Consider the following 138,040-nt stretch of genomic DNA (forward strand, 5'->3'; position numbering starts at 1 on the left):
TGGGCATGTGCCCCAACTGGGAATTGAACCATAACCTCCTGGTTCATAGGCTGACACTCAACCACTGAGCCATGCTGGCCGGGTGAGATCTGGTTTCTTTTAGAGGGACTTGTTTCAGTAAGTTGAGACCATGAACTATTTGAACCCCATCTACACCCTCTCCCCCTTTCCACTTCAGTTGCATTGATTCCTTGAGAGCTCTCCAGAGAGTACACAAATGATAAAGTCAACATTTTAGTCCATTGAGATGGTTGGGAGTAGGGTGGTAACAGTCTGGGAAGAAAGAAGAAATGTTAGAAATCAGCTGAATAAAGGGAACAGATTGGACAAGAATGAAAGTGGGGAGCTCTGTTGCAAAGTACCCCTCCTTGGCTTGGACAGAGTTTTTCCTGAGTTGTTGCGCCTTCCCTGAAGGTTCATAGAACATACTCTGATGGGGCACTTTAGGTTACAAGAAGGGTGGCAGAACTACAGTGCTTGAGAGAGAGGTGTGAACTATAAAGAAATGGTTGGGGGGGGTGGGGGGAAGAAACTGTGGTAAAGCCCTGGGGAAGATGTGAAAGTGATGTGAGGACTAGGTTAGGAAGGAAACCAGTTCGAGGGATCAAAGCAGCTTTGGGCAACCCAGGTGAAAGGTGGAATGGTGCTGTATCTGAAGAAATGGAAGAGAGTCTCCGAGTAAAATCTTGAAGGACATTTATGGAGTGTATGATGTGAGAGTATGTGAAGTACTTATTTTGAAATCCTCAGGATATCTTCAGCTTGTACTGTATTAGCATCAATGTAATAGAGTTGGAAGGGACCCTTGTCCAGTTCCCTCATTTCATAGAGAAGGAAACAGGCAAGATAAAGTTGACCTGAATTCTCCATTTCGTGTAATTGCTTGCTTCCCAAGTAAACTATTTGTTGCTGAAGGGCACGAATAATGTCCTCTACTTCTGTGGTATCCTCCCCCTCCATGCCCAGATTGCACTATGCACAGCAGACACTGAAAACTCCAGCCCTGGCCAGTGTGGCTCAGTTGGTTGGGTGTCCTCCCATGCACGAAAGGTTGCCGGTTGAATTTAGGGTCAGGGCACAAGCCCTGGTTGGGGACTCTATGCCAGGTAGGGGCGTGCAGGAGGCTGATGGATGTTTCTCTCACACATTTATGTTTCTCTCTCTCCCTCCCTCTCTCGCTCAGAATCAATAAAAAAAATATTTAAATAGAAAAGAAAACTCCAATGAAGGCTTCAGAATGGTGCTATCAATACATATTAACTGACTAGAACAGTAGTCAAACAGTAAATGAATTAAAACCTCATTCCTTAGTGCATTAAAAACTAATTCCTTTGAGGCCTTATAATTAATTACCTCTTGGTTTTCTCAGTGATTTTCAGACAAGGCCCTTGAATAAGATAGGACAGCTACTTCGTATGACTCAGGTATACCTTCTGCAGTATCCTCGGTCCAGACCCTAAGCGGGCAAGCCGACTCTGTAAGTATCTTAGTAAAGTGCTCTGTAAGTGGAACTCTCCGCGGCGGGCCAGATCCACTGCAAACCCAGGAGCGGTTCAGACTCTGACCCCCGGTATATCCCGAGCTGTGCATTTCCCGGCACGGAAGGGTGCGCCCGGGGGCGGGGCGTGTGTGTCAGTCTTCGCGAAGTCCACTCTTAGTGGCTCTCCTTCCCAAGCCACTCCTTCACTTCGGGCTTGCAGCTCGTCGGCCCAGTCGGATAGCGCGCGACGGGCGGGGCGGGGCGGGGCAACGCAAGGAGATCGCCGCTGGCTGGTGGGTTGGGAGGGGCGTGGCGCACGCGCGCCAACGCTTCCCGGTCCCGTGCTGTCCCTGTGTGCGCGACTGGTTGGCCCACGGAGGAGCAGCAGGGAACCCGAGGGGGGGCCCGGCAGGGCGGGGGCCGGAGCCAGGCCGGGCCGGGGCCGGGGCCGGGGTCGGGGCCGGGGCCGTAATGCCCCTGTTCTTCCCCGCGCTGTTGGCCTTGCTGTTGGCTTCGCTTTTCGCCCTCTTCCTAGGCCGGTGAGGGAATCCCGGCTACGGCGGGGTTGGGGGTAGGAGCGGGAGGAAGAGAGACAGAGAAGGGGGCGCGCGCTGGATAGTGGCGCGCGGGAGGGGGAGACCGAGAAGGGAGAGGGCTGGAGGGGACGGTGCGCGGGCGGCGGCGGGCGGCGGCGGGCGGCGACGAGGGAGGGGTCTAGCGGGAGCGCACGGCCTGAGCTCGCGCGGAGTCTCTGGGATTGGGGGAGACTAGGGGAGCGGGCGAGGCCTGAGGAGATGCACGGGATCTGAATAGGTGTGTGTGTGTGAGGAGGGGGCCCGTCTCTTGGTCTCCTTTGACCTCTCTACACCCCGGAGTGTCCCCTTCACCGAACGCAAAGGGCACCTGCAGCCTCGCCCTGGGAAGCCAGAACAGGTTTGGCCGCCCTGTGGAGAGCGGCTATTGAGCTGGCCTGGTGTGACCCCACAGTGCCTTCTTGCGGACATCTGTCTAGAGGACGAAGACAGAGACCCTTTGGGGGAGTGTGTAATGGCACTTCTGACACGGCTGTCTGTACTTCGAGTCCTGTTGGGGACTCTTCTCTCCACCTCTGGGGTTTCTCAAGATTTGAGGGGTTTGCTTTCTTTGTCTCCAACTTAGAAGGTGGAGTTTAATTTGTCTGATTACATCTGGGTGGAGGGGACAATCTGGGGCGACGGCTTTGATCATTGTGGCTGAATGTATGTGACAGAGCGGTGTTTTGGGAGACAGGAGAGTTACCCAGAAGACCCAGCTTCAGGATTTGACCCTTTGCAAGGGCTTCTAGGACGAGCAAGGGGTGAGGGAAGCCATAATTGGGAGAGGGTTCTATGAACTCATAGGAATTTTTCTGCAGGTGGCTTGTGGTCCGGTTGGTCACCAAGTGGTGTCAGCGGAAGCTGCAGGCAGAGCTAAAGATTGGCTCCTTTTTTTGGATCCAGAATGTCAGTCTTAAGTTTCAGCAACACCAACAAACAGTGGTGAGTCCCGAGGAACTCCCTGGGTATGTGTGTGGGGTTGATCCAGCTTGATTTCAATTTTTAATTTTCTTTTTAAAAAAACTGGTTGGTTTTCCTGATTAACTCAGTCTTGTCACCTCTTTGCCAAGATGATCTTAGAGTTAGTTTGGGAATAGTAGGATTGATGTAAGTTGTTCAGTTAAAAATGCTTGTAAGGCACAGAGTGTCCAGGGCACCTGAGAATGATACAGAGGTAAAGCACAGAACAAAGGTAACAGGACAAAGAAGAGCTTACTGTTCTAATTTAAGATGGGAAACAGGGCAACTTATCCATAAAAGAAATACAAACATCATTGTGAGGAGCAGGATATAGTGCGGAGGAGAGAAGCCGGTAGAAATGGAGTGGAGAATGATTAGTGGAAGGGCTATAGCACTTCCGCCTCTTCTTCTATAGCACTTCCTGGCTTATCAAGCTGCTCATGTCTTACCTAGCAGCTAATGTACAAAGCTTTCTCCCATGATGTTTTAGGAAATTGATAGCCTGTGGATTTCCAGCAAACTCCTTAGCCATGATCTGCCGTGAGTACCCTATATCCTAACTCTCTCTTTGGGGAATATTTGGGATTGGGGTTTGCAAAATGAGATTCTTCTACACAGGCCTGAAAGTCAAGAAGGGAAGTGGGTTCTTGGCTTGATGTCTCCTGGTTAGCCTGTAAGCTATTATCTTGTGAGACAGATATTGATAACTATCCTCCATGATTTGAGCTACATTTTTAGGGAGGGGAGAGTGAATGTGAGGGAGAGAAAGAGACTGCTATGGAAGGGATGGGCCTGATAGCAGTGAGATTTCTCTTCTGGGCAGGCGCTATGTGGCATTGTGCTTTGGAGAAGTGCGTATCAGAACCGACCTACAGAAGGTTTCTGGCCTGTTTGCTCCATTCTCCCAGAGCACTGGAGTGCATCAAAAGGAGCTGTCCTTCAGCCCAGCCTTGTTGAAAATCTTCTGTCAGGTGAGACTACTTCTCCCACTTTCTTGGACTATACCAGAAATGACTGGCTTTGTAGTCATGGGTGGATTTTTCTACTATTGGGGAGCATGATACTAAGAGCTGCCTCTTTATCTTTTTCTGTTGGAAAGAAAGGGAAGGGCCTTGACCTTAATTATTGTTCTTTGTTTCTTCCTTCCAGCTATTCTCCATCCATGTAGATTCTATAAACTTCATGGTTCTCAAGGTGGCTACTTCTGAGTCCTTGTGGCATATTCAGATCAGAGAAAGCAGCTTTCTTTTGGATAGTGATGGGAAAAGGTAAAAACTCTGGGTAGAAAAGGGTCTAGTAGTCCCATTCTTGCCTTATAGCTGTTTCAGGGTGGGTGGATGTCAGGGCCTTCTTATTAAGGTGTCAAGTTCTCATTCCGTGCAGTTCAAGGAGAGGCTAAGGTTAGGCACTTCTGCTTGCTTTATCCCTTCCAGCCAACAAAGCTAGATTGAAGATAAATGGTGAGGAAAGGGGCCAAGTGCTTTTAATTTTTTTCCTCTTCCAGGCTAAAATGTGAGGTGAGCCTAAGTCAAATCAACAGCAAAGTTCTAAAGAGTGGCCAGTTGGTGAGTATACCATGGTCCTTTAGGTGCCTTGCTTTCTTCTGGTCTTAAGAAGGAGCTTAGGGCTCATCCCATAGATTCTGTGTCATTATGGGGTTCTCTCAAGGTAGTGTTCCAGACCACTGAATTTTGATCCAGAACTCCCAAACTCCCTACACATACATACCTGAGAAACTTATTCTTCTTGTAGGAGGACACCTGCCTAGCAGAGCTCTCACTGGCCCTAAAGCTGGGTCTAGAGGTGGGCATCAGGAGTCGGCAATTGAAGGCAGTCACTGTGGATGTGTGGACACTCCATGCTGAACTGCATGAGGGCCTCTTCCATAGTCAGCTGTTGCACCAGGGACCAAGCCTGGCACCCAAGCCTGTTCCTTGCTCAGGTAAAGCCCCAGTCAGTGAGCTTCTTGGCTGCCCTGCTCTCAGGTTATTTTGGAAGTAGAAAAAAAATAGTGGCCTCACTACTCATTTAAGTGTGATTGGTTAGTCACCATGGCCTTGGACCCTGATGATAGATAGAGGAAATAGGGCATTTGCTTGTGGTGGGTGAAAGAACCAATGTTTAGTGGGTAATTGTGATAAATTAGACCTGTACTATGTGTTTTATATATGTTCTCTCACTAAATCCTCAGCATTGCACCAATGAGAACACTAAAGCCTAGGAACATTAGATAGGTATCTTTTTTTTTCAAATTATAAGAGAAAGTTTCTTTAGAAATTCACAGGTAGAGGTGAGCAGTAGAAGAAATGGGCTCAAGAAACAAATTATAGAGGCAAAAGAAGGGGCCCTTGCAGCTTAGGAGAGAGAAGGGTAAAGGTAACATGCCTGAGGGTAAGAAGAGGAGGAGGGAAAAGGCGTGGGAGTGCTCCCCATGGGGAGGGACACTAGATAGGTATCTTGACTGAGGTCACACAGCTAGTTGATATTAAAAATGGGATTTAAATTATTTGACCCTAAAGTCCATATTCTTTCTGTTACACCAATCTGTTCTCCATACCATTTTTTAGACTCTGGGGAAAGAAGTATAGCAGGTGCCTGAATCTCTGGGATATTTGCCTTGTGGCCTAAGATTGGGCATTTGCTTAGTCTATTTTATATGGGAGATTTCGGCCAAAGAGGGCAGGGCATTTTTGGAGACTTGAGAGTGTTAAGAATTGATGGCTCTTGTATTATTCATTCATGTTTTCAGATGTGACAAAGAACGTGACTGAGCCAACTCTGCCTGGCCTATACTTCCTTCAGCAGCTGCCAGACCAAGTGAAGGTGAAAATGGAGATCACAAGTGTGGTGCTGTCCATGAATAGTCAGAAGAGGTGAGATCTCTCCTGGCATAGAAGTGTGGAGAGTGATAGTTGGAGCTATATGCTGGGTATATGCAGCTAGTAGCTGCACTGAGCTTGTCTATGGGGAGAAAGGGCATTCCACGTATTTCTGAGCTAGAGTCTGTTTCTGGTTCAGGCATCTGAATTGGACCCTGAAACTGCTGCATTTCTTGTACCATCATGATGAGGATCAGCTGCCCCTTCGAAGTTTCACAGCAGACTCTGATATGGCACAGATGAGCACTGAACTTCTACTAAAAGGTTTGGGTGGGGATGCTGGTACTGAGAGAGAATGGGAGGACCAGACACTCTCTTACCCCATGTACCACACGATCTTCTTAATATCAGTGGGGAGGGGAAGGAGGAAACCATACTGAGAGAAAATAGCCCCAACTCTTGAGTGTTGGTGACAATCTGTTCATCTCTTTGCCTGCCGCTGACCCTCTCCTAGTTTTACCTTTTGCTCTCAGGTGTTCTCTGATCTGCTTTCTGCCCTTACAGATGGGTTGTTGCTGTCCCAGAGCCGTCAGCGCATTGTCTGCCTCAACTCCCTCAAGGCTAGTGTGCAGGTGTGTGATGACTACGGTACCAAGAATCATTCCTTTCTCTGTTCTCTTCCTACATCATTGCCTTATGAGACGAAACCCAAGCTCATAGTTCTGGTGTTCTCATTTCTAGGTGAGCACCATTGACCTTTCAGCTTCCCTGGTTGTCAACACTTGTATTATTCATTACCGGCACCAGGAATTCTCTCACTGGATGCACATGCTAGCACTCGAGACCCAAGGGTCTAGTTCATCTGTTCTTAAGCAAAGGAAAAAAAGGTTAGTGTAATCTTTTTCAACTACCATCTCATTAGATGGATTCTTTTGGTTTAAAGTGATGTCTGGTATGAAATATGTATTTGACTGTTTGATCTTTCTAAATTTCATTTTCAATGTCCCAGTCTCAATAGAAATCCTATTTGGTATATCTTCTCCATTAGATTAGAGTCTTTGATGGTAGGATGATGTTCTCTTTTTTATGTTCAGTACCTGGCACAGTGCCTTATACAAAATAAATGTTTGTTGAACTGAACTTAAATGATGAACAGTATCTTGTCTGCTGTAGATTGTAATGTGACAGATCATGTTAGCAGTGCCTTATCTCTCTTTGTGTAGTGCTTGCATTGTGTTGCATAGAAAACTTAAGGTTAATGATTTGGAAGTGATTCTCCTTGGTTGTAGTAGGTTGAATTCTATGATATGCTGATGTTCACCATATTTGACCTATGAAATGGCAATTTCATATGGTTCAACCTAATATCTTTCTGGCATTCCTGCAGATTAACTGTTGAGAGTAGCAGTGAACTGATGAGTTCAGTTTTTTATTTTCTAGTTGCATCCATTCCTAAAAATCACAATAAAACTCACCCTGATTTCTGAGAGCTTCCATGTTAGGAAGCTGCAGTTCTTTCCTTATCAAACAACGATGTCTTGTCCCTATGCAGAACTTTCCCCCAAATCCTGGCTCCCATCATCTTTAGCACTTCCATCTCCAATGTCAACATTTCCATTCAGCTTGGAGATACACCACCTTTTGCCTTGGGATTCAATTCCATCTCTCTGGGTAAGGCTCTGGGATGTAAAAGGAACAAGAATCTGTCCATTAGTGGAGCTGGACCCAATTGATGGCCACAGTGGCTCCATAGAATGCCTCTTTCCCACCTCTATTTAGATTACCAGCATCTGAGGCCACAAAGTATCCATCAGCGGGGCATTCTAACTGTGGACCACCTCTGCTGGCGGGTGGGCAGTGACTCCCACATTCAGCGGGCACCCCACCCACCCAATATGCATGTTTGGGGTGAGGCACTTGTCCTGGACTCCTTCACACTACAGGTAGGTGTGGACTTTGGTGAACAGGGGCCCATACAGTTTCCTCATCCTGCTCTGCTTTAGAGCACCTTTTGGCAGCAGGCGATGTATTAAGACATTACAGAACTGTGTGTCTGCATGCTCCTAATGGGGTCCCTTTGCGTTTTTTCTAGGGTAGCTATAATCAGCCTCTGGGCCTGTCTAGCACCCAGTCAGATACCCTCTTTCTTGATTGTACCATCCGAGGACTGCAGGTAGAAACATCAGACACCTGTGCCCAGTGTCTCTCCCGGATCTTATTCTTCATGGGCCCACCATCTGGGAAGTCAGCAGTCTCTAGGGAATCTTCATTTGGGGAATCCGTGTCATTACTGTGGAAGGTGGACTTGAAAGTGGAGGACATGAACTTGTTCACCCTTTCTGCCCTCGTTGGTAAGTAGGACAGGGAGTCTATTCTGAAGTGGGTAGTTTGTAACCCAAGCACATTATGCTGATTCAATCTGTTCCTTCTAATTTAATAGAGTTTATTATCTGGAATTTTTCTTTTTTAAAAAAAATATGTTTTTATTGATTTTTAGAGAGAGAGAGGAAGGGAGAGGGATAGAGAGATAGAAACATTGATGAGAGAGAAACACCATAGATTGGCTGCCTCCTGCACGCCCCCCAACTAGGGACTGTGCCTACAACTGGTGTGTGCTTTGACGGAATCAAACCAGCTGGGCTCTGGAATTTTTCTAAGTTAGAGGCTGAGATGCTGGAATGTCTTGCATAACTATTAGGCTTCGTGATATTTCTTAAGGGCTTATAAAAGGTACGTATTAAACAAGATATGTAAGAAAAAAACAGCCTTGATGTCTGATCAAGACAATGAGATGCATGTAGTTTTTTCTTTTTTTTTTCCTTTTGTGTTTGGTAACTGATGTATCTCTGGGCAGTCTGTAGGAGTTAGGGACCTTCTTCCTCCCTGCCAGAAGTTTAGGTTAAGATAGCAAAGGGGAATTTTCTCTTGAGCATGAGGAATGAACGTAGGGAGGTGTGGGGAACAAAGATAACTAGAGTGAAGAGAACAAGTAACAAAGGCGAGTGAGGACTGAAGTTGCCATTTGAGAGCTGAGAATCAAGGCTGACATGGTTTCTGGACGTTAGGTGCTTCAGAGGTCCGACTAGACACACTGACTGTCCTGGGAAGTGCTGAAACCTCCACTGTGGATATTCAAGGACTTGTGCTTGCACTGGTGAAGTCAGTCACAGAGAAGATGCAGCCCTGTTGCAAGGCTCCTGACATCCCTGCTCCAGTGCTTAGCCTCTCCATGCTCTCTATCACCTATCACAACAGCATCCGCTCTCTAGAGGTAATGCTTCTATGGGGAGGTTGAGTCAGATTGGCTTTCCCCTAGACTTAGAGCATTTCCCAGTCTTTTGAGTCATGTAAAAACTCATCTGTGAGAAATACAGCACCTGGTGTTCTTTTTTCCTGGCTTGGTTTAAACATTTTAAACTCTTTATTATGGAATTTTTAAAAATATGTTTTTATTGATTTCAGAGAGAGGAAGGGAGAGGAAGAGAGATAGAAGCATCAATGATGAGAGTCATTGATCAGCTGCCTCCTGCATGCCCCGTACTGGGGATTGAGCCATAACCCAGTCATGTGTCCTGACTGGGAATCAAACGTGACCTTCTGGTTCATAGATCGATGCTCAACTACTGAGCCATGCCTGCTGGGCTCTTTATTATGGAATTTAAAGTATATACAAAACTAGAGAGACTATGTGAACTTCTGTGTATTCATTCCCAGCCTCAATAATTACCAACTTAGGACCAGCTTGTTTCATCTATACTTCACCAATTACCCCTGCCCTCTAGCTCAGGGGTTATTTTGAAGGAGATACTAGACATAATATCCATTGTAAATATTTCAGTGCATATCTCTGAAAAATAAGGGGCTTTTTAAAGATCATAATCTTGTATCATGTTGCTGAATCTCTCAGCTCATCAAAAAGCTGGAAGATGGAAGTGCTAGAAGGTTTTCAGAGGCCTTTCAGTACCTTTCTCTCAGGGTATTAAGATGGACGTGGGACTCTCTTAAGAGGAGAGTGGAATAGCTTCCTGTTTGTCAGACTTCACTTTCCTTTGGAAACTGAAGAGTTTCCTTTTAAGAGGCCGGAACACAAAGGACTTTTTCTGTCCTGGAATTTAAACTTTCTCTGTCCACTTAGCTATTCAGAACCAACTTTGTTTTTCAAGATGACAGGGACTCTGCTCCCTTCTTTGAGGCATACTTTCATATAGGTCAGTTGATGTATAGATTTTTGTGGTTGTTGCTTTTTATACTTTTTAAGAATTTAGTCAAGATGAAGTCAGTGCATGAAACATTTTCAAATTGGTTGTTGCAGTGGTTATTATACAGAGTGTGGAAGTTATAGAAAGATAACTTTTGAGCAGAAACATAAAGCCAAATGACTTATTGAGTACTTGCTGGATGTACTTTGGTAGATACCAAAGAATTAAAACACATGGCCTCTACTCTCAGACAATTTAGAGTCCAGTTGAGGAGAACTTAAGTGTGAGTGCTCCTAAGTGCTCTTGGTGCTAAGAATATGGTAAGGGACTAATTATGTGGCTATTCAGGAAAGACTTCTAGGTGGAGATGGTTCTTGAGTCATGTATAATAATTCCTGTTATCTCTTCTGTTCTGGGACATGGTAATTGACAGATCCTTTTCTCTTGCTGCTTAAAGGTTCAGTGTGGTGCAGGGCTGACTTTACTCTGGAGCCCCCCAGATCACATGTATCTGTATCAGCATATCCTGGCCACCCTGCAGTGCCGAGACTTACTAAGGGCCACTGTATTTCCCGAGACTGTTTCACTCCTTGCACTAGAGACTCCAGGGACCACTTCTGAGCCAGAAGGCCATCCCCCCGAGCCATCTCCCCCAAAGCGGTTGCTGAACCTGACACTAGAGGTGAACACAGCTAAGCTGACAGCTTTTGTAGCTGAGGACAAGTTCATTACCCTGGCTGCAGAGAGTGTGTCACTGAGCCGGCATGGGGGTTCACTTCAGGCTTATTGCCCAGAGCTGGCTGCTGGCTTTGATGGCAATAGCATTTTCAACTTCAAGGAAGTAGAGGTACAGCTGCTACCTGAGCTGGAGGAAATGATCCTCCACCGGAACCCCTTGCCTATGCTGCAGACCCTCCGGAACCGTGTTTGGCTCCTCTCCCTTGGCTCAGTTTCAGTGGAGTTTCCTTATCAGTATGATTTTTCTCAAACTCTGGATGAGGCTGTGGGAGTTCAGAAATGGCTGAAGGGGCTGCATCGAGGAGGAACTCATGCTCAGGCCTCTCCAAGTCCTGCCCCACTCCCACCTGATCTACTCTTGAAGGTTCAGCACTTCTCATGGGTTTTCCTGGATGACATTTTTGAGGTGAAACTTCGTGATAATTATGAACTGATGAAGGATGAAAGTAAGGAGAGTGCCAAAAGGCTGCAGCTGCTAGATGCCAAAGTGGCTGCCCTTCGGAAGCAGCATGGGGAGTTATTGCCAGCCCGCAAAATTGAGGAGCTCTATGCCTCTTTGGAACACAAAAACATTGAAATCTATATCCAGCGCTCCCGTCGTCTCTATGGCAACACACCCATGCGCCGAGCATTGCTCACTTGGAGCCTGGCAGGGCTAGAGCTGGTGGCTCTGGCAGATGCCTCCTTCCATGGGCCTGAACGTGTGATAGAGCAGGTTCGAGAGCTTGATCCAGGGAGCCCTTTTCCTGCTGAGGGAGTAGATCTTGTTATTCAGTGGTGTCGAATGCTCAAGTGCAGTGTCAAGACTTTTCTGGGTAAGTCTTTATTTGCAGAACCTAGTGTTTGCCATTGGAGCTCCAGGGAGCTCTTTGAATGATTACAGAGGAGCTTGGTTATATTGGGAACTGTGGCTGTTTTCGGATGGGTGGAGTGGGTTCCTTTCCTTTCTTTGTTCTTGAATTTCACCCTGAAACTACTAGGCTAACTTAAAGGAACAACTAACTCAGTCATCTTTAGGGTTAATGTGGCTCTTAGATATTGTTTTTCCTCTCACCATCTGTGCAGGGTCTCAGTGCCCTTTTTCAGCTTTACTACCACCTACTAGCTTTTGTTCTCCTGGTTGACTTTGTAAAATAGGTGGGTAAAAATAGTGGCAGGGGAAAAAATGCCTGAGAATGCTGAGACCTGTCCCCTGAATAGCCAGTGTGTTTCTTCCCTATAATAACAGTTCGGATAAGAGACTATCCCCGGTACCTGTTTGAGATCCGTGACTGGCGGCTGATAGGTCGACTTGTGGGCACTGAGCAGAGTGGTCAGCCTTGCTCCCGTCGGCGTCAAATCCTGCACTTAGGGCTACCATGGGGTAATGTGGCAGTAGAGAGGAACATGCCCCCACTCAAGTTCTACCACGACTTCCGCTGTGAGTAGAGAAGGGCAGTTGGTTTGGCTAAGGGATATTGTGATGACTGGGGTGGAAGATGTGGTGAGGCCCTTCTGTAGTGAAGGAAGAGGAAAGGGATGGAGTTGTGTAATAAGCTGTATCCTTTGCCCCTCTATCCCAGCGGAAATCTTCCAGTACACAGTGGTATGGGGCCCATGCTGGGATCCAGCCTGGACACTGATTGGCCAATCTGTGGACCTCTTGACCAAGCCCTCAGCTGACCCCAGCCCACCCTTGCCCTGGTGGGACAAGAGCCGTCTTCTGTTCCATGGGGACTGGCACATGGATGTTGAACAGGCAAACCTGCACCAGCTGGCTACTGAGGTGAGAGTCCAGAGGAGTTGTTTCTTATTAGGATGGTATGGTTGAGGTTTGTACAGCACTTGGAGGAAGAGAGAAAGGTACTGATTTGGGAGATGAGGGTGATATTCTTGTCTATATCTCACCAAGTTTTTGGGGTGGTTATAGGATCCATATAACACAACTGAGAATATGCACTGGGAGTGGAGCCACCTGTCGTTTCACTGGAAACCTGGTCAGTTTGTGTTCAAGGGTGACTTGGATGTCAACGTGAGAACAGCCTCTAAGTGAGTGGAATGATGGGTGGGGCTTTAATAGGACTCAGGGTGGAGGGAGAGGGGAAGAAGCCAGGGGCTGCAAGTGACCAGGGCACTGAGGACTGGGAATCTGTTGTGAGGCAGGTATGACGACTGCTGCTTCCTTCACCTGCCTGACCTCTGTATGACACTGGACCTGCAGTGGCTATGCCATGGGAACCCCCATGATCACCATGGTGTCACTCTTCGGGCCCCAGAGTTTCTGCCTGAGGTTCCCTTGGGCCAGCTCCACGACTCCTACCGGGCTTTCCGCTCTGAGAACCTCAATCTCTCCATCAAGATGGATCTGACTCGGCACAGCGGGAGTGAGGCTTGGGTCTGGGACAATGGGGAGGAAGGGCTGGGAGGGTGGACTTAGACACAGGACTTCAGCTCAATCCTCTGGGGAGGGGATAGGGAAAAGGCAGGGGAGGATTTGGGTTAGCACCTTTTCAAAGAAGTTGGATCTTTGAAAGGAGAGGGTGTTATAGGTATTTAGTGTGAGGCTGAGTGCTGTTTGGGTTTTTAAACCTCTAGAACCTGAGCTAAGGAAGGATTTAGCTTCATCTCTGTGTTTTAACGATAGCTAGGACATGTCTATCCTTTCCTTTGCAGCAATATCCCAGCCCCGAATTCTGCTATATAGCAGTACCCTGCGCTGGATGCAAAACTTCTGGGCAACTTGGACTAGTGTTACAAGGCCCATCTGCAGGGGAAAGCTCTTCAATAATCTGAAACCCGGCAAGAAGAAACTTGGCCAGCACTACAAGCAGCTTTCGTTTACTGCACTTTTTCCTCAGCTACAGGTCTAGCTTTGACAACCCTGCTGACATCTTCAGTTCTGTTTCCCTTCCCTTGTTTACTTGTTTTTTTCTTATCTGGTCTCTCAATCATCTCCAATGCCATTCTTTATTCAGTGTTAAGTTCTCTTCTTACCAGGTGCACTATTGGGCCTCATTTGCTCAGCAGCGGGGTATCCAGATTGAATGCAGTCAGGGCCATGTCTTCACTCGGGGAACTCAGCGGCTTATACCTCAAGGTAAGGTAAATAACCCCTTTATTTCTCCTAGCCTATTCCTTGTCCTCTTTCCCTTTCTCAGTTCCCTTTCCTTTCTCTCTTTCTGTTCCACACTATCCTTCTGTGCTGGTCTGCATGGACTCTGTATGCCTCCTTTTCTCAGCTGGCACAGTGATGCGGCGTCTCATCTCTGACTGGAGTGTGACCCAGATGGTTAGTGACTTAAGTGAAGTGACTGTTCATCTGATGGCCTCACCCACTGAAGAGAGTGCTGATCACTGCCTTGATCCCTTGGTAACAAAGACCCACCTACTGAGCCTGTCCTCCCTCACCTACCAACGGCATAGCAATCGCACAGCGGAGGAGGTACTACCTGAAATAGCTTTTTTACTACCTTACTTGCATCAGTATGTGTCCTAGTCTCCTCAGGCTACCATAACAAAATACGATAGGCTGGGTGGCTTAAACAATACATATTATTTCTCACAATTCTGGGGGCCGAGAAGTCCAAGATCAGGGTATCAGAATGGTCAGGTTCTGGTGAGGGCTCTCTTCCTGGCTTGTAGATGCTGTCTTCTCACTGTGTCTTCACATGGCGAAAAAAGAGAGTACAAGCTCTTCTGTGTTTCAAGTTCTCTGGGCACAAATCCCATCATGAGAGCCTCACCCTTATCACCTAATCTAAACCTAATTACCTCTTAAAGGCCCCAGCTCCAAATACCTTCACATTGGGGATTATGGTCTCAACATATGAATTGGGGTGGGGGGCACAATTCAGTGTATAACAATAGGTTTCAGACTAAGTCCCTGGTAATGTCCCTAACTATATTCCATGCATATGTCAGAGGTGAGGAATGTCCAGTCTGAGGGCCATAAACGGCCCGAGAAATAATTTGGTCTGGCCCTGCCAAGGCAACCACAGGTGGGACTCAAAATTCAATAAATCTAGGAGCTTTTTTCATAGCTAATTTTTAAGTTGATAATTTTGTATGGCCTGCAAATGATGTTATAAATATCCAAATGGCCCTTGGCAGAAAAAAGGTTCCCTACCCCTGATATATATCATTTACTCTGTGATGCATTCACTTGCATCAGCTGTATCAGCATCACTCTTTGAAGATTACTTTTCTCTCTCTCCTAAGGATAGTCTCTTGCCCTTCAGGAAGTGGAGTACAACTTTCCCCTTAGTACCTTACTTGTTCCCCCCTTCACTCCCCCAATTAAGGAAGGATTTTTAAATGAAATTCTCTGAGTTATTTAAAATACAGTGGGTATATCTAATGTACATGCTAAGACCACCTAGTTTTCTTTCTCCAGGGCCGCCTTGTCTTCCCCCAGAACAGGTTTTTGAATTCAGCAAGCTTGTTTTCTTATCTCTGCATTTATGGTCCAGGAGAAATGATGAGAATTTCCATGCTACACTGAGGTTCTTTTCCTGTTTCTTAGGAGCCCTCCTCTCAAGTTGGGGATCCTGCCTTTCATACACACCAGCTGCACTTGGTAGATTTACGGGCTTCCTGGACAACCACTAATCGGGACATTGCCTTCGGTTTATATGATGGCTACAAAAAGGCAGCTGTACTAAAACGTAATCTCTCTACTGAGGCCCTGAAGGGGTTAAAGATTGATCCCCAGATGCCAGCCAAAAAGCCAAAGCAGAGTGTTCCAACCAGTGCCCCAGCCCCACCTCCTGTCAGCACTCCCAGCTTTAGTGGACAGCCTGATAAAGGGTCATCAGGAGGTAAGTCGGGGGGAGATAAGACTCCATTGGGTTAGGTTTAGAATATGTACATTGGCCTAGTCGGGCGTGGCTCAGCCGTTGAGCGTCGACCTAGGATCCAGGTGATCGGGGTTCGATTCCCAGTCAGGGCACATGCCCGGGTTGCAGGCTCGAGGCAGCCGATCAATGACTCTCTCATCATTAGTGTTTCTATCTCTTTTTCCCTCTCCTTTCCTCTCTCTGAAATCAATAAAGATTTATTTTTTTTAAAAAAAATATATACATTGGCTTGGACAGGAGTTTTGAAAAGCACTAAATCATGGCTGGTTCTATTTAGGCGTAGAGATGAAACCATTGTTTTTCCATATCAGGCCACCCAAGTCTTAAATAGCAATGATATGGGGCGTTAAAGGGTCTGGTCCTGTGACCAGGAAGAGGATCAGGAAGGAATGATGGGGCCAATACAGGATGAATAAGGCAAAGAAGTGAAGGATTAGGGAATTGTTTTGTGTTTTGATGAATTATTTTGTTCAGTCAACAAATATTTATTGAGTACTTAACAGGCACAGAGTACTGTGCTGGGCTGAGTGATGGATATAGAAGTGCATGACATTCAACTTGCCTCAACAAGTTGTCATCTCTGGATGAGCTAAGATTAGTTCATTCACTCAGTCACTCACTTATTCATAGATTCATTTTAGCTCTATTGAGGGTTTATAATATACCAGACATGACCCTAGACTTTAGGGATACAAAGATGGGAGGAAGCTTAGAAACTAGTAGATATAACGATATGCAAATTATTATTTCAATATGAAATTGCTTCATAAGAATGTTCAAGAAAGTTTTTAAATCAGCACAGGGAAGTCTAGAAAGCCTTCACAGAGAAGATGACAATGGAGATGGGTCTTAAAAGATGAGGATGAGTTTGACAGGTGAAGAAAGAAGGCATTTTAGGGAGAGGGAATAACAACTACAGAGGAGTGCAAGTTCATGTGAGTTTAACAACAAGATGAAACGTGATAAATGCCGTAAAAAAGAAATTAAAGAGCCCAGCCAGGCATGGCTCAGCAGTTGAGCATCGACCTAGGATCCAGGAGATTGCTTTTCGATTCCTGGTCAGGGCACATGCCCGAGTTGCGGGCTCGATCCCCAGTCGGGGATGTGCAGGAGGCAGCTGATCAATGACTCTCTATCATTGATATTACTATCTCTCTCTCTCTCCCTCTCCTTCCCTCTCTCTGAAATCAATAAAGATATATTAAAAAAGAAAGAAATTAAAGAATATAGACATTGTTTTTGATTGGAGTGAAGGAGGGAATGCACGCAGGGAAGGTTTTATTGAGGAAATAGCACTTGTGCTGGACCTGGAAGGTCTAGTATAGTTTGAACATGTGGAAATGGGGAGGAAGGGCATTCAAGGCAGAGGGAATATCTTGAATAGCAGTGGAGGTGGTAAAGCTTAGTGTGTTCAAAGAAGAGAACAGTCTGATTGGTTGGCATAGAGAGTAGCTAAAAGAGGAGCGAGAGAAGATGCTGGAAAGGAAAGCTGGAGGTAGATCATCAAAGGCCTTTCATACAAGGCTAAGGAGCTTTTGGTCTTTATTCAGTAGACAATGGTGAACTACTGAAGGTTTTTTAATAGAGTGTGTCATCAGAGTTTTACTTTTAGGAAGATAAATCTGGCAGTGGTGCAGAGGAGGACTGGAGAGGAAGGAACTGGAGGTGGGGAGACAAATTAGGAAACTTACGGTGTCTCAACAAGGGCCTGAACTAGGTAGAGGGAATGGGAATGAACATGAGGGGATGGATGCACATGTTCTTGTGCATATAAGAGATTTGGAAACTGGTTGGAAAAAGGTGTTAAAACAGGAGGAAAGTGAAAATGAGGCTGAACAGGTTTGGGGAGGTATAGAGTTGTTGATTTGGACATACTGAGTTTTTGATGCAAATAGTACATCAAAGCAGTGTTTAACAAACCGCAGGAAATGAGGGTCTAAAAGCTTAGGGCTAGAGATAGAGACTTGGAAAGTTTAGCATAGAGCTTGGCGTGACTGCAAAGGAGAGAATAATAGTTGCTTACTGTGGCAGGTAATCTGCAAAATACTTTTATATATTAATCCATTAAATTCTCTCAACCTTATGAGTTTCTGTTATTTTATGAACAAGGAAACTGAGGACACAGAGAGGTTAAAGCAAGCTGCTGAGGGTTACCATCAAGTAACTGGTAACTGGCAGAGATAGACGATCTTCAACAGAAGCAGACTAGTCTAATTCTGGAGACTGTGTTCTTAACCATAACACTTACACAAACTCACTAGAAGAAAGAGTAAGAAAGAAAAGGGAACATGCCAAGGATAGACTTTTTTAAGTTTATCTTTCTTTTTTTTAAAATGTTTTTATTGATTTCTAAGAGAGGAAGGGAGAGGGAGAGAGAGAAAGAAACATCTGTCAGCTGCCTCCTGCACATCCCCCACTTGGGGATCGAACCTGCAACCAAGAATGCCTCCTGACTAGGAATTGAGTGGGTGATCTCCTGGTGCATGGGCCGATGCCCAACCAACTGAGCCACACTGGCTGAGCTGGGAGATACTTATTTCTAAGACCTGGGAGAAGGAAGAGAGTCTAGAGGCATAATCAGAGGAAGCAGTAGAGCTAGAACACAATGGCACTAATGGCAAGGGAGTGGTTTCACCTGGGAAGGAGTGGTCGATAAATAGCATTTCTTTTGTTTTGTTAATCCTCACCCAAGGATATTTTTTCCATTGATTTTTAGAGAGTGGAAGGGGGGGAGAGAGAGAGAGAGAGAGAGAGAGAAAGAGAGAGAAACATTGATATGAGAGAGACTCATCAATTGGTTGCCTCCCTCACTTGCCCCATCCAAGACCAGGGATTGAACCTACAACCCAGGTAAATGCTCCTGCTTACTAACCACACCCGAGACCCTTTGGTATGCAGGCTGATGTCGGGCCAACACTCCAACCACTGAGTCACACTGGCCAGGGGGACAAATCGTATTTCAAATAATTTGAAATGAAAAATAGAAGGAACAAAATGGGGGTGGGGGTGGAGATTCTAGAGTAATCCAGAGGTGGATATGCCTAAGAGGAAAAAATCCTACCACTTAACATAGTTTCTTTTGGGAATCCCATTACTTTTATTAAAATTGAGAGGGAAATGGCCCAGCTGGCGCGTGGTTCGGCAGTTGATCCAGGAGATAGAGGTTTGATTCCCTGTCAGGGCACATGTCCGGGTTGCCAGCTTAATCCCCAGTAGGGGACGTGCAGGAGGCAGCCAATCAGTGACTCTCATCATTGATGTTTCTCTCTATTGCTCCCTCTCCCTTCCTCTCTGAAATCAATAAAGACATTTAAAAAAAAAAAAAAAATGAGGGGGAAATGAAATGGCAACCCTTATTTTGCCTTCAGGGGTCAAGGGTGGACTGGGATGGGCTGGAGTTGCAGTTGGAGGCGACTATGTTCTAGCCCTTTCCTAGTCAGAGAAATTTAAGGAGGATCAGTTTGGATGGTATTCCTCTAAGACTGTGACTTTTCCCGCTTCCTGTTTCTCTACCAGGTGCCTACATGTTGCAGAAGCTGATTGAAGAGACAGATAGGTTTGTAGTGTTCACAGAAGATGAGTCAGGTGTGAGTGACCAATTGTGTGGCATTGCTGCCTGCCAGACGGATGATATATATAACCGAAACTGCCTAATTGAGCTGGTCAACTGCCAGGTATCATGTCTTTATCAGAGCACTCCAACATTGGGCTAGATCATAATCATATGTGTTTACCTTTCCCCCTAAATAAGAATGGGTGTCTAGAGCTCCAAAAAATTATTCCTTCCAGCAGGTATCAGGGATAATCACTAACCATATCTAAAAGCCAGTAGAGTTCACTCGGTAAACCAGAACTAGACCCAGCTGCAGTTATTGGTATAGTCCTCTAACCTCATCTTTCTTGGTAGTTCTGGTGCTATGATTCTGCTTCTGTCTCTGACATAGATGGTTCTTCGTGGAGCAGAGACAGAAGGCTGTGTCATTGTGTCTGCTGCTAAAGCCCAGCTGCTGCAGTGTCAACATCATCCAGCTTGGTATGGTGACACATTGAAGCAAAAGACATCCTGGACTTGCCTATTGGATGGCATGCAATACTTTGCCACCACTGAAAGCAGCCCTACTGAGCAGGATGGCCGACAGCTCTGGTTAGAGGTTAGTCAGCAGGGCAAATTTTCCATAATTGGACCCTTCCAGCAGAATAATTGCAAGATTCTTGACAGTACCTATTGCTAACAGCTTAGGAGAATGTAGGAACTGTAGCTCTGGTGTGTCTGTGAATACATAGTATTTTATATTTTCTTTTTTTTACTGTGAATACATAGTATTTTATATTTTATTTTTTTAAAAATCTCATGCTGTTTTATTTCATTGCAAAGGAAATTCTCATTTCCCAACACTAGAATAAAATGGGTTGGAACTTTTTTTACTTTTGAAAAGTTTGCTGATTCCTATTAGTAATATCATACCAATCAGCAGATAGCCTGAAAACAGGCAGTAAGTAAGAATTTTAGATAAGCTCTCTATCTGTATTTTCTCTGATCACTCTTTTTAAAAAATATATGTTTTTATTGATTTGAAAGAGAGAGAGAAACATTAATGAGAGAGAACCATTGATCGGCTGCCTCCAACACACCTCCTACTGGGGATCAAGCCCGAAGCTGGGGCATGTGCCTGACCAGGAACTGAACCCGTTACCTCTTGGTTCATGGGTGGAAGGTCAACCACTGAGCCACAACATCCAGGCTCTGATCATTCTTAATGAAGATGATTGAGTGGTTGCAAGGCAGTAAGGTTGAATATAAAGACTGCTTGTCTAGGAGTCAGATTATGAGAGTTCTAATACCAGCTTTGCCATTATAGTAGCCATGAGCCCTTGGACAAGTCACCTTTATTTGTAAAATGGAGTTCTAATACTTCACCTAGACAAGATTGTTGAAAGGAGAAAGTACTTTGAAAAATAGAAAGCTTCATTCAGGTGGAAAGTAGACTCTTTTTTTCAAGTCAGTAGTATGTCTGGGGAGGTATGTCAGATAATGTTTTTTGTTAGATGGTGAGATTGTGAGCAGTGGCTGTAAATTTTCTTTTCAGCTTTTTGGTAAAATTTGTACTATAATTTCTAGGAAACATTATTATAGGGAGATGTAATGGTTATAAGATGTACGGAGTCAATATTCTGCATTCTCATTACTTATTTAATAGGTATTAAGTATTCACATTGTGTTGGGCATGGTTATCAGTTCCAGCTGTGTCTGATAAGGACCAATGTGATAACATCATTTGCCATCCTCTTCATTGGGGTTAAAGCTAATCCCTTCTTCCTCTTTGGCTGGTGCTGCTTTTTAAAAAAAAAATTAAAAAATAGCCCAGCTGGGTATGGCTCAGCGGTTGAACATCGACCTAGGATCCAGGCGATCAGGATTGGATTCCCAGTCAGGGCACATGCCCGGGTTGTGGGCTCGATCCCCAGCAGGGGGCATACAGGAGGCGGCTGATCAATGACTGTCATCATTGATGTTTCTATCTCTCTCTCCCTCTCCTTTCCTCTCTCTGAAATCAATAAAGATATATTTAAAAAAAGAAAAAAAATTTTAAAAATAATGTGTGTGTGTGTGTGTGTGTGTGTGTTTATTGGCTTCAGAGGGAAGGAGAGGGAGAGAGAAGTAGAAATATCAATGATGAGTCATTGATTGGCTGCCTCCTGCACGCCCCTTACTGGTGATTGAACCCACAAACCGAGCATGTGCCCTGACTGGAATCAAACCATGATAGCCTGGGTCATGGGTCCATACTCAACTGCTGAGCTATGCTGGCTGGGCATGGCTGGTGCTTCTTATTCCAGTGACATTAGGGCTCAGTTCAGGCAACCTCTAGTGTAATTATATAAGAAGTAGTAAGCATTTCATCAGATATCAAGCTAAATAAGGGTCAGGTTATTGATAATATGAAAAGACATGCCAATATATTATAGCTGTGGTTCAGGCAAGCAGTGCCCTTTACCAGTAGTCCCAGAAGGTAGGTACAGAAGGTGTTAACTACTTATACAGAGGTAAGCAGGATGAGCTATGCAAGATCTACCAATCTGGCATTTCCTGGGCCTCTGCTTCTTTTAAGCTTGCCCTCTTTTGCAAGTGAACCCTTCTTTTTCCCCTCAGGCTATAATGTTAGTATTAGGGTGGAATGTCCTTGGCTTAGGTGGGAGGGCCTTTGATTTTCCCTTTTCTATATAAATTTTTGTGTGACTTGGCAGATCTGCTTATGGTTTGCTATATCACTCATTCTATTATTCACTTTGACTTCAGCTAGGCAGAGAGAGTCAAAATAATTCAGCCCCCTTCCCCCACGGCAACAGTGTCAGAGTGCTTTGTCTAAAGACAGAAAACAGCAAGAACACAAAAACATGAATACCAAAGTGGGTGGGAAATTTAGGTTTTGATTAAAATTTTCCTCATGACATGATTTGATTTACCCCCCAACTTTTTAAGTTGTAAAATACATATTAACATAAAATTTACCCTCTTAACCATTTTTAAGTGTACAATTTAGTGATATTAAATAATGTTATACAACCATTACTACAATCCATCTTCATAACTCTGTTAATCTTATAAAACTGAAACTCTATACCTGTTTCCCAGCTGAAGTGCCTCAGTTAGTTGAGCGTTATCCTGTCCACCGAAAGGTTGCTGGTTCAATTCCCTGTCAAGGCACATACCTGGGTTGCAGTTTCAGTCCCTGGTCAGGGCACATATGGAAGGCAGTCAATGGATGTTTCTCTCTCTAAGCATGTCCTCGAGTGAGGATTAAAAACAAAAACTCTATACCTGTTAAACAATAACTTCCCACCTTCCCTTTCCCCAGTCCTTGGCAACCACTATTCTACTTTCTGTCTCTCTGATTTTAATTACTCTTAAGTATCTCATGTAAGTGGAGTCATGCAGTCTTTTTGTGTGTGTGACTGGCTTGTTTCACTTAGTATAATGTCCTCAAGGTTCACCCATGTTGTAGCATATGTCAGAATTTCCTTTTTAAGAATGAAAGATATTCCATGTTGCATCCTCTAATGGACACTTGGGTTGCTTCCATCTTTAAGCTATTGTGAATAATGCTTCTATGGACATGGGCATACAAATATATCTTTGAGACCCTGCTTTCAGTTCTTTTTGGTATATATATAGAAGTGGAATTACTGGATCATATAATTCTATTTTTAATTTTTTGCGGAACTGCCATACTGTTTTCCACAGTGGTTGTACCATTACATTCCCACCAATGGTGTACAAGGGTTCCTATTTCTGCACATTCTTGCCAACACTTGTTATTTTCCATTTTTTTTTATAATTAGTGTCCTACCTCACACTCCTAATGGGTGTGAAGTAGGACATGATTTGATTTTAACCTAGCTTGTTTTTCTGGCCTGAGGCCTGTGGGCCTGGCAAAATGTGCGTGTAACTCAGAATTTGGGTGGTTTGGGCCATGAGAGAGACATATATGTCCTCTACCCTAGGAGATCCTTCAAGCTATTTCGGGAAGTGGGAATCTAGATAGTGTAACTATGTGTATCATGGAGATCTGTGACTCAGTTGGCCAAAACAAGCTACTGATTCCCAGGGGTTAAAGGTGCCTGTATCTTTCTCTTTAGGTGAAGAATATCGAGGAGCACCGGCAGCGTAGTCTGGACTCTGTGCAAGAGCTGATGGAGAGTGGGCAGGCAGTGGGAGGCATGGTTACCACCACCACAGGTCAGCTCTCCTCTCTTCCTCATCATATGGCTATATGGTTAGGAGTAGATGTGAAGCCCAAAGGATCCTGACTTCCTTACCTCCTCTTAATGCTGGAGTAGGACCATTTTGTGTTAGGCTAGGTTGAAAGCAAGTGTCTGGAGTTCCCTAGACATCACACAAAGCTAGCTGGGACGCTCTCACAATACCTCTATTGAGAATGTCTTTCTGTTATCTCTTTCCCACCTCTTCACAGATTGGAACCAGCCCGCTGAGGCACAACAAGCCCAGCAAGTCCAGCGGATCATTTCACGCTGCAACTGTCGAATGTATTATATTAGTTACAGCCATGACATTGATCCTGAGTTGGCAACTCAGATTAAGCCACCCGAGGTTCATGAGAAACAGGAAAAGGAAGATCTCCTAAAGAAGCAGGAAGGTATTCAGGGCTTGAAAGGCTTTTAGGAAGGTACTAAGGAACTTATGAAAGTAGTTATTTCCTTAGTGGTTTTGAGGCAGTGGTGTTATTAAAAGTCCTTCTCTGCACTGGACATTAACATTTAATTTTGCTCTATATTTTGTAAGTTCTTCTATGAGAGAATAACCTGCATTCTTGGAGGGAACTGGAAAGAAGGAGTATTTTTTTATTCTGAAACAAGCAAACATGTTTCTATCCATGAGCATTTCTCACCAAGCCTTTTCTATGGGATTAACTAATAGGAGTGGTTCCAAATGTGGGTTAGGAGATGGGGTAGATATTTATCGAGAAACTTGAGACTCTTATTTAGCTGCTAACAATTACCTAGGGGCTGTGGATACCTTCACCCTCATCCATCATGAGCTGGAAATCTCCACCAACCCAGCTCAGTATGCCATGATCCTGGACATTGTCAACAACCTGCTGCTCCATGTAGAACCCAAGCGGAAGGTGAGCATGGGCCCTTATATAATGCCAGTTATTGTCACAGGAACCCTCAGACCTTGGGTTTTATTAGAGGTCCATTAAGAAAAGCCATGTTTCAGACTGAAAAAGGGCCTTGTGGTTGGTACATCATCCATTAGTCAACAGCAGCAGTTGAAGTTTTACTTATCTAGGAAAGGTCTGAGTGTCCCTAAGACTCATGTAGAGCTTGTTTACTTGTTTTTCTTGGTCAGCTCTTGGTCACTTAAGTACTTCTAAGAACAGTAACTGCTCCCCACTTCCACTGTCCCTACCCTATGGGATTGGCTTATTGTGAAATACATATTACCAAATCTGCATTGGCCTACCCCTTATTCTTGCTACTAATGGTGACAGGTAAAGATGAACTTTCCAGAAGAGATCCCCATTTATTTTCTTTCTCTATTTCAATTTACTATAAGACATCTATTAGAAAATTTTCTTCATTTCCTTTTCTTTTTTAAAAAAATATATCTTTATTGATTTCAGAGAGAGGAAGGAAGAGAGAGATACAGAAGCATCAACTCTCTTGTCATTGATTGGTTGCCTCCTGCACGCAACCTGGGCACATGCCCTGACCAGGAATTGAACCTCCATCTCCTGGGTCATAGGTCCATGCTCAATCTCTAAGCCACACCATTCATGCTCATTTTCTTTTCTATTCCTTTAGGAGCATAGTGAGAAGAAGCAACGGGTCAGATTCCAGCTTGAGATTTCCAGCAATCCTGAGGAGCAGCGCAGCAGCATATTACATTTGCAGGAGGCTGTGCGGCAGCATGTGGCCCAGATACGGCAGCTGGAAAAGCAGATGTATTCTATCATGAAGGTAGTCACCTGGGCAGTCTGAGGATATGGAGGCTTCTTAGGATGAGGGAAATCTCTTCTCAGTTTCTCCTGTCCTGGCTCCCTAGTCTTTGCAGGATGACAGCAAGAATGAGAACCTTCTTGACCTGAACCAAAAGCTTCAGTTGCAGCTACACCAGGAGAAGGCCAATCTACAGCTGGAAAGTGAAGAGCTTAATATCCTCATCAGGTGAAACAGCATTCTTTTCTGCCCTTTTCCAGTTACCCAGCTGGAGTCAGTTTCTCTTCTTTGCCCACGTTCTGATAGTCTTTAGGTCTAGTGAGTATTATCAAAGGCTGATATAGTAGATTCAGGCACCTCTTTCTGAATGAGCCTTATTGCACTTACCCAAGAGGTTGAGAACAAAGGAGCCCTTCCTTTGGATCATCAGTAGATTACCTGGTGGGAAAGGAGAAAAATGGGTAATTGGGAAAGATCACTTTTGTGGTCTTAATATTGTGCAGCTGAACTGAAAATAAAAATCTTGAGTTGATTAGTAAGGAACACGATTGTAGGTATAATCGGGGTTATTAGTGCAAAGAGATTACTTTATCAAGAAGCTGTAGAACTGAAAGATGGATTTGTATCCCATGGCAAGGTGTGAGAACCAATGAATCCAGTGGAAAAAATGTAGAGAATAGCTGTTCCAGAATAGGTCTATCTCTGGGTTTATCTCATGCATCATTCTAGAGCATACCACCCCACCCCCAACCCAAATGCTGTTGCCCTTATTGGCTTTGACCCTCCTGTCCATTACTAGGTGTTTTAAGGATTTCCAGTTGCAGCAGGCCAACAAGATGGAGCTGCGAAAGCAGCAGGAAGATGTGAGTGTGGTTCGTCGCACTGAGTTCTACTTTGCTCAGGCACGATGGCGCCTGACAGAGGAAGATGGACAGCTAGGCATTGCTGAACTGGAGCTGCAGCGGTTTCTCTATAGCAAGGTATTGAGTATATCACACAAAGGCAGCTGTATTGAGAGGCACTGACCTATCTCAGGAGTCTCACAAAAAGAGAAACAAAAAGGGGCTAGTTATTATATAACTATTAATGATGGTATTAAAGGTTATTAATGAAACATGAGCAGAGTTCCCCTTAGATACATTTTTGTAATACTAAATAATGCTGATGTAGATGAGGGTGATCAAGTGCTTCCCTCCATAAATAAGATTACCCCTAGAAATGTGGCCCAGAGGGAAGTATTCTAAGTCCTGCTTGAAATAGAACCTTACTTCTATGTAGGCATTTAGCTTTCCTGCAATTGCCCATGGCATGGAGGAGAGGACATTGTTTGTTCCTCCTTCTTCCCCAACCCCCCACCCCTTCCAGGATGTTTGGAAATGAATGAGACCATTTTTGAATGTCATAGCGACTGGAAAGTACTACTGGCATTTAGTGCCCTGGCCAGTAGCCCCCATGAGAAACATGGGATTAGAGGGTACATTGATTATATGAGGTTGAAAGAGAGATCAAAGATTGGGATTAGGCATATGGAGAACCTGAAAACAAATAGGATATATAGCAATTCTCTAGCAGGCTCCTGTGAAAGGCTTATTACAGTGGATTGGGGATTGGGGGGGGAATCTGTCTTTATAGGTGAATAAGTCTGATGACACAGCAGAACATCTTCTGGAATTGGGCTGGTTCACTATGAACAACCTCCTGCCCAATGCTGTCTATAAGGCAAGTCTTATTTCCCCATTGCTAGCCCGTTCGTGTACTTTCTAGCACAGGCCATTTGTAATGACCCTTCTACATAAGCTCACTATGGGAAACAATGTGGTAATCTGAGATGGTAAAAGCTTGTCCATCTTAGCAAGACCACTGCTTCTCCTCTTGGTCTACAGAGAATTTGTGAGTTGATTTATCATTCTATCCTACAGGTAGTCCTGCGGCCCCAGAGCCCCTGCCAGTCTGGGCGACAGCTAGCCCTCCGCCTATTCAGCAAAGTCCGGCCTCCCGTTGGGGGTATCTCTGTTAAGGAGCACTTTGAGGTTAGTAAATGGTCCTTTGGAGATCTAGGAACAAAGGGCAGTCAGAAGCTATCTGTGCTTTGTATTACACTGTTAGGGGTAGGTAAACTGAGGGATGATGTCTGAACTTAATTGCTTCTTCAGCCTTTTTCCTCTTTAGGTAAATGTGGTGCCTCTCACCATCCAGCTGACACACCAGTTCTTCCATAGAATAATGGGCTTTTTCTTTCCTGGTCGAAGTGTGGAAGATGATGAGGTTGGTGATGAGGAAGATAAGTCCAAACTGGTGACTACTGGTGAGAACTTTTATGGTGGAGCTCCAGAACACTGGGGTAGCATAGCAGCCTCGGAGATAGCAGAAGCTTCAGAAAGAAGACATTTGGTGTGCTTGCTTTTTCATAGGAATACCAGTGGTGAAGCCTCGGCAGCTGATTGCAACAGATGATGCAGCAGCACTGGGCCCTGGGAAGGGTGTGGCACAGGGCTTGAATCGGAGTTCTGGGGTCAGAAGGTCATTTCGCAAAGCCCCTGAGGTACTGGACATGCCCCTAATGATAGAAAAATGGAGGAGTCCTAGGATACTTTGTTAAGCCTGGCTAGGGATTTCTTCTGTTACCTTTGAGTTTATTCCAGGGGTGAAAGGAGATGGAGATGTTTGGGGTCCTAAGTATCTTCTGATGGTTCAGGGGCTCATACTGCTTTTCTGCCTTTCCTAGCACCCTGTGGATGATATTGACAAGATGAAAGAGCGAGCCGCCATGAACAACTCCTTCATCTACATAAAGATTCCACAGGTTCCACTGTGTGTCAGCTACAAGGTCTGCTCCTCCCCAGCACTTACTAGAACAGGGTGGGAAGGGAACCAGATAAGATCATTTTAGATTAAAGACAGGGAGATGGTCCAGCTTGTGAAGTTGGCCCATGGGTGATAAATCTGCTTCCTCTCCTATTATCAAACTGAGGTAAGGGAAAATCAGTATCTGTAGTTTACTGCTATAGGAAGGTACTAGACTTGGACTCAAGTCTAGTCCAAGGTACTGGCTTGGACTAAAAGTGGCAGCTGATATCTTTTTTTCCCTTCCCTCCCATCCTTCTCTTGCAGGGTGAGAAGAACAGTGTGGACTGGGGTGACCTTAACCTGGTGTTGCCTTGTCTGGAGTACCACAACAACACATGGACATGGCTAGACTTTGCCATGGCTGTCAAGAGGGACAGCCGCAAAGCCCTGGTTGCCCAGGTATCCCGGCAGAGTTCATGGCTGTTTGGTTAGCAGGGTCTGGCAAGCAGATCCTCTGCTCAGGAGCATTTCATTGTAGGATGTATTAACAAGCAGCCTTGGGATGGGGCAGGTGAATAAAGTGAGCAACTTTTTTCCCTGCTTTCTCCATGACTTTGCTCAGATGATTAAATTGAGTATTTACTGTTTCATATGTTAACTACTATTGATTTTTAGGAAACTGGGGGCTGACACAACCTCAAGTTTAGAATGGGTTCTAATTAGACTCTAAGCTTTTTGAAAGCAGAGATCATTTTAGGATTTGAAAGGCTTTATTGTGCCTCTGTGTAAATTGAATAAATCTTTATTGAGTTGATTCACTGTGATTTATTCTGTCCTACTAATTTTTACCTTCCCTTTTACTCCTCTCTGACCTATCAGGTAATCAAAGAGAAGCTAAGGCTGAAGCCTGCAACAGGGTCAGAAGTCCGGGGAAAGCTAGAAACTAAATCTGACCTCAACATGCAACAGCAGGAAGAAGTGGAGAAAGCTCGGCTCCTCATCGGTTTAAGTGTGGGCAACAAAAACCCTGGCAAGAAGTCCATTTTTGGCAGGCGCAAGTGATCCGGCATTCCAAGAATGGCTGCATACAGGATATGACTCCGGCTCAGACCCCAGGGACTTGTGGGGCGGGAGGCACTTCCCTTTATCCATCAGGATTTGTTGGGGTTAGGAGTCCACAGGGTACTGCAGAGAGAGGCACTACTCTTTTAGCAGCTGGCCTGTTCTCTGCAGAGCATGGTGGATAATAAAGCTGAGTTCTACCTCACACTGATCAGCAGGCCCAGGGCCAGGGAATGGTTCCAGGACTAGGATCTGGTTCCCTTGGGGTCAGCTGAAAGGGTGGGGGACAGTTCTGATCAAGTGTGATAAATTTTTATAAATAGACATATATAAATACATATATATTTCTCTAAGTGTAACTGCTCTCCTCCTGTGCTAGAAAGTTGGGGGCCAGAGGGCTGATCTGTCCCTCATTCTACTGCCTTTTATGAAAGAGGTATTAGTGTTCTGGGGGGAATCAGTCCCTCCCCCAATCTGTGCCAAGCTCACTTGGGGAGATGGCAATAGGAGCCAGGGCTAGCCACGGGTCCCCCTGGGTTATGCCTTGGAGAATGGTAAGAAAATGATTTAAAAAGAAAAAATATATTTTAAATTTGATGCTGTTTTTTTTTTTTATTGTGTTGAGTGCATGGGTTCAACTGTCTGTATTCTTCCCTCCCCATCAACCTAAGACAAATCCTCTAGCTGCCACTCTAATGAGGGCTGCCTCTTCCCTCCTGCCTGAAACTGCATCACAGATATTTCCAGGCTCTGGTGTGACACTGGCCCTATGCTGATAGGTCTCTGCACATTTTAGTTTTGGTTATAAACCTATTCTTAACCAGGGGTGATAGGATTTGGGGATAAGGGTGAGGTTTGGCTGTACCACTTGCATCTCTAGTCATGATCAGCAAGTAAGAGGCGGGGCTCATGTATAATGCAGCATCGGGGAGGCACTGCTTATGTAACGGGGACAGCAGATTTAATGAAAGGAGAGAAGAGTCAGAGGCTGGGAATGGGAACAATGAATTGTCGGCAGGGGCAACATGCCCGGGTGGTTGCTCCTCATAAGGTAGGCTATGGGCCTCTGGCAGCCTGATTAGGGGAGGTGAAGGAGACCTGAGCTTGAGGCCTGGGAAGTGACTGGTGAGGAGTATGTTAGTGATACCCACTGTGGGGGTGGGGAGGCTATACTGTGAAAATGTCCGAGCCCCATACTGGGAGGTATAGCTGAATCTTTGATGCTTCATGGGGAAAATGTCCAAATACTGCTTTCCTAGAGTATTTGAATTATGTTAAGGAAATCTAAGTCTTCCTTGACCCAAAGCAAGAATAGTGGTGGCAATTTTGCCTGGTCTCAAAGATACATCTCTAGGGTTGAGATTAGAGGGAGTGCCTGCTGAGATGGGCAGAACCTGTAATACCTCAGGGGCAGAAGGTTTAGAGTGGCTCCCTTGGTTCTCATCAGGGTGGCAACATCCAGGGTCCCTGGGTCCAAGGCTGGAAGAGCCTCTGGTCAGGTGTGGGGACCACCAGGTCAGGCCTGGAAGAACGGTGGGGACTACCAGGGCATCAGTGCCAGCACCAGGAGCCCCTGGAGCCAGCTCCACTGCTAGTAGAGAAGCCTCTGTCTGAGTGGCCAGTGCCTCAGTTCATCAACCTCTTTCTGCCGGAGTTTCCCATTAGGCCCCCTAGGGGGCATCAGCAGCTAAAGGTAGGTCAATGGAATCACTGAACGGGGTCTCAGTCTTGGGGAGAAATCTAGAAATGACCAGAGTTTCAATTGCTCTGTTCTCCATTTTTCTGTACAGATTTTAGGCCTTGTGGCTAAAGGCTCCTTTGGAATTGTCTTCAAGGTACTAGACTGTGGCCGGAAATCAGTGTTTGCAGTGAAGGTAGGGACCTAGGTACTCTTCCATTTTATTTTCTAGTCCCTGCCTCCAGTTTTGGTTCCAGAAAGGTTGGGAGGAATAAACAATTCAATAGCACTATTCCCTTTTATGAGTCATCATTCCTGTCCTTTTATAGGTGGTGCCCAAGGTCAAGGTCCTCCAGAAGGACATCCTGAGGCAGTGCAAAGAGGAGGTTAGCATCCAGGTATGCATAGAGCCCTGGAAAGGATCCTAGGAAGAACTAAACTACAGGTGGAGAAAGCACCTTTCTTGTCCAACTGTCCAGCTTTTCCTAGCTCTGCCCCTCCCTCTGCTTCAGCCAAGTAGATCCTGGGAAAAGTAGCTACCAGCAGAGTTAGTCTAGGTCCTTTTTTTTGGTTTGTGGTTGGGAACTTGTTCCAACTCATTTTATGAGGCCAGTATAATCTTTTTTTTTTTTTTTTTTTTTTAATATATCTTTATTGATTTCAGAGAGAGGAAAGGATAGGAAGAGAGAGAGATAGAAACATCAATGATGAGAGAGTCATTGATCGAGCCCGCAACCTGGGCATGTGCCCTGATCGGGAATCGAACCCTGATCGCCTGGATCCCAGGTCGACGCTCAACCACTGAGCCACACCCAGCCAGGCGAGGCCAGTATAATCTTGACACTAAAGCCTGGCATGGACATTATCAGAGAAGGAACACTAAGCCAATCTCACTCATGAAAGTAGATAAAAAAATTATAAACAAAATATTAATAAACTATGCAACAATATGTAAGAATGAAAATACATCACAACCAAGTTGTATTTATTCTAGGAATATGAGGTTGGGTTAACATTAAAAAAAAATAAATGTAGGAACTAATGCTTCCAGTCAAGATGGAGCAGAGGGACTGGATTTACTCTCACCCATGGAACAACCACAAATTTAAAAAAAGATCATTTAATAGAAAATGAACAAAGGAACTCACAGGGACTTCACAAAAGACGCTATCCAAGTTACCTATATATATGTATATATGTGTGCATACATATACACACACACATGAAAAGGTACTCAACCTTAGTCACTAGGGAACTGCAAGTCCAAACCAGAATAAGATATCTCTACATTCCTACCAGAATGACTAAAATAAAGGAAAGGGACTAGAGAAAGAAAAAATTATGTGAAAAAAAATTTTTTAAACATATCTTTATTGATTTCAGAGAGAGGAAAGGAGGGGGAGAGAGAGAGATAGAAACATCAATGATGAGAGAGTCATTGATCAGCTGCTTAGCCCACAACCTAGGCATGTGCCCTGACCAGGAATCGAACCCTGATCTCCTGGATTCTAGGTCGATGCTCAATCGCTGAGCCACGCCCAGCCACGCTGAAATTTTTATAATATGTAGAAAAAAATCTTTCAGGATTTCCATCAAGATAATTAACTATAATTCTTGATTTTTAGTGGAATTACCAGTGCTTATTTTCTTGTTTTGCTCATTGAAATTTTCTAATTTGTTTTTAAAAAAATACATATAGCTCCTATAATAAAAAAATTTTTTCACTTTTAAAAAGTGCAAAAAGAATTTTAAAAACTGCAAAAAGAAAAGCATAATGACACTCTTGGTGTGATATAACTTATTTTGAGTATAATTTTAATTTTAAGAAGCTTAAAATATGAATTACTGATTAACTTACAATTTTACGTGAAATATATCTTGCAAAACATTTTATGACAATGATTTTCTATTATGATATGGTTTGAAATGTTTAAAAAACTATATGAGCACATGCAAACATAAATTTAATCTGTTAGGCACATACAGAACTGAAATATCAAATCATTCAACACTGAGCCATTAGTATATAAGTACTTAAAACCAAAATATCTGCCACTATGGTCTGGTGATAAAATACACAAATAAGTCTGTTAGACAAAAACAGCTAAATGAACTTTAAAAAGTATGAAGATTATGAGTTTAAAGCACTAGCTGCAAGAACATTTGTCAAACTCCAAATGTTAGGTGACAGTTCAGCAATCCAGTGGCACTTATGTAAGCAAGCAGCTTGAACGAACAGATACTTTAAAGGTTTTAGATGAAATTCAGCTTTTACAACAAAAGGGAAGGATTCCCTTACAGAGGCAGATACACTGGTTGCCCTCTGTACCTGGCACATCTGGGGGAGCTCAGATGCCACCTTCTCTACCGTGTTGCTGCTGTCATGGGTTTCTGAGAGACACCCCATGGGACTCCCCCCTTTAGAGGTACTAGTTTCTTTTGAAGAAGCATTTGTGTTGTCACCAAGATTTGCTAACAGAGTTAATTTTATCCCCAACTTCTATTGACTCTACAGTAAAATGCACAATAAAATCCTTCTCCTCCCCACCTTCCCTTCACTCCCCCCACCTCCCCTCTACCTTCTTGTGCTGGGGGCAGGGCAGGGCAGCGGCAGCAGCTTCCTCCAGCTACTGCTTACAGCAAGTTCAACTTTATCTTGGGTGTCACCTGAGCCTGTGATGCCAGGGAATCCTCTCCAGCATGTCCTGTCCTAGTATGTTCCTTAGTATTATGCTGGTTCTCAGATTACCAGGCAGACAGTCCCAATTTAGTTCACCTAAACTGAGAGGTGGGGCAGCAGCTCCCTTTCTGCACAAGTAGGTATATTCTGACTCCTTGGCTGCCATGATCCTGTTATATTGTTCTTCCCTAATTTCCTGTTTTCTTGTCCCTAGCGGCAGATCAATCATCCTTTTGTACATGGTTTGGGAGACAGCTGGCAGGGAAAACGGCATCTCTTCATTAGTGAGTGACTGGTCCCCTCATTCCCAAGGTCCTTCTACCGTACTCCCCATCCCTGAGAGTACCCATCCCTTTGGCTTGTTCTGCCTTTGCTCTGTTCCCTTTCTCACAGCACTTCTCTCTCCCAAAGGGAGAGGGAACAAACAGCATGTGGCATCAGTTTGGGCAGAAGGCCTTTAATGCCTTGAGCCCAGGCACAGTAGCCCCCAAATATTGCCTAGACTTCTGGTGCTTTGCAGTGTGCAGCTACTGTAGCACAGATCTCTACTCCCTGTGGTCCGCTGTTGGCTGCTTTGCTGAGGCTCCCATCCGCCTCTTTGCTGCTGAGCTGGTCCTGGTGCTGTGTAAGTGAAACAGGAGTGGTAATGAAAATGAGGGAAGAATTAATGGAGTGGGGGCAAAAAGAATTAACTCTGGAGGTCAAAGAACCAGGAATAGGGATGGGGTGGGGCTACCAGGGAAATTGGAAAGGACAGGAGAGCTTCAGCACATCCCATGCTCGCTATCATCCACAGGCTATCTCCATGACTTGGGCATCATCCATCGAGATGTGAAGGTAGAGTTAAGCACTTTTTTCTTTGTCTGAGGAGGGGGCTTAGTAAGAAGTTCCACAGGTCCAAGAAGGCATGGGGGAGCTGAGAACAGCTGACCTTAGGACTCTCATGGGTGCTAAGGATTTGGACAAGGACCCTGAATGTTGAGTAGGGCATCTTCAGCTGGGGGGTATACATGATGAAAGAGAGTTGAAAGGAAGAGGGTGAATAATAACTTCTCACCTGTGATTTTTCAGATGGAGAATATCCTTCTGGATAAACGAGGTAAATCCTTTTCCTAGCCCCAGAATGAGAGGTACTTCAGTTTGGGAATGAGCCATGGCTGATGAGGGATGGAACAGGGTGGTGCTGTTGCATTATCTTTTATAGGTCACCTGAAACTGACAGACTTTGGTCTGTCCCGCCACCTGTCCCAGGGAGCTCGAGCCTATACTATTTGTGGCACTCTTCAATACATGGGTAAGAAAAAGGCTAAAGCTGGTGGGTAAGCATTGGGCAGGAGGATAGCCAATAGATGTCAATGACAGTATCTTTCAAATCAAATCTGTAGCCCCAGAGGTCCTGAGTGGAGGGCCTTACAACCATGCTGCTGACTGGTGGTCCCTGGGTGTCTTACTTTTCTCTCTGGCAACTGGAAAGGTGAGAGAATGGTAGTGATGCTGGGCAGAAAAGAGTGTTTTGCCCTGTGGTGGGAAGAAGGAAGATCTTAGGAAACCTTGCCTTCTTCCTTCTAAGAAATGACACCCTCCCCCCCTCAACTCAGTTCCCAGTGGCTGCAGAGAGAGATCATGTGGCCATGTTGGCAAGTGTGACTCACTATGACTCTGAGATCCCAGCTTCTCTTAACCAGGGGCTCTCACTTCTGCTCCATGAGGTAAGGGTGAACACTACTTTCCTTTTTGACTACCAAACAAACCATTCACTCTCTCCTTTCCCTATCATTGAAGTGGTATTTCCCCATTCCTCTGATTAATTTGTTTTTTGGAGCTGGGAGTCTCCAACTTGATCAAGTACTATGTCACTACTTGCCCTCTAACCAGCATTTCAAATTTCATTCCTGACTTCCCAGTCCTCCAAATATCCTCCCCATCCATGACAGACAGGTTATTTCTGAGAGAGTGGGCCAGTGCTGCTTTCTTACCAATATAGCTCCTTTATTCCTGCCTTTGCCCCCAAATTAGCTCATCTCCCTCTTTTACAAATCCTTTTCTCTTTAGGGTTCTTTTTTCTGCCCTCCACAGCTCCATGAACTTCTTTTTCCCTTTCCAGCTTCTCTGTTAACAGCCCTTTTCCTATCCCAGTGTCTATTCCTTGTTGCTATTTCCCTTCAGCTCTTATGCCAGAATCCCCTCCAGCGGCTACGTCATTTGCATCACTTCCAGGTCCACCCTTTCTTTCGGGGTGTGGCCTTTGACCCAGAGCTCCTACAGAAGCAACCAGTGAACTTTGTCTTGGAGACACAAGCTGGCCAGCGTAGTTCATCAGAGTCATTGCTGTTCAAGGATTTTGACTGTAACCTGGAGTCCTACCTGGTCTACCCCGGCCTTGCCTGAGCCCCTCTACTATAGATTCGGGCCCTCTGGGAACCTGAGGATCTCCTCCACTGCCAACTCAGTATGACCACCTTGATGATCTAGCTTGTTTTCAGTTTGTAGCCTCTTAAGATTCTGTTCTTCTACGCATTGTACCAGAGTTTAAATCTTGGGCATTCTGCTACTGGCAGCCACAATTGGCCTCAGCCCTTCCCCTAATACAACCCATCTCTCAATTCAACATTTCAGATCAGAGTGTTGATCTTTTCCTCTGCTTCATTTCTCCAGTGCTCATACCCTAAAGCTTTTAGCCAGAGCTTATTTCACTTTTACCCCTCCTTGTTTCTGCAACATGTTTCCTTTTTTGAGCAATAACACTTCATGGATTCATAAGGTGCTATTTATGTGTTTAACAGGCTTGTCAGAAGCAGTATGGATATTTTTCAGAGGTCTCAAAAGCTGCCATTACAGTTCCTAGATAAGCACCTAAAGCATGATTCTAGGGGCTCAAAGCCAGTCTGTAATAAATTTAATTTTAAAAAATTTAAAAAGTGAATCATAATAGCCTAAAGTGAGGAAGAGAATAAATAGAAACTGAAACATGGGTGGGTTAAATGTCCTTAGGGTAACTGAAATAGCTATCCAAATTTTTTCCAAAACAAAGCCCCTTTGAAAGACATAGGATTCTTAAACTGATTACTGCCTTACACATCCCAGGATTCAGTTTCTGATGGGCAAACCAAGGGATTAAGAGGCATGACATCAACCTTAAAATTTAAGAACCTTTTCCCTTAGTAAGGAAAATCATCTGGACCTTAAATTTGTATACATTTCTGGCCTTTATGACTTCATTTTTCTTTAACTTCTCAAAAGCTTCATTTTTATTATTCTTCAGTTATATCTGATCTCTTTTTCCAGATCAAAGAGTCTGGAAAGTATTCTGTGTATTTTAATTCTATCCCTGGATTAAGCCAGATTTTCCCTGTACATAGCTAGCATTTTATTGGGCTCTTTAGAATTGCTTTTTCTGGATTGCACTTTGGCAATCTGTATCAAATCCCTATGAAACTTAATTGCCGTAGGTACTGTAAAGGGTATTTATGATTACAATTCATAATGTTCTTTTTAAAGATGCATAGGAGAAAAGTTTCTCTGAACCCAGTTGTGCTTTTCCTGAGTTGCTGTTTGGTTTTACATTAAAGACACTAAATATTCAACTGACTGTATTTTTCCCTTCATATTGATGCTAGACTACTTAGAGCCAATTTTTGGCCCATCTCCATCCAGCAAGTGTTTAGGACCTCGTGTTATGTATTTTGTATGCTAGACACGTTCTTGGTTTCCTGTATTTTCTACCTTTATTTTCCTATGTTTTATTTTTATCTTACTATATTATCTGCATCTTTGTAAGCCTTTTGGGAATGAGGTTGGGATGTAAATAAATAAAAGAATGTATCTTTAATCTTTTTTATCTCATTTGTTTCTCTTTAGACACTTTTTTAAAGATTTTTTCACATTCAAGTTGTAGTGACCATTGGATAAAAACCCTGAATACTAGAAATGGGAATGATTTCTAAACTAGTAGTTAAGAGTATTGGAATTTAGGCCTGGTGCCTGGATCCACCAATAACTGTTTCAGTGTCTTTACACAGTCATTTTAATCTCTCTGGATTTTAGTTTCCTATGTATAAAATGAATGGGTTATAGTCACTGGCTCTTCTTTTTTTTTAATCCTCACTTGAGGACATGCTTAGAGGGAGGAAGGATGGGGGGGAGAGAAACATCGATGTGACAAACATTGACTGAACTGGCAATCTTTCAGTGCACAGGACAGTGCTCAACCAACCAACTGAGCTACTCTGGCCAGGCTAGCCACTGGTTCTTAATTGTGTGGGATGGGTTTCAGATTTCTGTGATGCTTTTTCAAAGGGCAGATGCAGATGATTTTATGATACTATGTGTCCGGCCCACTGTTAATTAATGTTCAGGTCACCCAACATTATATATCTTCTCTGGTCACAGCAGCATACTGGGTTAAGGTCTTTAGGACATGGTTAATATGATATCACTAGGGTCCCTTTCCTAGGTCATATTAGATTGCTTAGAGACCATGATCATATAAGTGTAGTTTGAATAATTTTTTACCAAATGAGGATATTAACATACTCTTCAATCAGTGGTACACTACAACAGTGATTTTCAGGGTACAGTGGAGGGGGTGACAGAAAATCATAGTTTCAGACACTAGAATTTGAAGAAAGCACTGCCCCCCACACCCTAGTTCTGATATGTTCACTCCTGGAAGGCATTCTTTTCCGTCACCCTCTACTACCATTCAGAATCACTGACCAATGTATATATCTTTTTAAAAGTTTACATTAAATTCATTTAAATTTTTTAAAATATACAACCTGAAATGATCTTTTAAATTTAACCTTATGCTTTGATTTTTTACTACCTAGAAGAAATCAGATACACCTATAAATACGGATATTTTACTCTGTACTCCCTTTTTCTTTTTTTAATTCTCACCTGAGGATATGTTTATTTTTTAGATTTTTAGAGAGAGGAAGGGAGAGAGAGAAACATCGATCGGTTGTCTACCTTACATGCCCCAACTGGGGATCAAGCCCAAAACTTAGGTATGTACTCTGACCAGATATCGAACCTGCAGCCTTTTTGGTGTGTGGGACAACACTCCAACCAATTGAGCCAGCCGGCCAGGGGTCCCTTCTGTGTTTTTTTAAGAATTTAAGATTAGTCTCAAAACCAACCCTTATATTCTTTTTCTAGGAGAGTATCTTTGTAGTTCCACTTACTGTTTCTCACCTCTAATCTAAGTTACTTTATTGTATATTGAATTGTTCATTTGTTTACTTGTTCATTGATTTAAAAAACTGGCAATTTCAATTCCTTGGTTACTTCTTTTTTTAATCCTCACCCGAAGATATGTTTTACTGACTTTAGAGAGAGAAGAAGGGAAAGAGAGAGAGAGAGATCAATCAGTTGCCTCCTGTACACACCCCAACCAGGGATGGAACCCGCAACCTAGGTATGTGCCCTGACTAGGAATTGAACTCACAACCATTTTGGTGTACAGGACAATGCTCCAACCAACATCTTCCTGGCTTGGGCGTCTTGGTTACTTGTTACTTCTTTAAGTAGTCTTCAATGTAAAAATCTTTCAAATCTTTTTAAAAAAAGATTGAAATAAAATTTAATGAAATAAAATCATGTTCATATAAAAAAATTTTTTTTTAATTCTCACCCAAGAATATTTTTCCCATTGCTTCCATTGCTTTTCAGAGAGAATGGGAGAGAGAAATATCAATGTGAGAGAGACACATGGGTTGGTTGCCTCCCACACCACCCTAACCAGCCCTGACCAGCACTAGGGATTGAACCTGCAACCGAGGTACGTGCCCTTGGCTGGAAGTGAACCTGGGACCCTTCAGTCCAAGGGCTGAGGCTCTAACCACTAAGCCAAACTGGCTAGGGCTTCATTAAGAATTTAAGATTAGTCTCAAAACCAACCCTTATATTCTTTTTCTAGGAGAGTATCTTTGTAGTTCCACTTACTGTTTCTCACCTCTAATCTAAGTTACTTTATCGTATATTGAATTGTTCATTTGTTTACTTGTTCATTGATTTAAAAAACTGGCAATTTCAATTCCTTGGTTACTTAGGTTTATTAACCTCTGTAATGTGCTGTAATTTTTAAAATCCTTTCCTGAGGATATTTTTTCCATTGCTTTTTTGAGAGAGTGGAAGGGAAAGAAGAAGGGGTGGGGGAGAGAGAAACATTGATATGAGAGAGACATCGATTGATTGCTGGGGATTGAACCTGCAACCTAGGTAGTGTGCCTTTGACCAGGAATGGAACCTGCAACCCTTTGGTGCATGGGCTGACGCCTTAACCACTGAGTGACACCTGCCAGGGATGTAATGTGCTGTATTATGTCTCCCCTCAACCCACATATTGAAGTCCTAATCCCCAGTACTTCAGAATATGACTATTTGGAGATAAGGTCTTTAAAGATGTAATTAAGTTAAAATGAGGCCATATGGTGGACCCTAATCCAATATGATTGGTGTCCTTATAAAGAACAGGAAATTAGGACACAGCCACACACAGAGGGAAGACCATGCGAAGATACAGGAAGACAGTCATCTACAAGCCAATGAGAGAGGCTTCAGAAGAAACTTGCTGACACCTTGATCTCAGACTTGTAGCCTCTGGAATTGTGAGAAAATAAATTTCTGTTATTTAAGCCACCCAGTCTATGATACTTTGTTATGGCAGCCCTAGCAAACTAGTTCAACCCCTATGAAGAGTTCTAATAGATTAATCAAGAATGATTTAAAAAAACAAAAAACAAAAACACATACTACCTCTTCCCTATAGGTTGGTTTTGCTAATATTCTGAGAACATATTATTTCAGATTTCATTGGCCTCTGAGTTTTGTTGGTTTACAGAATGTCACATTGCCTCCTTTGTTCAGTACTCTGTTATACACAGTAGTAAGGCTTAAAATTCCAGTTTCATCCAGGGGTTCACTCAGAAAAACTGCCTGGTGGATATTTCTGAGTTGATGATTTGGGTTATGGAAATTGGATTTTTACAAAATAAGTAATTTCTAATCCTAAAATTAAAAAACTACAGTTGTTTTTAAATAATTGGACCCCTACTTTATATCACAAATAAAACTTAATTCAAATCCATTAAGGCATTAAATGTGAATATCAAAACATTAAGAATCTTAGAAGAACATTTGGGAGACTAGACCTACAATCAAGGACTGGAGGAGATATGTAAACCAAGACAGAAAATGAAAACACTGCCCCAGCCCATGTGGCTCAGTGGTTAAGTGTTGATCCATGAACCAAGAGGTCATTGATTCGATTCCTAGTCAGGGCACATGCCCAGATTGTGGGCTCAATCTCCAGTAGGGGGTGTGCAAGAAGCAGTTGATTGATGTTTCTATCTCTCTATCCTCTCCCTCGCCCTCTAAAAATCAATAAAAACTTTTTTTTTTTTGAAGAAAATGAAAGTACTATAAAAAGAAAAAATATTACATAAAAATCTGATGAATGAATCATTCAAGAAATCCAGATGCTCTTAAAGGAAAGATAAACATCTTGACCATATAAGTTTGATCTTTGTATGGCTAAAGATAGCATTAATATAGTCGATGAACAAAAAAATAGATCTTAAAAAAATACTCACAATGTGATGACAGTTAATGTCTATAACACAGAGCTCTTAAAAATTAGAAAAGAACCTATTTTTTTAAGGGCAAGGAATATGAAGTGACAAGTCAATTAAATCTATATCACTTGACTTAGAGGCTCTATACAAGACATTGAGGGGAAAAAATGCAGAAGTGTAAGAAATGGTCCCATTTTTGTAAAGACTCAATGCCTTCTTCCCCATCCTTGTGTTTGTATGTGAGAGAGAGAAAACATGAAAAAGAGAATATGGAAGAGAGATGCAAGTGGAAAGAAAACAGAAAAAATAGAAATGTACTAGCCCTCAATCCCAGAGACCCCAGTCTGCACATCAGTTAATTTTGGGGGTAAAAAATATGTGTATATAAACAAATACAAAAAGCACACATGTGTGTGCATAAATGTTTATAAAGGTGTAGACACTGGTTACCTCAGGCGGGAAAGCTTTGTTTTTAATACATCTTTGCATTTTATTGTTTTACTTGCTGTAACAAGCATCTATTGTTTTTTTTAATTTAAAAAACAAATTTAAAAAAATTATTATACACCAACAAACTAATTCTGTTTATGTTACCTATTTACAATGGTATTTTCCCTCTCACATCTATCCCTCCATACCTCTCCTAATTTGCTGCTGGAAACACCATATCCCTTTGGCTATTCACCTGGCATCTGACATACCAACTGCAACAAGGACTAAGCATTCCAATTCACATATTTCTATAATATACAAGCTTTTACTACTAGCACTTAAAAGTTTTACATCCTGGTTTTTCTGTCACTTCCCACACTTGTTTTGTTGAATCTTTTTGACCAAAAGTACATATACCTTGGGATTCCTTCTGCTGAATCTTGGGCAATCCCAGGCTTAAGTTTGTGTCTTAGGTTGTCTTTTTCCCAGTTTTCCATTCAAGCAACTGTTATTTCTAGAGCCTGCAGTCTGGGACCATTATGTTTCTAGATAAGTGACGTCCAACAGAAATGTAAGCCTCATAAGTAATTTTAAATTTGCTAGTAGCTACACTAAAAAGGTAAAAAGAAACAGGTGAAATTAATTTTAATCTGTTTTATTCAACCCAATATAGCTAAAATATTTCAACATATAATCAATATTTTAAAAGTAAGATATTTTACTTTTTCTTTTAATACAAAGTCTTCGAAATAGTTTGTATTTTACACCTATAACACATCTTAATTTGAGCCAGCAACATTTGAAGTGTTCAGTAGCTAGTGGCTAGTGGCTCTGGTACTGGACAACACAGTTCTAAAGGCACCCATCCCCTGTGGGCCCTGCAATTCATAACAATTATAGTTCCTCCTCTTTGGATTACTGCCTTTTCCAAATTCATTAAGACTTCAGAGTATACGCCCTAGCCAGTTTGGGTCCGTGGTTAGAGCCTCCGCGGGGGACTGAAGGGTCCTAGGTTCCATTCCAGCCAAGGGCACGTACCTTGGTTGCAGGCTCCATCCCTGCCTCGTCCCATTGGGGCGAGCACCGGAGGCAACCAATGGATGTGTCTCTCTCACACTGATGTTTTTCTCTCCCTCCCTTCCACTCTCTCTGGAAAAGCAATGGAAAAAATATCCTCGGGTGAGGATAAAAAATAAAGACTTCGGAGTGTAAAACAAGGTGCTGTTAAGTGTTCAAAGAGGAACATACTTTATCATAAACTATTATCTCTGAATACTTACCTTTAGCTGTATCCAAAACTCAATTGTACCTCCAATAGCGAGGCTAGATTTCCCACACAGAGGGGATTTAAGAGGCAGGAAAATGTAGCGGTAGTGTGGGTTGGAATCTTGACCGCCATTTACTATCTGCCGGGCGTTGGGCAAATTTCATAGTCTATGACTCAGTTCCTTCGTCAGTAAAATGGGGATATTTCCAGTACCTACTTCATTGATCCTTATGAGGATTAGAGGAGTTAATATATGTAAAGTATCTAGTACATGCTAGCTATTGCTCCAGTCAACTCGCTGCAGGCCCTGAGATAAAGTGCCACGAAAACACGAGAGATTCCGAAGCGGCTAAATTACCGCTGGGGTTGAGAACTACCCGTCTCCGGACATTTCGGACACAGGACCTATGCGCGGACAGACCAAGCCTAAGTTAAAAAATGCTCCCCTCCCCTTTCCCTTCGACTGCTTGGCGGGCTCTTTCTGGTCGAGGCTGAAGCGCGAGGTAACTGAGGGAAACCTGAGGAGAGAATTTCAAGGGCCAGGCCACAGAGACAACTTTTCTGAAAGGGTGTGAGGCGGCGCCACGGGAAGCAGAAGGGATGGGCTCCTTGACTTCCTAGCCTCCTAGGTACTCTTCCCGAGGTGAGGCTACGTTACCCGCCTTGGGCTTGGCGCACGTCCCGCCCTCCCGCTCCAGTCCGCGGTGAGGGGTTGGCGGAGATGACCCGCGCGACCGCCGGCGGGGAGGGGCGTGGCCTGCGTTGGCCTCGCCCTCCGCTCCCGGGTCTCGAGCCCCGAGCGGACGCACCGGACTGACGCACTGAGGCTTCGCAGCCAATCCGGAAACGGGGAGCAGTTTTAAATGAAGATGGCGGGTGAACTAGCCGTCACCTCTTGGGTCCGCTAGGTGGTCGTTCTGTATTCTGGGTTGAAGATGTGGCGGGTGAAAAAACTGAGCCTGTCGCCTTCGCCCCAACCGGTGAGCGGGAGAGTCTCATGGAGAGAGACAGCTGGGCCGAGCTCCGGGGTGGGGGCGGGAGCGGGGGCGTGTGGATTGTTGTTGGTCCTGGCGCTTCCGCGCGTCTGAGGTGGAGAGCCTCTAATTGCCTTCTGAGCTTCTTAGCGGGGCCGGGCTGAGAGCCCAGGCTTCCTCACACCGTGTCTTTCTTTCTCAGGGAAAACCAACTATGAGAACTCCTCTCCGAGAACTTAACCTGCAGCCCGGTGCCCTCACCGGCTCTGGAAAAGGGCCGCAGATATGCTGCTCGCTGACCCCATCGCTGTGCAAACTGGGGCTGCAGGTGAGATTCGTCTGGCCAGCTTCTGCACTGGGCTCTTTGCCGAGACCGAGAGCTCAGAGGAACTGAGGGCCAGAGCTGACACGTAATTAATAACGATAATGAAATCTTTTCTCTTAGTGACATCCATTTACAGCTATTCAGGCCAACAGAGAGGTGCCCTAGGGTGGTTAAAGGAAATCCACTGAGAACCTGGACCTCTATTTAGCTGTTAGATTTTACCATCTCCTCTCCTGTTCAATCTTTACGAAATTAGATAAAAATACTATCATTCTGATTAGTAGTCTCCCTCTAACATGAGCTCGCTTATGCAGAGGTCAGACAGCTGACAGAGTGAGGCAGTGCAGAGTGGGGTAAAAGTAGGTTTACAGTTGCTCTATGGAAAATAATATAATACTTAATGATAGTACAAGAATAAACTCTGTGTTTCTAGTGCTCACTACTGTAAGCCTACTTTTGCCCCACCCTGTATATGTACAAAGATATTTATGTTAACATTGTAGAAGTAAAACCAAGAAAACATAAATTACCATTTATGAATGAATTGTGATTCATGCCTACCATAGTAGCTTATGGATTAGTTCTACACCAGCTATTTAGTGCCATGGTTTTTACATTTTTGTGCTTTTTGTTTACATGGAGGGATTTGCACTTTGTTAAATGAGAAAAGCAACATGCAAAGAAATGTATATAGTCAATCCTCATTATTCGTGGATTTAGTATTTGTGAATTCACTTACTCACTAAAATTTATTTGTAACCCCAAAATCAATACTTGCAACACTTTTGGTCATCTGTGACATGCAGAGAGGCAAAAAATGAATCACCTTAAACACATATCCCCAGCTGAGGTTGAAAAAGGTGACATTTTGTCTTCTTGTTTTAGCATACTGTAAGCAAATGTCCTTCTCATAATCTATTTTAGTGCCATGGTTTTTGCATTTTGTGTTTTTTGTTGGTTATTTCACTGTTTTAAATGGCCCCCAAACATAGTGCTGAAGTGCTGGCTAGTGTCCCTAAGTGCAAGAAAGCTGTGATGCGCCTTATGAGAGTTAATTAAGCTTCATTCGGTCATGAGTGCTGTTGACTGTGAGTTCAATGTTAATGAATCAATATATATTAAATAGATCCCCTCCCCCTCCCTTCCACTGTTTCTAAAAACCAATGGAAAAAATATCCTCACTCCTTGGGTGAGGATTAAACAAAACAAAACAAAAACATACAGTAAAAAGAAAATATGTCTTATCACATACAACTTAAAAAGCTACAATAATGATATACCTTAATTACTTCCATGCATATAAATCTATCATTACAGGTTTTTAAAAAAATAAACACAATTAAGACTTCTAGGAGCATTTTATAATACATTAATTCCTAATTTTTCTTTGTAGATAGATCAAGCACCTCCAAAATACAAATTCCTATTAGTGAGCACTTTGCTTAAAATGAATACTTAAGAAAGTAAGTACAGTATGTGGGCACCCTTAGGATAAGCTGACATTATATATTCAGTTAAGTAGGCAACAATCCATAATGCCAAATGGAAAAAGTGTATTTGCAAATAAATTTCAAGAACTGTTAACTTTTTATTTTATTATTATTTTTAAATTGATTTTAGAGAGAGAGAGGAAAGGAGAGATAGAGAAAGAGAAACATTGATTTGCTATTCTACTTATTTATTCATTCATTGGTTGCTTCTTGTATGTTTCCTGACTGGGGATTGAACCCACAACCTTGGCGTATTGGGATGATGCTCTAACCAACTGAGCTACCTGGCCAGGATCTAAGTTAACTTTTTATAATTAAAGAAAGAATATATTGACGTGCTAAAATAAGATGTGATGTAGTAACACTTCACTATAAACAATGCATACCAGAATATTTATATATGATTAATGAACCTTCAAAGAAAAACTTTTAAAAATTAAAATATAATATGTGAAAATACATCAAACATACAGCTTAACAAATTTGTATAAATTACACATCATTTTAACCAATATTCAGGTCAGTAAACAGGACATGCTAGAATATCAGAAACCCTGTTTAGACTTTAAAAAAAAAAAATTCATTTCAGAGAGAGGAAGGGGGAGAGAGAGAGAGAGAGAGAGAGAAACATCAATGATGAGAGAGTCATTGATTGGTTGCCTCCTATAAGCCCCCAACCAAGGATCGAGCCCACAACCTGGTCATGTGCCCTGACTGGGACTCTAACCTTGATCTCCGGGATTATAGGTTGATGCTCAACTGCTTAGCCACGTCGGCCAGGCCCTTTTTTGACTTTTCATGTAAGTCTGATTCTTTTTTCCCCCCATAGTTGGTCTTTCTATCTAATACTTCTAAAATAGTTTTGTCTTCTTTGTAGTTCAAAATTTTTATTTTTTTATTGTATTTTTTTCTTGTTAATACTGTTTGGAACTTGATGAGCCATTTCAATATGCAAACTCAGGTCTTTCTTACCTTAGAGAAATTTTATTCTAATATATACCTGTTAATCAGTGACTCACCTGTATGTATTCTGTTTTCTCCTGAAACTTGTTTTATTAGGTTTATTGGATTTATATTCCAATCCTTGTAGCTTCTCCCTAAGATTTACATTTTTTTGGGTATTTTTATCTTTACTTTAAGGTATTTCTTCTGCTTGATTGTCCAGGCCAGTAATTCCAGTTTCAACACTGACCATCCTCTTCTAATTCATTTTACTGAAATTTTTGTTTAATAGTAATATTTATTATTTCCAGAAAGTCTGTGTGTGTGTGTGTGGTACTTGAATCTTTTTATATACTCATATTTTTTTTAGTTCAAATTGTCATCTGTTTCTTCCATCATCTGTGTTTTGTTGGGATCTACCTTTTCTTTTTTTCCATTGCTTTTCAGAGAGAGTGGAAGGGGGGGAGAGAGAGAGAGAAACATCAATGTGAGAGAGACACATCAATTACTTGCCTCCTGCACGCACCCTGACCGGGGCTGGGGATCTAACCCGCAACTGAGGTACGTGCCCTTGACCGGAATCAAACCCTGGACGCTTCAGTCCGCGTGCTGATGCTCTAACCACTGAGCAAAACATGATAGGGCAGAGTCTACCTTTTCTAACTATCTTAGGATTTGTTCTTTCTGTGGCTACTAGATCCACTTCAGTACATCCACATTTTCCTTTTCTTGTTCATTGAGTCTCAGGACCAGCAACTTGCAAGTGGTAGAAGGTGCAGTGGTCCTTGTCCCTGTGAATCAGCAGTAGGGAGGTTGTCAGTTTCTTATTAGGGTACTAGGTGGAAGTCTCTCTGCTCTTTATTCTCCTCTGCTCCAAAGGCTAGAGCCCTTCAAATCCCATGGGTTCAATGGATTCAACCCATGTATTCAGGATGCCCTCAGTTCTTGGTTACTAGCACAAGTTGATGTTGCCCTTTCTCCCTAGGGCCCATGGATCTCTGTGGGTGAAGTGCTCTCTAACTCTGTTCAAGAAGGAAATAAATCTTGTACCAACTCTAGATTTTAACAGAGCTTGAACATAGGGACCCTTCCTACCTATTTCCCCTAGAAGTGAGTTGGAGATAGCAGTAAAGAGGAGTGGGGTCATTTTGATAGAGATAAATTATCTCAGCCTTGTTTATACTATAGGCAGGTTCACTTGGAAGGACCCAAATGGCTTCACAGCATTTCTTTCCCTGCTATTGGGTCTCTGTAGTGAGCAGCAAGGCTTAGTCAAGGTCTTACCTAAGCAGAGGTAATGAGAAATCTTACCTTTTTTGAATTTGGACAGTATCCTGCACCCATCATTGTATGTTGGGAACTGGAATTGATTGCCTTAGTCAACTACTTTTGTTTCCTTTGGCAGGAGGGCAGCAACAACTCATCTCCACTGGATTTTGAAAATGCTAAGATGACAGACTCCCCATCAGAACAGTTCAGCCTTCTCTCAAGGTCGCTACCAGCTTGTCAACATGAATCAGATGAGCAGCCCCTAAATCTGACTCCCCAGAACAATTCTACTCCCAAAACATCTGAGGAAGCAGTAGACCCACTGCACAACAATGTGGTTAAAGCCATGGTCCTTGTACCCTCTCCAGGAGGGCAGCAGCAAGACATTACACTTGAGGCCCATTTAAATACCATGGCAGAAACAAACGGTTTTTCTCTAGATGAGCCTTTGAGGCCAGGAGATCTGCTGAGAAAGTGGGTGGAACCCTGCAGGGAAGATAGCTTTTCAGAAGTTGTTCCTGCTATGCCTGAGAAACTTACATTTCAGGATCCTCCATACCATCTTTTGGAGTATCCACCAAATCCCCGTTCTGAGCAACAGCTACACTGTTCCAAGGAAAGCCTGAAGGACAGTAGAATTGAGGCCGTGCCTGAGGACTTACTGTCTTCTGAAAGTAATGCCTTCTTGCCTTCCTCCATGCTCTGTCTTTCCCCTTCAACTGCCTTTGCAGCAGATTTCCCTGTCAGTCATGTAGACCCAGGGCAGGAAATTGTAGAGCACAAAGCTGTAGAGGAAAGAGAAATGAGCTTTTCCACATTCCCTGAGGAGGCTGAATTGAGAGATCAAGCACTTGTCTCAAATATGCAAGGTATTCCACCCACATGCCTGACCCCAAATTCAGGAGAAATGGAATCCCAGGCAGCTCCAGGCCCAGCAGTAGAAGATGCTGGTAGACTTCTCATCTCTGATGCAGGACCTTGGATGTCCCCATTGTCCTGGCTGGAAAAAGGTGTAAATACCTCAGTAATGCTGGAAAATCTCCGCCAGAGCTTATCCCTTCCCTCTGTGCTTCAGGATGCTGCAACTGGCACTGCTCCTTTCTCTACTTGCTCAGTGGGGACTTGGCTTACTCCCCCAGCACCACCACAGGAAAAGAGTACAAACACATCCCAGACAGTCCTGGTGGGCACCAAGGACAGTACTTCTGAGAGGGAGCATCTCCTATGGGGGAAGTAAGTGTCCCTATATCCTGGTGCCTCCTGGGTTCCATTAACCTGGACCTGCCACTTCCATCCCTTCACCTATGTTTCTTCTCATGCTCTCTTTTTGCTGCAGCCATCCTCCAGATCTGACTGCCTTATCTCGACACGACCTGGAAGATAACCTGATGAACTCTCTTGTCATTCTGGAGGTTCTCTCCCGCCAGCTGCGGAATTGGAAGAGCCAGCTGACTACCCCTCACCCAGAAGTTCAGGACAGTAGCACACAGACTGACACAACTGACACCTGTCCCAGTGGGGTAAGAAGGTTACTCCCAAAGCATGGAAAATCCCAGTGGGCTGTCTTCCTCAGAATTTAAGCTGATATACTGCCACAGGTTCATTCTTAGAATATGTAAAAGCCACGGACCTGGAAAACTTAGTAAAGCTGTGGGTACTCACTATACTCCAGGGGTATGTCAAGACTTTCTAAGGGAATGCATGCAGGTTTTAAGGGAATCAGTTTCTAGATCTTCATCTCCAAATGTACTCTGCTAATCTTTTTGCTTTCCCACTTCCCCATTCTCAATTACCCTTGCCCACTTTACTAAAGAAGACCATATTTACTACATATCCTGAATCTTACATTGTCAAGGGATAGCAATCGAATAATAGAAAATATTTGTGTACATGCTGAGAAAGTGAATGACTACAGTGATCATATAATGTAAAATTTTTGCATGCTTTCAACAAAATTGAGGGAAAACTTTAATTTTGTTAGTGGATCATTAAACATTTTTGATGAAAGTTCACTATGAGATTTTTGGCGTATATCTCCAAAGGAGCTCCTAGAGTCGGGTGACATCCCCTTCCTGCCTTCTTTCGTTCCTTTTTATTCCCATTATTTATGTGAAGATTTCTCAGTGCTTACATCTAGGAGGATGGAAAATAGGCATAGAATTATTGCTAAACCATGTCTTATTGTAGGAATTATAGTAATCCACAGACAACATGAACTAATAAGGGGAGGGAGGTTCCATCCATTTCATTAATAGATGATCAATAAAATTTTACTAGGTATGTTTGTAATTTTATTAAAATTATAATATTACAATGATTAGTATACAACTGTTGAAAATATTTCTCTAAAAAAATGCTTTCACTTGAAAGCTTTTGGTCAGAGGAATTTAAAAGAAACTTTAATTTAGATTTAGATGAACTTTTGTTGTTACCAATATATTGATTAATAACAGGCTTTAAATATGTTCTTTAGGATAAAATTCTGACAGAAGTAAAAATACAGGTTCAAGAAGAAAAAGGGATGATGTAAAATTTCTGACTTAAAAAAGAGCTTGTCCATGTATTTTTAAAGGTATAAAGCAGGTATTAAATCTTTATGGTGTATGTATTATTCCATTGAATATATTTAAGAGTGATTTAACAGTTTTATTTCAAACCATCAATATTTATAATATGGTAGAAATTGTAGTCTTTATAACAATTTAAACTTAAGGACACTCAGTCTTTCAAAATTAGTATAGCAGATATGAGAGGAAAACAGTTTGAAGAACAATTAGTAGAGGACTCTAGCTGTGACAGACAACACAGGCTGAGGAAAGAAGGGAATGGTGTCAGAGGAAGGAACTGAGAGTCTCAGTGTTGTGGCTAGTGAGGTTAATAGGTGGCTGCTGCTAAGAAGAGATGCTCTCCAAATGCCCAAAGAACTCCTTTGGGTTGAAAATATCCTCAAATAATGACTTTACCGTTTGCCAAAATCCTGGAAACCGTAGGCTCATCATTCCTTGAGCTGCTCAATTTGTCTCCTGTGTTTTCCTATTTTTGTATCCTTTCCTCTTGTCTTTGACCTCATTGCCTGTCCCTGAGTACCTATTCCTGAGTACCTATTACCCTGAGTAAAAGGCCTTGTACCTATTCCCCTGAAGCTTGCCAAATCCCTTTGGAGGCCACTGAAGCAGAACCAAAAAGGGGAAATGACAGCACCTTCAGCCATTCCCCATCACAGTGCCAGGTCTTTGCCACTTGGCTTCCTCCTTCACACTAATCTCATCACCTGCCTGACTGCCCTGCTCTGAACAGCGTGTGTGCCTTTTCCAGGACTCATGGGCTACTCCGTGCCTTATTGCACGGCGCAGGAGGGAATGATGACTGCTTTGCTGAGGAAGGGAGTGATGAACTCCAAGAGAGCTGCCCCCTTAAATCCAGACTGCTGTAACATCGTGACTCAGCATTGCTTACAGCAGTGTTTTTCCCCAGATGATGGCTGCCTTTCAGCAGTAATGAAGGCTCCCCGCTTTTCTCTCATAACTTTAAAGTCTTTCTATAGCTCTGCTGCCTTTGAGATCATGTGTCTACATAGCACACTAAGATTTTTGTCTGCCCCAAGGTAATGAACAGCTAGAGAATAAGGAAATAAAAATGACTAATAAATACTTGAGAAGGTTACCATTACTGATGGTCAGAGAAATGAAACAGTGATGTTATTTTCTTCTGACAAAATAGCAAAGAGTAAAATAGCTAATGCTGGTAAGCATTGTCCTGCTGTCAGTAGGATATAAATTGGTTCAGCCTTTTTTGAAGGACATTTAAGTAAGACCCTTAAAGCAGTTCTAACTTTGACCCAGTAACTTCACTTCTAGGGATATATCCTAAGGAGAAAAAAATTCTGCATAAAAATGGTAACTTAAAAAAAAAAAATTAGCCCAGCTGGGCGTGGCTCAGCGGTTGAGCGTCGACCTAGGATCCAGGCGATCGGGGTTCGATTCCCGGTCAGGGCACATGCCCGGGTTGCGGGCTCGATCAATGACTCTCTCATCATTGATGTTTCTATCTCTCTCTCTCCCTCTCCTTTCCTCTCTCTGAAATCAATAAAGATATATTAAAAAAAAAATAATAATAATAATTAAAAAATATAAGAAATAATGAATGGTGTATCTATAAGATGGAATATTCTGCAGTTACTTAAAAGTATGTTTATGAAGAGTTTTTAATAACATGGGCAAAGAAGTTTAACATAAGTTCAAGGTTTTTAAAGAAAGGAAATCAGAGTTTAGATCACCTCTGAGAGGCTTTGAAGTGAGGTGAAATAGCAGAAGTTAAAATGGTGGTGGCTCTACTTTGATAGGTCCCCCTAAAGCAGATATTCCAGTTTCAGGCCAATCCAATGAGTAGAGCAAATATAAATTCAAGGCTAAATAACATTAGTATAATAAAAATAAGTAATTAAAGCAGGACCCCTAAATTTATATGTATATGCACTTTAACAGCTGATAACTCAATTTTTACTCCTTTTCAGGTTTAACTGACATTGACCTTATAATCATTCAAAGTGTGTATACATTTTTTGGGGACACCATATATATATGGCTTAATGTTATATATATATATGTTATATATATATAACATATATATATAAAACAATCTCAGTTGTGTGTGTTTTTAAGCATTACTGTCTTTCATCAAATTTGACACTATTAATATTAACATGCATCCCAGTTTTAGTGGTGTTAAAATGTAAAAAGATAATCATCTTAGAATTTATTGGATATTGTAATTTCTTTCTAAACCAATAGTCTATAACTCCCCTCCCACCCCACCCCCCACCCCCCACCCCATCAGTTACAGCAGATTCCTATAGCAAAATCTCTGGTGTGGAGATATGTTGGAATCTCTTGAAATAGGTGCTATACTGTTGGTTAAAAATCACTGCTCTAGGTGGTGAAATTAGTAATGATTTCTTTTTCCATTTTATTCACTTGTGTATTTCAAAAATTTACAATAAACACTATCCTTATGATTAGAAAAAGGTCATTGAAAAAGAAAAATTTTACCTAGCTCTGGATTTTTTTCTGACTTGGCTTCATCAAGCTGTGAGCCTTGCTCCTGCTTTTAATAGGAAAGGCTCCTGTATCTCGGTGAGTTGGAGGGGAAATGATGTACTGGTGGTGCATGCTACCTATGCAAAAGGAACAACTCTGTTTCTCTGCCTAGATAAGTAAGAAACTGCAGCATCTTCGAGGGAGCCGAGAGATTGAACAGACTTTGCAGCAGACCAGAAATGTCATGGTAAATATTGATTGACCTTATACCACTACTGGGTCTCCTGTGAAAATCAAGAATGGAGAATCCTGGGTAGTTAGCAGATGGTGGTACTCAGCCGTGGTAGTGAAGGGAGGGAGGTCTCCAAACCATTAAGAATATCTCCTTATTGGAGCTTAAAATTTGGGTTAGTGGCTTTCCTCACCAGTGTTCTTATTTCTGCTTAGTGACTTTATTTGATCTAGCCTAACCATCTTTCCCTCTACAGCAGTCATGGGTGCTGGTCTCTAAGGAGCTGATATCCTTGCTTTACCTATCTCTGTCACACTTAGAGGAAGATAAAACTACTGTGAGTCAGGAGGTAAGCAGCATGAAGATGAAGGCAGAGGCCTCTGGTGGGACTGAAAGGCAAAAGAAGGAACCAGACACAGCATCTGATTCTTATCTTGTAGTCTCGGCGCACAGAAACCTTAGTCTCCTGCTGTTTTGATGTGTTGAAAAAATTGAGGACAAGGCTCCAGAGCCTCAACACAGAAAGGGAGGAGGCAAAGCACAGAGAGGAAATGGCCCTCAGAGGCAAGGATGCGGTAAGGTGTCATGCTTTTGTTCCTGGATGTGGGAGATCTCTTCTTCAGAGTTCCTGCAGGAACACAAATTTACGTGAGACAGAGATGGGTGGCCTAAGAATTGCCTGCCCTGGGGAATAATGAGTTAAACTACTGATGTGGCAGATAGTATGGCTTTTTGTGCTGTTTCCTTCCTCTGCCCACCATGTCCTTGCAACCTCTTCCCTAAACAGGCAGAGGCAGTGCTAGAGGCTTTCTGTGCACATGCCAGTCAGCGCATCAGCCAGTTGCAACAGGACCTGGCATCCATGAGGGAATTCAGAGGACTCTTGAAGGAGACCCAGACCCAACTGGTAATTTGAGGGCATTTTCTTTATTAAGATCCATGCTACACGGGACGATGGTCCTGTACCCCTACTTTGTTGTGTTCAGAGGAAGGGGCTCCTCCATGGGCACTCCTTCTTGTGTAGGTAGGTCTTCATACTGAGCAAGAAGAGTTGGCTCAGGAGACAGCAAGTCTTACTTCAATCTTGCAACAAGACTGGATATCCATGCAACTGGATGTGAGTATTTGGGGCCATCATACCACTCCGTTACAGCCAGCCCTGTTAGGAACCTTGCTTCAAGAGTGCTTGACTGATCAATCTGTTTGCTTCCCCTGGTAGTATATAACATGGACAGCTTTACTGAGCCGGTCTCGAGAACTCACAGAGAAACTCACATCCAAGAGCCGGCAGACCCTACAAGAACGTGATGCTGCAGTTGAGGAGAAGCAGCAGGTACAAACTAGGAGTGGGAACTGCTTAGGTCTGATTTCCTCTCCTCCTATTCAGAAGGCCTTTCTAATGAGCAGCCTCTTACCCTGGACCTGTCTTCTTCCTACTCTGTGGGTTTGGAGACCATCTAGGTCCCTTCCCTGTAAGATGGCCTTGGGCTTAGTTATTTCCTTTGCCCTTCAGCATTTTCTTCAGCAATTTGTCTTCTGTTTCTACTTTTTCCTGAGGATCAGTCTTTTTTACTGTAGTGTTGCTGCCCAGGAACAGGTGGTTTGCTGTTCTGTCAAGAAAGAGAAGCTAGACCAAGTGCTGGGACTCTTGATTCAAGAGGAACTGTGGGAGGAAAACTATTTTTTCTTCCTAGATTTCCAGGGAGCTGGAACAAGTCTCTTCCCAGTTAGAGAACTGCAAAGGCCAAATAGAACAACTGGAGTTGGAAAACAGTCGCCTAGCAACAGGTGTGTGTGCATGCATGCAAGTAGTTTTGCCCTGCTAAGGCTTGGGTTGTGGCGCTAGAGTACTTGTTTGGAGCAGAAGTGTGGGGAGGTTCTGGCCTGGTGACCACATGGTGTCATTAGGATACTTTTGGTTTTTAGATCTCCGGGCTCAGCTACAGATTCTGGCCAGCATGCAGAGTCAGCTAAAAGAGCTACAGAGTCAGCATGCCCACTGTACCCAGGACCTGGCCATGAAGGATGAGTTGCTCTGCCAGCTTACCCAGAGCAATGAGAAGCAGGCTACTCAGTGAGTTCCTATCAGGTTACTGTGGCGATAGGTCCCCAGGGTATAGGACCAATGTGATCTAACATAAGGTCTCTGGCAGGTGGCAAAAGGAAGAGATGGCACTAAAACACGTGCAAGCAGAGCTCCAGCAACAACATGCTGTTCTGGCCAAGGAGGTGCAGGACCTGAAGGAGACTCTGGAGGTAAGGAATATGGCTTAGGGCAAGGGAGCTGGCAGGAGTGTGATTCTTACCTGATGGTACTCAGGTGAGATTTGAGACTGGACTAGAAAAAGCCTCTATTCCCAGGGCTCTAACATTTCCCACCGAGATTCAATTCCCCCCTCCTTTTCTTGCTCCTTTCCTTTCTTCCTTCTCCGGTCTCCCCAGTTTGCAGATCAAGAGAATCAGGTAGCTCACTTGGAGCTGGGCCAGGTTGAGTGTCAGTTGAAAACCACACTGGAAGTGCTACGGGAGCGCAGCCTGCAGTGTGAGGACCTCAAGGACACTGTAGAGAACCTGAAGTAAGATCTCTACCTTTCTTTGCTTTCCCTCCTAAGTGCTTCTCTTTCTCAGGAGCCTTTCTAGAAGCTAAAGTCTCCAAGGACAGAACTGTGACAGGGTCCAAGAGCCTTTTGTTTCCCTTTTTGAATGCACTTCTGTATGGGATTTAGGAGAGGTGTTCAGGGAAAGTCACATGGTCTCTCTCTTCCTTGCCTATTTCAGGGCTAAACTGGCTAGCACCATAGCAGAGAATCGGGAGAAAGACCTGGAGAAGACATGCCAGTATTCCCAAGAGCTAAAGGTGCTAACTGAGCAGCTACAGAGCCTGACCCTCTTCCTGCACACGAAACTAAAGGAGAAGGTAGGATCTGGAGGTCTTTCTCTTCCCTTCCAGTCATATCTTTGAACAAACACGGATTCATTTCTTCCTTTCCAATCTACATCTCTCTTATTTCCTTTTCTTATTTTACTGCATTCATTAGAACTCTCACTATGATGTTGAAAAGGAGTGGTGAGAGGGGACATCCTTGCTTTTACCCTGATGTTAAAGGGAAGCTTCGAGTTTCTTACCCTTAAGTATGATGTTAGCTGTAGATTTTTTTGTAGATATTTTTTATCAAGTTGAGGAAGTTCCCCTCTATTCCTAGTTTACTGAGGTTTTCCAATTGTATACATATTAGGAAGTAGAAGTAATAGAACCTTATGACCAATTGTAGGAGTAAGGTGGAAGAGTGAATGCTGATGTCTAGATGGCTGGAAAGATGGTGACACTCTAGAACTGGGGTGGGCAAACTTTTCCTATAAAATGAAATGTAATAAATATTTTCAGCTTTGCGAGCCAAGTGGTCTGTGTCTTAACTACTCAACTTTGCCTTTGTAGCTCAAGAGCAGCCATAGACAGTATGTAAATGAATGGATGTGGATGTGGTCCAATAAAACTTTACAAAAACAGGTGGCAGGCCAGATTTAAGCTGCAAACAGTGCTGCCCCCTGCTCTAGGATCATGAATAAAAAAGGAACAGATTTTTGGTGGGGTGGGACAGGGAAAATGGTGAGCTCAACTTTATACATACTAAATTTCAGGTGAACTATGGCACATTCTGGTAGATTTTTCACAGGCAGTTGAGCCTCTAATTCTGGAGATTGGGGAAAAAATCCAGTTGAGACAGATTGAAGGGTTATCCATTTAGAAGTGGATATTTTTGTGGAGCTCCTGAGGTGAGGAGACCTGGGGAATGGATTAGAGTGTAAAGAGGGCCAAATCTTAACCAGAAGGAGCCCAACAATTATAGAGAGAATATCCAGAAAGGTATGAGGCCTACCTATGAAGGAGAGAGAGTCATGTCCCAGAAGCTAAGAAAAGGAAGTTTCTAAAGAACGTGGTCATCAATTACCAAATAGGTCAGGTAAAATAAAAGCTGAAAAGTGTCTATTACATTTGAAAGTAAGGATGCCATTGAATGAAATTATGAGAATTCTGGTAGATTAGTGTGTCAGAAGCCTGAGTGTAGTGAGCTGGGGAGTCAATAGATGGTGAGAGTTTTAGGCAAGAAATGTAGGGGATTTAAGGTAAAAAGAAGGTTTATTTAAGGAAAAATGTTGCTTTAGTGAGAGAGAATTACGTTCAGGGAAAGGAGATAAGGGAGAAGTTGAAGATAGAGAAGAGAGAACAGCATTCCAGAGGTGTCTTTACAAAAAGCCACCTGGGAGTACCTGGGAGTTCATGGAAATCACTAACCCTGAAAAGCAGCTGATGCTTTGTTGTCATTTGCCCTTAGCCTGAGCCGGATACTCTCCTGAAAAGCACAGCCTGTGCTTCTGCCCAGGAACACCTTCCACCCACAGACAGCACCTTCTTGGGAAGCATCTTGACAGCAATGGCAGACAAAGGTTAAAGGCCCTGGAATTTAGGGGTGGGAAAATTTTGACCCTGCTAATATCTTCAGCTGTTAAAGATGCCCACCAACAGACCTCTCCCTTGCTTCCATTATGGCAGATCCTTGACTGGATCACCAGAGGGGCCCTCTACCATGGTTGGTTTTTGTTTTAGAGCCAGAATCAGCTCCTGTGTCCTTGCTTGGAAGTGACAAGAGTGCTTTCACCCGAGTTGCATCAGTGGTTTCCCTTCAGCCTACAGGTTAGGATGGGCTCCAGGGATCCTGCCTCATTTCTAGATCAAGTAGTGATGATAAAGACAAAAGCAGTGAAAAGTGCTTTGCTCTAAAAACCTCAATTCTACTTGGGCTCATTTTATTTGTCTTTTGGGACCTGTAATGTTCTAGACACTCAAATCCTGTGGGTGGGGAACATGGGTAAAAGTTGTGGAAATAATGGCTACATACTCCTTCCAGAGTAAAAGGGCTCTACCTCTATCTAGGACTTTCTCTTTCAGAGACCCCAGGCATGGAGAAGAGCCTGGAAGAAATGAGTACTATGACTCTGGAGCTTCAGAGCCTGTGTTCCCTGCTGCAAGACTCTAAAGAAGAAGCTGTCAGGACTCTGCAGCAAAAGATGTGAGTGGAGTGCAGTCTTGGTGAGAGAGGTCAGCCCCTTCCATCAAGGGCCCAGCTAGCCCTCCAGAGCACAGCAATAATGCTGAATTCTCTCCCCTAAGTTGTGATCTGCAGGCTAGGCTGCAGGCCCAGGAAGAACAGCATCAGGAAGCCCAGAAGGCAAAGGAAGCGGACATAGAGAAGTTGAACCAGGCCTTGTGCTTGCGCTACAAGGTGAAGGAGGGGCCTAGAAGTGGGGCGATGGAGAACTGGGGCAGCTGTACTGGCCCACTGGGAACCACTGTCTCTCTGGGAATCTGGGTGGTGGGGATTTTCCAACCACTGCCCTAGTTTTGCCCTTCCTGGGGTCAGACATTTCACATGTTTGGGAATCAGCTATGGGCTGACCCATCTCCCAGGCTGACCTAGAAGTCGGGAACTCTAGCAGAGCTCTCTCACCACTGAGGTGTGCGTTGCCTGACTTAGCCCTAGAGGAAGAAGAGCGTTATCACTTGGTAGCAACCTGGGCTGAGCATGGGTCAGGCACTAAATCCTATCTCCTGGCAAGGGCTGCAAAGAAGCTAGCTCTCTCAGTGCCTTCTTACCTCCCTTTCCCTCACAGAATGAAAAGGAGCTCCAGGAAGTGATACAGCAGCAGAACGAGAAGATTTTAGAGCAAATAGACAAGAGTGGCGAGCTCATAGTACGTTCATCATAATGCCCAGTCCTCTGCCTTCTGTGTCACTGGTAGCCAGGATCCCAAATGTGGGAATTGAATCCCCTGATCTACCTGTTCACAGCATGGGATAAGAATGATGGAGAGGCCTGGCTGGCTTCTCAGTTGTTGAGTGTTGACCTATGAACCAGGAGGTCACGGTTCGATTCCAGTCAGGGTACATGCCCAGGTTGTGGGCTCAATCCCCATTGGGGGTGGGGTGGGCATGCAGGAGGCAGCTGATCAATGACTCTCATCATTGATGTTTCTATCTCTCTCTTCCTCTCCCTTTCTCTCTCTGAAGTCAATAAAAACATATTTAAAAAAAGAATGATGGAGAGGACCTTTGAGGCCTACTGGATACCTCTCTATTCTCACCCCCAGAGTCTTAGAGAGGAGGTGACCCAGCTTACCCGCTCACTTCGGCGTGCGGAGACAGAGACTAAGGTGCTCCAAGAGACCCTGGCAGGCCAGCTGGACCCCAGCTCTCAGCCCATGGCCACTAACTGGATCCAGGAGAAAGTGTGGCTTTCCCAGGAGGTGACAGAGTTAACAGAGGAAGTGGGCATTTCGTGGGAACCTTAGGCTGTGCCCCTACTGATCTGGACATATCTACAGGTGGATAAACTGCGGGTGATGTTCCTGGAGATGAAAAATGAGAAGGAAAAACTCATGGTCAAGTTCCAGAGCCATGTAAGAAGTCCCATGCCATTGGGGGGCCATTTCTCACCACCACTAGCAAGTACCCTGTCATATTTTCCTTGCCCCACAAGCTATGTATGCTATTCTTTTAAGCACTGAGCTTATGCAGCTTATTTGCTTTCTAGAGAAACATTTTGGAGGAGAATCTTCGGCGCTCTGACAAGGAGTTAAAGAAACTAGATGACGTTGTTCAGCATATTTACGAGGTAAAGGAGGGAGGGGGTTCAATTAAGGTAATGTTGCAGGCTTCTCTGTGGCTTCCGTTTTTGTCCCTCTAACTCGGTGGGTGCTTCCTGGGGCTGTAACTCGGAACTGCCTTTTCTCTCTCTCTCTTCCCAGACTCTGCTGTCCATCCCAGAGGTCGTGAGGGGTTGCAAGGAGCTACAGGAATTGCTGGAATTTCTAAGCTAAGAAATGAAAAGCTGGAGTCTGTTTTACCCCCTCTTTACCTATAATACTCCCCTACCCCAACACCAGGACCAATTGGCATAGAGCCAGCTGGGTTTAATGCTATTTAAATAAAGTATATTTAATATGTTTCTTCAAGTTCACTGAATCTTGTTTCTTGGGTGAGAGGGGGTAGCTAAAGTCAGGGGAGAAGCAGCTTGGCCTTCCTGCCTGGGCAACCTCCACTCACCCCCTCCTGCTACATCCAGGGCCAAAGCCTGCCCTTCCTCGCTTCCCTGGCTTCCCCAAATATGCTGGGCACTGGACTGCTTGTTCCCTGGCTCACAGCCTGGGGGGCGGGGATGGGGGACAGACAAGGCTTCATTCTCCAGTAGGCCATGGTGAATAAAGGGGTTAGGACAGAGAAACTCAGTTTCTTACTCCCTGGCCTGGACTCCCACACTTTGTTGATGCCTCTCTTCTGCCTACCCACCTGTTGTGACTGTTTAGGTGACTCTCCTTCACCAGACCTCTGCTTAATCCCCATTCAGCACAGTGCCCAGCACATGGTAAAAGCAATTGTGGCAGAAATGAGGGCAAGGCCATTTCCTGCCTCCGGGGCCCTGGTGGCAGGGTTCCACCAAGTGGGAGGGGGACGGTCCACGGCAGCCTCCAGGTTCTGGCAGGGCAGTCACTCCACCTCGTTGCCCCGCCTCCGTGGGCGTGGCCTTGCCAGGACACCAGTCCTAGGGAGGGGCGGGGCCTGGGCGGGAGGTGACGCCCCGCCCCCTGGGGGAGTCACGTAGCTCTGCGGCATCCTCAGCCTCATTTACAGGAGCCAGGGCTGAAGCCACAGCTGTTTCAGACCTGGACCCAGGCTGTTAACTGTGCTGCCACCGCCAACTCGCTGCTCACAGGTGAGGCTGGGGCAAGGCGGGAGCTGCTCAGCATCTCTGCTTCTTGTTCTTGACTCTTCCCCCTGCCATCCTTGCCCTGCTCCCTGTGGCCCTCTCAGCTCTCTCCTTACAACCTCTGTCCTTTCTGTCCACTCTAAATCCCATGGTTCAGACCTTCCACAACACCCCTTCCTCTCAGTTCTTACACTGGGACCTCAGCTTTTCCAATCCCAAGTCTTCCTCTGCTTATTGTTTTTTTTCATGGGGTCAGCCTCTTCCACCAAGACCATTTTAATTTCATCTGCTCCCTCTCCTTGGCTAAGTTCCCTCTACAGTTCTTTTGCCTTCTCTGTCCCGCTGGTCTAGGTCCTTCCCCCTTACTAGTTAGCCTGTCTCACTGTCACCACCCAACAAATCTGCCTTCTCCCTCCCTTTCTTAGCCTTTTTACTCATTTATTTCAATTTTGACCCTCTGCTCCCATCTCCTGCCTGCAGAGGTAGTCCGGTTTGGGTATGGAAAACAGGTTATAGAAGCCTGCCAGTCCTACTCCCTACCTGCCCCCCTCCTCCCAACCTTTTCGTCCACAAGCCAAGGGAAGAAGGGTGATGGGTCCTTTTTGCCATATTTTGAAGGCTTAAAAGTAAGTGCACTTTCCCTAGGGGTCCTACTGAGGATGAGAAAAGGGAAGTTGGAAAGGTCAGGGGTTATGCCTACCTGAAGAAGGGGCCAAATTTAACGAGAGAAGGATTGGCATCTTCATTTGGACAGGTTTCATAAGACCTGTAGATTCAAGTCTGCTTAACTCCCCACCCCCACCATGCATCTTTCTCCAGGGCTGGGAAGGGTGCCCATCAGGGACAAAAGGAGATGTGGGAACTGGGGCCCTAAGCCTGCTAGCTGTCAAAAAAATTGGTGCCACTTTGATGCCCAGGACCCATGCCAAGGACTGCTGCCCTGTTCCCAGCCCCATGCTTATTGGGGGGGTGGAGGGAGGGCCATTTGGCCCATATGGCCAGGAGAGGAAGCGGAGGAGGTAGTAGGTGGGGGTACGGCTTTTATATTTTGTCTCCATTCCACAGAGCTGTCACCATGCCCCATTCATACCCAGCCCTTTCTGCTGAGCAGAAAAAGGAGTTATCTGACATTGCTCTCCGGATTGTGGCACCAGGCAAAGGCATCCTGGCCGCAGATGAGTCTGTAGGTAGGTGGGGGCCTGTGGTTGGGTAGGGTAAAGGTGGCCAGGAAGCCCTGGGGATCACCTTGTTACCCCTCTTTGTTTGCCCCCAGGCAGCATGGCCAAGCGGCTGAGCCAAATTGGGGTGGAAAACACAGAGGAGAACCGCCGTTTGTACCGCCAGGTCCTGTTCAGTGCTGATGACCGTGTGAAGAAGTGCATTGGAGGTGTCATCTTCTTTCATGAGACACTTTACCAGAAAGATGATAATGGTGTCCCCTTCGTCCGTACCATCCAGGATAAGGGCATTGTCGTTGGCATCAAGGTGCAGCCACTGACCCTGGATGGGGATTGAGCATGGAAATAGGTGTGTGTGTGTGAAGGGTGGCAAGGGGAATCCTGCCTGGGTTCAACCTTCTGCCTGTGTTTTCGCTTCAGGTTGACAAAGGTGTAGTCCCTCTAGCTGGGACTGACGGAGAAACTACCACTCAAGGTACAGGATGGGTAGACTTCAGGACCACAGGGTTGGGGGGTGGTTGATGCTGGCAAAGAGGGGCAGAGTGATGAGACTGGCAATATGCCTGCAGGGCTGGATGGACTCTCTGAACGCTGTGCTCAGTACAAGAAGGATGGTGCTGACTTCGCCAAGTGGCGCTGTGTGCTGAAAATCAGTGAGCGCACACCCTCAGCACTTGCCATTCTGGAGAATGCCAGTGTGCTGGCCCGCTATGCCAGCATCTGCCAGCAGGTGTGTGTATGCATGCATGAGGGGTTCAGATTGGTGCCCTGTGCCTGTTGGAGAGAGAACTTTCTCCCATCTTCCCTATTGCCCCTGCCAAGCTACTCTTCTCTTACCTGCAGAATGGCATTGTGCCTATCGTGGAACCTGAAATCCTGCCTGATGGAGACCATGACCTCAGACGTTGCCAGTATGTCACAGAGAAGGTAAGTCCTCACCTGGGCATAGACACATACCACAGGGACAGCCTGATGGAAGCTTGTTTGCCACAGTCCCTGGTTCAGATGCAGGCACTTTCCCCAAGCACTTTTTCACTTGATCCTAGAATAGACCTGTGAGCCTGAGCCTATACTGACCCTCACAGTCATGCCCGCCCACCTCTAGACAGGGAGCATAGAGCAGTAAGTGGCAGGGACCAGGCCTTAGTAAACCTCCTCTGATCCTCAGGTCCTGGCTGCTGTGTATAAGGCTCTGAGTGACCATCACGTGTACCTGGAAGGGACCCTGCTGAAGCCCAACATGGTCACCCCTGGACATGCCTGTCCCATCAAGTATAGCCCAGAGGAGGTTGCCATGGCAACTGTCACTGCCCTGCGTCGCACTGTGCCCCCAGCTGTCCCAGGTACCACCCTGCTTCCTGACCTACTCCTGTCCTTAGACCATCCTCAGGTTCTTCCTGTGCCTTCAGGGTCCCTTACCCTGGAAAAACAGGGAGTGACTAATCAGTTTGTTTTCTCTATAGGAGTGACCTTCCTGTCTGGGGGTCAGAGTGAAGAGGAGGCATCACTCAACCTCAATGCTATCAATCGCTGCCCCCTTCCGAAGCCTTGGGCCCTCACCTTCTCCTATGGGCGTGCCCTGCAGGCCTCTGCACTCAATGCCTGGCGAGGGCAAAGGGACAATGCTGGGGCTGCCACTGAGGAGTTCATCAAGCGGGCTGAGGTTGGGAGCTAGGGGTGGTGGTTGGGGGTGGTAGTGCTAGACAGGGGGTAGCATCCAAAGACTACAGCCTTTGGCATCTGCGGGTTGGCTCGGCGTGCTTACACCTTCCCTTCCCTCACTTTTGCAGGTGAATGGGCTTGCAGCCCAGGGCAAGTATGAAGGCAGTGGAGAAGATGGAGGAGCAGCAGCACAGTCCCTTTACATTGCCAACCATGCCTACTGAGTACTCCATTCCACAGCTCTTGGCCCAGCCACCTGCACCCAATTTTTCCTGTAGTCACAGCCAGGGCCAAATAGCTTTGCAGAGCAAAGATGCCTCCATCCAGCACCGAGTCATGTTCCTGTTTTCTCCTCCCCTCCCCTCTTCCTGCTGCACCTGGGACCGATGGGGGGTAGGAAGCCCCTCATGGCTGAAGGCAGAACTTGCTAGAAGTCAGAGCAGGATGCCCAAGACTCCCCCTGCCTTTGTCAGCCCCCACAATTTCCCCATGATGGGGTAGCTTCTCCTTGGGCTCTCCTTGCCTGCCCTTTCTCCTGGGATCAGAGGGAAGGCCACCAGACCTGACTTATGCTTTGGGTACATACCACATAGCAAATAAATGATAGCAAAACATGCTACTTTGTCTGTCTGTTTTACACATCAAATCCTCTCCTCCCAGTTTCTGATCTCTGCCTACTCTGTCTCAGGGCCCTTTGATTGTGGAGGTGGAGAGGATGGGTTTTGATTCACTGGGTTTTAAGTTTATGGGGGAGAAGTACACCTCGTCATCATTCCCATCTCAGGCTCTTCCCTGTTGCTGTCCAAGGCTGGAGTGAGGCCGTATGGAGGGCTGCAAGTCTTTCAAGAATTGCCACATCAGAGGCACTAGGCTGCAGCTGTAGCAGGATGGAGTGGTGCAAGACCTGAGCAATTCCTGAAGGCAGCTTTTGTGCAAGGCCCCAAACTGTGATAGGAGGGGATGGGAGTCTGTCACTTCTCAGCTGTGTTGAGCCCTGCCAGGGCTTGACACATTCTGCAAGGGAGAATCACTGTAGGAGGAGCACCTGGGCTCCTGCCCAACAAAGGGAATCCCCAAGGTTTGGGACTGCCAGATGGATCAGAATATCTAGGAGGTTGCCAAGGGCTATTGTCCACTCCCATTTGGGGTAGATGGGAGCACAGAGGGGGCCAATTTGAGGGTTTGGGCAAAGGCAGACCTGGTGAGTTCTCATGATGAACTTTGACCACTTCGGTGGGCTGTGGGGGTAGGGTGAGCACCTAGACCTATCTGAGTAAACAAAAAGATGAAAGAACCTGCTAAATGTGTTCCTTGTGAACTGGGGAGGCCATGCTGTGATTAAAATGCACAATTAATGCTACACCCAGCTAATTATTGCAATATGGGAATGTAGGCCTAATGTAACCTGACCTTATATCAACAAAAATAGCTAATATTTATATAGTACTTTCTGTGTGCACCTGCCAGGCCTTATTCTAATCATTTTATGTTTATTAACTCACTATCTATATAAAATAGACACTATTAATATCCCTCTTTATTTATTTTTAATTTATTTTTTCAGTCCTTACCTGAGGGTATTTTTTCCATTGCTTTTCAGAGAGAGTGGAAGGGGGAGAGAGAGAAATATCAAGGTGAGAGAGACACCTCCATTGGTTGCCTCCCACACATGCCCTAGCCTGACCAGGGCGGGGATTGAGCCTGCAACCCAGGTACTTGACCTTGGCCAGAATCAAACCCAGCACGGATCCTTCAGTGCCCCAGTCAATGCTCTAGCCACTGAGCCAAACCAGCTAGGACTATTATCCCTATTTTAATATGAGGAAACAGGCACAAAGGGGTTAACTTCTCAAGTGCACTCAGGTGAAGTGGTGATGTCAGGATTTGAACTAAAGTAATCAGAATACAGATTTTGTTTGTGAATTAAAAAAAAAAAATACTCCTTTAATCTTCACCCAAATATATGTTTTTATTTATTTTTTAGGGTGGGGGGAGAGAAACATCGAGGTTTCCCCCACATGCCCTGACCAAGGATCGAACCAACAACCCTTTGGTGTATGGGATCACACTGCAACCAGCTGAGCAACCTGGCCAGGTCTGTGCTTGCAAATTTTAGGCGGAGCATTCAGACTTTTACAAGTTGGAAAGGAATTAAAATGAATTTAAAAATACTGGGTAGCTCAGTTGGTTAGAGTGTCATCCCAATACACCAAGGTTACGGGTTCGATCTCTGGTCCAGGCACAAACAAGGATCAACCAATGAATGCATAAGTAAGTGGAACAACAAATTGATGTTTCTCTCCCTTCCTCTCAAGTCAGTGGACATGGGAGCATTTGGGATGTTGCTCCCTAGCATATATCATCAGTTTGGCCCAAATAGACTCATAAAAATTCTTTTTAAAAAAAGACTGAATGAGCCAAATAGCTGAAAGAGTACTACTAGCTGGCCACCTGCATGTTTGAGGCTTGAGGAAAGGGAGCCTGGAAGAGAAGCTCGTTGATAGATGACAAATAATCCTAATAGGTGACATTTGACTGTTTTCCGTGTCTCAGGTTCTTTACATGAATGAGCTCATTTTAGTAAATATCTCCACTTTTTGGATGAAAAACAGACTTAGAGCTGCCCGGGGTCACCCCATTACGATTTAACCACTGCAGAGTTTACTCTCTTAACCCCTAGTGGACCCCGCCCACCGCTCGCCAGCTTTCTCCCGCCTTTGAGACTGGAGTGTCGCTCGCGATTGGCCGCGAGCGCTGCTGTGGTCCCGCCCCCCCGGTTTCCGATTGGGGGAGGCTTGCGCTGCTCCGCCCGACGGCTAGAGTCGTCGGAATCAAGCATGGCGGCCGCCGGGGCCGCGGCTACAGATCTAGGTGCGGTGGCATTCGGGTTGGGGCGTGCGATTCGCGGACTGCGAGGGAGGAATGAGGAGGGTGGGGATTGTGGTGTGCCAGAGGTCCTGCGGACTGGGGTCCCGGGGTCGTTTCAGACTCGGGCCCAGGCCAGTAGCACGGGGATCCCTACGAACGAGGGCCGAGAGCCACCGCCTACGGGTTGCTCGGCTCCTCCGCGTCGGGTTTGGGGCAGGTACCTCCGCCCACTTCCTGCGCCTCAGTCCGTACCCCCGTACCTCCAGAGGTGGTCCGAGGCAAGCGCGCCGCCCTCTTCTTCGCCACGGTGGCCATCGTGCTGGGGCTGCCGCTCTGGTGGAAGACCACGGAGACCTACCGGGCCTCGTTGCCTTACTCCCAGATCAGTGGGCTGAATTCCCTGCAGGTGAGACTTTGATGGGGGTGGGCCAGACGACAGCTCATCTGCAAGGTACAGACTCAACTTACGGCCCTGGTGCGCTTTTCTGCAGCTCCGGCTCATGGTGCCCGTCATTGTCGTGTTTACCCGAGAGTCGGTGCCGTTGGACGATCAGGAGAAGCTGCCCTTCACCGTTGTGCATGAGAGAGAGATCCCTCTGAAGTGTGAGTTTCTGGGGGGTTTAGGGCTGCTTTTCCGGTCTGAGCTCAGTCCATATATGCGTTGGGTAGGAGTGTGGGTGTCCCATAAAGGTAGTTAAGAACTTACGAAAAGGCTTCCGTGAATGAGCAGTGTGTTTGGTTAGAAGAAAAGCAACATTAAATTCAGTGTTCAGCATTAAGGCAGCAATTTGATTCATAAAACAGTTGTGCTACCTGATCAGAGTTAGTTGATCCTCATTAGTGGATAGGGGAGGAAGTGGGATGTAGTGGAAAGCCTTGGAATCAAGTTGGACTTGTATATAGGCCTTATTTAGTTTAACATTAAATATTTCACTGAGTGTTAGGCACTTTTCTCTCTCTTTTTAAAAAATATATCTTTATTGATTTCAGAGAGAGGAAGGGAAAGGGAGAGAGATAGAAACATCAATGATGAGAGTTGTTGATAAGCTGCCTCCTGCAGGCCCCCCACTGGGGATAAGCAGGGAAACCCCGGGGAATGTGCCCTGATCCGAATGGAACTGCAGTCTTTTGGATCAACCACTGAGCCACTTAGGCGGGGCCCCCTTTTTTTTTTAATCCTCATCTGAGGTTATGTTTTTATTGATTTTAGAGAGAGAGGAAGGGGAAGAGAGAGAGAGAGAGAGAGAAAGAAACATCACTCCTGTACATGCCCGGACCAAGGATAGAACCCACAACTTGGGTATGTGCCCTAATGAGGAATCAAACTTGAGACTCTTTGGTACACAAGATGATGCTCCAACCAACTGAGCCACACCAGCCAGGGCTGTTGGGCACTTTTCTTAGGTACCGGGAATTTGCAGATGACTGAGAAATTGATAATGGTTTCAAGAAATTCATAGGTAGGGGAGAAAGACACTTAGATAAAGAAATCACAGAAGTATATAAGAAACAGATATGCACTTAAGAAAGCCTTTAATTTTTTGGGAGGAAAGAAGGGCAGAGAAAGTTTTGAGGGATATAAGTTTTAAGTCAGATTTTTAGAGGATGTTTAAGAATTCAGGTTAAATGGGGAGTTGAGGGAGGGAACAACATGAGCCAATAATAATGCTAGCTAATGTTAGTTGTTTTGCATTATATGCCAAAAACTAAGTGAAGTACTTTATGTGTTGCCTCATTTCACCCTTTCTTACATTATGATCCCCACTTCAAAAATGAAAGAAACAGACTTAAGAGATTTTAATTTGTTTAAGCTAGCTAGTAAGAGGTAGAACTGGGATTTAAAGCCAGGCCTGACTGATTCCAGTGTTCAGGCTTTTCACCAACAAACTGTGCTGGCTGCCTCCTGTGTAAAAGCATGGAGGCGTAAATGAGCATGTTAGGGGTGGGAGGAGTCCATGAGCAGTTTTACTTTTCTGCAGTGTGAAATGAAAGATTGGGAGTGACGGGAGATGTAGGCTGAGTCCAGACCATGCCATTTACTTTCTAGCTCTTTAACCTTGGTCACACATTTAAAAAGAAAATCATATTTCATATGGTTCACCCTAATGTACACACGTATACTTTTTATTTCTCAAAATGAAAATTGGATTATACCTGACATGTTAGTTTGCAACTTGGTTATTATCAGTATCTCATGGATTTCTTCATAGTTACTGACACGATATTCAGTAATAGTGGAATGGCCAAGAGTATGGAACTTTGGTGTAAGAGAGCTGGACTAAAGCCTTGGTTCTGCTACTTATTTGTGTGAATTTGAGTGAGGTTGTGAACCTCTGTAAAGCTTGGTTTTCTTTCTGTTAAATAGGGATAGTAATAGGGTTGTTCATTAATTCAACAAATATTTATGGAGTACCCATGTCAGATACTGTTGTAGTTGCTAGAGACACAGCAGTGAACAAAGGAGACAAAAAAGAGCAGAACAGACAATTAAAAATAAACAAGTGGAATGTATGTAAATGGTGATAGGACAATGAGATAGGAGTAGGGCAATGAGATAGGGAGGTTTTTTGGGGGGTGTGGGGAGGTCATTGCCATTTTACTTTATTTTTATTTTTGTTAATCCTCACCCATGGATTTTTCTTCCATTGATTTTTTAGAGAGAGTGGAAGGGAGGGATGGAAGGAGTGAGAGAGAGTGAGAGAGAGAAACATTAATGTGAGAAAGAGACATCGATGGGTTGCCTCCCACATGTGCCCCGACTGGGGCTGGGGTTCGAAGCTGCAACCTAGGTACGTGCCCTTGACTGGGAATCAAACCCGATACTCTTCAGTGCATGGGCCAATTCTCTAACCATTGAGCCACACTGGCCAGGGTTGGTCACTGCCTTTTTAGAAAGGGTGGCCAGGGGAGGCATCATTTGAAAACAGGACATTGGAGTAGGGAGAAGATGAGAGGTGAAGGAGTAAATTGTGTAGGTATCTGGGAGAAGAGCATTTTGGCAGAGTAAAGCAAGTATGAGGTTCTGAGGTAGGAGCAGGGGCAGTCCCTTTCTTTGCAGAGCAGTAATAATCCCGTTGTGGCTAGAGTGAGGTGAATGAAGGACAGTGTAAGAGGAAGTGAAATAAAACTAGAGTGACAAAAGGGGGCCAGACTCACATGCTGCTTTTATTCTGGATGAGAAGGTATGCCATTAATTGAAGGTTGTTTTTTTTTAAAAAGATTATTATACCTTACCACGTTAGCAGTAATCCTTAATGTCACCTGATTCCTAGTCTATATTAAGATTTTCCCAATTATCTCAAAGATGTCCTGGTTTAGTCTAATTAGGGTCAACACATTAAATTTTGTTAAATCTCATCTGTCTCTTTTATTATATATCATCTCCCCTATCCCATCTTGATACACTTCTTTGCATCGGTTTGTTGGAGAAACCCACATCATTTGTTTTATAAAACATCTCGCATTCTGGATTTGGCAGATTACTTCTAATTTCATTTAACTTATTCCTCTATTATCCATGTTCCTTATAAACTGGTAGTTAGATCTAGAGGTTTGATTAAAATCAGGTTCAGTTTTTTAGGCAAGAATACTTCATAGTTGGTATGCAGAACTTACTATCATTATATCATAAAGCATGTAATGGCTGGTTGTTTTACTTTCGGTGATACACAGATGATTCAGTGAGTTTAGATACTGTTAGCTTGATTTCAGTATTTCCCTGTCAACCTTTCACCTGATGATTTTAACATTCATTGATGCTGGACTCCATTTCATTATCTGTTGCAAAATGGTGTTTTTTAAATCCTATCATTTCTTCTACATGTATGGCCTGAAATTCTATAAAGAATTTTCCCAGTAAATTTTAGGCTCAATTTGTCAAATTCCAGGGGTTGAAAAAAATTGCTTTGGGGTTGCCTTACATGTATAGATTAACTTGGGCAGAATTGACATACTTAGAATATTTAATCTTTCTAAAGGGCCTTGTATGTGTTTTCCTTTTTTATCAGATCTTTTATGTCCTTCAGTAGAGTCCTGAGCTTTTTTCTTACACTTTTGTACATTCATTCCTGAGTATCTTTATGTTTTTTATTGTTAAAATTGAGATTGGGATTTTTAAAAATACTTGCTTTTCTAATTAGATATTGCTGATATTTATTAGTTATTGATTCTTGTGTATTCTCATATCTAGTCATTTCACTGAACTGTTACTAGTTCTAATAGTTTTTCAATTGATTCTCTTTTATTTTTTAGGGAAAATAACTACTGCTTCAAAAAGTGGCCATTTTATCTCTTTGTTTCAAATATTCACATTTTCTCTTATGATAAAGGAACTAGCAGTCATCCTTGTTTTATTACTAATTTTGGTAGAACTTTATTTAGTGCTTTCCATTAAGTGTGCATTTTTGTTTTATCAAGAATGTTCATTGAATTTTAATTATTTTGAGGCACCTATTAAAATGGCCTATGGTTTTTTTCCTTTCCCCTATTTGTGTAATGAATATTGTAATAGATATCTCCGTGGGAGAGTACTCCAGGTTGAAGGTAGCATGTACACGGGCAGAGGTAAGAGCCGGGCAGGTGGAAGAGGTGGAGTGTCATATGTTTGATACCCATGCAGAAATCATTAGAATTGGCTATAGCTTTTTGGTCTTTTTCTGCAAACAGTCATTTTGCTATCCTCAGACACTGGACAGTATTAGGCTAGGAAGGTGGGCAGAAGTGTGATAATTGCTCTTCCTTTCATGTTTCTTCCTTTTCTCCTCAGACAAAATGAAAATCAAATGCCGCTTCCAGAAGGCCTATCGGAGGGCTTTGGACCACGAGGAAGAGGCCTTGTCATTGGGCAGTATGCAAGGTACTGGAAGGGGAGCTCACGCCATTTAACATGAAGCCCTGTTTTGTTTTCCCTTCTGATCCCTAAAGGTGTAGTTTTCATATCTTGTCTTAACTCCAAAATCTCTTTGGGAAAGCTGTGAATGGGATGTGTTTCAGCTTGAGCCACTGAGAGCCAAGCCTGCCCACATGTCAGCTGGGTGTCAGTGGGAGGTGGAGGGGTGGCTTAGGCACTGTGTGGGGGCCAGAGGGAGAGGGAATGGTGTTTTTGCTCTTGGTGCACCACCTGCTCTTGTCCCCAGAGGCAGAAACCATGTTAGCTGAGCCACAGGAACAAGCAGAGGGCTCCCTGACTGTGTATGTGATCTCTGAACACTCCTCGCTTCTCCCCCAGGTAGGATGAGCAGAGAGGCTGTGGCCTTCCCTAATCCCATCAGCTCTTCCTCTCCCTGGTCACCCCCTTCTTGTAGTATTACCACCCATTTCTTCCATTTGCTGTGGAAAACTCCCTAAATATATTTTTTAAAGAATGCAAATAGGAATTTTTTCATTGACTCTGGTTTTCTAAATCCAAGACTTGTATACAGTTAAAGTTCCAATGACCATTTAAAGTGTGTGTGTGGGGGGAAGTCAGTAGGAATAAAAGAAGCTGCTTTGTGCTAGTAACATGGGAAATACATTGACTTTTTTATGAGCAAAGGGTTTGGTGGAAGTTACACCATGTACCATTTTCTTTATGAATTTATAATGAGATTTTTAAAAAAATACATCTTTATTGATTTCAGAGAGGAAGGGAGAGGGAGAGAGAGAAACATCAATGATGAGAGAGAGTCGTCATTGATTGGCTGCCTCCTGCATGCCCCCGACTGGGGATTGAGTCCGCAACCTGGGAGCCCTCAACCAGGCATGTGTCCTGACTGGGAATTGAATGGTGTTCTCCTGGATCCTAGGTCAGTGCTCAACCACTGAGCCACGCCTGTGAGATATTTTTTTAAAAAAAATTTATTGATTGATTTTAGAGAGAGAGAGAATGAGAAACATCAATTTGTTGTTCCACTTATTTATGTATTTATGCATTCATTGGTTGATTCTTTTTTTTAAATTAAATTTTATTTTTTTAAAGAGAGAAACATTGATGAGAGAGAGACATCGATTGACTGCCTCCTGCACACTCCCTACTGGGGGTGGAGCCTGCAACCAGGGCATGTGCCCTGACCCAGAATTGAACCAGTGATTTCTTGGTGCATGGGACCATGCTCAACCAACTGAGCCACACTGGCTGGATTCATTGATTGATTGTTGTATATGCCTTGAACTGGGATTGAACGCAACCTTGACATATGGGATGATGTTTAACTATTGAGCTAACTGGCCAGGGCTATAATGAAATATTTAATTCTTATGAAAAGAGGAAGAAAAATTTAAATAAACATATTATTATAAGCCCTAGCTTATAATAATACAGCAGTGTAGTTGGAGCCTTGTGTGTCTCCATGGTTACATCCCAATCCTTTCAGCCCAAGGTGACCATATTTTATAGTATAGTTTTGTTTTTATTTCAAATTTTATCACATATGTTGTATCTCTATAAACAATATATTTAGTTTTACATGTTTTTGAACTTTTTATAAATGGTATAATACAGCACACGTACCTGTAACTTTCAGTGTGCTCAACATTTATGTTTGAATCATCCATGATAATATGTGTAGCTGAATCTATTGAATTTATTTTTAATTCTGTCTAATATTTCATTGTATAGATGTACCACAGTTTGTCTGTTCTGTTGCTGATGGGCATTTGGATTATCTCCAGCTTTTTATTACAAGTAATGCTGCTGTGAAAAAGCTTTACTTGTTTCTTTGCCCTGCACCATTTATGTAGATCAAACTATCCAGTTGTTTGTTTATTCTGCTTTTCTTATTCAGCTGTATTTCCTGGAACTATGTGTACTGGGAAGGAGAAGGGAACGAAATTGAATAAAGATACAATATACCCATAACTCAGAAATGCTAAGATAATAGTTCACTATGGATCTAAAGAGAGGTGCATGCCTGTTGTTCAGTGCAAAAGGCCAGATTCTCGGAAACCAGAGCCAGAGTGCTCTTCTGCTTTCTTCCCTGAGCCATGGGCATTCTGTTCCTTGCTTGCCCCTCATAGGACATGATGAGCTACATTGGGCCTAAGAGAACAGCAGTCGTGAGGGGAATAATGCACCGGGAGGCTTTTAACATCATTGGCCGCCGCATAATCCAAGTAGCCCAGGCCATGTCTTTGACTGAGGATGTGCTTGCTGCAGCCCTGGCTGACCACCTTCCAGAGGACAAGTGGAGCTCTGATAAGAGGCGGCCTCTCAAGTCCAGCTTGGGTAGGGTGACTGGGCTTTGCTCTGGGAAGAGAGAGGGAAATGAATTATGTGGTGGCATTGGGGCAGGAGGGGAATCTGCATACAAACTCTTTACTTCTTTCTTCTGCGGTTTCAAGTTTTTCTTAAAGCGCTCAGTGTTCCTCATGCCAGTTTTACCCCCATTGGTTCCATAATGGCAATCAGCCCCATTCTAGAGGCGAGACAAGTTCAGTTCAGCAGGGGCTATGGGCTGCCCCTCATCCACGGAAGCCTCTGGATTTCCTGACTCCTGTTTCCATAGGCTATGAGATCACCTTCAGTTTACTCAACCCAGACCCCAAGTCGCACGACGTTCACTGGGACATTGAGGGAGCTGTCCGGCGCTATGTGCAGCCCTTTCTGAATGCCCTCAGTGTTGCTGGCAACTTCTCTGTGGACTCCCAGGTGAGACGGAGCAAGTTGAGGAGTCCTTTTCCCAGCTGCATCATCCTTTTCAAAGTCCATCCATGTTTAGTGTTTGCAAGTGTAGTCTGTCCTAGCTCTTTGGCCTTGCTGATTTGCTAGGAATTTCCTGTGCACATATAAGGTTCTGGAGTCTACTTTCCCTCCTTGTGTCCAGCTTGGGGAGTTTCATCAATGCTTAAAAAACTTCCTTATGGCTCCCTCCAGAACTGTATTCACCAGTTGTGCCATCCTTAAGGAATTTTGTTTTTTGTTTTTTAAAAATACATCTTTTATATACACAACCCAAGGACATGGACAATGATGGGGAGAGGGACTGGGGAGGGGGAAGGAACGGGGTGGAATGGGTCATTGGGGAGAAAAAGGAACATCTGTAATATTTTAAACAATAATAAAATTAAAAATAAAATAAAAAATATATATATATCTTTATTGGTTTCAGAGAGAGGAAGGGAGAGGGGGAGAGAGTTGAAGCATCAACGATGAGAGAGTCGTCATTGATCGGCTGCCTCCTGCATGCCCTGACTGGAAATTGAACCGTGATCTGGATCCCAGGTCGACAATCGCTGAGCCGCACCAGGCCGGGCAGGAATTTAGTTAAACAACAACAGAAAACTCCCTGAAATATGTTAATGTAGTAACAACAAAGATGTGAAGAGTGTAGCTTTCTGTATCACACAATGTCCTTTGAGGGAAATGTGGGAGAAATTTTTATTAGGTCTTGGTAGTGGGAGTAATTACTTCTGACTGACTGACTTGATTTGATCTTGTGCACACTTACTTATGCTATTCTTTGTTTCCTTTGTTTAGGCTGTGAGAAAGCCTGGGAAAATATGTGGTTTTCAAAGAACATATTTACTGTTTTAACTTTACCCATGACTTTGTTATTTTTTTTCCTACGCCTATTTTCTCTTATCCCTGATTTTGTCTCTGATATTTCATCCTGTCATAATTGTATCTTTTTAAGGCCCCTCAAATCTTTTTTGGGACAAAGTGGAATATAAATCAATAAACAAAATAACGCTCTCTCTCTTTACTTTCTAGATCCTTTACTATGCAGTGTTGGGGGTAAACCCCCGCTTTGACCCAGCTTCCTCCAGCTACTACTTGGCCACACACAGCCTCCCCCACGTCATCAATCCAGTGGAGTCCCGTCTAGGTGAGCTCCTGAGGTTGAGGGCTCTTTCTGCCAGGCCAGAGAGGGACCCGGAAGGCTCAGCCTGGGTTGGAGGCGAGTTGTACATTGTGATGGTTCCCAGGTTGGGTTGGTCTGAGGGCATCGAGGAAGTGTTGGGCACTTAGGCTCCTTTGTCATGATACTCTGTTGACATCTCCATTTCCACACTATCATAGCAAAAAGCATTTATTAAACATGTTTCCCAGCATTTTTTATAAATGAATGGATGGGGTGTGTCTCCCTCCCTGCAAACCATCCAGGAAAGATAAGGTCATGCACGTAGGAAAGATAACAGCAAAAGCACATGAAGGCAGAATGAGCAACCTTGACGCTAGGATTCCAGTTTTTCATTTTGGGGGTGGTACCTAGGAAAAGTAGGTGTGACGAAGAACTGCAATATAGGCAAACCAAAATGAGTAAATCACTAGGTGTGGAATTTAAGACATCAGGGCCAGGCCAGGGTTGACCAAGGGGTGTGGGCTTGGCAAATTCCTCCTCTGTCTTCATTCAGCAAAGTCCAAGGGACTGCTCTGTGGCAGTGCTGAGTACAGCTAGAAGAGCATTTCAGGCAAGGGGACTATGAGCTTAGATATAGAAGAGTAAGAGCACATAGACCTTCAGGAAGCTCAGAGAAGCTTAATGAGGCTGAATTGTGAGAGGGTGACCAAGGTGGTGTTGGCAGGGCAGGCAGGCATCAGATCAGGCAGGACCACGTTGAGGAGTTTGAATAACCTGGTGTGAATGGCTAGCCGTTGAGAGATACTAAGCAGGGAACTGACATGAGGTCACATTTATACTTGTGCATAAAACGAGTTATAGTAATGTGGGTGCGATGTAACAGTAGCCATGAGAGCTGACTTAGACAGTTTAGGGAGGACTGTTGGAGGAGGGGAGATTCCAGGGGCATTTTGCGGCTAAGGATTGCCCTTCAAGTGTGTGGTGCATCTTGGGAGAATGTTCTGAGGTTCTTTGCCACAGAAATTGAGGACTGGAGAATATCCTAGTGATCATCCTCCACTAGAGAGGATATGAGGCCCAGAGTGGGTGACCAGCAAGTTAGAGGCAGACCTGGAACTAAGATCTAGAACTAACATGTTTCAATATTCTGACTCCCCTTCTCTTTGTACCATAGGATCCAGCGCTGCCTCCCTTTACCCTGTGCTCAACTTTTTACTCTATGTACCTGAGCTTGCCCACTCCCCCCTGTACATTCAGGACAAGGATGGGGCTCCAGTGGTCACCAACGCCTTCCACAGTCCCCGCTGGGGTGGCATTATGGTAATGATCACACTATGCTGACCCCAAACCCCAAGCTTCAGGGACAGACAGATATTCCCTGAGACTGTTCTTCAGTTGTTCTTCTGGTGTCCCCCATGACCCAGCCTGAGGAAGGGGAGGCACCAAGGAGGTGAGGGTGCTGTGAGTGAGCTTGTGCCCCTCCTCTGCCAGCCCCACTGCTATTTATTTTGTCAGTATTTTCTATAATATGACCCTTTTGCATTTAGCAGTTTGAACTTACTGAGGACTCTTCTGTTTACATCTTAGATCTTGGACCTGTTTGTGGAAATCTTGCAAAGTTTGGGACTTTGTCTCTCCTATTAGACTGGGAGTTTCTCAAGGGTAGAAACTCTAAACTGGAATAAAAAGTATTTCTTTTACAGGACTTTTGGGGGTAATGGAGATAATTTATGAAAAGCTCCTAATAGGTATTAAAAAAATACTAGTTATACCATCAGGTTTGTAATTTCTAAAGAGCACAGAATATGTGTTCCTTTTTTCTCATGGTCTCCAGAGCGTCTAGGGCACAGCTGCATATGGTCCTGGTGTGATGTCAAGGCAACCTCATTGTCCCTTGCAGGTATACAATGTGGACCCCAAAGCCTACAATGCCTCGGAGCTGCCGGTGCGAGTTGAGGTGAACATGGTGCAAGTGATGGAGGTGTTCCTGGCCCAGTTGCGGTGAGGTCCTAGGTGGTCCACTTGGGGACATGGCCCCTGACTCTGACCACAGTCTCCTGGGCTGACTGGGATAAAATCTTACCTGGCAGGGATACCTTGGCTGTGCCTAGAGCCCTAGGAAACCAATAAAGGTTTCCAAGGATCACTTCATCCTCCTAAGAAGAACTAGTTGCTGACAAAAACTTTTAAGAAAAATAGACTCATGAATGTCAGGTCCATAGGGTTTGATTAGGGGAGCTTAAGAAAATAGCTGTTAATTCTCGTGCTAACTGATCTATTGATAGTGGCTACCTGATGCCCTGTGTTGAGGATTCTTTGGGTTCACTAGGAAAGAGGATTCTGATGGACTCGCAGTGTCCACTGTGGGTGCAGGATTGGAGAGGCACATCTTGTCAGAAGTGGTCCTGGATCATCCCTTAACTAAGCCTTACTGGCCCCATTTGTCCAAAGAGAGAGTAGACAGGGTGAGAGGATTAAACTAAGTTGGTGTTATCAGAAATATTTTAGCCATGTAACCTTTTGTCAAATAAGATCTTGGAAGTCCAATATAGAAGCAGATAAAAGGTAAAAGCTGAGACCCTGAGGCACTTTCCTGCAACCACTGTTAGTCTGGGTATGATTGAAAATCTTAGTTATTCTAGGGATCTTAGCCATCTTCTTCCACTGCCTAGTCTCAGCCCCTTTGACCTTCTTTGCTGTTCCTACAGGCTGCTCTTTGGGATTGCTCAGCCCCAGGTGCCTCCAAAATGCCTATTTTCCAGACCTAAGAGTGAAGGGCTGATGACTTGGGAGCTGGACCGGCTGCTCTGGGCTCGGTCAGTGGAGAACCTGGCCACAGCCACCACTACCCTCACTTCCCTGGCCCAGCTTCTGGGCAAGATCAGCAACATTGTCATTAAGGATGATGTGGCATCTGAGGTAAGTGGGCAGGGAGTGGATTCTGTGGCCCAGGATTGGAATGGCCAGTGAGGGCCAGCGTGTGGTGAAACTAGAGCCAATTGAAGTGGGGGGTATGTGTGGGCATGCCAGCCTTGAATGCCCTAGGCTTTCTTTAGAGGGCAGTGCTAGCCCCCAGCAGGAGTTCAGATTGGGGGGGTGGTAAGCAGGCACTAAGAAAGTACACCATAGCCATTTTATACTAGCCTCCACATATCCTGGGTGAACTCCAGGCAACCTGTCACCTGTCTGGTAAATGGAAGACACAGTAAAGCTCATCACTCCCCACCTTCTTCATCAGTGACTAGCACTAGTTGGTAATGCCCTGCCCCCTTTCCAGGTATACAGGGCTGTAGCTGGAGTCCAGAAGGCAGCGGAGGAGTTGGCCTCTGGGCACCTGGCCTCTGCCTTTGTTGCCAGCCAGGAAGCTGTGACATCCTCGGAGCGTGCCTTTTTTGATCCCTCGCTCCTCCACCTCCTCTATTTCCCTGATGACCAGAAGTTTGCCATCTACATCCCGCTCTTCCTGCCTATGGCTGTGCCCATCCTCCTGTCTCTGGTCAAGATCTTCCTGGAGACGCGCAAGTCCTGGAAAAAGCCTGAGAAGACAGACTGAGCAGGGCATCATCTCAGTAGGAAGCCTTCCTTTCTGGCCAGGGTGGGAGGTATTAGATTGAGAGGCACATAAATGGGTCCTGCCTAGAATGACCTATCTCCAGCAGCCTCTGTTGACTCTCCAGCAACCAAAGTGTAACACTCCAAGATGGGTTCATCTTTCCTTCTTTCCCCATTCCTCTGGCTCAGGTGTCCCACTCCCATCATGTGGGCCTCCTCCTATGGCTTGAACTTGGAGGTCCTTTCTTATCCCCCTGGGCAAGGGCAGCCCTGTTTCTCACAGTCCTCTTGCACTGAGAGGGAGCATTAGGGGAAAGCCCTTGGTTGTTTTCTAGCCCCTTCCCCTCCATGCTTCTCTTTACTCCTCCGGGAGAGCCCTAGCACTGCTCTCATGGAAGGGGCCAGGCGTAGGTCGCCTCTGGGGCCTTCTCCCTTACTCCCCTCCCTCCTGACTAGCTATGCCTGTTGGTATAGCCTGATGCTGTGGGTGTGGCAAAGGTTCCCTTCATCCTTTTATAGGGGCAGTGTGGTACAGTGGAGAAAGTTCCAGACTTGGGATCAAACATGCCTGAATTCAGACCCTGGCTTCTGCACTTATCATATGGGGAGCTCTGAATAAGCTACTTAATCTCTTTGAGCCTCAGTTTTTCATTTGTTAAAACAGCACTAGTGATACCTTCCTTATAAGGTGGTTGTGAGGATTAAATGTGATAAGCATTTGAAAGTGTCTGGCATATTCTAGGCACTCAATAAACACTGAATGTGAATTGGAGTGATGTGAAGTATGAGCATAGCTTTTGTTCTTCATTCATGTGGAAGTAATGGTTTCCTAGTATCTGTTCTACAGGCCCACCTTACTTTTACCTGGCCATGTGCCCTTCCCGCCTCCCTGTCCTGGAGGGCCCTCTGGTGGCTTAGACAACTAGGCAGTTGTCTCTCAGCATGTCCTGGTTTGCCCAACAAGCCTGTTAACATCTACAGCGGTACCTCGGTTTTCGAATGTAATCCGTTCTGGAAGACCCTTTGAGTTCTGAAACATTCGAAAACCGAGGGATCAACAGCCAACAGCTGGGCCTCAGGATCTTGCAGTCCGTGGAAGCCGTGTGGCATGTTTGACTTCGAGGCGTGTTCGAAAACCGAAGCATTTACTTCCAGGTTTACGGCGTTCATAAACAGAAATGTTCATCAATGGAGACATTCGAAAACCGAGGTACCACTGTACTTCTGCTTTTTAGCAGGGTCTCTGGAGAGAATGGCTTGTACCAGTGTAAGACCTCAGATACTAACTCATTCATAAATTCAAAAATAGAATATATTGCTCTTGCGTGGTAGCTCAATTGGTTAGAGCATCATCCCAATATGCCAAGGTTGAGGATTTGATCCCCCATCAGGGCACCTATAAGAATCAACCAATGAATGCGTAAATAAATGGAACAGCAAATCAGTGTTTCTCTCTCTCTCCCTTCCTCTCTCTGAAAATCATTAAAAAATATATATATTGAACTCGGGTACTGTGGTTGGGTATTATAGAGACTAAAAACAGGATCCCTGCTTTCCTAGAACTGCTCTTTTAAGGGGAAGGGTCGGTGAACAAATAAAACTAATTTCGGATAATGCATTAGAAAGGAAAACCAGGCTGATCATATAGTGACTGAGGTTAGTACTTTGGATTGGCTTCGAGGGAGGGCCTATGAGCAGATGACATTTGAGCTGAGACCTGGACAAGAGGAGGCCACCTGGGGGAACAGTATCTCAGGCAAAGATCCGAGGGAGGGGCAGAGTGGTAGGAGCACCAGAGAGGTAGCCAGGACTCTCTGAAAAAATGAGCGAAGCCCAGGGCCAGCCCCCACCCTGCCCGGGGTGAGTAGCCTTTCAGCTGGGGTGGGCTGGCGGTGGGCGGGCTCAGGGGCGGGCACACCTCGGGCGGGGCGGGGCGGGGCGGTACCTGGGGCCCCGGCCGGGGGTGGGGCTGCGGACGCTCCCCCTTCTCGGGTTCAGCCGGCGCAGGCAGCCGCGGCGGCAGCAGGCGAGCCTTGGCCCCGCGAGGCCATGAAGGTGAAGAAGGGCGGCGGCGGCGGGGCTGGGACGGGGGCGGGGGCGGAGCCCGCTCCCGGGGCCTCGGGCTTGAGTGTGGAGCCGAAGCCGAAGCCGGAGCCGCAGCCGCAGCCGCAGGCGGAATCCGAATCCGGGTCCGAGTCGGAACCGGAGGCAGGCCCAGGGCCCAGGCCGGGGCCGCTGCAGAGGAGGCAACCAATCGGGCCTGAGGACGTGCTGGGGCTCCAGCGGATCACGGGCGGTGAGCACCGGCGAGGGAGCGCCGCCCGCGGGAGGAAGGGGGCCCGGGCGGCGCGCGAAGCCCCGGCCCCCGCCCCCTTTCCCGCCCTCCCCCTGCCTCTTCCCCAACCGGGTACCCCTCGCCTGAGTCCCCTACCGTCTGCCTCCAAACCTGAGCTCTCCATGTCCCCCCTTCCCCTGATCTCCTGTGTCCCCTCCTCTCCCTTTAGAGATTTATTTCCACCTAACTCCTTCCTTTTTGAGTCCATCCCCCTTTCCCCTGGTGGAGGTGAGGCAGCAGCTGCCACTGTGACCTCTTCCCCATGTAGTTTTTAGAGCCCTTTGAGTCCTTTCTCTGCAATAATGAGGAGAGAGGCTGAGTGCAGTCTGTCCTCAGCCCCCAGCCTGGAGGCTAGGTAGAGGCTGAGTTAGGTGACATTAAGACTCTCAGGTCTCCCTGACCATTAATGCCCTCACCCAGGATCCCCCAGGAAGTCTGGGGCCATCCCCCTCCCCAGGAAAGGACCTGAGCAGGAAGCTTCAGCGGGTTGGGTCTGGACCTTCTTAAGGGAGTAGGTTAGTGCCCCTCAGCCTGGACTAGGGCCAGTCCTCTTCCTGGAGGCCTAGAGGTCTCCACTGTGGTTGAGTTTCTGAGCTGGACTGCCAGGGTTGTCCCAGCTTTGCTGTGTAATTGACTGTGTGGCCTTGGGCAAGTAACTTCACCTCTCTGAGCACGTTCATCTGTAAAATGGGGATAATGACACCTACCTTTTAGGGCTACTGTGAAAATAAATTCTAATTTTGCACAGTGTCTGGCATGCTGTGCATGCTCTGTAAATAGGACTCTTTTATGAGTAGTACTGAGGGCTCCACAGAACTGCTAATGGCTGCTGCCTGGAAGCAGACAACTGGGCATTCAGAGCAGGAGAGGGGGTCACCATAAGCAGGGAACAGGACTAAGAAGCCTCATGGGAGAAATGGTGGCTGAGCCTCAAAGCACAGAAGGCATTTGGAGAGGCAGTGGCCTTCCACTCTGGCCTCATTCATCAGTAACCCTCCACTGGCTCCCTCTGGAAGCAACTCTTGAGGTGTCTCTGTGAGGATGCTGGAGTGGACCTGTGCTCTGGAGCTGTAAGAGCAGCAGAGCCCAAGGCTGCCAGACAGAGCCGTGGAATGGACCATGATGGCAGGTCTAAGCCTGTATGTCTGGGTCCCTAGGGGACCAGCTTCTCTTTTCTCTCTGAGCCAGGCAGTAGCCATTTTTGGCTGGGCCCCCAGAGTGCTGAGCTGCCTTGCCCAAGCAGGCACTTGTTGTAGTGAGAAGGGGTCCCGACCAGTCTGATGTTGTTGCCAGTTGGGCTATAATTGGCAGCAGCAGCATATAGGATTCAGGTTAGCTCTGGAACAGAACTTCCTTATATGATGTCTGGAGGTCAGGCTGGATGTGTCCAGGTCCTAGGTAACTTTAGAGGTTATTTTGCACCTATGTGTGTGTGTGAGTGGGGTGGGGGTGGGGTTCCAGCCCACATACCATCAATTGTCTCCTAAATTGGAGGAAATTCATAGCCCTTAGAGATGGGGCATCTGTGGGGGAGGGGAAGGGGAAGGAGGCTTCATGGGGGCTCTTTCCTCTATAGAAGCTGAGAATAGGGTGCCAGGGCTTTCCATCCTGGCACCTCCTGGTCTCTTCTGACCCTAATCACATAGGTCTGAGGTTTGCTCCTCCTGGATTACTGCCCCTGAATATAGCTTAGGAAGCTATTTGTGGCTGAGGGGAAGGGGGAGCAGTTGTGTTCTGAGCCCTGGGCCACTCTATACATTCTTTGGCCTGATCCTGGGTCCCAGGCCTTGTCCTTCCCTGGCAGGAGGGAAGGAGTGACTATGGTGTCCTGAGCCATTGGTATCCCCCGTTCTTTCCTCCCTCAGGGGGTTGATAGATTGAATATGCAGCAGAAGAGACAGACTGAGGTCAGACTGCGAGACGTTTCTAAATGAGAGAAGCTCCAAAAGTTGAAGAGAGGAAGGGGGTGCTGTGTGTCAAGCACTTTCTTTCTACATCTTTGGAGTAGTGCTTACTTTCTGTGGAACTAGGTGTATACAGGGGCTGCGCACTTCCATTTACTCTTTCTGCCTTCTACCCACCATGGTCTGTGGTGGACAGTCCAAGGCTCAGCCCCTTCCCAAGCCCTATGTAGTTTCTGTTGGACCCCCGGTGCCAGATGGCTACTAGGAAGTCTTCGTGGAGGGGGCCGTCCCAGGCTTGGGGAAGAGAATGACTTTACATTTACTTCCTCTTCCTGCCCCAGAGGAATAGGAGGTTACCCAGGGGCCTGGAGGGTGATTTCCGGGCCTCTGGGAGGATGTGATGCTGTGCAGGCTGACAGAGCCCCTCGCTGCACCTCTGCCTTTTCCTAGTGTCAGGGCCTCCCTGAGCACCTGCAGTTGCTACAAGCAGTGAGGGTCTGTTCAGGCCCTGGTATTCCCAAACAGTGGGGCCCGCCACTGTTCGTGGTTCCTCTTCTGGGTACTGAGGACTCCCCTTACCCCCCATGCACACCCTCTGCTGCACCTGCCACACCCTCTTCCTCTCCTCCCCCATACTCTTCTCTCTGGGAGTGGCTTAGTGCCAAGGCTGGGTAAATGACCTTTGAAGGGGTTCCCTCTGTTTGGAGATCAACAGGGGATGGGAGCAAAGGTGGCCCCCATCCCCCAAATTCCAGGCTCTGGGTTTGAGTCAGCAGAGCTTTGGCTAAGCTGCTTAAGGGAGTTGGGCCTGTATAAGCTGCTTATGGGGCTAGGAGGTGACGGGGGTGGGGGAAGGGGTTGAGGAGGAACAGGGAAGGGGTTGTTTGTCTGCCCCAACACTGCCCAGGTCAGGAGAAGTCCTTGCCTCACACACCTAGATGTGACATCAAGGGCAGCTATGTGTGGGGGTGGGGGTATCCTCCAGAGAACGACTGTGTCTCCTGAGGCCAAGCTCAGGAGTCTCCTTTTAGAGTGAGGTTCTCGAAGGTGGGGCTGTATCTTCGCATCATGCCTGGGGCTTCCTATGAGACTGGAGACCCCTTTGGCTCAGAGTCACCGAGCCAGCCCTGGTAAAGCAGAGACTGGAACACGGGCCCTTAACTCCAGGGTAGGAGGGAAAATGTTGGGGAGGTGGCCTTGTCCTCTACCCTTCTCCGCCCTGCCTCCCCTGCCCCCAGAGGCCACTAGTTGGAGATGTTTGTTCCCCATTAGATCTCAATGACAGCTATGTCTCCCCCACACTGGAGTTCCTCAAGGTCAGGGGCTCAGTTCTCTCTTTCTGGAAGGCAGTGACTTTAGTGATCAGAGAAAGTAGTAGTTAGTTTGTGGTCCCACAAAAGCTGAGTTGGCAGCAGCCACCTGTCTCCCCTAGACTACCTGTGCTCCCCGGAGGAGAATATATATAAGATCGACTTCATCAGGTTCAAGATTCGGGACATGGATTCAGGCACTGTCCTCTTTGAAATCAAGAAGCCCCCAGCCTCAGGTGAGTGGCTGGGTGGGCCCTGGACAGAGGGAGGTTGGTGAGAGCTGTGAAGTTAGCCAGCCAGGGACTCCTCAGGCTGCAGAGGAGTCAGAGCTGGGACTTGGACCCCATCATTCCCAGGAGTCAGGCAGGGGGCTGCTTTTCCTTCCCATCTGTTTCTGGGATTGGACATTTTAGGACAGTCCTGTCCCTTCCGTTCCTGCCAGCCTGCCCTCTGCAGGCCTTCCTGGGAATTGCAGTCCTGGAGGCCCTAGGCCTTTGTGTCTCCTGTGGCCCTGGGAACTTCAGTTGAAAATTTTGACCTGCTGACCTAGAACCCCCAGGTGGAACCATTCAGCGAAAGGTCTGAACCCTCAATGTGCATCAGAATCTCCTTGGAGTTTTAAAAAATTCTGAGAGATGGGGGCCATGGGATGAAACCCTGGGTGGGCATGGGCCCCAGTCTGAAGCCCACTGAGCCCCAGCTGGGGTGCATTACAGAGCGGTTGCCCATCAACCGGCGGGACCTGGACCCCAATGCTGGGCGCTTTGTCCGCTACCAGTTCACGCCTGCCTTCCTCCGCCTGAGGCAGGTGGGAGCCACGTGAGTCACAGGGCCAGGGGGGCAAGGGCTGGGGGTAAGGGCTGGGTGGGAGTGAGCCCTTCCTGAGTTCTTACTGAGCCTCTCTTAGGGGCCATCTGTTCTGAATCTGGCTGGTTGACTTCAAGGCCGAGCTCAGCCCTGCCGCCTTCTCTCACTCAGGGTGGAGTTCACCGTGGGAGACAAGCCTGTCAACAACTTTCGCATGATCGAGAGGCACTACTTTAGAAATCAGCTGCTCAAAAGCTTTGACTTCCACTTTGGCTTCTGCATCCCCAGCAGCAAGAACACCTGCGAGCATATCTACGACTTCCCCCCTCTCTCTGAGCAGCTGAGTGAGTGGGCAGGGCCCTGTGGGCAAGGGGACTCAGAGAGACCAAGCTGGGGGGGGAGTGTGGGTCTGACCCCCTTTCTTCCAACCCTGGGTCTCTTGTGTCTGGCCACCATTCCCATGTCACCTATAGGGAAACTCAGGCTCAAAGAGGTTGGGGGAATTCTTTGGGGTTGTTCAGCTTGTCCCCGTCCCACAGTCCTGAAGGCACTGCAGTGGCCTGGCTCCGGCTCCTGACCTTTGCCCTACCTGGCTGGGCCTCTCTTGTAGTCAATGAGATGATCCGTCACCCATATGAGACACAGTCCGACAGCTTCTACTTTGTGGATGACCGGCTGGTGATGCACAACAAAGCAGACTATTCCTACAGTGGGACGCCCTGACCCCTCAACTGCCCTCTACCCCAGGAGCGTCCTGGCCCTCAGATGTGACTTCCCAGCACTCACCTCTCATCTCAACCCCAGGTCTTCTGCTTGGGAAGTGTCCCAGGAGCCCTGGACCCTGAGTCAATGTTGGGAGGGAGGGTGCCTGATGTCCCCAGTCCAAGTTCATGAAGCTAATGGGACCTGGTACCTGGGGTGGGAAAGGGTGGTAGGGGGGATGTTTGCCTCCATGTCCAGGAAGGCCTCTTGTGTGAAGAGTGGCCAGGATTTCTGGACAGCCTAGCTGAGCCTCTTAGGCCCAAGTTTCAGAATAGTGTTCCCCTATCCAGGCTTTGACTAGGTTGGGGCAGGGACCCATTATCTCCTGCCCATCACTGACTGGCCATTTAGACTTGTAAATTCACAGATGAAGATCCGTGGTGGGGTCTGGCTGCCAAGCCTCCCAAGGGAGTCCAGGCCCTGTCCCCAGCCCTAGCCTCCACCATCAGGGGCCAAGATACTGCCTTGAGGTGTGGGAGGGATTGGCCCAGACTGCCACCTGAGGTAGGGGCTGGACCAACTGTATATAGTTTTCAATAAACTCTTTCTCCTTTTCTGTTCTCTGATTGTGTGCCAGCATGTGTGTCTGTTGGGGAGATGTGTGTGTGGGGCAGACAATAATGTGGTCCCCAGGTCCTCTTGTGCCCTAATCCTCTTGGTACCTAGAGTCAGCATTTAGTACATGTTGCAGCTGGAAAGCGTTTTTCCTTTGATGAAGGAGATTCAGGCTTTGAGAGGGGAAGCTTTAGGCCCAAGTCATAGTGAACCCTGACAGAAGAGAGGCTGGGATAAGGGCCCCCAACTTTAGGGTGGGAGGGAAGGTATGAGGAGGTGGTCTCGTTCTTTAATCTACCTTCTATGACCACCTGAGGCCACTGGGACCACTAGATTGTGCTTTAAACCCTCATCAGAGAGAGAAGGTGGACAGGGCTGTGGCTAAGGCCTGGAGCCCTCTTGCTCTCAGCTGTCTTGGGAAAGCCCCCTGGCCTGGCCACCCTACATATAATACTGCTCCCAGGCCCAGAGGGGGGGGTCTTCATTTCCTTAATGGAGAAAATTCAAGAACTGAGAGGAAGGTGGAGAACTTATCTCAGAGTTCACACCCTACCGTTCCAGACACTAGTTTGGATACTCCTGGTGCTAGTCGTCTCTGGACTGAGTTAAAGCTAAACCCTCAGAGGCTTAGATGCACTGGAATTCAGCTGGCTCCCATGGAGCCCTTGCTGGGGGCCAGGACCTGGGCTGGACTCTGGGAATTGTAAAGCGAATGAGACACAGGGAACAAATACCTGTCTCTAGAATAAGATGGGCTGGGCATATAGGGGAACAGGGGTTGACTGCTTAGAGGGTCCTGGGGAGGAATCTTGGAGGAGGCAGCGTTAAAACAGCTTGAAGACTGTTCCAGAACAACTTTGACTGGAAGAGGTGGGGGAAGAACATTTAGGCTCGGAACAGCATCAAGCAAAGGTCTGGAGGCAAGATTTAGCAGGTGTAGCCAAGAGAGTGGATTCATGCTGTGAAAGGCAGACAGACCTGCGGAGCCTTGTTCAGGCGTTGAGGCTTCTCCTGAGGAACACGGGGGCCACTGAGGAGGATGACCTGGTCAGATTAGTGAAGGGTGGATTGGAAAGAGTGAGACTAATAATAAAACTTAATATATATTGAGTGCTGAGCCCACGGCTGGGTGCTTTATATGTGTTGATAGGATGCTCACAATCATTTCTGAGGAAGGCACTGTTAGGCTCATTTTGCAGAACATGCAGGCCCAGAGAGGTTAGTTTGCCTCGCCAATGTCATAGCTAAGTGGCAGTGTTCAGGGGGAGACAGGAAATTTGGGCACTAAGACCAGGAACGGGATGAGGGCTGGCGATGGTGATGCCTGGAGGTCATTGGTCACAAGGTGATTGCTGACACTGTGATGATGGCTGAGATTATGGGGTCCCCAACTGGCACTACTGGTGTTAAGTGAATGGGGGCAGAAATGTCAAATGTCCTCCAGTTAATGGGGTGCTCAATGCTAATAGTCCACACCCCCAACTGAGGGTCGCTGAATGAGAGTGTGTAACCCTGAAGATCAAGGAGCTTTCGAGAGCAGGCCAGACGGAGTGAAACTAATAATGGAGACAGGAGGAGCAGCCAGAGAGATGGGCACAGGAGTCTGTTTTAGAGCAGGTTATGTTAAAGCAAAGGCAAGAAAGAATTTCACCAAGAAGCAGGTGGTCAGTAATTGTCACCAAGGTGAAAAAGGGGCATGGGGTGAGAGGGGGGTGTTGGTTTACAGAAGATGCTGTGTAAGTATAGAAGTATTTGGAGTTGGAGGTGTTTACGGGGTTATGAGAGAAGTTACAGTGAAGAAGTGGGACTTTTAGGCAGGCGTCAGGAAGAGGACCCTCTTCTAGCACCTGATAACAGTTCTCACTGCGCCCGCTAAGTCCAATTGGGTTGAGGTTCTGGATCGGGCTTGCAGCACTTCCACCTTCAGACAGGAAGGATGCCCCTCCTCTGAGGCCTTCATCCCTGGAGTAGGTGCCAGGTTGGCACTCACCCAGAGAGGCCTGTGTCCCTTGGCCCCCTGCCCATTTTAAGTCTTCATGTCTCTGGCATTGGTCCTGCTGCTAATGGTGCAACTTGCTACATTTGGTTCCTGGCACTTTCCCTTGGAACCTAAGGGATTCCTGGGCAGTAGAAGAGGAAGGCGGGCCGGGTGGGGCTAGTCTGGCTGTGATATGATGAGCTGGTGACTTTGAAGGTTGATTTGACTGGGCTGGATATGACCATGCTCAGATTCTGTCTCTCTGAAGTCAGCCAGATATTTTTCCTTTGACTCCTAAGGGATGTCACGAAGGCCTTACCACTGGGTTGAGCAGGAAAGCCCAAATGCTAGAGGGAGACAATCTGCTCGTGCCCACCCCGGCTGGCCTGCAGGGTACACTTTGGGACTGCCAAAGCTGTTGTAAAATACTGAGTTGTTTCCCTTCCAGCTGGTGAAGGGCTGCTGTCTCAAGACCCTTGGGCCTTCCCTACTACCCGGCCCATCCCCTAAGAACCACCCTCCACTTCCCCACCACCTGGTAACTAAAGCAAGGGTGCTTGACTTTTTTTGTGTCGTGGACCCCTTTGTTACTGTCTACTGAAGCAATATAGACAATAAAAGGTTTTTCTGTATGTAAAATATATTGTAATCCTATATTTTTATGTATTAAAAACCATAGTCACCTCTATCTATTCTGCAATACCTGTAATGTAATATGAAACATCTGTGATTTCTCTTCCTAATGGCAAAGAGATTCTGCTGAAGCTATTGTTATTTGTTGCTGACACTCATAATCAAGGGAAATGCTAAATTTAAGGTAGAGATGAGTAAAAATGAAGGTATAATTTCTTTATCTAAGTTCATTGGACCCATGAATTCTAACCAGTTTTAAAACCTTCAGGTTTAGGGGCCCTGAACAAAAAGGATAATTTTCCCCAAAGGGACTTCCAGCCCCTGCATCCTTTCAGACTTGCTCACTGCAAAATGGTGGTTGAACACTTGGCACAAGGTGGCCAGCAGGGGGCAGCATATGAGCGGGCATGTGGGGCTCAGTTCAGAGAGGCACTGTTGCCCGGTTTTAAAAGTCTAAGGGCCAAACCTGGTAATAAACAAAGATGAGACTTAAAGTCCTACCTGTCTGCTACCTGTCTTAGCTGTGTGCGGGCCATTTCACTCACAGGTGTGATGAATGGGCCCGTGGGACAGAGGTGTGACTGAGGAGCCCTGGAGATGCCCTCTGCTCACCCACTAGGCTGGAGGTATAGAGCAGGTCTGTCTGAGCCCCCAGGATTCAAGAGTCTGAGGCAAGTAAGTAGGTGGTTCCAGTAAAGTTCTCTCGTGAAACACTTGCCTTGTTCTTGGGGGCTTGGACATCAAGACCCAGGCCCAAGGTTGGTCAGAAATGGGGTACAGCATCACCTGGGGGCTTGGCATTGACCCTTCACCCCCCTCCTACATAGCCAGGACTGGGCTGGGCTGGGTTGGTCTTCCTCTTGGGTGCACCAACTGGCCATGCCTTTCCCCGCTCCTCACCCCACCCTGTCCCCTTAGGCCTGGACCCAGCCTTAGAGCCTCTGGTAGGGAGGTACTGACGTAGGGTGGGGTTCCACTATGAGATCTTTGCGGAGCTGTCCTCTTGGGCAGGCAGGTGATGGTGGCCGGCCCTCCGGCCTGGACCCTGGAAGAACTTTCTAAGCATAGGCTTCACCTGTGGCTGCTGTGACACTGAGGCTCATGCATGTGCTTTTAGCTCCTACATCTTCCCCATCCCTGTTCAGGCAGAGTGTAGGGCTGCCTCTCAGGCTGCCCTTTGGTGACAGCAGCCTGCCTGGAGGTGGCACCTGAGAGGTGAGGCTGAAGTGAGGACGAGTAGCCCTCCTGATCCTCCAGGGACCATCTTCCAGGGCCAGAGGTGCATAGCACCAGGCTATGCTCTGTTCATGTCACCTGTGGAACCCAAGACCCCAGCCAGGGAAAGATGGGGGCAGGAAGGCACAGCCTGGACAGGGAGGTGACCCCTTCTTGTGTGAGGAGATGAGGGTTGCTGGTGTGGGGGGGTCTCCGTTGGAGGGGGTACGAGGGGAGGGCATCCTCTCCCTTCCTCTGGGCAGGGCAGCTGCTTCTCCGCATCCCTTTGGAAGTTGTCCCAGGAAGAGACTCCACCCACCTGCCCCCTCATCCTCCCAGATGCTGCGCAGTCCTGGGTGAGGGTGGGGTGAAGTCAGCGCAGCCTGACTGTTCTCCCTAGTGAGGAGAGGTCGAGAAAGGAAGACTCCGTAGCTGAGACCACAAGGCACTTGCTTTATTGTTCCAGGACAGGGGACAATGGCAGGCCATTGAGGGATCTGCTTATGCCTCATCTGAGGCTAAACTCATGGGGGTGGGGTGTCATCCCCAAGCCCAGGATGGGCTGAAGCTCCCACTTGGTGGGGGTTGGGCTTTCAGGTAGGGCATCGCAGGCAACTGGGCCACAACCCCTAGCTCCAAGGGCATCCTGGGTCTGCCAAGCAGTCAAAGAGAGGGGACATGGGTGCTCTCCCACCAGCCTGTGCCAGGCTTCCCTCCCCTGAATGCCCAGTCTGCCTCAGGCAGTTGGAAGTAATTAGTAAGCTGGGACCTAAACTACATGAACTTATAGAGAAGGAGGGAGACTGTAGTGACTTGGAGGGGCCCTTCCTACACCCAGGACTGGGAGAAGAGGACACTTTCAAGTTTCCAAGGGTAGGGGCTCTTCCAAACACTTTGTGTCGGAATTGGGCTCAGTTTGGGCCTGGGGTGGACATGGCCCCTCCTGTGTGTCACCCTGGGGCTAGACAGAGTATATGCTGAGGGTGGGTAGAGCCTGGTGGAGTCAGTGCTGCTGAACAGCAGCCCCCTGGGGAGTCCCCTGGCAACTGGGGAGAGGCCCCATGTCTCCTCCTCCCTCATGGGCTGCTGGAATGAAGATGGGGGAATAAATACCGGGACTTTGGGGAAAGATCATGCCTGGAGGGGGCCAGGCCCGAAGAGAATGTGGACATCAAAACAGTGTTCAGGGTGGTCTAGGACCTGGCATGGGGGTCCTGAGCTTTCGGTAACCAAAGCCCTCAGCTCTCAGCTGCCCCAGAAATGAAGTCAGGCTCTGGTATGTAGTTCCGATTCCTCTGGATAAAGGCATGTGGGTGGGTGTATGTCTGAATAACTGCGAGTGCGCATGTGCGCGTGTGCATGCAGGCTTGAGTGAAGGTGAGTGCGAGTGGGTTTCTTCTTGCCCAGACACGTGCTCTCCAGGGGCTCTGAGTGAGGAGCTGGCCCACCAGGCAGCAGAAATGTGTGAGGGGCAGCATTCTGGGTGATGTCTCCACCCCCAGCTGTCAGCTAACAAACAAGCTGTCTTAGTAGCATAGGGGGCAGGGAGAGTTTTCCTTCTTTGACCTTTAAGATGAGCCCGATGTGGGCGACCAGCTGGGACTTCCAGGCCAGGCAAAGGCTGGAGCTGCTGCTGGGCATGGCTCATGCTAGGGCCATGGGCTTGGAGCTGGGACTGAGGTACACGGAGGGGCCAGCAGGGGCCGTGGGGGGCGTGGGCTCCAGCTCCATGAAGGCTGAGTACAGGGTGGTGAGGTGCAGGTCACCCAGTGCTCCCGAGCCCCCGCTGCCTGGTGATGCCAAGTCACCTGCTCCACTGCCTGTCTCTCCCAGACAGGGCCCCGGGGGGAAGCAGTGGGATGGTGGTGGAGGTGGCGGCATTGCAGATGATGTTGAAGATGAGGTTACCAGCACCAAGGGGTCGAGGGCCAAGCTGTCATCCTTCAGCTGTTCCCACAGGTTTCCTAATTGGGGGAGAGAACAGGCATCACTGGGAGACACCAAAGGGGCCCTGTCTGCTCCCCCACCCTGTGGCTCTCACATGCTAAATAGAGCACAATTTGGGTAACATTTGCTGGGGAACAGACCCTGACACTATCTGTGTGAACCCAGGCAGTTGCCCAACCTCTCTGATTCCTCCTCCCATGTATTGTCTAAGAGCCACAGCCTAGATGACCTCTGTGGCTCCTTTTTGGGAGGTGGGGAGGGTTGAGAATTTGAAAGCTGCCTATTGAAGGGTTGATGCAAGTGCTGTGCGCTCCAGGGTTAGCCCGGGGAGGGAGCCCCAGGAACTCTTCACCCTGGCTGCTGCCCAGGCTCCAAGGAAGGTGGATCTGCAGCCCAGACCACAGATCTTCCAACAATGCACTGCTGGCCCCAATAAGATGGCTGAGCTTGACTCCTTGAGCCTCTACTGCAGGGCCCAAGGGACAGGAGCAGAACCAGGAAGCACACCTCACTCCAAGGAGAAAATAGTGCTGCCATCTCATCCCCCTCTTTATGTCCTGTGACCTGCATCAGGACAGGCCAGGACTGGGTGATGGCCCTGGTTATCGGGGTTGCAGGGTCTGGGGGAAGGAGGCTAGATTAAATACTGAATTTGGCTGCCTGGGTTCTGATCCTAACTCTTCCTCTTTCTAGCTAAGTGACCTTGAGGAAGTTACTTAACCTCTGTACTTTTGTAAAAAGTGTTTAATAATCCCTCCTATCCTACAGGCCCATATGAGAGAACACATGTAAAGTGACTAGCATGCTGCCTGATAGTGGGTGTCAAGTAAATGTGCTTCCCACTTCTGGATGGGGGTGAGGATCTAGCTTCCCAAGACGTGCACTGCCTTCCCATCACACTGGGAACTCTCAGAGGGTTGGCTGCCTCCACCTGCTTGTGGGTGTTTCCATCCCAGTGGACGCAGGGGGTCGGAGGCCTGTCTCAGCATAATCCTCCAAACCTCCCGTGGCCAGTACCAGGGCCTGGGGTGCACTGGAGTTCAGAGGGAAACTGGTGGGCCTGGTCACATGCAGAGATGGAGCAGACAAGATGGTGTGGAATGGAGAGAACCTCTCCTAGGACTCTTACCCCCAAATGTCTCCAACACCTGTCTAGTTCTGAGTCCTTACATTCTTCTAGGGGGAAGAACTCAGAAGATGCAACTTCTTCTGGGAATTTGGGGAGTATCAGTTGCTCACAACCAAGTATGGAATGAAACATCAGACCCTTCCCAGCCCACGCAGAGCTGAGAATGGATTGATGATGGGGTCAGTGGGAATATGTTCAGGGGCACCAGGAGGAGGGCAAGGGTGTTCCTCTTTGCCCCTTGACACCTCCTGCCTGCTCTGCTCCAGTTGCGCGGAAACCTGGCAGCTAGCAGGCTACAGCCTGGAGACTTGGAGGGGATAGGCCACACTGGCAGGTATAGCTCTCAAGTTTTGTTTCACCTCCCCTTTCCCACCCCCAGCTCACCCTGGAAGTCAAAGTCGGTGAGAGATGGATTGATGGCATCCAGGTCAGTGCCAAGGTCTCCATCTGGCAGTAGGGTGTCATGCATGGTCCTGGCTGGGGAGGGCTCAGCCAGCAACTTGCTGCTGTGGCTGGGTGGGGTGTGGGCAGGCAGAGGTGAGTCCTGGGGGGTGCCTGGCTGGGCCCGCAGCTCAAGGTGCCCATCTGGCTGCGGGAACAATGGCTGTGGAGGTCCAGGAGGGGCCATGCCTGGTGAGAGGTGTGAGTATGTCTGCCCGTAGCAAGAGGGCGTGTGCCCCCCAAGTAGGTCCTGGAGGGGGTTCTTGCCAGGAATGGGGCCTGGAGCTGGGTGGATTGAGTGCAGCGGCTGGGAGAGCCCAACTGGAGGTGCCAGGGGCTGGATGGGGCCTGAGCCTGCCAGCCCAGGGGGTGGGCAGCCCAGGAGTGGGGTGCTCAGCTTCTCCCTCTTGTCTCCAATGAGGCTGTCCAGCTCTTCTGAAAAAGCCCAAGAGAGAGGGATACCGTGAGACCCCGCTTTTCCCGCAAACCCTCCCCTGCCCTGGAACTGCACTCAGGCCCTTTCCTCACTCATCAGTCCTCCTTTCTCACTTTTTCTCTCTCTCTGGCTTGTGGGAGCCCTGGGCCTTCCCTCACAGCCTGCCAGCCTCACCCGGCTTGGCCATGCTCTTGCGCACAGCGACGGGGTCTTTCCTCTTCCACTTCTGCAGCTCCTCCTGCATCTTGTCGATCTTGGCCGGATTGAGGGCCCACAGGCAGCCCTTGCGAGAGGAACTTCCCGATTTGTTCTCCACCTTCTCGAAGCACTTGTTGAGAGAGAGGTTATGGCGGACAGAATTCTTCCAGCCATCGGGCGCCGTCTGCCAGAGCAGAGCAAGACAAGAAATCAGGCCGGGGGCAGCCTCTAGAGCTGGCTCCGGGCCTGGGCTCCAGGAAACCTCCACTCTGCACAGGACTGCCAGCCACTCTGGGCTTGTCCATCTCGGCACCCAGGCCAGGCTCGGTCCTTCAGTGGTCGGGGAGGGGTTGGCAGAAGTGAAAATCTGCCTTCCTCCTACCCTGTTCCTGCCCCACCGTGAGGATGTCAGGGTGGTCATAAAGGGAGGGCTGGGGGTGCTCCCGAGGCCTAGGTTCTCCCACTCACACCTGGAATCGGACCACTCCCCACGGGGCTTGGAGCCTGTGCTTGGAGCCCTTTGTGGGAAGGGAACTCACTGCTCTGAGGGCTCTGGTGCCAACTTTGGGGAGGGAATGAGGGGGAAACTATGGAATGTTCTGGGTCGGCCTCATTCCCGCTGGGGCAAATGTGGGAGAAAAGAAAGACGGGTGAGGTTGGTGAGTGCTTGGGTGTGTGCGCTGTTGCACATAAATTTGTGTGTTTATCTGAGTTTTGGTGTGTGTGTGTGTGTGTGAGAGAGAGGGAGAAAGAGAGAGGGAGGGAGGCTGTGTGTATGAGCTCACACACGTCCCTAAGTGTGTCTCCCTGGTGTGAGCCTGTCTCCTGGGCATGAGTCTGTAAATTCCTGAGTGTGAGGATGTGTCCCTGAAGATGAGTGTGTGTGAGAAAGTGTCTCTGGTGTGTGTGGGTGTCCATGATTGTATGCATATGTGGGTGTGAGTGTTCACATGAGTGTGCCTGAGGGGCGTGCCCTGGTGGGGAGGCCAGCCCTTAGGCGGGGGGGGGGTAGAGGGGGTGCTAGTGCCAACAGAATAAACACCCATTAGGAGGCCTGGTCATGTCACCAGTGCAGTAATTGTGCCCAGGGAGGGTTATGAAAACCATTAGGCTGACTCAGTTGGGTGAGAGGCAGTGGCAGGGGTGCCAGTAGGCACCCCCAGTCCTCCCACCTCCAGCTCAGTTCCAGGCTCTCTGTCAGTTTTGGGCCCAGGAGGGGCCACTATGGATAGAGTTCCTGCTTTGCCAGTGGGGCCCCTCTCCCTTTCAGCTCCCAGTTTCTGCTTAATGAGGGGCGGTCACTCCTCCTCAGCTCACTTGCCCCAGGGAACAGCCGGGCTGAATCACGCCCAGCAGAACTGGGCCCCGATGCCAGCGATGCCAGCGTCACTGCAAGCTGCTGGCAGGAGCTGCCAGAGTCTTTCTTAAGGGCAGCTGGCCTGGGGCAGGGGACTGGTTGAGATGACCCCTTAAGGCTCCCAGGGTCACAAGGAAGAGTTCTTGAGCCACCAGACCAGCCAGCTGGGATTCACCTTCAACTCCCATGACAGTCCCTACTAGGAGTCAAGGCTGTGTCGCCCGGTGGGCAGAGTTAATGGGCACTGGGCCCTTTTATAGTCCCATAAATCTGTGAATTTGGATGCCAGGGCAGCTCCCACCCCAGCCACTTCCTGTTTGGAAGAAGGATGGTCAGCACTAGCAATTATGTCCATTGGCTGTATGTCCCCAGTCCCACGGCCCTGACTCATGGGGCTACAGGACGCCCACCTCAGCTACCTTGGTCATGAGTGCTGCCCACCCCAGGGTCCATTCTGTCCTTGCCCAGAAGAAGGACCTTCAGATGGGGAGTGAGAGATAGAGGAGGCAGGGGATCTTTGAGTTAATTCCTTGGGTGGGTCAGGGGGGAAGTGTCAGAGTGGGAAGGAATCTGTGTGCCAAGTGGTTCAACCTGACCATTTTACAGATTGGGAAACTGAGGGTTAGAGAAGAAAGGGCCTAGCCCTAGATCACACAAGGAGGCATTGACAGAGCCCGGACTCCAACTCTGTCCCCTAGTTAAAGGCTCTGCCCAGGTCACCCCATAGGGTTGGCTTCACCATCTGGGCCCGTCCCATCCTCAAAGATGCTTTCTCTCTGAAGTCAAATGTAAACGAGGGAGTGAGGGAGTGATGCAATTGCTAAGAACAACAACTAGAACCAAACAAACAAAAAAAGCTGTTAGACCTCTTCACTCCTCAGCTCTATAAAACAGGGATTACATGGCTCCCAGAAAAAATAATTAAGCCAGGAAGATGAAATGCAGGGAGGGGCTGGGGGCCAGGTCTGGAGTTAGCAGGAAGGAAAGGCTGAGAGGAGAGGAGGAAGGCCGGGTCCTCACTTCCCTCTCTCTGGCCTGGCTCCTTAAAGTCCTAGAGGACCCTCCAGAGGCTTTAGGGTTTATAGGACCCTCCAAAGGCTTCATGGGTTAGGGAGAATTTGGTTCCCTGACCTGCTAGGATGCAGAGGCAGCCCTGGATCTGGGCTTTCATGCTTCTCAAATCCCAGAGACAACCCTCTTTCTTCCTCTCCTTCTAGAACCTCTGGGAGATGACCATGCTTTTCCATTCCTGCCCAGACCACTCTGGCCCACTCCTCATCTGATGGCAGCTCAGCAAGTACAAACTTGTTTGAATATCAGCCTCAAATTATCCCCAGGCAGGACAATTGGGAAGATGTGGGACCGGCAGGTGGAGCTGAGTTCTGGATTACCTGGGCCTCAGCTCCCGCCCTCTCCCTGGGTAGCTGATGAGATTGTATCCACCAGGGTGCAGGCCTTGGAGAAGGTGCTCCTCACAAGTTCTGATCTCCCCTGCACCCACCCCAGGGGAAGCGATCTGTGCAGGAGGGTCTGGGGGCATGCAAAGGGAAATGGGTGCTGGATAAAGCCTAACAGCTCAAGCCAGCAACTGGTCCCACCTTAAACAGATGTGTCACCCTCTCTGATGTGTTTGCCCATCTGGAGAGAAGGGCATCTGTCCTGCCTCTAGGGAGGGAGTCTGGTAGAGGTCCCAGAAGCCCCTTCTGTGAATGATGGGAACTAGATCCTATACATGGGAAGGTTAGGTGAGCCAGCCAGTTCCCTGGGACACTCAAAGACCATGAAGCCCACACCCCGCTTTTTGGCAGAACTGCAGCTGAGCCTGCCGCCCACAGAGGCAGATCCTAATCTCTCCCTGGAAGGCAATGGGTTCTGTGGTCCTAGCATCTATGTCACCTTGGCTGGCCAGCTCTTACCCAAATTCCTCCAGCCCTACGGCATCCTGGGGGCAGGGGTGGGGACTGTCTCTCATTTCCTCCCTAGCTCTCTCTCCCCATTTGGGGGTAGGTGGATGCTCCTTGAAGCCTAACAGGACTGACATGTCCACCTTCCACCAGGATAAGGTCTGACTCCAGCCTGCTGTGCAACCTTGGGTGAATGGCTTGAGCTCTCTGTTCTCTACATGGAACTGTGTCTTTCTGAAGTGGAGACAAAGGAAAGCATGTGGGGGGCAAACCCTCTCCTGGGTTTCCCCACCTTCTCCCCTCTCCCAGCTGGCTCCAGAGGCCTGGCTTGCTCAGCACTTGGGCGCGGGGAAGTGGAGGTGGATCTTGGGCTCACCTTGAAGTAAGGAAAGTGTTCCGTCATAAAATTGTAGATCTCGCTGACAGGAAGGCTCCCCGTTTTACTGTTCTTAAGGGCCATGAAGATGAGGATGCTGAAGACAGAGAAAACCCTGAGAGTTTTAACCTCTGATCAGGCCTGGAGTCTCCCCGCAACCCCCCTGTCCCAGCTGGAGTAGTTGAGGAGAGATAGCTTGCTGCAGAATTCATGGGTGAGAGGCTCTATGAGGTCAAAAGGAGAAGGCATGAAAACGTGTCCACTGAAGTCGGGAGTTACAGATATACGAGGGTCCTGTGGAATCTGAGAGACCTGGGTTGCAATCCTGGCTTAGCCACTCACTAGCTGTGTGACCTTGGGTGAGTGCCTTAACCTCTCTGAGCCTCAGTTTCCTCAGCTTTGAAGTAAAGAATGTAATAGCTACCTCAGAGTTGTGAGGATTAAGGATGATGCCTAGCACATAGAAGCACTCATTAAATGAAAGCTGTCATTACCAGCCAGCCCTCAGCCAACTGCAGAAATGTTGGATAGTAAGGGAGGGAATTAAGGTTTCTTGAACCTCTACAATATGCCAGGCATATTCTTGCACTTAATCTTTCTAAAGGCCTGAATATTGCTGTTTGGTTTTTTTTTAAAACATAAACAGAGGTTCAGAGAGATTAAATGACTTGCCTGAAGTTTCACAGCTAGTAAGTTCCAGAGCCTGGACTTGAACCCAGTTCTGCTGGACTCCACGGGTTGCATGTGCTCCTTTCTGTGCTTCATCCTGCCTCCCACAAATCCCTTCTCTGTGTTCTTGTCTGATGTTTAAATTCCTTTTCCTTCCCCTGAGCTCACACTGGCTAATGACCTGCCCCCATGTGGGGCCTGGCACACAGGAAGCTGCGTATCACTGTTGGTTGGATGAAGGAAAGTTCAGATAGAAGGTCTCCCACCCGGGTTGGGTGCTGCTGGCCTGGCACTTACAACCCCAGCCCCAGAGAAGGTGCACAGCTCTGGCACATGCTGGATAACTGTGTCCCGTCTGCAGTCCTCATTCCTCACTATCTCCAGTACAGCTTTGGGGTGGGGCTTCTATCTGGATCTGGGGAGGGAGGGTGGAAAGGGGGCAAGTATCCCTCCTAAACTCTCAGTCCCAGCCCTGGGCCCCAGGAGGCTAGAACTTAGCAGGCTCGCCATAAGGCACCGGGTCTGCTGAGTTGAGACACAGACATGGCTCCCCAGGGTTAGACGAGAGGGTAGAGGTGATCTAGTCTATCCCCCTGTCCCCATGAAAAGGTCCCTTCTCCAACATGCTCTGGAAGGCCCCCCACACCATTACCCTTATACCAAGAGGATTCCATGCCTCAGTTTCCCCAGGGGTCCTCTCACCCCTCTTCGTTCTACCCAGGAGTGCTGGGAGACATACCTGTAGGAGTAGATGGGTTTGGGGAAGAGAGGCTGGTGCCCATCGGTGCTGGCCTGGGGTGCAATCCGCTGGTACGGATAGTGTGGGGAGCCCAGGTAGGGTACAGGGTAGCTGCCGCCACCTGGTGAGTACTGTAGAGGTCAAAGGGGGCAGAGTGGTTGCCATGGTAACTAGCCTTCCCAAGGAGGGGGTCCTTCCCCCATTCATGTACATCCAGAGAGGAAGCTGAGACTAGATTCTTCTCTCCCTGGCCCTGGGCTCCACCGCTCATGGTCATGGGCTGCAATGGCAGAGCTACCTGGGGGCGTTGGCCAAGGGTGTGGACATCTGAGCGCCTGTGAGGAGATCCACACTTTAGGACTCAGGATCTCCGAGGCCTCAAAGCTCCCTTCCTCCAGCTCTTTCCTCTCAGGCCCTCTAGGTACTCTGGTTGCCATGGTGATGAGAGAGCAGCCCGGCTGGGCTAGAAGCGTGATGGGTAGTCCTGGTGCTCGCACCCTTCTCTGGGCAGGCGCTCCAGGCCTCCCTTGCATCTCCTGGAACAGCTGGGCCGGAAGTGGGATGTCCAGCCTGGGCGTTCGCTGGGCACTGCCACCTTTTATGAGTTTCAGTGGTTCTTTGAAAGGGCCGGTCATAGTGGTGGGCAGGTTGGGGTAGGAGGTGGTTTTACAGCAAAGGGAGTGGCTGTGGTGCCAGGCATGGTGTTTTATGGGGGCGAGGGGGGAGGGAGACTCTGACTCCCCCATCTGCTCCGAGTTGATGTGCTTTTTCCAGGTCACCCGAGCGGCACTTAGTGCCTGAGTCACCCTCTCTGCAGGCTCCATAAAGCCCTGGGTGCGGCCATCTTGGTGGAGGATGGGGTGCGGGACGCAGAGGGCATCAAAGCGGGGCATGGTGAGGCCATTTCAGGTCTGGTAGCCCTTTAGTCCTGCCGTGGCTTAGTCCTTGATGGGCCAGGCTGCCTCAGGGACACCCTCTACCTTGGGTCAGACCGTGGGCCTCAGGAAGGCTTTGGCCATTACAACCGGGCCCCTCGTGGGCTGACCCTTCATGTGTCCCCTCTGCTTCCTTCTATCTCTTTCTTTCTTCCCACAAAGCAAGCAGTCTGACTGCTTCTCCCCCGCCACGTGCCTGCCTCCCTGCTGGGCCAAGATCAGGGCGAATGCCAAAGGCCAGGAGTAGAACCTGCTCCACAGGCAGGGCCTGTCTCAGTGCCAGGCTGCAGGTGGATGGAACTGGGCGCTGGGCAGCCACTTGCTCCGTCTTGCCCGGTGACTCCTGGGAGCTGCTTACCTGCTCTGGGGCTCTTTTCTTTCTCTTTCTAAAAACCTCCAGCCCATGCCAGTGTGGGGCAATTGCTTGGCATCCTGTACATCTAGGAGGAGCTGAGGCTGTGCAGTGAGGTGGGGGAGGGGAAAGGGCTAAAGACCATGGGGACTTGGAGCCTCCAGGTGGGAAGGTCCCCTAACCCGATGCCTGGTCCCACCCTGTCTAGGCTTAAAGGAAGTTCAAGGCCAAGGCCACATAGGAAGACGGTGGCTGACCCAGACGGCAGTCCATTGTTCCCTGCCCTGCTTGGCCTTGTGTGTCACCCCACACACTCCTTTTCTCTCTGCCTTGTCTTTGTCTGGTTCTCTTCCTCCCTCCCTTTTTGGTTTAATCTCAGCCCCATTCTCTTTTCTGAGACCTCTCAGGTCTTGCCTGGGTCTCAGAAAAGCCCCACCCAACCCTAGGGAAGGGCAATTGCTTCCCCCCATGAACCCTGTCTCCCACACCAGTTGGCCCAGCCTGAGGGTTAGGGCCTTGTTGCCCACCCAGACACCCCGCCCCACCACACACCCACATAATATCCTGAGACTCTGGGGAAGCATCGCCACTTGCCTCACACCCACCTGGTGGAAGGGAGGCTGAGAGGGACAGTACATGTGCTGCAAGGGGGGCTGGAAACAGTACATGCCAGGACCACTCTCCAGAGCTGAGGGCTTGACCTTGACTTCCGACCCCTGCTGGAAGAAAAAGCAGATGACTAGGCTAGGCCTTATTTTTTTTCCTACCTCTCTTCTGTGTCTTAAACCTTCCCCCAAAACAACCCCTACTCTGCTTCCCCCAAAGCTTGTTCCTGGAGAAGAGAGAACAGAGAAGGGCAAGGATTTTTCCAAGGGAACTCAGCAAGTTAGTGGTGGACCTGCAGGTGGGAGAACAGTGCTCCCTATCTCCCACCTCGCTGCAGGTGAAAGGCTGAGCCTGGGCTGTCCAAAGAAGTAGGGGAGGCTTGTCAATGGTTTCACTGAGGCTGGGGCAGGGCCAGAGTTCTCCCTGGAATGGCACAGGGGTGCAATACCTGACCCTACTCACCAAGCCGAGCCCAGGGCCTGCTTGCCGGTTCAGAGCCCCCAGCCTCTTAGAACAGGTCTGCAAAGGACGCCATGGAAAAGGCCACAGCTCCAGAATTCCCACTGCAGAGCCATGGGGAGGGGAGCACAGGAAGTGCCAAATAGGTTGGTCCAGCTGGGGCCCCCAGGCCATGCCTCCTTCTCTTCTGCAAAGTTCAGGGAAGCTCTAGCAGGCTCCCTGGAGGGGGTTAGTGAGTCCTCTCCCTGCTCTATCTCCCCGGATCATCCCTCACTCCAGGAAGTCTGCCCCATTGCTGGTCTGCATGAGAGAGCCTCTGGCACTCTCTCAAACTGGCACAGGGAGCCTGTAGCTCCTGCCGGTGGTGGTGGCCAGACTCTGGCTTCCTATGAATTGTGAGCACTACACAGAGCCCTCAGGGCCTAGCACAGAGCTCTACCCTGAGGAGGGCCAGGAAAGATGGGCTCAGCTAGCTTAGAAGGCGAACAAGGCCTGGAGGAGGTGGACCACTGTTCCTGAGGTTATGAGGGTACTTGGGAACCAGAATCTGGGCCCAGAGGGTGAAATCAGCTATGAGCTCTTTCTGGGTGTGCCCTGGGGTTGCTGATGCACAGATAGCCATAATCATAGAATCTTAGGCCTGGAAGCGCCAAGAGCACTGTGTCTAACCCCCTCATTTGGCAGATGATGGGGCTAAGCCCATGAAGGGGAAGTGATGCACTCAGGTCACCTAGAGAGGTGACCAGTTAGCTGTGGGACTCTGGGCTTGAGCTTCTCTCCATTGTGCAGTGGGGTAAGGTGCGGGCTCAAGTCTCAGCCTCCTCTCTTACAGGTCACTTGGCCTCTACAGAGCTTCAGTTTACTCATCTGCAAAATGGGGATGGTGGGAACTCTTTAGAGGGTTGTTGTGAGGACTAAATGGGGCACTTGAAAGAAATCACCTGGTGGAGTGACCAGGGGCTGGCATTGAGTGGACACTGGGTGAGGGGCAGCATCTAATATGATGGTGCCTGCCCTGTGAGCTGCTGTCATGTTCAATAGGCCTGGGGAGAAGCCATCAAAGGGCCCCCAAACCAGAACAAGGTCCTTCCTTCGACACACCTGGTAGGTGCCCAACCCCTTTATCTCCCAAGCCTGGGAAACATGCCTTTATTGGGGTGGCTGGGCGAAGGAATGGGAGCTTATTTGAAAGCAAGAGAGGAGGAGGGCTGGTGAGCATTTAAAGCTGTCACAGCCCAGGCTGAGACCACTCAGTGCTCACCTCAGGGACCTCCACAGCTGGGGAGCAGGGAGCAAAGCTCCTTTTAGCTTTCCTCTTCCCAAGGCAACAAGTCCATGAGGCAGATACTGTTAAGCATACTTTTCGAATGAGTCTCAGAGAGCTTAAGTGACTTGCCTAAGGTCACACAGCTTGTGGATATGGCCATGGAAGGACATGTTGATCTTCCAAAGTGCTTTCAATATATTTCTACAAACACACCCAAGTCCCACTCTGGGCAAAGAATGGGGCCAGGAAGTGTCCTTTGAGAAGACAAGCCTCTCTCAACTCTGCATGCAATTGCCAGAGAGGGGAATATTGTATTCTGTGGCTCCTCCCTCAGTCCTTTCTCTTGGCCTCTGGAATGTGTTTTTCTTCTCACATTTGCATATGGGTGTATAGGTCTGGCTGGGGATTCTTGACACTTAAACAAACAGAGAGAAATCACACACTGGAATCCTGACTCAGGAGCCACTGGGAAGCTGCCAGCTAGCTACCTTAGCCTGACCTGCCTACCCCACCTTGTCCCCTCCATGCTGGGCCAGGCCAGCACCCCTCCCTAGCTAACCTGGAGGCCCAGAATGAAGCCAAGAGACCCCAAGTCTGAGCTTGCAACTTCCTTGATACACATGGAACCTGAGTAGAAAGGTCTGGAAAGGGAAGGAGGGGAGTTTGATCTGAGAGAACTCATCTGTGCTGCTGGGAGCTGGCACAGAGGGTAGGTGAGATGCCCACTGACCACTGGTACTTACCAGGATTTGGGGGCTGTGCTCCTGGCTGGAGTAGGGGAGCCCATTGCACCAAGCCTCTGCTGAGAAGCCAGGCAGGAAGGCCTCAGCCTCCCCCACATCCACAGGGATCTCTTCAAAGGCCTCCAGCATCCCTGGGGTCTTAAAGGAGTGTCCATCGAGGGCCAGGGCGGTCTGGGCCTCGGGGAAGACGTCCTCCTGGAAATGGCGCTTATATGGGTGGAAAGGCACATGGCTGCCCTTGAGGAAGCGCCCGGGGCTGCTTGCTGGCCCCTCTTCGAAGCTGAAGCCGGGGTACTTGTCTGAGGGTGAGAGCCGGAAAGGGCCTGGGCCAGGGCCAGCTGCGCAGTGGACTTGCTCGGGGCCTGGTGATGCGATGCTGGGGCTGTGAGGGGGCAGTGAGGGTGCCCTCTCCGGGGGGCCATCGGGCACAAATGACGAGCAGCTGAAGCCTGCGTGCTTCTGGGTGGACGGAGGGTAGAGGCCTGTGAGTGGAGGCCAGACCAGGATCCTACTCTGTGCTTGGGTAAAGGGGTCTGGGGCAGAGCTCTGGGGAGTCCCCAAATGATGGGAGAGATCTAGCCTGTCCTTGGAAGCCCCAATCTGATGAGGGTACACTGCTCTTAAACCTGCCCCCCTCCCACCCCCCCCAAGTAGGTGGATGTATGTTCCTGCCCTGGAAAATCCCCAACCTGAAGGAATAAGCGTATCTGAATACTCTGGATCTCGGAGTCACTGGGTACTTGTTTGCTGGGGGAAGGGACAAGACAGACCCCAGGGAGGCCTCTGGAGGGTGGGGGTGACTGTTCACCTGTTTCCCATGCAGCCCTTAGGCCTTGACCTCAGCCCAGGCCTAGGTGCCAGGTACTTACGCTCTGTGGGGCAGGGGAGCCTGGGAGGCCCGGTGCCTGCATGAGGTCCCCTTGGGGCTCGCCCTCCAGTCTGGTGGGGCCTGGCAGCGTGACGTCAGACTGCGGTGGGAGTAGTGACACCATCACCCAGTCCTGGCCTCGAAGAAAGGCTGCTGGGATGAGAATGAGGACCAGTGTCCAAGGGTGACCAATCCCAAGTCCACCACCTCCACTCCCATCCCATCCTTGGGCTGGGACCCTGACTCCAGCCAGACATCTTGATGAGAAAGAGAGATGGACAGACAGACAGAAACTGAGAGAAACATCAGAAACAGAAGTAAGCAGATAATGTGAGGGATAGAGTGAGAAGACTGGTGGGGAGAGACCAAAATGAACCAGTTAGGAGAGAGAAGGCTCGGCCGCTCTAGGCTCTGCAGCTGCAGAGCAGTGAACTAGGAGAGGAGACCCTGCCTCAGGCTCCTTGCGCTCTGTCTCCTATCTCCACAGTGAAGGACGGGGCGAGGTGACTGTGGCAGCAGTCTCTGTGCAGTGGCTGAGCCAGTGGGTGGTCCTGAGAGGAAGGGGAGCTGGAGAAGGAAGGAAGTGGGCCAGGCCCTGGCCTGGGGTGGGAGTGACTCTCATACTACAGGTGACCAGCCCTCAGCAGAGGCCTGTGGTGCCACCCTCGGGTGCCTTGGCCTGGTTGGCATGACCAGTGTACAACTGGGGACTTGAGGGGACTTGATTGCTGGAGGCCCTGTGAGCCTGGCATGGCACAGGGGATGCCACCACTGGTCCACTGTGGAATGTCTGACATGTGCCGTTTTCTCCTCTGTCCTCCAAACTCTGTGCAGGCTACTGCCCTTTCTGAGCTGTTGTTTCACCATCCAAAAAACAAGGGGCTTAGATGACATGCTATCTGAGGGCTCCTTCTGCTCAGACCTAGAATTGTAGACGAACTCTGTCCCCTCCACAGCTGCGCAGTTGAGGACTCAGTTCAAAGCCAGCCTTGGCCTTTCCTTGCCAGCTGTGCCAGCAAAGCTCTCTGAGCCTCAGCAGCAACATCGTCAAACCAGGGAGAGAGCTAGGGCCTCCCTCGCGAGCACGCTGTATCAAATGAAATCACGGCCAAGTAGTAGTTAGAACAGTACCTAGCACGTAGTAAGTGCTCAATAAATGCCAGCTATCATTTTATGGCTTATTAGTATGGCTCTTACTATCATTATCACTCAGCTCTCTGCCTTCCTTTTCCACCACCTGCAAAGGGCAGTTTCTTTTGAATTTACTCTTCTTTACCCATCTCTGGTAAAGGCTACCATTTACTAATGCCTGCTCTGGGCTGGCCACTGTGTACATGATATGGAGAATTTCCTCATTGGTTTGTTAGAACACCTGTGAAGAAAGTACATTATTAATCCCACTTTTCCGATGAGGAAACCAAGGCCTAGAGGGGTTATGTGGCTTGCCCAAGTCACATAGCTAATCGCTGAGAGAGCCAGGATTTGAACCCAGATCTGTCTGACTCTGGAATCTGTCTTAGGGTTTCTTCATTTGGTGGGAGCCAGAGAGGGGGTGGGGTAAGCTGTGGGGAAGAGACAATAAGAAAAGCATAAGGTTCACATTTATTTCTCCTACCCAAGACCCACTCAAGCAGAGCAGGATAACTGCATATCCCAAGCCATGCTATCCTAGGAGCCCTGGGAAGGAGGATTGGCCTTGGTGACTCCGTGGTGCCCAGCCTGGGGTTAGCACATCTTTGCTAAATAAACTGTCTCCTTCCTTTGACAGAGCATTAACAGGAACAAGGAAGAGAAGGCATTTGCCTGAAGTCCCTCAGGGGATCAGTGGTGGTGGGGGCTGGTAGCTGGGGGCCAGGTGGGGGCCTGGTGGGAGGCTCTCCCGCCCCTTCAAGAGTCTCCGCCGCCCCTTCTCCATGTCCAGGCGCCCGCTCACTCGGCAATGCTAAATGTGGCGTGACAGGGGAAGCGCCGAGCTGGCCGTAACTGGACACCGCAGTGGAGCAGGCATGGGGCCCAAGGTGCAGGGCAGCCCATCTCTGGCTCCGCATGACCGCCTGGTCTGGCCCCCGCTCCCTGGACAGCTCCTGGAAAGCTGGGGCCTGCCTATCACACCTGGCCCTGGCCCAGAGTTTCTCTCCCAAGGCTTCTCCAGCACCTCCAGAGGCAAGGCTGGGGTTGGTGGTGGTGGTGGTGGTAGTGGGGCGCCCTTCCTCCCACAGTGGCCTGTGGTTGGCCGCCTCTCCAGAGGCAGAGTAAAATGTGGTTAAGAGCAAGGGTTTAGGATTTCAGCTGACTTGAGTTTGAATCCCAGCTATGTCACCTCCTGGCTGGGTGACTTTGAACAAACTGTGTAATTCTCTGTAATGACTCCCGATTTGGTGACCATGGCACCCCTTTTGTTGCCTCAGCAAAGATCTATTTTTTTCCTTGCTCCTTTGATAAATGGGGATCATGAACCCACCTCAAAGGGTTGTCAGGAAGATTAAGTGAGATGATGCATATATGGTGCTCAGCACGTAGAAAATGCTTAAGGACATGTGTCACACATCTGGCCTTAAGGACATGTGTCACACGTTGGCCAACTGCAGCTGTGCTCTCTGACCTCAGACTGTATTTTCCCTGATGGTCTCACTGCTTCAGGCCTGACAGGCCTGGGGAGATTGGCTAATGCTGCATGCCCTGGTGGCAGCTGCCCTTGCTAGTCCTGCCCTGTCTGCCCGGCCTTCATTCAGCCTGGACTCAGGGACCTCAGACCCCAGCTCTGCTCCTTTGAGACATGAACCTGAGGAGGCCTCTCTGAGCCCCAGGTTGGGCCACACCTCCTGTTGAAGGTCTGGCCTTCCTGGAAGGACCCCTGTAGTATCTGCCTCATCCCTACATCTGCAGCAGTCCCTACATCCCAGGACATTGTAGCCCTGGCTGAGCTCCTGCGTGTCACAGGCCTTAACTGAAGGTTTCAATTCATAGTCATGACTTTCATACCCTGGCTTGGCCAAACTACTACCCCACCTGCTCTAAGCCCCCAGGGCCAGGATCAGAGCCAGGGAGGCTATGCAGAGTTTGGAGGCCCATCCCTTCACTTGCATTGAGCATGCAGAGGTCCCTGAATGATCCTCAGTGCAGGGTTTTCTCTGGGAGGTTTTATAAACAATGACTCCCGATTTAGTGACCAGGGCACCCCTTTGGTTGCATCAGCCAAAGCTATATTTTACAAATGAAGAAAGAAGGCCCAGAGAAGAAGTTAAGTGACTTGCCTAAGATCACATGGTCCTGGAAAGAGGGGGTCCTTTACCAATTGCAGTCCAAAGGACCCACCAGTCAGAATTGGTGTGTATGGGGGGGGGGGAGGGGGCTCCTGTCCAGTGTAGGGAAGGGGTCACTGTAGGGAGAGGGATGAGGCTTCCTTGGCTCCTGACCCCAACCTGGAGTAGCGGTGGAGCTCCTGAAGTTGGATGATCTAGTTCAGAAGCTCTAGAGTCAGGGCTGGATTTGAGTCTCAGTAACTGGGACTTTGGGTGGACAAGCTGCTTAACTTCCTTTCCTGAGCCTCAGTTTCCTCATTTGTAAAATAAAGCTAATAATACGTACCTCTCTAGAGGGTTAGATGAAATATTGCTTGTAAATAGCTTAATGCATAGTATGTGCTCAATAAATGATAGCTATTATTAATAATTAACAGTGGGGCAGAGTTAATTTAAAGCATGAGCTCTAGGTGTGGGGCAGGTAGAGCAGAGGAAATTCCTCTTCCTGCCTCCCACCTCCATCTCCCTGACATCCTCCTACCCCATTTGCAGAGGCTAAACTTCCGTCCTCTTGATTCTGGGGCCTCAGATATCATTTTAGCCATTCCCCTGCGGTGGGATGGCTGGCGGAACTCCCAGGGATTAGCATAACAAGGAAGGAGTGACTTGCTTTGGACCCCTCAGGAGGCCTCTCTGGTAGCTCCAGCCTGGCCTCTGCATTCAGAAGGAATCCTTTACTGATGGCTGACCTTAATCCTACCCACTTCAGTTTCAGGAAGCACTGTGGGGTGCATGTGTGCAAATACCAATACAGGAGGTCCAGTCAGCTCTCCCCCTTTCTCAGATCCCAGGAGCTACCCCAGATGGCACTAATCACCCTGCCATTTAGTGTGGGCACCCACAACCCACAATCTCCCCCTTTCTTAGCTGGAGCCAGGCCAGGGCTCTCAATGTGCCCTGGGGTCCCTTCCACTATAAGGTTGGTCATCATCACAACTCCACATCTATAAAGCGCCCTGCCGTTTACAAAGCACTTTTGTATCTGTCATCTCATTTCATCTGCCCTTTGCCCCAGAGGGAAGCAGGCAGTGGTGTGCTGGAGCCAGCAGCTATGGGCTTTCGAGGGCCAATTGTGCCCATCTCTTCCCAACTCCACCTTCAGTGAATTCAACCCAAAGTGGCCATGGTGGGAGTGTTTTCCCACAGAAATGAGCAAATACTACAAATTATAAATCAGAGGCCTCTCCCCTTTTTGGAGAGCTGGTTGGTGAACATTTATTAGCACACCACTGGTAAGGGACCAAGGTCATCCACCCCATTTTTCAGGGGAGAAGACTGAGGCCCAGAGAGAAGGGGCAAGCTCAGGACCACATAGCTAAAACTGAAAACCACATCTACTGATTCTCAGGCGCCGAGAGCCCCAATCACATCCCCAGACACACACAATTCAGGAGTTCAGCCTTGGCAAACATTAGCTGAGTACCATTTCAATATCGGAGCATTCTGTCTACCCTCTACTCTCTGAACTTCCTTCCATGATCCTTGGGGAGTGGGAGGGCAGGAGTAGGGGTGGAAGAAGTAGATTTGATCTTCCCTGGAGTCAGAGGGAAGAAAGAAACGGCCCTCTAACCTGAGTAGGGAGCGTGACAGGTACGAAATTCCCCAGAAAGCATAAATCAGGATCAACAACAATCCCTATTGAATCGCTGCTCTGTGCCCATCTCACAAACAGCGAGACCTGTGCCCCCTCTGCCCAGCACATTTTCCCATCTCTCAGATCGTTTCCCTCGTATGTCAGGGCTCAGACAAAAGGGGCCATCTGGGGGACACCCGGTTTGCTGGTTGTGTTACTTTGGACAAGTTACTTCCCTTTTCTATACTCAGTTCCTTTTTAAGTGAAATAAGGCACCGGAATTATTTGCATCTGAAGATGCGGCAGCTGGTCTGGTGGATGTGACTGTGGTCCACAGAGCTGTCAACGGGGCCCTCGCTCTGCTCTGCCTTCAGGAGGCTCCCTGAGGAAATCCTCAATGGGACCAGGAACAGCTGGGTGTTATTACACCCCAGAGAGGAGGTACTATATTATCACCCTCATCTTATAGATGAGGAAACCGAGGCTCAGAGAGGTTAACCAGACTTGTCCAAGGTCACTCAGCTAGTAAATTACGCTCCCTAGGATCCAGACATGGGCTTCAAAGCCGATGTGCTTAACCACTACCCTACAGGGCCCCACCTCAGGAGCACCTCAGTTCACATCTGGAAGCCAGGATGGCAGGTGGGGGGCAAGGTTGGAGGTGTCCTTGGGAGGGTCTGTCCCTCTACCCCCTGTGGGCAGCTGAGTCACAGGGGACACTGAGGCCCTCACTGGGCTCTCCACGCTCCCTCCCACCTGGGCTGCATCCTACCTGGGTGCCTCCTACCCGCCCTTTATGAGCGAGGTGGAGACAGCGCAGTTCCGCCTTAATGGTTTCTGTTGCTGGCTGCGGCAGCATGTTTTACGAGGGGTGGGGCCCCTGCCCAGTGCTGCCTGTGGCCCCACCCGGGGCTCCGCCCGCCTGGCTGCTGGGAGGGGTCCCCTGGAGCAGCTCGGTAATTACCTACGGGGAGGGGGGGGTGGCAGGGAAGGGCCTGGGGGCCCTCTCCTGAGGCTTGGGCACCCCAGGATACTCAGAATCTGAGGGTGCCAAGAAGGAGGGGCTTTCTAGCTCCTGTCCTCTCATCAAGATTGGGGTTTCTGAGGCCAAAATTCTGGCCCCTCTGGCTCCTGACCCTGCCTGGGTTTCAGGAAGTGGGTCAGCTGCCCCTGCCTTGAGATCTGATGAAAGGGCTTTGAAAAGCAGCTACAGACAGACAGATAGACGGGGGTGAAGTGGAGAAGAAGAAAGAATGAAGAGCAGCTTTGCCCTCCATGTGATGCTTTCCTCAAATCTGAGCCACTGGCACCTGCAGCTGGGTCATTCCCATCCCCCAAACCAGCGCTCTCCCAAAGCCACTTCAGTCACTCCCCCCCTGCCTCTGGCAGCAGGCTGGTCCTAGAGTATCACTCAGTATGCGCATCCTGAAAAAACACTTGAGCCACCTTCCATGCCCAGGGCTGACTTGGAAGTTCTTCCAGATATCTAGCCTTAATCTCTTTTATAATCTTAGTCCTCTTGCCTCATCTTTTCTGCCATTCACCAAGGGACACTCTGGAAGCTAACAAATGGCAAAGGACTCATCCCTCCTCCAGGGTGGGTGCCGGTCTTGCTGCAGATGCCTGACTCCAACAGCGTCCTGTTCTACTCTCCTTTGCCCAGCACCTCTTCCTCTCCACCACCCCTGACCACCTCTGGGCAGCTTTCCATCTCTCCAGCCCGTCCCAGCCCCTGCCACCCAGCCCTGGTTCCAATGGAGCTGAATCCAATCACTCACAGTGGGCTCTGGGCCATGGTCACCATCACGGCTTCAGGGAATCATCAGGCCAGCAACACCCCAGGAGCCTCCATCGAGGTATAAATACTCCCACATGCCTGGACCAGCCCCCTGCCTTAGGGTTGGGGCGGGGCTGCTTCCCCAGGCCAGGCAGGCAGGTCACATGCCCCATAAATGCCACAGGACCACAGGCCCTTCCCAGCAGCCCTGGGGAGACCAACTGAGACCTGCCCTCTTTGGATGGATGGATGATGGATGGGTGGATGGATGGATGGATGGAACGGACAGATGAGTGGACAGACAGACAAATGACTGGATGGAAAGCTGGACTCGTGGATAGATGGACAAACAAGTGGGTGAAAGAACAGTGGGACAGATTGATGGGAGCCCTCGATGTGCTTGTGAATGCTTATTTGGTATATGGGAAGGAAGTGATGCTTGGTTTCAAGGAAACAAAAAATGCTACCCTTCATAGCTCCCATCCATCCTTTTTTAAGACACACCTACGAGGACCCCTTCTCTCCTCTGCTACGGCCACCTAGTCTGAGAGATTGGCTCTGTTGGGTTCCCCCTACTCCTTAGATGCCCCTTTCTAGAGACCTCCCACCTAAACAGCCCCAGCCCCCAAAGGATCTTTTGCTCTTGGGTATCATTCATTCATGGTCTACCTTTTCCTTCCTCCTGCCTACCCTGGAGCCGAGGCTCTGCGGCTCTGAGCCCATCTTCAGATCTTCGTCCCAGAAGTAAGGTCAGCTTGCCCTCCAAGGTTAGCAGGGGGAGAGGGAGGCAAAATTCAAAAAACATGAAACCCTTAGATGGGCAACTTAGGGAGAAGATGCCCCCAACTCGCCCTTCCCCAGGGATTTTTAAAGGCACCACTGAATCTGATGGTGAGAACAGGTCTGGCAAGGAACTTGTAGGTAGCCAAGGTGACCTAGAACCTCTGGGGGCCCACTGGATTGCTGGGCTCCTGGGGAGTGGGGACTTCTTGCTCGCTTAATTCTCCCAGGGACAGTATGCGTCTGAGGCCTGGGACACTGATTTCCAGAGAGGAAAGTTCTTTCTAATCTTCAGTCTGCCCAGCTGCGAAAAGGAACAAAGAATGGATGATAACATGGGAGTGACTGAAGGAACAGGAGGATTTTTCACAGATTATTTTTCACAGATTAATATTGCCTTCATGCTTCTTGAAAACAGCCACACCGTTTTCCTCCAGCCACACTGGCTGAAGGGGGTGGTGACAGAATGGGATAGGGAATGGGAGGAAGTTCCATGAGTCTGAGTACCCATTAGCTCTGTGGCCCTGTGGTCCAGAAGTCCCTCCTTCATATGAAGTCGCTCAGGGCTGAGCCTGGTGGTCCCACCCCCAGCCTCCTGTGGGCTGCATTGGCAACTGGCTGCAGAATTGACTGGCTGTGGTGGTGATTGGCAGCTGTGAGACCAATAGGGATGACAGAACCTTGTTTCACCTCATACCTTAGCCTGGCATTTATCACTTCAGAAGTCCCCCCTCCATCCCTGTGGCCCTCCTAGGGTGTCCTTCTGGCTAAGGGCCCCAGAAACATCCTCTTCCAGCTCTGCCATCAGTCACAGGAATGAAGTTCATTTCCTCCTTTATAAAATGGGATCCTCCTCATTGCCTTACATACCTTACCTGGCTGTCTTGGGGTCGGAATGATACCACCTTGTCTGGCGCCCCTGTCTCCGCCATTGGGGTTTCAGGAGAGGAATGGTAGCTGAGGTCTTTCCCCCTTCAACCATTTGCCCTTCCCAGGGTGCTCCCCCTGGGGGAGGCCAAGAAGCTTCCATTCAGCTGCTGGACTCCTCTCTGCATGCCCACCTTAGTGAGGGCATGAGATGGCATAGGATCCTACTATTTCTTGGGCCACGGGCTTCCCACATTCTATACATATCATTATCAGAAGGACTGCTCATTATTACCAATCTATTTTTAGGGATATTAATTCTGCCACCACTACTAATAATACAGATCTAGTACAAGACAAACACATACAGGCAGAGCCCCACCCCCCTCCCCACACCTTCCAGAGCTTGAGTTAGCACACGCAGCAGGCAAGCAGCATGTTGACTGCCTGGACTTATCAAAGTTTGGAGTGAGAAGGGTACGGGAGGCCCTCCCACTCAAGCTTCTCTCTATTTGACAGATGGGGAAACTGAGGCCCCACCAGGGACTGCTCTCTGCCATGCAGGTGCTTGTGCACTGGCCCTTCCTCCAGGCACCTGGGCTGGGTGAAGCCAGCTCTGACCACCTAGTCATTTTTTTGCCCATCTGAGAAGGATGAAAAGGGGCAGGTTCTGGGGATTTCCCTGAGCCCATCCAGCTCCTGGGCTCCAGACCCTTCCTTTCTCTCTTGACCCCCCAGATCCTCTTGGGCCTGGCATTATCATCCCAAAGAATTTTTCCTCCAAAGTCCTTCCCACCTCCGGCAGATTGGACATGCTCATGGGAAGGCCCAAAGAGGCAGAGCCTCCTCTCCAAAGCCACATGCTCTGTAAGGCCCAATGTGGGCTCCCCTCTCCTCCAAGAAGGGACTGAGAACACCTCTGACAGTGAACACTTCTGTGGTCACCCTGGCTCTGTTGTGGGTGGACTGCTAAGTACGGAGTCTGATAATTGAGTTTTCTGATTCCAGTGGTGTGTGTGTGTGTGTGTCCTTGTGCATATCCTATGCCTTCCAAAACTGATGAGCTGGTACAGTCTGGGACATGGCTGTGGAATTTACAAGTGTAGGTGGGATCTCCAATTGTCTCCTGGTGATCCGGTTCCAGAGACACACCCCATTCTATATGTGCATGTGCGTGAGTGTGTGCATGCGTGTGTGTGTGTGTGTGTGTGTGTGTGTTGGTGCCCAGGACAGCTGTAGTTTGTCAGATGCAGTAGTTTCAGGGTGGGGAAGCAGGGCTTGAGGCTGACTGACCACGCATCCTCCTATGAGCGTGAGGTAGAGGGTTAGGTCAGATGTCCCAGTGGGCTCTCTTGTTGCATCCTTGTGGATCTTGAGGGGTGCCTACACTCTGGAGCTTCCAGAGTAGCCGTGAGAACATGGGTTCTCTTTTCTCTGTGACTCACAGCTGGTTCTCTAGTCAAGTTTCCTGAGAGATCACGATTCAGCTAATTCTCTCCCAGGCCCCATTAATCTGAGCTGACTAAGCAGAGCCAGAGGCGGGGTAGAGACCCGGGGATGCTAGCGATGGCAGTCATTCCTAACCAACCCAGCAGGCCTCCTTGCTTCAGCTTCTGTCCACCTCCCTGCCTTGGGACTGGCCATGATGATTGGATTGGGTTATGCTCTCAGCCTCCCAAGAAAGGTTGCCACTGCCTCCTTTGGGGGCCCTCTTCATATGTCTCTCCATTTCCCCCTGTACCTGCCACCCACCTGCAGTGTAGGGAGACCCATGTGCATATCACACCTCAACTTGTCTTGTTGTATCTGAATTCGTTTTTACTGTTTGGCCAGCATCCAGCCTGAAAGGGTCCAGATAGGATCAGGAAGCTGAGGGCTTCCCCAGGGATGATCCTGCCCATCCGTTTTTGTCCTAGCGGCATGGCTTTGGCCTTTCTCTGAACACTGGGAGAATGTAGAGGACAGACCAGGACCTGATCTGGGGGGCCTGATGAGGGGTGTTGGACTCCAAGGGGGGTCTCTGATGTATGAGAAGATCCACCCTGGGGAGGGGGTGGTGTGGGGTGGGAATGTGGTGCTAGGGGTGAGGATGGCGAGGTGGGGAGAGAAGAGAGGGACGGGACTGTGAAGGTGGAGGTGAGACTGGAGATGGGGAGTTGGACAAGAAGAGGGCTGAATTGGGGTTGCAGATGGGAATGGGGATAGGGTAGGAGTGGAGGGGTTAGGGATGGGGTGGGGGTTGAGGTTGGGGATGGGCAGAGAGCTGGAGGGTGGGAATGGGTCAATTGGAAAGACCAAAATTATTCAGGGGCCTTTGATTGATGCTTCTGAGATGCCCTCTCCTGGAGGTCATCTTGTCATTCCCCTGCTCCTGGGCATGTTGCCAGTCCAGCCACACCCATCCCAGATCAATGGTTGCCTCTCCACTCAGGAAACCACCTCCTGTGGTCACATAGTCCAGCCAAACTCAATTTAAAATGCTGAAACGTCGCTCTGAAGACTGTCAGTCTTTCCTGCTGCAGAAGCCAACCTCGGCTCGTTGAACTCCCCCTGCACGCTCCAGCAAGGATGGTGGACTGGGACTGGGAAGGAAAGCAGGCAGGGCATACCTGCGGGACCTCTGTCCCCTGAGTCCCTCTCTTATGGGGGAACAAAGGGAGGAAGGCAAAAGTGGCTCCCAACAGCCTCCTCCTCATTAGAGTATGGAGATGGAGAGACTTTAATAGAGGGGCAGTGGGTATGGGGCCTTCTTTCTGTCCCTCCTTGTCCCTCCCATGGGAAATTTCCCTGGGACTTGGTAACAGTCTCTGACTATGTGTTTGAGCCCTGTGCAGGCAGTGGGGGTTCTGGTCCATGAAAACTCAAGCTGGAAGGAGGGAGGTTAGACATCGGGAAGGACTTCCTGGCTTGGGAGGATGGAGAACCCTCTGGAAGGGGTGCTGTGTTGCTTTCTCAGAGGGCAGATGAGACTCTCCATGGAGGCTAAAGGAAGGCTTTCCCTGAGAGCAAGGAGGGGATACACCACAGCTTCCCAGAAGGCATGTGTTGCCAGTGGGCCTCCCCTTGTCTTGAACTGTATGGAGCTTTCTTCCCTCTCACATGCATGATGAAAGCTGTTGGGTGGGGGCCATGAGAGGTCAGTGTGAGGGTGAGACAAAGACCGGCAGCTGGGAGGGGTCCAAAACCCCTATTTTTTCTCTTGCCCTCCCAGGAGCAGAATCAAGAGGATTCTGGGGCTCCCTGAGCCCCTGGGAAATAAAGCCCTCTGAGAACTCCCTGGCATTCCTGGGAGAACAGGTTCCTGGCCCTGGGAGGTGAGTGAGGCGCCGGGCCTGGGGGGGCAGCGTGCCTCGGCAGGCCCTGGAGCCGAGAGCTGAGCTCGGCAGAGGCAGGGCGGGCGGGGCTGGGCGGGAGCTGGGAGGACATGTGCCTCTCCCCATGGCACCTTCTCCTCTGAGGATCCCGAGCCCAACTCTGGTCCGGCCTGGTCCACCACAAGAGAGGAGCCAGGACAGGAGGTGCTGCCCCCCATCAGTTGGGGATGCCTCTCTGCTGCCTACATCTTGGGGGGCAGGGAATGACCAGGGTGTTGAAACCACCCGAGCCAGGCATGATGGGGACTGTGCTGGAGTGCAGCGCCATCCTCCCCACCTCACCCCCTCAAGCAGCCCAGAGAAACGGGTGTTTTTTTTTCAGTGGGGAACAGAGAAGACTACGAGGGCTGGAGGAGCTGGACCCTGCAGCACTAGAGACTCCAGACTCCAGGAAGGACTTCAAGGCTGTGAGGGAAATGGCTGAGTTTCCTCCTTAGGGATTAGGAAAGCGAGGAGGGGCAGTCCTGCCTGGCGTGGAAAATGACCAGCTTAGGGGCAGGGGGATGGGTGAGACAGTTTCTCGAGAGAATGGGCCCTCTCCCTCTGATCAGCTGTGTCTGGCCACAAAGCACATACAAGCCTATCCCCCACACCCGTAGGTGCAGAGAGGAGAGGCAAACACACCCACTTGGTAGAGTCTATCCTTAATCTAACTTGCTCTTTGCACATTTAGGGATGGCCTGGGGGACTCCGCGGGGAATGCCAGAACCTTACCTGATGAGGTAGGGGTGGGGAGGAGCTGTGGGAGCCAGAGGGGGCTTCCTGCTGCTCCAGCCAATTCCCTAAGGGCTTTCACTTCCCAGACCCCAATTCTAGGCTTCAAGGGTCCAAGAGCTCGCTCCTTGCATGTCCCAGGTCTGCTCACTGGGCCTCTTGGCTTCAGGGTTCTTGGGGGAGAGAGATGTTCCTCGATCTCTGGGGGATTCTGCCTTGAGCTCAGCATCAGGTACTGGCCACAGCACCTGTTTGCCACCTGTCATCTTCTCCACCAGGTGCACCACCTCCTTCCTGCAACCCAGGTCTCCCCTCAGACTCCAGCATCTAGACCACAGCCCAGGCTGCCCTGAGATGTTGAGTGATTTGCTGGTCAACACACACCCTTGGAACCACCAGCCCCCAGAGCTGAGCTCTCCCCTCTCTACCTGGAAAAACCACTAAGTTGGGAATCTGCTTCCCTGTGTTTCAGCTCAAGTTTTCCAATTCTAGCACTTCCAAGTCATTTCCTCCCAGCACAGGGTGGTTAAATACACCCTCTCAACAGAGAGGCACACACAAACTCCGGTAAACACCAGAACGAAAAGCTTCGCTACAGCAAGAAGGATTGGAGTTAGACAACCCGAAACAGGAACGAGAGGGAGGAGCATGGAAGAGAAGGTCCTCTTTGGCCTCCAGGCACTCACCCACTTCCTGAGACTCCCTCCAGCTGCAGCGAGAAGATGGGGAGGACCCCAGTGCACGCAGTCACTTCCCGGCCAGGCCCGTTAAAAAAGCAACCCCTCCCACCCCATGCCCTGGCCCGGCCCTGCTGGCCTCCACGGCTGACTTGGGCCGGGTCTCCTCTTACCTGCTCAATGAAGCAGGTCGGCGTGGGGGCCCAAGGCTGGGGGGCCAAGAGCTCAGTCCGTCTGTCAGTCCTTCAGCTCGGCTGTCCCAGGTCTGTGCTGACATCAGGTGAGGGGAGGCAGCTGCTGGGTGAGCCAATAATTATGATATCAGCTTCCCCTTGCCCTGAGGGGCTGCTGCCAAAACGGGGAGAAGAGCAAGGTGACTAAGAAGCTAGTTTGCTCCTTGGCTCTTGTTTGACAGGTACAGGCTCTTGTGCCCGCCCCAGCCGCGCCCTGGCCCCCCCAACCCCTCCCTCCTGCGGAGCCAGCCCAGGCCCCCTGCCTCTGCCAGCAGGCATAGCCTGTAGCCTGCGAAGGAGAGGGTTGTCCCCTGGCCCCCACCTGCACTCGAGAACGGGGATGTCAGCCCCCATAGGTGGGGCACTGGCCTGTTGGGACATGCACACATGTGTCAGGAGAGCCAGGCCACCACATGTATGTTCATGGAGCCGGTGAGAAGGTTCTGGGGAGCAGCTCTGGGTGGTGGCCCAGGGGTCTCTGACGCCCGCTGTGGACGGGCAATAGTTGTGACCCCTTAAGGGCCAAGCACAAGCACAGATTTGCTGGGAATGCTCTGTCCATGGGGTCTGGCCCTCTGTCTGTCTCTCTGTGATCCCTCTGACACCTCAGGGCATCTCCTTGTGTGTGTGGGTGTGTGGGCCCCTGTGCACATGTGTCCGTGACTCCCTGCGTGTGTCCGTGGGCATGTGTGTCTCTCCATGTGTCTGTATGCTCATCTCCTGGGTTGGTGCATCTGCACCTAAGTCTTTCACCCTGTCCCTGTGTGGATCCGTGTCCCTGTGTCCAGGTCTGTGTCCATGTCCGCTTGTATGTCACCTGTGTCTATGCACATGTCTCCGCTCTGGGTCAGCCGTCCTTCCCTGTGTGTGTGTATCTGTGTCACTGAGTAGGTGAAGATGGAGTCCCTCAGGTTCTGTGTCATGATCCCATGGCCACTCCTTATGGTCTAGAGAATGGAAACAGAAACTCGTGCAGTTGTGGCCCTGGTCCCAGAGTCCACCTTGAGAGCAGAGTGCCTGGTGAGCCCTGGGAATCGGCCCCACTGCTCCTACCTGGACTCAGGCCTAGGGCCTGTCCCTGGCTCCCTGATAGCCTTCCCTGCTTCTGCACAGACCCCGTCCCCACCACTTTCTCACTGCTTCCTTTTTCATCATCTTTGTCCCACCCCTGTCTCCTGCCCCCACCATTCTTCCCCTTCTCTCCTTCCCTTTCTTGTCCTCTAAACCCACTTTTATGTCCTCCTGGAGCTCCAGGGACCTAGTGGTAGATCTGCTGCCCAGCAAGACCTGGGACTTGGCTTCTGGCCTGAGGGTGTGGACAAGTGAGCCCCTCCCACTTAGTCTCTCTCATTCCAAGGAGGGTGATAATGTCACCTTTGGCTAAGAGCTGGTGGTGGTCTTCTGGAAGCATGTAGAGTAGAATAAAACATTTGGAGACTTCTTTGTCTAGGCAGGGAACATCCATTTCAGAAAAGAGAGTGCTGAGGCAGATAACAATGAGCCCATTTGTGGGTGATGGCTAGCCGTGTCATCTTCCATACTTACCACTCTGAGCCTCCGTTTCCTTGTCTGTTAACAAGGGATAATATTATTTACCCATAGAATTGCTGTGAGGATTAAATAAGATTATGTTTAAAGTTCCTAGCACAATCCCTGGTATACAGTAGATGTTCAATAAATAAATGTGTTCTCCTTTTCTCTTCACCAAGCCCAGTGGTGCTGGGTGGGATATGAGGATGTGGTGGTTTGCCCACTTAGGTATAGGAATTGTGTTCTGGGGCTAGAACAGAGGCCCTGACTCAATCCACCTTTCCCTGGGACTCACAATGGCAATCAAAACTCTGCTCCCTTAACCTAATAACTGGTGAAATTTCACAGCAAAAGGGTAGCTGTCAGGACCTACTAGTGTGTTTGCTACTTGCTCCTACCTAATGTTTACAGGGCTAATTGTTACTTCTAGACTCATGGGTAATTCCATATGGATAATCCGGGCACAGAGAAGCATGAAAGTTGTAAATTGGAGGCTGCTCTCATTGCTATCAATCAACATTATTCTGAAGGCCCTAACGGTGCAATAAGATAAGAAAAAGAAATAAGGGACATAAATATGAGAAAGAAAGAGGCAAAATTTTCAAGAATTACCAATGATGTCATTGTTTACTTAGGAAATCTAAGAGAATCAACTGAAAAACTATTAGAATTAATGAGAGAAATTAGTAAGGGAGCAGAATCAGAATATATATTTAGATATATCAAAAACCATTTCTATATAACTAAAACAACCAATTGGAAAATATAAGGAGACAAAAGAACCAATTCACAGAAGCAACAACATGAGGAAATCTACATGAAGAAAACAATAGAACTTTACTGACAGACATAAAATAAGACCTGAAAAAATATAAAGGTATATCATGTTCTTGAATGGCAAAGCTCAGTATAATATTGTAAACATGTCAACTGTGCCCTGAGTAATCTATAAACTGAATATAATTTAAATCAAAAGCTTAATTCCGCCCTGGCCGGTGTGGCTCAGTTGGTTGGAGAGTCACCCCGTGCACCAAAAGGTTACGGGTTCTATTCCCAGTCAGGGCACATACCCAGGTTTTGGGGTCAATCCGAGGTGGGGGTGCATACAAGAGGCAACTGACAGATGTTTCTCCTTCACATCAATGTTTCTTTTTCTATTTTTTCCTCTCTCTAACAATGGACATATCCTAGGGTGAGGATTTTAAAAAATATAGTCTAATCCCCCTCCCCCAACTTTACAAGTTCGTTCTAAAGTTTGGGAAAGAGTACATACATGAGAACAGCTTAGAGCTTTTGGAAAAAGAAGACTAACAGGGGGAACTTGCCTTGCCAGATTTAAAGATGCTTAATAAGCCTTCTGCAATTAAAACAGTGTGATTTTGGTGCAAATTAGCAAATAAATTAGTGGAAGAGAATACAGTTTAGAATAAACTTGGGTATTTGTGAGAACTGGGTGTATGATAATACGGTGTTTTAAAGCAGCAGGCACAGAAAAAGAATTCACTAAATGGGCTTGGAAAATGGGCTTTCCATTTGACAAAAATAAAGTTAAGTCTTACTTCACACTATACATTAAAAAAATCCAGATGGATTCGACACCTAATAGAAAATGAAAACCATACAAATAAGTAGAAAACATATAGGTAACATTTTTGTATTATGGAGTGGAAAAGGCATTTAAAAAAATATGTCTTTATTGACTTCAGAGAGAGGAAGGGAGAGAGAGATAGAAACATCAGTGGTGAGAGAGTCATTGATCAGCTGCCTCCTGCACGCCTCTCACTGGGGATCGAGCCCGAAACCCGGGCATGTGCCCTGACTGGGAATTAAACCACAATCTCCTGGATCATAGGTTGATGCTCAACCACTGAGCCACACTGGCCGGGCAGAAAAGACATTTTTAAAGCATGACATCAAATCCAGAAGCCAACTTGATTAAGTAAAAATCAAATATTTCATTAGAGCAAAATATACCGTAAAAAAATTAAAAGACAAAAAACAGCCTAAAAATAAGTGTTACAATGCATATAACAAGGGGTTGATGTCCATAATATATAAAGAGCTCCTCTAAACAAGTAAGAAGAAAGACAGTTTCACAGAATAATGGGCAAAGGTATGAAAAAGCAATTCACAGATAAAATGCTAATGGCCAATAAACACATGAAAAGACTTGCAACTTTATTAAAAATCAAGGACTTGCAAATTATTTCTGGGTCCAAGGGTCCCAGGAAGGCTGTGATGGGGTGATAGGAAAGATTGTGGTTTTACCTTCCCACAGTGAAACTCTGCTTCTGATGGGTGAGATGAACTCCTTTCTCTCCTGAGACAGGATCCACCTCTGCCCCGGGAATGGGTGCGGACTCTGGCTCCCTCTTTCCTTTGGGAAACACTATTTCCTCATTGCATGCAGTCTGGGAGTTGAAGCAGGAGCCTCAGGAATTCCAGAGAATCTTGGAATGAAAGGGGATTGGTGAGGTTCTTCTCCTCATTACCTGCCCCCAGGCGGAACCATCCTCTCCTCTTATCATACCGGCCCCTCAGAATTCTCTCCTAGATCCAGAAAGTCTGTCCTGGTGTTTAGCTTCAACTCTAGCTGCTGTTATGCTGGCTCTGCTCCCCTGGGAAGGGACTTCTGTCTGGAGGTCTGGTCCCACACACTCCCGCACCCTAACTTCAGGGCCTGCAGCTGTAGCTGAGCTGGGCTCTGGCCTGGATGGACTGTATGTGGCTGGAGCTAGTTAAACAGACTGGGGCAGGGGGAAGCTCTGTCTTTCTGGAGCCTGAAGGGCAGAACTGCTTCACTGTCTGCTGCTGAGCTCTGCCCAGGGTTGGGCTGCTTGGAGCTAGTAGCAGCCCTGACTAGGGATGGAAATCTCTGCGGCCAGTGTCTGCCATGCTCCAGTCTGAGGCAAGACTCTGGTGACTCCAAGGAGAAGGAAGAGCATGTTCTCACCCTTGGGAGCCCCAGTGCTGGTGAGGGCCCCCTCCCTGCACCCCACATTAGAATTGGTCATCTCCTGTCTACTTCTGCTCAGTGTGAACCAGACTTGTCTTCCTACGTGGGTTTCCAAGACCGGACCTGCCACTTCTCAGGCCTTCCATCTCACTCCACTGGCACCGAAGACACTTAGGAACATCTGTGGAGGCTCTGGGCCCAAGCATTGCTGCCATGAGGCCCTGAGGCCTGAGGACCCCATGTAAAGAAGGGTTGGAGAGGTCTGGGATTAATTAGGATGGGCTTCTGGGGGAGACCAGGCAGCTCCTTGGCTGTGGATGATGGAGGAGTGCTGGCCAGAGCTGTGGAGGGTGTGTGGCAGGGGCGCTGGGTTGGGAGATCTGAGCCTGTTCTGGTTGGCTGACCCTCTGGGAAATCCAGGGAGTTTCCAAGCCAAGAGCTTGGTGGGGGTGTCCGGTGGGGAGGGACATAGCTAGAGTCCTGCTGGGTGGGGAGGGCAGGCTTCTCCTGTCTTGTCTTAATCTCTCCTGCTACTGGGAGGCACGGTCGTGGAGGTGGGGAGGAGCAGTTCCAGGGTGTGTGTGTTCACTGTGTGTGAGTGTGTGCGTATTTACATGTCTGTTCTCAGGCTCACACGTGCCATCATGGGTGTGCAGTTAAGTTGTGGAGCTATAATGTGATGCTGGGCGTGTCTACATCAGAATCTGTGTCTCAATGTGTGTGTGTCTGTGTGTCTGTGTGTGAGTGAATGACTCTGGGTGTTTGAAGGGCTGGGAGTGCCTGTGAATAACTGTATACACACCAGTGTCTATGTGTGTGTGTAACTGTGTGTCTGCAGGCATCCATGTCTGTGCTTGTGTCTGTGAGTCGTTCTATGTGTACCTAAGGATTCATAGCTCTGTATATACATGTTTGTGGATCTTCCACACTTAAGAGCAACTCTTCCCTGTCACAATCTTTCCAGTCAGGCTGCTCTGTTCCCTTCCCCCACCTCCATGTTCCCTCCTCTCCCCGCCCCCCTCCCTGAGGGTGAGGGCTAACCCTTTTGGAGACCCTCAGACTCCCTGCCCTAGTAAAGCCTCGCGGCTCTGCTGATCATGACTAATGGGGCCCAGACTGGGATGGAGGCTGTAGGGGGCACCCTCCTCAGGCTGGCCCCCATCAGAACCTCACTCGTCCCATTCCTACCCCACCCCTCACCCTGAACCCCATGGCTGCACCACCCTCAGTCCCACACAGCTCACCGCTCCCTCTTCAGGGAGCAGCCTCCCTTCTGAGACTTTGGGGAGACAGGCAAGTTATGGCCTGAGTCCCCAAGGGGCCTACTCTGGCGTTGTAAACCCTAGAGCTGCCCTTCACCTAAGCCCAAGTCAAGGCAAATCCAGAGAATGGGATCAATAGCCCTGCTCCCACCTTCTCCATCTCATGACAAGTGCCCCTTTTCACCTGCCTTGAAACACTTGGCTTGATATCTTTTCTCTGGGCACTCTGGCTGCCACAGTTGCCTTGGGACGGTGCTGGCCAGCAGGAGGCAAACAGGGCCACTCCCAAGGCCCCAGGGGACAGGTCCAGGGGCAAACAGTAGGAGCAGGCAAACAGTTTGGACCTACGCTGAGCCTAAGATGACATTGGCTCAGAGAGGCCACCCAGGGCTCCATACATAGCAGTCTGGAATGGGGCTCTGAGGGCAGCATGTCCAACTTTCCTCCAGGAGCAAGAAGCCCCCTGTGCTTCTAATACATTCATTCATTTATACAACAGTAACTGTGCCAGGTGCTGTGCTAGGAGCAGAGAACACAGCTGCAGCAGGGAGACCGTCTTCAAGTTGTTTCTGGCCTTGTTGATCTCCTCCAGCAATGAGGAGCTCACTACCATAGCAGGTCTTGAGTCCCAGCACTGCACAAAGTCAGTTGGTAGGAGACATCCAAAGCACCTCGATACTTTTCTGGAAGCCATGAATGAAGGGGTGTGGGTGCCCAGGCAGGGAAGACACAGACCCTAGTCCCAGGATTACCCCATCCACCTGCCACAGCCCGGAGTATGTGTGCAGGAGGGCCGAGCTGCTAGGCTGCTTACACGAACCTGACCTGGGCTGACAGGCTCTTCCTTCAAAGGCTGGCCAGATCCGTGCCGCTTTATTGCCCAGCTAATGACGATGATTAGGCCAACAGGTGCCACCTGCCTCTTGTCCGCCCTCCCACCTGCTGAGGGGGATGGTTTCTGAGCACCTGGGGGAGGCCTGGCCCCCAAGCTCTGCCAGGGCACCCCCCACGGCTGACCCCTCAACCCCCAGCCCAGCTTTCCTCTACTTCCTTCCTGGAGAAGGCAGGGCCAGCTCAGTCTCTATCCCCTGGGACTGCTGTGTGACCTTAGCCCACATCTCACCCTCTCTGAGCAGGACTGAGGGAAGAAGTGAAGGGGGGGGTACAAAGGGGAGCGGATAACAGTGGATGGGGCATGTGCCCCTGAGAAGCACACCCACCTCCTCCCCAGCCAGGGCTGGATCAGGGTACCCAACCAGGGTCTAGAAGAAAGTGGTAGCAGAGGGTCCTACTTGCAGATGGGGCTGGGGCTGCTCCTTAGGAGGCTATTGCACTGTGGGTAAGCCACTGGAGGAGTCCCACCATTCTAGGTTTGGCCCATTCCCAATGGTGGGGGGGCTTTGCCTGGGGCCTTGTGGGGGTCTCAGTGTGGGGCTGGGTGGGAGCCATGATTTATGATGTGCTTCATAAATGAGGAATGCCAGCCTGGGGGGCTGGGGTGGGGGTGGAGTCACTCACTTGACACTCCTCACTCTGCTGGATGTCTGGCATGTCCTGTCAGGATCCCCTGTCCCCTGGGGACAGCCATGTTTTCCCTCATGCAATAGCCCCCTCCCATCTGCGCCTGCCCACCACCCTTGAACCCCCAGCTCTAGGAGCACTGAATGAAGGCCCAGACCAGAGGGAATCCAGAATGAAATCCTTTCTGGTTTTCTCTCTTCACAACTCAGCCCTCTTTTTTATTGGGCATGAGAGTGATGGTAAATATCTTTTTTTCCTCCCACTGCAGCAGGAGGGAACTGGATGAGATTTTTGGAAATTTCCATCTAATGAACTCAAGGCTTACATGCCACTGTCCACGATGAGGGACTTAGGATTGGTACAAAGATGAACTTCCAGCCGGGAAGAAATGTTGAGCTCCCAGAATGGATGAGGGGTGTGGTATCACCCTTCCCCATCCCCATCACACCTTGCCATGAACTTGAACTCAGAGTTCATGAAGGTGGGGAGGCAGAGGAGGGATGGAGGTGAGGTGGGGAGGCAGAAGTCTGAAGGCCGTGCCAGTTTTGAACCTGTTGCTGTGAGTCTCTCCTGCCTCCTTCATCCTGCAGGCTGCTGTTTTGGGTGAGGGTCCGTCTTAGCATGGGTCAACCTGCCTCCCTTGGTCTGGTGGGACTGGTTTTTCTGGCTGGAGGAAGGGTCGGTGAGGAATTGGCAGGGGCAGAGGGTTTTATGTAAATACCCAGGGAGTGCTCTGGGAACCGGGAGGCCGGTTTTCCCAAAGACACGCAGGGACTGGCAGCTCCCAATTAGCCAGGCCGGGTGATGTCAGTGCTGCTTTCCTGGGTGGCTGCTCCCACTCCGATTGGCCTTGGCAGGGGTTCCTGGCCATTACCTTCTCTCTTGGGTGGGAGGGACGGCAAGGGGGGCCACCATACAGGACATAGGCCAGGTCCCTTCCTACCATAATCCCCAGCCTAGGACCTGAACCATGTGGCGGACCAGCCCTGAAAAGTGCCATGAAAAACCATCCCAGACTCTACTGAAAAAGACTTTAATGTGGCTAGTATTCGAGCCCTTTCCCCAAACCAAACCGGAGAGGCTGGGGAAAGCTCGGTGTGCAGGGCTGGTCCCAGAGGCTGTTGCCATAGCAACTGCTGGTAGGGCCCTGCTCCCCAGGCCACCCCAATCTTGAGTTTCAATAAATACATTGTAAAGGGGTCTGGTCACCCAGCAAACTGGGGAGATCAAGACCTGGGGCACCAGAGAGGGCATGTTATATTATCTGTGAACTCACACACATGCACTGTTCAGCACACACACCTAGGATCATATGCATGTACACAAATCCCCCTCTCAGACATCCTCGCAAGACACACCATCCTCACACAGACACAAACATACTATATACACATTTTCTTTAGACCCACAGGATCGAGTGCACACACACCTTCCTTGCAGACACACGTGAGGCTGTGTCCACGTGCGCCTTTCTCTCGTTGTTTGGCTCAGATGAGTAGGAATGGCTTGGGTCTTCCTGGTCTTGGCCAGGTTGTACCCCGGTCTAGGGGCTAGGGGTGGTGGTGTTCGCCATGCAGTGGGTTGTGTTGGCGTTGTAGGCCCAGGAGGGGAAGGTGTGCAGGTTAAAGATGGGGTAGCTCCAGCTGTTGATAGCCAGCATGATGACCAGCACGCCCAAGATGTTCAGCACGATTCCCGCTCGCGCCTGGTGTGCAGAGAGTCAGTGTGAGCGAGCAGCTCCTGAGTTGGGCCAGCACCCCCCCTTCAGTGTCCAGAGGTGCCCAGGAGCTCTCACTAGCAAAACTCTCCCTTGGGAAGTCCTCCCTGGCATCTAACCTGCAGCACTAGGCAGTGCCCTTGCCTCTTGCTTTACTCCCAGTGCTAACAGGGGGAAGGGAAGCTTCTCCTGAGCTTCCAGGATCCTGGGCCTCGTTCTCTGAGTCCATCTCCCTGGCAGTGGCTACTTGGCCCCTTGGAACCTTCCCTAGATTCCCCTCTCCTTCCTCTTCCTCTCACATGGCTTGGGCCTGGCAGGGCCTAAAGATGCTCTCACTGTGGGGGTCATATCCCAACCTCCCTGGTGTCCCCCATCCCAGACAAGATCCACTCTCAACCATGAGAATCTCAACGGTTTTATGCTACTTTGTAGACCACCAAGACGGGAAGGCAGAGCAGGAAGGAGTGCTGAAACATTCGGGGCCCCTGCCACTCACCATGTCAGACACTTTGAGTCCTCCTAAAGAGAAGACGATGGCATTGGGCGGGGTTGCCACAGGCAGCATGAAGGCCAGGGAGGCAGCCAGAGTGCAAGGGAGCATGACATAGAGAGGGTGGAGGCAGATGGCCTGAGCCTGGAGAGGGCGACAGCGGGGCAGAGCTGATGGCAGTCCTCGCCTCAGAGGGAAAGGTGTCGCTCCCAATCCTCTTGCTTCCCCTCTTTGAGAGACAACCCTCCCCACCCCCACCACGTACTCTGGGCATGAACCCACCATTTCTGCCAGGAGGTACTGGGTGACCTGGGAAGGGTGCCTTGACCTCTCTGGAGGGAATGACTGTGTGGCCCTGCCCTGTGGGGTGTGGTGAGGAGAGGGGCCCATAAAACGGATCTCAAAGGGGCCCTGGGTATCATCAAAGGCTGCCCGAACGCTCTCGCCTGGGAGGAAGGGGCTGGGGACGCTCCAGGGAGCAATTTTACCCCATCACCTCAGGAATGACCAGAACAGGGACTTGGCTCGGGAGGAGGGCGAGGCCACCTGTGAGCCACATCAAGATACTCAAGGGGTGATGTCACCAGGGACGGGATGAGTCAGGGGCCAGGGGACTTTGGGGACCAGGGTAGCTGGAGAGCCCCAAGAAGAGCAGAAGCTCAGAGGTCCTGTCGCGGAAATGAGAGGAGGTGCAGACAGGTCACTGTGACCTACAGGTGGGGCCCCTGAGTGGGGGTGGGCAGGAGGGCTGCCTGGAGGAGGCACGTCTGCAGGGCCAGCTCACCATGGAGGCCAGGATGGGCAGGAAGAGTGTGGTAGTGGCCACGTTGCTGGTGCACTCAGTGAAGGTGGCAACCATGAGGCAGAGGATGAAGACAATGGCAGGAGGCGGCACACTCTGGAGCGGGATCAGCTTTTCCCCCAACCAGCCAGACAGGCCCGATGCCTGTGGGCAGAAGAGGTTGATGTGTGAGAGGCTGGGGTTCCTGGGCCCTGCATTCCCTACTGAGGCCCTGGGAGGGTCATTTTCCTGTCCACACCTCTCTAGATTCTTCAAAATCAAGAGCAGCTTGGGAGGGAAGACCCAGCTAGAACCAAGGGGTCCCCCTCTCTTCCCCCCCCCCCATTGATTTTCAGAAAGAGTGGAAGGGAGAGAAGGAGGGAAGAAAGAGAAACATCAATGTGAAAGAGACACATCGATTAGTTGCCTCCTGCATGCACCCTGACCAGGGCAGGGATTGAACCTGAAACCCAGGTACTTGTCCTTGACGGAATCAAACCTGTGACTATGTGGTGTATGGGCCGACGCTCTAACCACTGAGCATGCCAGCCAAGGCTCCCCTCTTCTGCTCTTGAAGAACAGTTGGATATGGGGAGAAAGGTGAGATGAAAAGCTAAGAAAGGGGGCCAAAGAGCCTTCTTGGGAAACCTGGTGCTTGGTGGGAGTAAAGACGTCTCCCCACCTGTCTCAGGAGGTCTCTGGCCAACCTTAGCCCTCTCTCTGCCCTCTCCAACACAGCCGTCCCAGAGCAGGGAGAGTGGGGAAGGGTTCTGGTAGAGGCTGGGAAGAGGCTGACAGGAGGACGGGACAGTCCACAGGGTCAGAAGGGCTCCAAGGTCTTTCCTGCCCACATCTATAATGCTAGATTGTGAGCCTCAATGCTGGCTACCCAGCATCCAGCACAGAGCTTGGCCCAGTTGGTGAATGCTTGATGGATGAACTAACCGCGGACCTAGGAGTTCCCAGCACCAATCCCTGACCCAGGGAAGCTGCCTCCTGTCTGTGCAGTGAATGAGCTTAATGGGAACACAGGCCCAGGGGTGCAGGTTCAGAGATTTCCCTCTTGGATAGAGGCTCTGGGAATGACGCCCTAGTCCCCAGAGCCTGGCTGGGCGTGATCACAGTGCCCCCTGGTGGCTGCAGCAGGCTAACCTTGCCAACCCAAAGCCAAGTACTCTTCAGGTGCTAAAGACATTGCATTCTCTGTCTGGAAGGGGTGAGGGGGTGGGGTGGGTGGGTGGTCACAGAGAACAGTCCCTGCTGGCCAGAGAAACCTGCCTCCCTTTTGGCTTTGAGAACCCAACTAGAGAAAGATCCCTATGGCTTGTGTTTCTTCCCCCCTTCTCAGACGACACTCTAACCTCTCTCCGGCAGGTGCAGAGGCTCTGCCACCAGGGGGCTCCTAAGTGGGGATCAAGTCTCCCCTGTGAGGGACTGAAACATGACCCCTCTTTCCCTGTCACAGGGTCTCCCTCAAACAGGCTGAGGAGCGGGCAGGGGTTTCTCACCTCACTGCCTTCGGCCAGGGCAAAGCCACCACCCAGCAGGAATACGATATTCCAGGGCATCTTCTCGTTCACTGTCTTCCAGTTGAGGAGGGCAGGAGGAGCTTTCAGCTTCCTTGGGTTTTCTACTCCCCAGGGAGAAGAGGATGGGTCACCAAGAGTCCTCAGGCCTTCCCTCCCTTCCAGTTGGGGCCTCCTGTATGGGTCCCTATCAGAACTTAATGCGTGCAGGAGGGTAACCCAAGTTCTGCAACGTCCCAACTTTGTCCCTGAGCCCCTGTGTCCTTGGTAAGTCACACCAACCTCCCAGGGCTTTGTCTAATCCTGCCAAATATGATCTAAGGCACATTTTATGCTGGAACCAGGAGCTGCCCAGAGGCCCTTCCCTGCCCCAGTCCAGGTGCTTACCAGGATCCTGAGTCAGCCCTGGGATCTTGGAGGGCACGATGAACATAATTATGCTGATGAGCATGGCCACTGTCCCATCGGACATCAAGCTACGGGTGGGGCAGAGAGGGCAGGCTTAGTGGCTCAGGGCTGCTCAGGGATGCAGGGTGGAGGAGGTGGTGGAGAGGAGCCCTCCCACAGATGTGCCAACCCCTCCTGGCAAGTGTCTCCTCCCCACCCTCCCATGTTACCTTCTGTTCTGCTCCCTTCCCTCCTCATTTAGCTAGGAAAGCCCCTGGAGTATTCCCGTCCCCCCAGGATGCTCACGGTTTCCCCTCGGAATCCATATAACCCAGGCTGCCCCAGCCAACGAAGAAGCCTGGATCCCGGGTGAACCAGAGCAGCACCAGGAGGGCAAAGAGGATGGTGACGGCTATTTCCGCAAAGCTCATGGGGCCCAGCTGCCTGTGCTCTTTTCGGATGACTTGGAAGGCCGCCTGCTGTTGCTCCTGTGCCTGCTCCCCCATGCCAAAGTTCTTCCGGAAGCTGCAAGTAGAGGGGCAGGCGCAGCTCATGAGGGCCTCCCATTGGGCAGGGGAACAAGGGCCTCTGAGTGCCTGCGATGTAAGGGCTGAGGGCTGCAGAGGCCATCTCAGAGTTGTTACACTAAGGCCCTGGGTCCACCCAAGTTTCTGGAAGAAAAGCAGACTTGGGGAGAGGGTCATGAGGCAGAGACAAGGTTGCGGCTGGGGGCCAGGTTTCCCTATGCTTGGCTCTGCTTCATCCACCCCACTGACCCCCATCCCTCCAAGGGTTCTTTTAAGCCAAGCCCTCCCTTGCCCAGGGTGAGGGGGACCTAGAAGCCTGGACCCCATACCTTCTTCTGGCTCTGACTCACTGCTCCCCTCCCTCAACAACTTTTCAGGAAATCCTCCCCTCCCTCTCCTACCAGCTTCTTGGCATCCTCTGCCAGCCAAACCCCCCACCCCTGCCCTCCTCGCCCCATTGTCCCCAGAGGCACAAAAGGCTTTAGCCCATTTCCATATGCCTCTTACTTAGTAAACTCATATTGACTTTTAACTTTTCACTTGGGCAAATTGCATCTCCCGTGTTGGATGGTGAGTTCCTCAAGGGCAAAGACCATGCTTCACACATCTTTGAGTCCCCCATGGTGCCTGGCATTGTGCTGGTCTCTTTGACTACCATTTTGCCTTGTACCAGCCCCCAACCTCAATCCATCTTCCTCACACCTGCCCAAGTGATTTTTCCAAAGTGCAGCAACAAGGCTTAAAAACGTTCAGTGGCTCCCCAGTGCCTGGGCAGGAAGGGCAAATAACTCACACCTCAGTACTGCTCACGTCACCACTCTTATCCTGTACTCATAGCGGGCATGACTAGTGAATCTCAGACTCTATTCCTACTGAGCCCTAGCAAGTTCTCATGATTTTCAACGCAGAACTCTAGTGACTACAAGTAATCGAGGGTTGTTAGTAAGAATAAAACCACCCGGCCAGTGTGGCTCAGTGGTTGATCGTCAACCTATGAACCAGGAGATCACAGTTCGATTCCCAGTCAGGGCGCATGCCCAGGTTGGGGCTCGACTCTCAGTAGAGGGTGTGCAGGAGGCAGCCCATCAATGACTCTCATTGTTGATGTTTCTCTCTCTCTCTCTCTTTCTCCCTTCCTTTCTCTGAAATCCATAAAAAATTTTTTTTTAAAAAAAGGCCCGGCCGGGCGTGGCTCAGTGGCTGAGCGTCGACCTAGGATCCAGGTGATCGGGGTTCGATTCCCGGTCAGGGCACATGCCCGGGTTGCAGGCTAGGCAGCCGATCAATGACTCTCTCATCATTGATGTTTCTCTCTCTCTCCCTCTCCTTTCTTCTCTCTGAAATCAATAAAAATATATTTAAAAAAAAGAAAAAAAAAGAATAAAACCTATTTACTACTTGGACTCAAGGACAAGGTCCTAACTCTTTATATGGCACACAAAATCATCCAAAATCCTTCCCCCACCTATTCTCCAGCTTCTTCTCCTATTACTCCTTTCGGTTCTTTATGTTTCAACCACACAGAACTAGAGTTCTCCCACATTGTGTTCTTTCTTGCCTCTGTGCATTGGTACAAGGTGTTCCCAATGCCTGCAATGCCTTTACCCCCTTCTCTACCTGGCTGACTTCTAGTTTTACAAGATTCAGTTCTGGCATCATCTCCTCCAAGGGCCTGTGGAACCCCCCACTCTCCTGGGCTGTGCTCCCACAACACCTGGGCTTCCCTGTGTCATGGCCCCACTATGCCATCACCCATCAGATGGTGAGCTCCAAGGATGGGGACTGTGCCTAATGTCTTTTAGTGTTTTCAGTGCCTAGCACAGGGCCAGGCACCTAGTAGGAGCACAGCAAATGCTTTTGTACCTGACCATGCTCAGTGTGTTCTCCTTAAGCACTTACCAAAGGACTGTAGAGTGTTGTGGAATGGAACCTGGCCTGGGCAGCAGACCTGGCTTTCAATCCCAGCACTGACAAATCTAGTACCATTCCTCAAGTCTCAGTTTGCTCATCTGCTAAATGGTATAATAATACCCTTGGCCCAGTAACTACCTCAAATGGGAGTGGAGGGGTGGGGGGTGACCAAGTGCACCAAGGGGCCTTGGGAAGGAGAAGCCTTCTCATTGGGATGGTGATTTTATCATTTTCTACAATAACTATCTGAGTACCCAACTGAAAGCTCTCAGGGGATCAGGGCAAGACCTGGGCCTTTCTCACCCATTCGGCCACTTACTTGAACCCCAGGAAGAGGACCTGAAGCCACAGCCAGGCAAGCAGCAGCAAGATGATCATGGCGGGGAAGGCAAAAGTGAACCAGGTGGCAAAATTCACCACATTGCCATTTTTGAGGAAGATCCTGCAGGGGGATGTAGGCTGTTGTGTGACATTGCCTGGTGACCACCAAGCCCCATTCCCCCCCAGTGAGAGTGCAGACGCCCCATCTGTCAGTCACTCACTTGTCGATCTGGCCTTGCAGCACCAGGTTGGGTGTGGTGCCAGTCAGTGTGGCGATGCCCCCGATGCTGGCTGAGTAGCACACGCACAGGCTCATACCCTTAGAAAAATGGAGCTGTTCCTCTTTCGTCTGTGCCCTTGGCTTCAAAGGACCAGGTGGGACAGGGTGGACCTGCCCATTATCTGGGAACAAGGGAGAGCTCAGGTTGGGGAGTTGGTGCAAGGCAGCTCCCGGGATTGTGGCTCCATGGCCCCTGGGGTGTAGGCGGGATACCTTGTCAGTGAGTAGCCCAGATTGCTGGAGGGCAGAGGCTGCCTCCAGGCCTGCAAGGGCCCAGCACTCCCTAGAGTCTCAGGTTAAGATGAACTCAGACACCATGTGGCCCAATCTATCTCTTGAGAGAGGAAAACTGAGGCATACAAAAGGGCACAGGATTATCTAAACCACACAGGAAAAAGGGAGCCTGGACCCCCAGTGACCCACCCAGATTTCAGCTCTCTGCTTGCTAGGGTGACCCAGCATCTTGGTCAGGACTGAGGAGGTTCCCAGCACATGGGACTCTTTATTTTAAAACCAGGAAAATCCCAGGAAAACAAAGACAAGTTGGCCACAGCACTTCTTGCTTCCCTCTTTCCCTAAGGGATCCAAGATGACCACCCCTGGGAATGGACGTCCCCTCAGACCCTCCCCAAGACTGGAGGGGTTGGACCAGGGCCCAGTGTCATCTTTCTCACCAACTTTGGTCACTTCTTTCTGGGGACTTGTTTCCTCCAGTTGGAAGGTGGGATTGTCACTGCCATCCTCCGCGTCCTTGCTCAGAGGTCCCTTGTGCAGCTGCTCCAGGACGGCGTGAGCAATGGGCACCATCATGGCCGTGGTAGCCGTGTTGCTGATCCACATGGACAGGAAGGCCGTGACCACCATGAAGCCCAGCATCAGCCTAGGAATGGACAGATGGACACCCTGGTGTTCCAGTGTCCCTTCAGGGATTGGATGCCCAGAATGCCACTGGCACTGGGTTGTCCTGTTCTGGTTTGTGGGAACTCACAGAGCAGGCCGCACGCCGATGATGAGGAGCACACTGAGGGCGATGCGTTTGTGCAGATTCCAGTGCTCAACTGCAATGGCCACCAGCAGCCCCCCGATGAACAGGATATTTGTGTCCGAAAGGTACTGGATGCACACCTGGGAGGCAGGGCGAGCTGAGAGGCGGGAAGACCCTGGGGTCTCCTACTGGGTCTTTGGGTTTATGGGGTACAGTCACTGATATTCCCACAAACAGAGGCTGGTCCCTGGGCTCTTGAAACTGAATGGAAATAGTCTTTGGATTACGCATTATTTAATATTAACCAGTTTCCTCTCTTCCTGCCAAGCTCATTCTTTCCCCCCTTAGGTTTGATTGGGAGGAAATCCAGCCTGATTTCACTCATGTTTACAGCCATGGACTGGGAGATGACAATTTAGTGCTGTTTCTAGAAACCAGAGCAATGGTTCTTGGAACTTTCTAGAAATGAAATGCTTAGGCCCTGCCCCAGATCTACTGAATCAGAAACTCTGGGGTGGGCCCAGCCATCTGTGTTTTAACCTGCCCTCCAGTTTAAGGACACTCAAGTTGAAGGGATACCAAACTAGAAGAATCAAGCTCTTTAGCTGGACTTCGAGGCCCCTTTTCCTTTGTCAGCAGGCTTTTCCACCTCCCTGGCTTAAGCCTAATCACTCCCATTTCAAATGAACCTTCAACACCAGCCACACACATCTAGAACGTCCTGTCCCCTGTCTTCTAGCTGACTCCCCCTTCAGTGCTCTTTGACTGAGGAGCAGAGACGGGGACCCCTCTTCTGTGTGCCCTGCAGATGATGAAACTTCTTGGGTCACGGGCATCCTAGAGTAGACCCCTCCCTCCCCAGGAGCCCTTCCCCCTGGGATGGGGGAGGCTTACTTCTTTGGCACTCATTATGCCCATCATGGGGAACAAGATGAGGGGGAAAAAGGCGGTGACAGCCAGGGGCAGGGCCTCGACACTCCAGAAGATCGCCATGAGGATGATGGTGTAGCCACAGTAGGCTGCCTGCGGGTGGGAGGAGAAAGGCAGAGTTTTTGGACGGGGCAGGCCTGTATCCCAAAGTCATCACCTCCTGCCTGTGGAGAAAATAGGCCATTTGTAACAATGTAAAGAGAGCCCATGAAACCCACAGTCACTGATTTTTGAGCCCAGGGTCCTATTTAAAAATGGAAATAAAAAACAAAACAAGGCCCTCTCACCACTTGGACCTTGGGGAGGGGCTAGAGAGTCTGGATTTGGCTATCAGGCCCCATCCAGCCCAAGGGGACTTCAGAAGGCCCAGATGAGGACCCCTAGATGAGATGGGGGGCTGCCAGACTGGGGCCTAGGTGCAGTGTGGACCCTGCCTGGTACCCTAACTTCCCCTGGCTTTATCAGAGCCTGTAAGAAAGTATTTATTTGTATGATGATTTAATTCGTGTTTGTTCCCTCTGCTAGGAGATAAGCTCTGTGAGGACAGTCAGTTTTGTGGCATCTGGGTCCTTGGAGCTCAAGACCCAATAGGCTTCAGAGCAAATCTTTTTTGAATAAAGGAATCATTGGAAAGTTTTGGGAATGGTGGTGTCTCCCTCTTAGCAATCCTGGCATGATCACTGCATTGCACAACCCCAGGAGACGCCATTCACATTTTATAGAATATGTGAAAGGTTCCCCCATTCCTGCTTTGTGCAGGGAATTGTGGGGTAAACCCCTAGTCAGTCTTGTGAGTCTTTGCGTACCAGAGGCTCTCCTCTTTGTGACGAGACCTCCAAGTCTAGAGCAAAATGGAAGTCAGCCAACCCCTGATGTCAGAGGCCCACCCTCATCGACAGAGGGAAAGTGGGGGAATCATTCTCCAGGAGGAGGGGGTGGTGGGGAACAGTGCCCACATCCCAGCCTCCTCAGGGTTACCTGCAAATTCTGTGCTTGCCAAAGGAAAGAGCTGCGGGGCTAGGGCGCCCTCCTCTCTTACTGGTCTCAATTGCCTGTCTCAATTGTCCTGGCCTCCTTCTTTTCTCTACCTGCTACAGGCTGGGCTCACCCCTTAGCACCTCATGCCCTTAGGACCCTGAAGCTTGGGGTGGGTCCCTGGGGGAAGAAGAAACTGCTGTTTATGGAGCAATTCTTAGGAGCTGGTTGTTTGCTTTTTGTTTTAATCTTCACCTGAGATATGAGGATATTTTTCCCCCATTGCTTTTCAAAGAGTGGAAGAGAGAGAGAGAGAAACATCAATTTGAAAGAGACACATCGACGAGGGGCCAGGGATCAAGCCTGCAAGTGAGGTACATGCCCTTGCTCAAAAATCGAACCCAGGACCCTTCAGTCCAGGGTCTGCCACTCTAACCACTGAGCCAAACCGGCCAGTTGTTTTTATCTTGTTACATAAATTCCAACAGCCATTAAGGTGGGTGTGGCGGTCCCCGTTAGAGATGAGCTTGAGAGGGTAAGTGGCTTGCTCAGGGCCACAGAACTAGGAGTGGCAGAGGAGCATGGGATCCAGGCAAGGTGTCTAGACTGCGTGACTCCAAGAGAGTTCTCCCCGTCGTCTACATAATTGGCATCCCGGAGTGGTACAGCGCACAGCCTTGCTGGAGAGCCAAGTCTGTTAGATGCCAGGCTCATTTTCTTTCCAATACCCCCCCTCTCCTCACCCCAGGCATGAACTCCTGGGCTCCAGGGGTGGGGCCACCTTGACCCTTGACCAGAGACCCACCCTCCCACTCCTCCCCCAGCAGGAGGCTGATTCTGCTGAAGCTGCTGTTTCCTCAACCACTTTTTCACCTGCAAAGATTGCCCTGGCCAGTTACTCACCCTCCCCTGGGGCTAAGGGCAGGCCAGCCCCTCTGGACCCTGGCAAACCCCCAAGGAGGGAGACTGGGGCAGACCGTCACTCTGCTGAATCAAGAAGAAAGCTCTGCTAATCACGACAGCAGAAGGACCCTGAGGACTACCTCATGCCAAGCACTCTGCTCTCTGCTCTGTGCTTCAGATGGTTTTTAATCACATTTAGTTGCTCTGTGAGTTAGCGACTATTGTTCCCATTTCACAGATAACAAACAAATGTGCAAATACATTCAGTAAATGTCTCGAAGTGACACAAATAAGTGGAAAAGCCAGGCCATCTGGTTTTTGAACCCCAGCTTTTACCTTCTACCTTGTGCCCCATCCCTTGCATTTGAGGGGCATCCCCAGCTTCAGGCCCGCTGTGGCCACTGGGGTGTCCGGGGCTCCGAATCCAAACAGAAGCTACCCGAGGGGACTGCCACTTCCTGTTACCTGGCTCTGGGCAAGTTCCTTCATTTCTGAGATCCCATTTCCAAACTCCAAAGGCAGCTGTTAACAGTCAAACCTGCTCCTGTGAGCTCCAGTGTGTGCAATCTATGGCTCCCTTACCCTGTTACAACTTCTCTGTGTCCCTTTCTATATCTGTCTATCTCTAGATCAAAACCCAAAACTGGTTTCACAGTTCCATCCAGGAGCCTTCCTTGGCCCGGTGGCTCTGGCCCTGTGTCCCCCTCCCACATTCCTGGGGCGTCTGTCCCGCGGTGGCCTAACTTGCTGACCTGTCCTTCCTGGTTCATGGGGTTCTTCACTGGGGCGTGGAATTCCAAAAATCCACGCAGTCCAATGGGAAAACTATTTCAATTTTCTGCTAACATCTAACTAAGGTTATGAACATAGGTAACAACAAAACCATACAACTATGAATGGTACTATTGGTGATTTTGTGACAGATATTTGACTGTAGCTGTTAGCTATTAGATACCCATACAGGTCCGTTGTCACAGCTTATCTCAAAATGTATCTCAAAATAGTGTTTACATCCATCGGTGTTTTGGAATTATGGTAGTTATGACACCAACATTAGATCTTACTCAATGCAATCATGAAGAAGCACCTACATTTCTGAATTGCAATTTATTTTTTCATGTTTTTAGAAATGGGTCTCAAGATCGTTGCTTTTCTTTGTGATCCTATGCATTTTATTTTGTGCATTTCAAAGCAACC

General features: G+C 48.5%; 8 protein-coding genes across 11 annotated transcripts in view; 6 read left to right on the plus strand and 2 right to left on the minus strand.

The window, feature by feature from the left end:
- Positions 1–1,951: 1,951 nt before the first annotated feature.
- On the plus strand, positions 1,952–29,514 carry BLTP2 (bridge-like lipid transfer protein family member 2). The gene is made up of 39 exons (XM_087826013.1): positions 1,952–2,019; positions 2,874–2,997; positions 3,506–3,555; positions 3,839–3,986; positions 4,165–4,283; positions 4,520–4,580; positions 4,768–4,957; positions 5,765–5,888; positions 6,034–6,158; positions 6,399–6,466; positions 6,576–6,721; positions 7,387–7,505; positions 7,614–7,777; positions 7,927–8,185; positions 8,900–9,105; positions 10,491–11,586; positions 12,000–12,191; positions 12,334–12,536; positions 12,681–12,799; positions 12,914–13,134; positions 13,424–13,614; positions 13,748–13,847; positions 13,990–14,192; positions 15,273–15,567; positions 19,123–19,280; positions 19,551–19,757; positions 23,245–23,344; positions 23,580–23,762; positions 24,130–24,251; positions 24,934–25,089; positions 25,175–25,296; positions 25,868–26,048; positions 26,701–26,787; positions 26,988–27,098; positions 27,238–27,373; positions 27,480–27,610; positions 27,794–27,895; positions 28,180–28,314; positions 28,735–29,514. Exons 1-39 carry the CDS (start codon positions 1,952–1,954, stop codon positions 28,915–28,917), a joined length of 6,705 nt encoding a protein of 2,234 aa, XP_087682139.1. The 3' UTR covers positions 28,918–29,514.
- Positions 29,515–29,911: 397 nt separating this feature from the next.
- RSKR (ribosomal protein S6 kinase related) lies at positions 29,912–40,527 on the plus strand. The gene is made up of 12 exons (XM_016201933.2): positions 29,912–29,968; positions 30,365–30,610; positions 30,708–30,791; positions 30,925–30,993; positions 33,490–33,559; positions 33,796–33,900; positions 34,072–34,112; positions 34,347–34,374; positions 34,480–34,569; positions 34,661–34,749; positions 34,874–34,984; positions 35,442–40,527. The coding sequence occupies exons 1-12, from the start codon at positions 29,912–29,914 to the stop codon at positions 35,661–35,663; spliced, it is 1,212 nt and encodes a 403-aa protein (XP_016057419.1). The 3' UTR covers positions 35,664–40,527.
- A 2,863-nt stretch (positions 40,528–43,390) lies between these two features.
- Positions 43,391–60,406, plus strand: SPAG5 (sperm associated antigen 5). Of its 3 annotated transcripts, none has more exons than XM_016201925.2 (24): positions 43,391–43,531; positions 43,728–43,853; positions 47,688–48,784; positions 48,888–49,071; positions 52,760–52,834; positions 53,076–53,168; positions 53,260–53,394; positions 53,607–53,726; positions 53,844–53,936; positions 54,039–54,152; positions 54,514–54,607; positions 54,746–54,893; positions 54,973–55,075; positions 55,262–55,395; positions 55,598–55,736; positions 57,154–57,265; positions 57,426–57,512; positions 57,768–57,888; positions 57,990–58,101; positions 58,490–58,570; positions 58,967–59,122; positions 59,201–59,275; positions 59,410–59,490; positions 59,624–60,406. In XM_016201925.2, exons 1-24 carry the CDS (start codon positions 43,487–43,489, stop codon positions 59,693–59,695), a joined length of 3,597 nt encoding a protein of 1,198 aa, XP_016057411.2. In that variant the 5' UTR covers positions 43,391–43,486; the 3' UTR covers positions 59,696–60,406. The 3 variants fall into 3 exon arrangements, with proteins under 3 accessions (XP_016057411.2, XP_087682140.1, XP_016057412.2); XM_087826014.1 differs by having other exon boundaries at positions 53,079–53,168; XM_016201926.2 differs by lacking the exons at positions 59,201–59,275; positions 59,410–59,490; positions 59,624–60,406 and having other exon boundaries at positions 58,887–59,030.
- A 92-nt stretch (positions 60,407–60,498) lies between these two features.
- ALDOC (aldolase, fructose-bisphosphate C) lies at positions 60,499–64,014 on the plus strand. Its single transcript, XM_016201928.2, has 9 exons — positions 60,499–60,588; positions 61,648–61,769; positions 61,856–62,067; positions 62,181–62,235; positions 62,330–62,490; positions 62,604–62,687; positions 62,929–63,103; positions 63,224–63,423; positions 63,551–64,014. Exons 2-9 carry the CDS (start codon positions 61,658–61,660, stop codon positions 63,644–63,646), a joined length of 1,095 nt encoding a protein of 364 aa, XP_016057414.1. The 5' UTR covers positions 60,499–60,588; positions 61,648–61,657; the 3' UTR covers positions 63,647–64,014.
- Positions 64,015–66,244: 2,230 nt separating this feature from the next.
- PIGS (phosphatidylinositol glycan anchor biosynthesis class S) lies at positions 66,245–79,391 on the plus strand. The gene is made up of 12 exons (XM_016201924.2): positions 66,245–66,293; positions 66,557–66,696; positions 66,782–66,893; positions 71,056–71,145; positions 71,426–71,517; positions 73,284–73,491; positions 73,772–73,914; positions 74,977–75,091; positions 76,242–76,387; positions 76,968–77,068; positions 77,776–77,986; positions 78,345–79,391. The coding sequence occupies exons 1-12, from the start codon at positions 66,260–66,262 to the stop codon at positions 78,618–78,620; spliced, it is 1,668 nt and encodes a 555-aa protein (XP_016057410.2). The 5' UTR covers positions 66,245–66,259; the 3' UTR covers positions 78,621–79,391.
- A 1,277-nt stretch (positions 79,392–80,668) lies between these two features.
- On the plus strand, positions 80,669–86,303 carry UNC119 (unc-119 lipid binding chaperone). The gene is made up of 5 exons (XM_087826015.1): positions 80,669–80,915; positions 84,291–84,404; positions 84,885–84,987; positions 85,147–85,319; positions 85,586–86,303. Exons 1-5 carry the CDS (start codon positions 80,669–80,671, stop codon positions 85,696–85,698), a joined length of 750 nt encoding a protein of 249 aa, XP_087682141.1. The 3' UTR covers positions 85,699–86,303.
- Positions 86,304–91,762: 5,459 nt separating this feature from the next.
- On the minus strand, positions 91,763–117,855 carry FOXN1 (forkhead box N1). Its single transcript, XM_087826558.1, has 9 exons — positions 117,782–117,855; positions 104,546–104,697; positions 103,677–104,135; positions 101,207–101,320; positions 99,315–99,445; positions 97,907–98,003; positions 94,246–94,453; positions 93,579–94,070; positions 91,763–92,082 (listed from the first exon to the last, which is right to left on the minus strand). The coding sequence occupies exons 2-9, from the start codon at positions 104,666–104,668 to the stop codon at positions 91,763–91,765; spliced, it is 1,944 nt and encodes a 647-aa protein (XP_087682684.1). The 5' UTR covers positions 104,669–104,697; positions 117,782–117,855.
- An 8,798-nt stretch (positions 117,856–126,653) lies between these two features.
- The window catches only part of SLC13A2 (solute carrier family 13 member 2), a 21,825-nt gene continuing 10,438 nt past the window's right edge, over positions 126,654–138,040 (minus strand). The window contains exons 2-12 of one of the 2 annotated variants that reach the window (XM_016201897.2): positions 134,930–135,058; positions 134,039–134,175; positions 133,725–133,930; positions 132,992–133,172; positions 132,769–132,891; positions 130,318–130,536; positions 130,012–130,100; positions 129,607–129,728; positions 128,102–128,263; positions 127,324–127,461; positions 126,654–126,815 (exon numbers count right to left, since the gene is read on the minus strand). In XM_016201897.2, the coding sequence (XP_016057383.2) occupies positions 126,654–126,815; positions 127,324–127,461; positions 128,102–128,263; positions 129,607–129,728; positions 130,012–130,100; positions 130,318–130,536; positions 132,769–132,891; positions 132,992–133,172; positions 133,725–133,930; positions 134,039–134,175; positions 134,930–135,058 (1,668 nt within the window). Of the gene's footprint in view, positions 126,816–127,323; positions 127,462–128,101; positions 128,264–129,606; positions 129,729–130,011; positions 130,101–130,317; positions 130,537–132,768; positions 132,892–132,991; positions 133,175–133,717; positions 133,931–134,038; positions 134,176–134,929; positions 135,059–138,040 lie in introns of both variants that reach the window. The other variant, XM_087826559.1, reaches the window with a different exon arrangement.

The sequence above is a fragment of the Miniopterus natalensis genome, chromosome 17 (assembly GCF_054644295.1).
Source record: "Miniopterus natalensis isolate mMinNat1 chromosome 17, mMinNat1.hap1, whole genome shotgun sequence".
NCBI lineage: Eukaryota > Metazoa > Chordata > Mammalia > Chiroptera > Miniopteridae > Miniopterus > Miniopterus natalensis.

Coding starts and splice junctions, on each gene's coding strand:
- PIGS (XM_016201924.2), top strand. CDS start 66,260: ATGGCGGCCGCCGGGGCCGCGGCTACAGATCTAG. Junction 76,388..76,967: donor CCCGCTGGGGTGGCATTATG/GTAATGATCACA, acceptor TGTCCCTTGCAG/GTATACAATGTGGACCCCAA. Junction 77,987..78,344: donor AGGATGATGTGGCATCTGAG/GTAAGTGGGCAG, acceptor CCCCCTTTCCAG/GTATACAGGGCTGTAGCTGG.
- SPAG5 (XM_016201925.2), top strand. CDS start 43,487: ATGTGGCGGGTGAAAAAACTGAGCCTGTCGCCTTCGCCCCAACCG. Junction 53,727..53,843: donor AGGAGACCCAGACCCAACTG/GTAATTTGAGGG, acceptor CTTCTTGTGTAG/GTAGGTCTTCATACTGAGCA. Junction 59,491..59,623: donor TTGTTCAGCATATTTACGAG/GTAAAGGAGGGA, acceptor CTCTCTTCCCAG/ACTCTGCTGTCCATCCCAGA.
- ALDOC (XM_016201928.2), top strand. CDS start 61,658: ATGCCCCATTCATACCCAGCCCTTTCTGCTGAGCAGAAAAAGGAGTTA. Junction 62,491..62,603: donor ATGCCAGCATCTGCCAGCAG/GTGTGTGTATGC, acceptor TCTTACCTGCAG/AATGGCATTGTGCCTATCGT. Junction 63,104..63,223: donor TGTGCCCCCAGCTGTCCCAG/GTACCACCCTGC, acceptor TTTTCTCTATAG/GAGTGACCTTCCTGTCTGGG.
- UNC119 (XM_087826015.1), top strand. CDS start 80,669: ATGAAGGTGAAGAAGGGCGGCGGCGGCGGGGCTGGGACGGGGGCGGGG. Junction 80,916..84,290: donor GCTCCAGCGGATCACGGGCG/GTGAGCACCGGC, acceptor TGTCTCCCCTAG/ACTACCTGTGCTCCCCGGAG. Junction 84,988..85,146: donor CTGAGGCAGGTGGGAGCCAC/GTGAGTCACAGG, acceptor TCTCTCACTCAG/GGTGGAGTTCACCGTGGGAG.
- RSKR (XM_016201933.2), top strand. CDS start 29,912: ATGGGAACAATGAATTGTCGGCAGGGGCAACATGCCCGGGTGGTTGCT. Junction 30,611..30,707: donor GGGGGCATCAGCAGCTAAAG/GTAGGTCAATGG, acceptor TTTTCTGTACAG/ATTTTAGGCCTTGTGGCTAA. Junction 34,570..34,660: donor TGGCACTCTTCAATACATGG/GTAAGAAAAAGG, acceptor TCAAATCTGTAG/CCCCAGAGGTCCTGAGTGGA.
- BLTP2 (XM_087826013.1), top strand. CDS start 1,952: ATGCCCCTGTTCTTCCCCGCGCTGTTGGCCTTGCTGTTGGCTTCGCTT. Junction 6,722..7,386: donor CTTAAGCAAAGGAAAAAAAG/GTTAGTGTAATC, acceptor GTCCCTATGCAG/AACTTTCCCCCAAATCCTGG. Junction 27,896..28,179: donor CACTGTGTGTCAGCTACAAG/GTCTGCTCCTCC, acceptor CTTCTCTTGCAG/GGTGAGAAGAACAGTGTGGA.
- FOXN1 (XM_087826558.1), bottom strand. CDS start 104,668: ATGGTGTCACTACTCCCACCGCAGTCTGACGTCACGCTGCCAGGCCCC. Junction 104,136..104,545: donor GCTCCCCTGCCCCACAGAGC/GTAAGTACCTGG, acceptor CCGTCCACCCAG/AAGCACGCAGGCTTCAGCTG. Junction 101,321..103,676: donor AGCACAGCCCCCAAATCCTG/GTAAGTACCAGT, acceptor TTTTTCTTCCAG/CAGGGGTCGGAAGTCAAGGT.